General features: G+C 46.4%; 1 protein-coding gene and 1 pseudogene across 2 annotated transcripts; both read left to right on the top strand.

The window, feature by feature from the left end:
• Window positions 1-56,691: 56,691 nt before the first annotated feature.
• On the top strand, window positions 56,692-115,895 carry TIMP3 (TIMP metallopeptidase inhibitor 3). Its single transcript, XM_045872650.3, has 5 exons — window positions 56,692-57,105; window positions 101,009-101,091; window positions 109,938-110,049; window positions 110,756-110,877; window positions 111,961-115,895. The coding sequence occupies exons 1-5, from the start codon at window positions 56,985-56,987 to the stop codon at window positions 112,156-112,158; spliced, it is 636 nt and encodes a 211-aa protein (XP_045728606.1). The 5' UTR covers window positions 56,692-56,984; the 3' UTR covers window positions 112,159-115,895.
• Window positions 101,098-110,032, top strand: LOC123843321 (adenylate kinase isoenzyme 6-like; annotated as a pseudogene). Its single transcript, XR_006790555.3, has one exon. The product of XR_006790555.3 is annotated as an adenylate kinase isoenzyme 6-like (transcript).
• Window positions 115,896-144,179: the final 28,284 nt, after the last annotated feature.

Raw genomic sequence — 144,179 nt, 5'->3', positions numbered from 1 at the left:
GCTGTGCCTTCTCCTTACATCACACTGCTTTTAAATGGAATTAATCCCTTTACATGGTGGCAGAAAGTAGGGGATGAGATCGATGGAAGGAAGTGGCCCCCAGATTTCCAGCTCTTTGGAAGGCCAAATCAAAGGCCACTGAAGGAAGCTTGATTGATGGTGGCCACAGAAGCCAGCGCATCAAGAGAACTTTATCTTGCCTGACCAGGATATGTCAAGGGGTGGGGCGGAAAGAGGGCAGCCATATTACACAATTATGATGACGCACAGACCTTTCTTGGGCCTAAAAGACTTCCCAAGTCCCGAGGGGAATAACATGAATACTTCATTGTACCCATGGAGGAGGAACTAACAAAGACTTCTTATCTTCCAGCTTCTTATGCCAGGATCAGAGTTATCTCTGACATTCTGCGCTGTCTTGAGTTCTCCTTTGGCTGTCTGGGCCTAGGAGAGTGGTTCCTTGTAGATGGCTCTTGGTCGCTATCCAATGTTTAACATGGCCAGTGCCTACTGGAGCTCCAGCTCTGCCGTATCTGTGGTCTCCTTAGAGGCAACAGCCTTATAGTCTTCATTTCTGTGTCCCTTTGGCACAAAGTTTGCTGTAAATTTCAAATTCACATATTGCTGAACCAAAGCCCAAGAGTTTGGCCAAATACAAATGGCCAAAGCCCATGGGATGTTCTTGAAGTCTTCAACCTGGGCATCTCAGATTGGCACAGCCAGGTTGCTGGACAACAAGAGCTGGAGGTTAGTTTAAAGGTAGTGGGTAATGGCTTTCCTGAGGACACTCTGAACATAGAGGAACACTATAGGATCACAAGGCCAAGCCTAGTCAAAGCCTGGTTGAGAGAACAGAGGTGTACAGTGTGGAAACCAAGAACTGACAATTAGTCTAAAGGGCCAGAAGCCAGGATTGAGCTGAGCAAAGAGCCAAGACTCTAGAGGAGATGTCATCTGAGTGAGAAAAGGTCCAGAAATAAACGTAGATTGTCTAGGGCTATTGCTGCCGTGGTCCGTGGGTGTATACAGAGTGGCTGAATCTGCTGCCTTAAAGGGCCTGAGCCGGGTGAACAGATGTAATCCCTTGCCTAGTGTCTGAATGTCAACAGCTTGGAGGCATCTTTTCACATAGGAGCAATCTGAAAAATCCCTGAGCCTTGATTAGGCCAGTGAATGGTGTATAGTGGATATATGTATATAAGATATATTTTGAGGAGTGTTTTTAGCCTATGGACCAACAACTCTCCCCTCCCACCATCTTAACTGCCCACCTTTATCTCCAGTGGCAGGGGATGGGTGGGGGTGGGAGAGAAGATGGGCATCTCTTGTTTTGTATAATATATTCCCAGCTATCCCAGCCTTTGTACGTATGACCAGGGGCAGGCAATGACCCAAGCCCAACCAAATCTATACCCTGGGCACTTGGAATTGGTGGAAGGAGAGAGAAGGAGATTGCCAGACAATTACTCTGCGAGGCTGGCCTTGCAAGGGCAGCCATGCTTCATGGATCTGAAAAGTAGAGGAATCCTGTCTTCAAGGTAGGAAAAGGATAAGGTAGATGCACAGAGCAGGGCTGAAACTAGAGGTGATATTGTTTCCTGGTTCCAGACCCTTTCTGGACTTATTATTGCCTTTGGATGTCATGAGGTATTCCCTACAGGTCTTAGGTTAAATCTCTAAGCATACTTTCTAACATTGGTTTCTGCTATTTCTTATCCAAGAGTCCCACCTAATACTCCATGCATCCCCTCCATGGCCTTTTGACTCCTAACTCTCAAAATTGACTCTCCCGGTAAATATGGTCTTGAGTATCCATTCCACTTTCTTTCTAATGTGTCTGTCTGTTATGAAAGAATCAGGAAAAGCTAAAACTACATCCCTAGACTAATTCTTTAGAGCTGGGGTTTAAGTGTGGTTTGGGTTCTCCCTGATTACGTGCATCTGTGCAAGATTTGGGAGGCAGAAATGGGGAAAGGCCACATTCCTGCGGCCTCTGCTCTGCCACTGGATTCTTCTGTGGAAGTGTTCACAGAGAACTCTGGTTCTGGTAACTCGTTTTGTGTATGTTGAGGGGCAGGACACCAAGGCATCTGCTTTCTGCAGGCTCTGGTATCAGATGAACTGGGTTCAAATCCCAAATCTGCCCCTTAGAGCTGTGAGACCTTGAGCAGGTTACTTAACTTCTCTGCATCCTGACCCAAAACCTGACCCAATTTCCCAACCAGAAAAATGAGGATAACGATGGTATCCATGTCACATAATTGTTATATAAGTTAGCTGAGATAATGAACATAAAGTCCTTTAGGAAGTGCCAGGCACATAGCAAATCCTCCATTAATGCTAGCTGTTATGACTATTACTACGATTAGCGGTTCAAACCCATAATGTCACAGTGGGAAGCAAAAAAAATTGTGTAAATCACCTAGCACAGGCTGGAACATTCCTATCTCCTTTCCAGCTTCCCTCCATATCTAGCCCTGGAATTGGTGGCTCTGGGAGTTCTGATTAGCTAAAGGGGGCTCTGTCTTATTCTTGACATAGTTGCTAATGACCAGAAAAAGAAGGTCAGACTCAGAAGCATCACCATCAGCTGACCCCCTTGCTGCCTCCCACGCTGCCTCATGAATCATGGTCAGCAGACCCTAGCAGCCAGAAGGGTCACTGGGTCCCCCAGCCCAGTGGTGAGTGGGGTGCTGCCAACATTTTCATCCCCATTATGAGCTAATAACTGGGGCTCCCACTCATGTCTAGGGCCTTACACCCCTCCAGCCTGCATCCTTATCTTGGTTTAGTGACACAGCAGAGAGCTGCAGTTGGCTGGCTTGAGCGCAGAAAATGGGACCAGGATGTGCAGAGACGGGGCAGAGGCCCGAGGAAGGGAAGACAGAGGAAAAAGGCTCCTAGTCTGCAAGTCCTATTTGGTGGGTGGAGCAGGGGCCATACCTGGCAGGCTCTCCTAGAAGTGGACTTAGAACTCATCTAGTCCAACCCTTTAATTTTTTTGTTATTTTAATTTTTAAATCTACTTTGCCGAAGTATAATTTACATGTGATAAAAGCACTGATTTTAAGTATTCAGGTCCATGAGTGTTGACAAATGGATGCACCCATGTAACTATTCTCACGATCAAGATATAGAACATTTCCATTACTCTTGGAGCACCTGGGTGGCTCAGTTGGTTATGCATCTGACTTGATTTCGGCTCAGATCATGATCTCAGATTGAGCCCCCCGGCTGGCTCTGCGCTGGTGTGGAGCCTGCTTAAGTTTTTCTCTGCCCCTCCCTCCCTCCCTCTCTAATAAAATAAACAAAAACAAATAAATAAAATAGAACATTTCCATTACCCTCAAGTTCCATTCTGCCCCTTTTACAGTGCAGGCCCCCTATTAGTCAGCGTTCTCCAGAGAAACAGAACCAATAGGACACATACAGATAGACATAAGAGGAGATTCATTACAGGAACTGGCTCATGCAGTTATGGAGGCAAGAACTCTCATAGCCTTCCACCTGCAAGCTGGAGGCGTAGGACAGCCAATGGTGTAATTTAGCCCAAGTCCAAAGGCCTGAGAGCCTGGGGAGCTGGTGGTGTGTGTGACCCGATCCAAGTTTGGAAGTCCCAGAGCCAGGAGTGCCAAAGAAGGAGGGCAGGAGAAGATGGATGTCCCAACTCAAGCAAAGAGAAAAAATTCGCCCTTCCTCTGTCTTTTTGTGCTATCTTCTCTGCTCAGTCTACTGATTCAAATGCTAATCTCTTCTAGAAAAATCCTCACAGACACACCCAGAAAGACTGTTTTACCAGCTGTCTGGGCATCCCTTGGCCCAGTTGAGTTGACATGTAACATTAATCATCACAGACCCCATACTCCAGGCCTTAAGCACTTACCTGTTTGTTTGTTTTTTTTTTTTTGCCACTACAGATTAGTTTTGTCTTTTCTAGAGTTTCATAAAAATAGAATTAAATAATTTGTACTTTTGCATCTGGCTTCTTTTGCTCAGCATAGTTTTTGAAACTCATTTATACTGTTGCTTGTATCAAGAGTTCACTCTCTTTTGTTACTGAGTAGTATTCTGTAGTATAGAATACTTACCCCTTCATTTTAATATTTCTCAACATTATTGGATACATGTGAAACATAGTGCTAATGATTTGTACAAGTTTTCTCCCCAAGTCCCCACAACAATCTTATAAGGTAAGTACTATTAGTATGCTCTTTTCATGGGCAGGAAATCTGAGGCTCAAGAGAGATAATATAATTGTCCCCAAACACACAGTGAGTACAAGTTAGAACAAATATTTGAACCAGGGCAGTCTGACCCTAGAATCCATGTCCTGAGAATCATGCTCTACTGTCTCCCATTTTACAGACAGAGAAACAGAGGCAGGAATGGAAGCAGTATGATCAGCATAACACTGCAAGTCAGAAGCAGGATATTTAATATTTGGGGAATCCAAGGACCCAGATTTCCAGCTTATCATGTAGCCTCCTCTGAAGGAGGCTCACAAACCCAGCTGGCCCCTTTCTTACTGGGTTGAAGCCTATGCATTCTTCAATGCCAAACTGAAACATGTGGGGATTACCAGATGAGGGCCAGGCAATGTGCTAGGCCCTTGTCACACCATTAAGCAAGCAGGCACAGCTCTCTGAAAATAAGTCAATGGATGCAAAAAACCAGCTTTAGAAGCATAGAAAGAGAATAGAAAACAACAGTTCGGGGTTTTTGTGTACACCAAATTTGATAGGTGAGGGGGATTCAATGATGTTATAGAACCAAAAAGCCAGAGCTCCAGATCCAACTAACATATATTTTTAAGATTTTGTTTATTTATTTGACAGAGAGAGAGAGAGAAAGAGAGTGAGTGCACAAGCAGGGGGAACAGCAGAGGGAGAGGGAGAAGCAGGCTCCCCACTGAGCAGGGAGCCTGATGCGGGGTTTGATCCCAGGACCCCAGGATCATGACCTGAGCCAAAGGCAGATGCTTAACCGACTGAGCCACCCAGGCACCCCCCAACTAATATTTTTATAGAGCAGTCATACTAGGTCAGCCTGGTCCTATATATTGTCATATTCATCACTCAAAGCAACCTCATGAGGTAGGTACTCTTAGTATTTTTCATTTTGCCAAAGAGGAAACTAAGGATAGAGGGGGTAAGTAATATGACTGAGAAAAGCCCTTTGAATCTTCTCTATACATGGTCTCATTATTCCCAAATCCTTTTTGAAATGGGGTGAGAAAGCAAACCTATTCCTACCCAACTAAACAATTATGGCAGAGATGGTATTAATTATGCTCCCCCACGTTTCCCATCCTCCCCTGAAGTCAGGCTTGGGCTAATGGACTATGCGCAAAGGGGTTGGGACATCACTTCCAGGTGGAGGCAGTTAAGAGCTGATGTACCTCCTCCATCTTTCCCTTCTTTCCTGTTGTGATGACTGTGGAGGCCACGTGTTCCAGATGGTATAGCTACCAGATGGGGAGAACTGCTTGACCCACATCAGATATCACATGAGCAAGAAATTAGTCTTTATTGTGGTAAGCCACTGAGATGTCAAGGTTTTTGCCTGTTGTAGCATCTGAACATTAATTATCCTGACTAATACAGTAATGATAACCACAACTACTGACATTTATTTAATGTTTACTCTGTTCTAGGCATGGTGCGCTAAGCACTCTACATCTGACAATTCCTTAAATTTCTTACCTTTCTAGCTTACCTACAGCCATAAGAGATATGCGGGCTACAGTGATCTCTGGATTTGTTAACAACGACCTATGAGGAAAAAGACTTTCCCTTGGAGGCAGAATTCTCAGGCCTAAGCTAAATTCCTTTACCAGAGATAATACAAACATCTGAACAAGACTGGAAAAAATGCCTGCTCTCTTGAGTGTGGACACTATGTCACTGAGTAGAATCCTCACTTCCTTCATTCAGGAGCAAGAAACACAGGGCTCGAATGGGAAATAGAAATGGAAAAGTCTTTAAATGTACTGGATGGGGAAGAAAGGGGCCCCATAAGAGACTTTCTCTCCCCCTCCCCATTGGTAAACGCAGAGTGCCAAAATGAAGCTCTTGCTGCATGATGATGAATACGAAGAAAGTTCTTTCTGAAATCTGATTTCCTATAAAAATGAATCCCATTAAGTTATTCTGAATAGCTCGTTCCCAATTGCCCTCAGGATTAAGCATGACGTCCAGAGCCTCCAATTTAAGTTTATAAGTAGGGTTAGGCTTTGGAGGAGGGGACATGTAAGCTAGTATTAGTAAATGAATAGGAGTTTGTTAGCCAGAGAAGCAAAGACAGAGCGTTCCATGAAGAAGAGCAGGCAAGGCATGGGGTTATGGGAGGGCTTGGCATGTTTAGAGACTGTCAGAGAACTCAGTGTGGCTGGAACATGAGGTATGACAGAGGCAAGGCTGGAGTCTTAGGCGGCAACTGCACTGCGGGGGAGGCTGAACCTGGTCCAGTACAGCCTGTAACCTTCAAGGTGAGTGGGTCTAATTCCGGATTCAGTGAGGAGCCCGCTCACCCGCAGATCCAAGCCCAACCTTCTAATCTTTCTTAGGTAGTAAAGTTGATATTTTCATTCCCATCTGCTCATTCTTTTTCCTTATTCCTTCATTACTTCTGAATTTTGTCAGGAAAGAAGGGTGTTACTTTCTGCGTCCCTTCAGAGACCCCAACAAAAGGTACTACTTCCAACTCCCTATTACAGATGAAGAAACCAAGGCTCAGAGCATTGAGGTCTGAACTTGGTTATACCCAGGACTGCTAGTCACCTGGTACACGCAGGTATGGCTGAACTGGCTGTTCGATTATTCAGATGTTTCTGTAGCGGTTGTTAATTAGCTACCACTCTGACTACCTCCTCTCCACTCCCATCCCATGGTCCAAACACTTAAGGGACCCCAGGCACAGCAGAGCTTGCTGACTTTTCAGCTGACTGGTCAATTCCTGGGCCATGGCAGCTGTTAAATATTTTGAGCATCACCCCTGGTTACGTGGCTGGTGGATGTCAAAGGTAGAGTTTGAACCCCTGCCCAGCTGGTTTTAATGCCTGTACTCCTTCACGCTATGAGCCACTTCATACCCAGATCATGTGGGAACAATCCCGCCACCTGCGGCACATGCTAGGCCACCACAGGGCCTAGGGTTCAGCTTTGGAAGACATCCACTGGGAGAGACATGAAAGACGTGGGATTTGTCTAGGAGAGAGTGAGACTGAAGGAGGACTTGAAACCGTATCATATAAAGTGGCAGAACTGGGGAGGTCAGCTGAGAGAAGAGAAGATTTCCAGGGACCTGGAGGACTGTCTTCATATATTTGAAGGGCAACTATTTCAAAGAGGGATGGAATTTGCACCAATGGGTGGAATTACCAGCCAATCCAGTTCACTGGGTAAACAGTTTCCACACCCCTTTATGCTGGTGTTAAATCAGGTTGGGGGGAGGGTACAATGTGGAAAATAATTAAGAGGTTGTCACTAGTAGGGGAGACAGACATGTAAACAGAAGTGCGGGAGAAATTCGGAGAATGGAATCCTGATACCCTGAAGCCCTTTGGGGAGCTGGCAAGGCTCTTGGAGACGGGTTTTGATCAGAGTCAGAGAATGGGTAGGAGGCTGTCAGCCAGAGAAGGGAAGAGGGAGGGAATAGCACACGCAGAGTAATGGCCCTGGAAAACAGTGCAACATTTACAAATGAGACCTGGATTGTGGCTGGGTTCTAAGGCTTGTGGGAGAGGGGTGCAACTGGAGAAAATGTGAAGGGGTTTTAGGAATGTGGACATAGTCCCAAGGGCAATGAGGGAAGAGCAGGATGTGACAAATTCTTGTCATTGAAAGTACTCGAGGGCTGATGGGTGGGGGGCTTTGAAGGGAGGTTAGCAAACAGAACCCAGTAACCAAAGTGGTCAGATGAGATGACCTGGATAATCCACCACAACCTTAGGCTTTCCTGAGTGCCAAAGAAAACAGTCCTGCAGAGGGGCAGCGAAGGATGGAAGGAGAAGTTTTGGGACCCATTCAGGTGGGTGCTGTAAATAAATGTTCCCATTTAGGCTTCAGCTAACTTTATTTCCAGGTGGCTGAGAACAAAGGAGACTCTGGCTCTCTATTCTGGGCATCAAGAATAGGTTCCAAATGTCTTTCACCAAAACACTGGGCAGCAGGGGTGTGGAGAAGAGGTGACAATGATGGGCTAGTATACATGTGGGAACTGTTCTTTGCATTTTATATTGGTCAACTCATTCAGCCCCCACACTGAAATTGTACCTACTTTACAGATGAGGAAACTGAGGCACGGGGAGGTTATGCAACTTGCAGAAAGTACCAGAGATTGGATTCAAACCCAAGGATTCCAACTCTAGAGCTCAGTTCTTAACCATCATACCAGCATACCATGTGCCCTTCCCTTGGGGGACAAGCTTTTATCTTTTATTATTAAAGAGAACTCTCAGCATTAGTACAGACCTTTATTTGTCAACAGATAAATTAGCAGGAGACAGTATTCACTTTATGGGTGGATTTCTCCCAGGGTCCCTTTATGGAACATCTTCCCCAAGGTCTGCTATTGACCAGATTATAACAGTGTCCCTAACCAAAGGGCTCCAAACTCTTGTTTGATAAATAAGATAAAGCAAACATGAAGTTAGTTTTTTAAACTACATAATTATCTTGCTAGTTTAAAACTTCCCAATTTACCAGACAGAAATTAAAGCTCTAGGCACTTGGCCGTACATCTCACAATAGCTCCCAGGCCTCGGCTTGGGCTCTCATGGGGTCTTACCAAGGCTTTCAAGGAAAGCAGTGCACAGAAGGGCAGAAGACCTGAATAAAGTCAAACTGCCTGGCTATCTCAGCAGTTAAGGCAAAGGAAGAAAGGTCAGGAGGGTGGGAAGGGATGTGATAATTGTCACCATGGAAGCTGTTGTTTGAATGCTACTCCTGGGCCAAGGAGAGACATGTTCTATGAAGGCACAGAGGCTCAGAGAACAGCAAGCCACCCACGGTCCCCCAGTAAGGAAGCAGGTGAGCTGGGATTGCAATATAGCTCTACCTGAGTCCAAAGCCCATTTCACCTCCTGGGGCTGATTTTCTCATCTGCAAAATAAGCAGTCTACATTATTGACAACTCTCCCAGAATGCACTGTGTGCTTGAAGATATTTCATCTACTCATGACATTAATCACAAGGCTAATCACAAAAACAGCTAACAGTGAAAAGTTCCAGGTCCCTGGAAGTGTTCTAAGCATTTGGTAAGTATCAGTTCATTAAATCCTCACTAGGACCCTGTGAAATATAACTTCCATTATAGAGGAGGAATCAGAGACATTAAGTAACTTAACCCAAAGTAACACAACTATTTGCCTATTAAATAATAATGAATAATTGCAAGTCAATAAAACGCTTTGGATTAATCAAAGACCTCTACAATTATCCATCAGCTGATCAATATGAGATAATCAGTATTTTTAATGCTGGCTATTTTAGTAACCCCCTGCGTGAGTATAATGGTATGACTCTCACGTGGCTTTGGGAAATATAGGAAATTACTGACGGATTCCTATGGTACTGGTGGGAGATGTGGTGGGGCTGGGGCCCACGTTGGAAGTCTCAGTGGTCTAATGCTTAATATTCTGGCTCTGATTCTGAACAATCTTATCAGCAGGACAGGACTTAATGAACAATCTTTGGCCTCTGCGGATAACCCTGAGCCATCCTGGTGCCCCAAGCCAGCTAGTAATCTGGCTCCCCTTCTAACCAGGGGCAGTGCACACAGGGAAGCAAGATTGAAGGTAGAGGAAAAGGAAGGAGCATTAGGAGAAGAAAGGGACAGAGGAGAGAGGCTGATGGCGGAGCCAGCCATTGCTGCTGGCTGCTGCCAACCTATTTGGGAAGATGTAAATCTCATGGGTTCCATGAATTTCACCGAAGTGCTTATATGTTTGAAAATGAGAGCTGCAGAGATAAACTACTTTCCCACCTCAGGCAAACAGAGGGCTGTCAACATCTCTAGGTTTCGGGTGACAGCAGTCTTTACCCCGCATCATGGCTTCTAGTGAGCACAGGTGAACTTGAAGGCCCACCTGGGCTGTCAACCTTTACTACCCCTGCCCTGTTCCTTCCCTCTTGGAGACTGAGCAACCTGATGCACCCCCCCTGGGGGGGCACTGAGTTGGTCTTCCTGGGGTCCAAACCTCCCCTTTGGGGTCCCTTTTCTACTAGATGGCATCCAGAGGCAGCAGGTATCATGAAAAACCCAGCTCTGAGGTAAGACATACAGAGACTGGAATCCTAACTCACTAGCTAGGATCTTGAATTGTGTGGTCTTGAGCACCACCAGTTGTGTGATCTTGAGCAAGTGAACTTCTCAGAGAGAAAAGGATATGCTTTGCCAGTTTGGTGAAGGGATTATTAATGAGGTGACCCATTTTGTTTCCTCCTAGGCCACTCCTTCCTCTTAACTCTCTCTCCTCTGTGCAAACCTGCTGTCAGAGAGTGGCTTGTACATTACCTGCCCTCAGAAGTTAGGGACCAACAAAGCCCAGATACTACCTCCTCTCATTTTAATATGGAGCAAGCAACTCTATGAACATGTTTATAAGAAGTCTAAGTAAATCTCTTTCCATCTTCAGGGTTTCATCTTTCCCTTCTAAATGTGGAAATGGGTACCAGACCTAGCTGCTTCCTGAAATCATTCTGAGTTTGAGCGTATGAGCACTCCCAGCAGCCCCCGTCCATGCTAAATGGTAATAGAACAACCACCATGGGAAACCATTGATCTGTAACAGCTGCCTCCTCCATCTCTACTTACTGAACGCCTAGCCCTTGATACGCAGGACTGTGTGAGCTACCGAGGGAGGTAAAATGCCATGTAATAACGGCTACAAGTCAGATCCCTGATTCATGGAGGGCTTGCTGTGTGCCCGCTGTGCTAAGCTCTTCACCTATTCAATTTTCAGAATCCAATCTGGCTTTCATGATGCCCATTTTGTAGGTTACGTCATTGCCCAGGCACATGACTAGTTAAGTAGAGAAGGTCAAACCCCAGCCTGGACCTAGCTGACCTGAAAATCCACACTTTCCCCCACTGCTCTGTGGGGAGTGCCTCCCTGTCAGCACTGTCAACAAGAAGTGACGGCTCCCTGTGTCCGTGAGGAAACAAGGTGTCAGCAGAAAACAGTCTGAGGACAAACAACAACAATGGGAATAGCAGTAATGATGGTGATGGGCTGGCTACTGCTTGTGCCAAAGGGAGGCGGTCTGGGGGAGGACTGCTGGGCATATAGATCAACAGAGAGCTGGAGGGAGCAGAGAGCAGGTGTGCTGTGGGACCTGGGCTTGTCCAGGAAGACTTACTGGAAGGTGGAGGAAGGGACCAGTGTGCACCGAGTGCCCAGCACCTGCCACACTTTGCACTAGGTATTTTATTTTATTTTTTAAAGATTTTATTTGTTTATCTGAGAGAGAGAAAGATTGAGAGAATGAGTGGGAGGAGACGCAGAGGGAGAAGCAGACACACTGTGGAGCAGGGAGTCCAAAGTAGGACTTGATCCCAGGACCCTGGGATCATGACCTGAGCTGAAGGCAGACGCTTAACTAACTGAGTCACCCAGGGACCCTACAGTAGGTATTTTAGAGAAGTGACTGCTATAGTCACTCTAGGAGGGAAGAATGATGGTTCTCATCAGACAGGTAAGCAATTAAGAGCCAGGGAAGGACATGGGAGGATCCAGGATTGGAACCAGTTGCCGTGGATGAGGGGCACCTTGGATTCTATTCTTTTTCCTCTAAACCCCGAGCTCCCAGTGCCCATCTCCCCATCCAGAGCAGATGGACAGCATGGACTTTGCTTTTTACAAATATTGATTTCCATTCCCCTTGCTTAGGCCAGCTGTGAAGACACTGCCTTTTCCTGTAAACCACTGCACATCTGGAGGGGTGGACTCCACCCTTCCTCAAACCAGAAGTTGGCAGAGGGTCTGGAAGGGGGACTGTTGCTGACTGATGCCTCCTGTTTGTCTCTTCTATGGAGCTCTTCTTTCCTTTCTTGCCAAGAGAATGTGCAGCTTTGGGCAGGGGTTTTGTCAGATTTCTTGGCAGCTTCCCTCCCACTGGCCCAGGAACTGGAGGCTGGGAACCCAGAGAGGTCTGCAAAAGGCAGCCACTGTGCAGTCCTGGGCTAGTCAGAGCAAAGCTATGTGTGTGTCCGAGTACCCGCATAGCCTTCCTGTGGAGGGGAAGGGACAGGGAGGAGAGAAAAGAGAGACAGAGAGAGACAGACATATACACACACATCAGAGAAAGAAAGACAGAGATGGAGCAGAGAGAGATGGAAAAAAAGAAAAAAACCAGAAACAGAGACACACAGAGAGAAAAGAGATAGAAAGAAAAGGGATGGAGAGAGTAGAGGAAAGAGACAGAGAGGGAGACAGAGACAGGGCAGAGAGAGGGAAAGAGAGACAGAAGGGAAGGAGGAGAGAATAGGAAAGAAAGAGAGAGAGACAGAGACAGAGAGAGAAATACTGGAGAGAGAGCTGATAGAGACACAGAGATAGAGGGACAAATACTGGAGAGAGAGCTGAGAGAGACACAGAGATAGAGGGACAGCGAGCTATGGAGAGAGGGACGAGGATGACAGACAGGACCAAAAGGCAGAAAGAACAGAACCAGTCCAGAGACCACACTCAGCCACATGCCAACCAGTGATTTCTGCCTCCTAGAAGTTAATGTTATAAAAGAACAAGAAAGGAGAAAAGAGGAGAGCACAAGGAAATAGTCACAAACAACTTCTTAGTAATAAAATGGACTTAGCAGTTTGAAGTCGAATCATGATGTTGACTAAGGGTTCCCTAAATTCTGAAGTCAATTTCGCAGTTCCACATCACACGTCCAGCCTCAGTTTCCTTATCTGTAAAAAATGTTCAGTGATGGTGGCTTCAGCTGGAGGACTCAGAGGTATATGATAGGCTGTGTAAACTGTAAAGTGCTGGGCAAGGACAATAGGTAAGAATCCTCCTCTGGATTTATTTTCAAGACCAGTTGTTGTCCTTTTCCAGGGAGTTGGTATGATTGGAAATGGATGCTCAAGGAGAGACACTGATCTTCACATAAAAGCTGCCCAATATTTCCTGCAGACCTAGATAGGTGACCTGAAAGAGCCATGTCAGCTCTCTGGGCCTCTTTATAATGACAGCTGCATGAAATAATATTTTAAAGCCTCCTCTAGCTTAGAGTGTTGACAAATCTGTCACCACCAAGGTGAGGAAGAGCTAGTGTAGTGAAGGCTTCACTCATGACTGGGTGGGGGGTCTGGCTCCTGTCACATGACCCCTCCTCCAGGAAACCTTCTCTGGTTCTCCCACATCATGGACAGTGCCTTCCTCTGGGCTCCTGGTCACAGTGCTACCCTATCCTATTGTCTTCGTCTGTGATATGACTGTTTCCCCACTAGACTAAGCTTCTGAAGGCAGAGACCATCCTGCTCAGCCCCTGGATCCTCAGGGCCCAGGGCCTGGCACAGAGCAGACACTCAATGGTTGCTTGTGGATATGAATGAGACTCAACTGCCAGCCCACATTCCTTCCCATTAGGCCAGTTATTTTCAAGGAGGAAGGGCTGGGGCCAAGCTTAGCTGCCGGAGGCTTTGGAAGCAACCCTTGGACAATTTGTGCTGTGCTCTGAATCCTTTCTGGGAGCCAACCGAGATTCCAAGGCAGCTGAGAGCCAAAAAGGGTGGGAGGTAGACTTGCTGGCTAGGGAGAGCCTGGGTGGGGTGGGGGACAAGGAAGAAAAACCATCTTAACACAATAGCTAACATTTCTCCAGCATTTTATGCTTTACATAATATTTCCACATCCACTATTTTGTTTAAACCTCATGGGAATCCTAAGGCTAAGTAGGGCAGGTTCTAATATCACCACTTCTTTTTTTCTGATGAGTAGAAAAGGCTGAGAGGTGAGGTGGCCACACAGCCAGATCTAAAGTTGGATCTTTGGACTCTGGATCCAGTGTTCTTCTAAGACCAACATACAGGTGGGAGATGATATCTGAGAGAGCTCTAGATTATCTTCCTGTTCACTTGCTTAATGAGTTGTTCAGTTTTTCTTAACCCATGTGTACTAAAAGTGGTTATAAGTGGGTTTGTCACTGATGGAAGATTGCTAAAGTGCTTTGTTACAAGCATGTTATCAACACTATCTCATTTAATCTGATCTGTGACCCTATGAGATAGGTTCTACTATTAACCTCATTCTACAGATGAGGAAAGGGATGCTCAGAAGGAATGAGGAACCAAATGAAGACCATACAGCCAGTGAGTAGCCTAGATTTGAACCCAAGAACTCAGATTCTAGAGCCTAAGCTCTTAATCACCTATCATACTGCTAAGATTTAATTCTCAGCACCTAAGCAGGAATCATGCAGTAAGTAGCTAGCTCCAAGAGCCCAGGAACCATTGTCAGAGGAGAGGCATGTTGCTGGCTCCGTTTCCCCAGACATGGAGACTGACCTATTCTGGACTTGCTCTGGTTACTGATTCCTGTGATTCTTCCTGGGGCCTTGGGAAGGGTGAGGGGTACAGTGGCCACAGTTTGCAGAGCTGGGACAGCACAAAGCTAACAGGTGCAAGAAAGAAGCAACAGCCTGGGCCCATCACCAGGAGTCAACCAGCCTGGCCACTGCCTTGCATCCTGGGCATTGTGGTACAGTGGAAAGAGCTTAATGTTGGAGTCAAAGCCAGGTTCCAATCCAGCTCTTAAACTTAGCAGCTGGATGAACTTGGCCAAGGTGGATAAACTTACTGACCCCTGGTTTCCCATTTGTAAAAAGGGATAATATGGGTCTCATAATATGGAGATTAAATAGAACAAACCTTATTCAAGAGAGGGTGACAAAGGAGAAAGAGCATGGGGCTTGGGGTTAGACAGCTCTGGTTTCAAATGCTGGTTCTGCCAGTGATAAGGTGTGTCACCTTGGGCAAATGACATCTCTGAGCTTCAGTTTTCTCATCAAAAAAACAAGACCAACAGCAACTACCTTTGAAAGATCTGCTGTAAAACAAGAGGAACTAATGGGTATACAACCATTGTTCACTGAGGAGCATCTAACATCAACAGTAATAAAGTAGATTCCCCTTCTCCCTTCCTTGGAGTGGGGAATAGGTGTATCCATTCATTCACTCATTGATTCAGGCATCCAACATTTAGGAATGCTTTCTATACTACAGCCCCTGGGCTTATTCCTGGGGATACCAAAATGAGCCCCGGGGCTCACTAACTTTCCAGGGGAGACCGACTGCCATCTAGATGTAATCATGATACAACTTGGAAGGTGCTTAGACTGTCTGAGCTATGTGCAAAGTACCCTTGCCAAGCGAGGAACAGAGCAGTTGTGGGCAAGCAGAACTAGGCCATATCCTCCACTAGCACTGAGGTGGCCCCTAGATGGCATGGGGCCACCTCAGATGGAACATTAGTAGCCTCTGCTCTTTGACTCAGATGGAACACTTATAGCTCCTGTCTCCCTTGGCCCTCCTGATCCATCCCATGGCATTGTTCTGGCTTAGTGGATGACCAGAATTCTATTATGGTGACACTCTTGGGTTCCCTTTCCTGGGCTTCCCTGAACTGTGGTTTATTGAAACCTCTGGGACATTTTGCCCTCTCTCCCTAATTCCGTCTCTGAATAACTGTCCCTGCTTATCTTTCTTGGACTATGTCACTTTAGCTCAATCGAAAGATCCCTGCTTTGCAATATTAGGCCTAACCCCAACATAGCCTCTCTCTGGAAAGCTTTAATTTGGTAGGGTTTGAAACTTGGTTTGAGACAGGAGCAAAGTGACTGGTCCCAGGTCAAACTTGGGATGTCAGGCTTTTGTGGAGGGCAACTAGTCAGGGCCAAATAGGCATCTGTTTGAATGAGAGTCTGAGGACTTCACTAAGCGCAATGAAAATCAATACACACAAATGAGTTCAAGGCAATGAACCAGGATCAGAGGAGCTGGGAATGGAGTCAATAGGCTGAGTGGTACCTTTCACAAACTCATTCTTTAAACACTTACCATGTGCTGGCTTTGTTCTAGGTGCTGGGGGTACAGTGATGAAGAAGGTAGATGAGATGGGAGAGAAATAATAGACATATAAATATGTCATTATATAGTGTGTTAGTGGGGATACAAACTATAGAGAAAACTAAAGCAGAGAAAGGCGATAGAAAATGCCATGGATTGGGATGATAGCAAGTTAAAATACTGTGGCCAGGAAAGGTCTTGAAAAAGTGACAGTTGAATTAAAATCTGAACTACATGAGGGACAGAGACACATGGATATCTGGGAGAAGATCATTCCAGGTAGGGGAGAACAGGGCCATGGCCCTGAAATTAGAGCACATCTCTTGTGTTCAAACTACAGCTGGTATCTGGACTCCTACTGCTCTAAATCCTTTTCACATAGTGGGGATGAAGTCAGAGAAATGACAGAATGGTGTAGAAATAACAGGAGGTGTAGGTGGTAGGGCCTGGCTCTATGTGAGATGGGAGCCACTGGGGGTTTGGAGCAGTGGAAGGGTGAACCCACATTTGTCAGAGCCATTCAGCTCTGCTGAGAATATACTGAAAGTCCGCAAGGGCAGAAGCAGAAAAACCAGTTACAAGGGGACTGCAATAGCCAGGTGAGAGATGGTAGGATTCTGGATTCTGGATATATTTTGACAGTAAGGATTATAGATTTTCTGATGGATTCAATTAGGAGGGAGAAGGCTTAGTGAGAGAAGGAGCACTTGAAAACTCTAAGGTTTCAGGTCAAAGAGTTGCTTAAGTTAGATGGGGGAATGCTGAGGGGAAGTGGATTTGGGGGAGAAGATCAGGAGTTCAGTTTTGGACATATGAACTTGAATGCCTGGTGGATGTCCTGAGGAGACATCCAATGCATAGCAGTCTTGGATACATGAGTCTGGTGTTCCCGCGTTTAGAATCATGACACTAGGTGAGGTCGACAAAGGAGTAAAGGTGTGGGTGCAGGTAGAGAAGAGAGGAGGACAAGCACTGAGCCCTGACCCCAGGCGCCAGACTCCAGACAGTGTGAAAGAATGAGTAAAGGAGACCAAGAAGGAAGAGCCAGGGAGGCAAGAGGTAAACATAGTGAGTGTCCAAAAGACACTTATTGTAAGCATGAAGAAGTCCAAAAACTCAACAGTAAGCAAACAAACAACCTAATAAAAAAATGGGCCAAAGACTGTAACAGACACTTTACCAAAAAAGACAGGTGGCAAATAACATATGAAAAGATGCTCCACATTATATGTCATCAAGAAAATGCACTTAAAACAACAATGAAATATCACTACACACTTATTGGAATGGTGGGACTCTGGAACACTGACACCGCCAAATGCTGACGAGGATGTAGAGCAACAGGAATGCTCATTCATAGCTGATGGGAATGCAGAATTGTACGGCCACTCTGGAAGACAGTTTGGGGGTTTCTTACAAAAGTAAACATAGTCTCACCATGTGATCCAGCAATCATGCTCCTTGGTATTTACCCAAAGGAGTTGAAAGCCTATGTCTACCCCCAAACCTGCACAGATAGCAGCTTTATTTATACTGGCTGTACACTGAGTGCCAGGCTTGTCCCTCAGCCACTCTGGGGCTGCTGTTTCTAGGTCACTGACTCAGTTTAGAACGTTCCTTCCCCTTTCCTCACCAAGAAGTGGTCCTCCTCACTTCCAGAATGTTGCTCAGTTATGAGCTCCCCTCCATGGTGCCACTTCTGATTGGTCTCCTGTAGCTTTGGATCCAGCCTCCCTCTAGTTTCCTCAGGACAAGGGTGTGGGTCTGAACTGCCTGAGCACAGTTCCTTAGGTTTCTTTATGTGCTGACCTTTTTCTTTCTTTAGTGCCTCTAACTCTACCTCAGTAAATTACAAAAACCACCTCTACTAATGCTGTTGTTGTTGCTGCCACTACTACTATGACTGCCACCACCACCACTACTACTATGATTGCTACTACTACTACCACCATCACTACTGCTACTACTACCACCATCACTGCTACTACTATTACTACCACCATTACTGCTGCTACTATTACTACTACTACTACTACTACTACTACTACTACTACTACCACCTGTCTTTTTGCTGCGTGCTTACCATGTGCCCCTCTGCTATCCCTTTCCAGGCCTCCTCTCAATCCTCACAGCAACCTTCAGAAGGGCCCTATTATTCCTATCTTACAGACAACCCAGCAGTCTGTACCTTTGCCCAATCATTGATATTCTCTCTGGAGTCCTGCCTCCTTTGTCAGTCTCTTCCGCATCCAGGACAGGCTCTGAGACAGAGATGGCAGGGGCATGGCTGAAGTGCCAGGGGTGGTGGAGGTCACGTTTTGCCACAGGGAGTGCATGAGCTGGCTTTGCTGACAGAGGAGTAGAGGGGGGAGCAGACAAATGAAGGGAGGTGAGTCAAAGCCCCAGGACTCATCAAGGGAGAAGTTGAGGACTCTGGGGAAAGTCATGGCCTCCCCCAGAATCAGGGCCATTTAAGCCATGAGAAGAGTCAGTGGTTGGCCCTGAACAACACGGATTTCTTTATGGTGGTAAGCCTAGTCCCAGAACCTCCAGCTGAGGTCAACAGGAGCCTCTGGAGCCCTGAGTAAGACATGCTACAGAAGGCAGTACTGAGCCCTCCCCTCTCCACTGCAAACCAAATGTTAGAGCCGGGCACGGTCAATAGATCAGAGTGCACGGAAGGGTGAAAGATTATGGGTCCTGTGTGTCTGTGACATTCAAGTCAGGCAGGCGGGTGCTTCTTCTGAGTCCTGGGACCAGCCCCAGGGGTTGGTATTTGATCACATCCAGAAATTCCCGATTCCTGACTCAGGCTGTCTCCAGAGGAGCTTTTGGAAGACCCTGAATGCCCTGTGACAGTGACTCATGGGAAGCTTCCTGGGGAAAGGGTCTTGAAGAGGGCTGGCTCCACCTCAGGAAGGGCCTTAGGCACAGTCAGACTCCCCAGCAGGGGCTTATCCCTGGTGACCTTGGGGCCCACCAGACACTTTATTGCCCCTACTGCTTACTAAGAAAGTCTGAATCACTGGCATCCAAGGTCCTCACCACCTTACCATTCTCACTGACAACGTTATGCTCTATGATCCCAACTTCAAAGACATCTTTTTTTTTTTAAAGATTTTATTTATTTATTTGATAGAGAGAGACACAACGAGAGAGGGAACACAAGCAGGGGGAGTGGGAGAGGGAGAAGCAGGCTTCCTGTGGAGCAGGGAGCCTGATGTGGGGCTCGATCCCAGGACCCTGGGACCATGACCTGAGCCGAAGGCAGACACTTAATGACTGAGCCACCCAGGCGCCCCTTCAAAGACGTCTTTATTCTTGAGCATCTATTTTATGCCGGACACTTCATGGGTACGGTGTCCTTTATCCATTCAGCAAACACAGACTGAGGGATCACCTGGGCCAGGCATTGTTCTAGGCCTTGGGCAAATAAGAGAGACAGGGCACCTCTCCTCACAGAGCTTACACTCTGATGAGGAATCATCCCCATTTTACAGATGAGAAACTGAGGCTCAGAGAAGTAATGGGCTGCAGAGCAGTGACTTGAACACAGGCATGTCTAACTCCAACACAGTTCTTTCCATCCCTACGCTTTCCTGCAATCACCTGAAGCCCCCAGACCATGGTGGTCAGCCATGCCTCCAGGCCTTTGCAGGAGCTGCTCCCTCTGCCTGGAATGGCCTCTTCACCTCTTTTCCAACCAGCTGATCCCCTATTGTTCCTCCAGGTTCTTCTCAACCTCACCTCCTCTAGGAAGCCTTTTCCACCCTCTCCTCCCTGGGCTGGCAAAGGTGCCCCTCCCACTCCCAGACACCTCAGGTCCACATCCATGCCTGTAGTCACTCATGCCCTTCTTTGACTATTGGTCGCCACTGGAAGGTGGGTCCCTGTGGGCAGCAGTGTGTCCCCTCAGGTCTGAGTCATCAATGTCCAATGTGATATAGGGTCAGAGGCTCAGGGCCTGTCGGTTCAACCTCCCCTTTGTCCTAAGATGCTTCCCCAGGGCATGGCGTAGCTGGCAAACCACTCCCTTGGGAGAAAGTTTTGATGCCTGTTGAGGTAAAGTGACTTCTGGAAGAGCTGGCTTGAATCACTCGCACCTCTCCGGGAACAAGTCTTCCAGAGCTGGCTTGGGAAAGGAGGAGACCCCATCTGAAAGTCTTGCTGCCAAAGATGCCCTATAGGGCACACTGTGGGAGAGGGGCTGTTCGTGGCAGGTGCCTATGTTTCCTTCCCTACACCTTGGTTGTCCTCCCAGTCCTGGACTAGCGAACATTCCCAAAGCCATTGAGCCATCCTCTGCTGCCACAGGCTTCCTGCCATGTGAAGACTCCAGCCCTGTCTTAGCTCCTCTACCTGGATCCCCCTTCCCTCACTTGGATCTACATTATGAATTCCAGCAAGTTCTCAAAGATTCTCTGAGCATACCATACAGTTTTACACCTTGATGCCTTTGCACCCTGAGCACTGGCTGAAAGGCAGGTGAGAGTCTCCATTTCCCATCAGTCAAGACCTTGTCCAGAATCTTCAGGCTGAGAAACTACTTTCCTCCGCTTTTCCCAGTGGGTGGGGTCTTGGGCCAGGGCCAGAGGGATTCCAGAAATTCTCCCTATCTTAGTCATTTTTCTCCCTGTGGACCCCACAGCTGGCCAGAGAGGGAAGTGGAAACTTCCTAGTGTGGGGGGACTTCTAACCTTTGCTCTCCATGCGAGGACAAGGTGGAGACTCAGCACGACTCCACTTCCTTCCTTCCTCAGCCCTGTCCTGGGACAGAAGGGACAGGAGAGCAGGGCAGGGGGCAGAGGTTGGGAACTGATCTGGGGAGTTTGAGGAAGCTGTGGAGGTTGGAGGAAGGGAAATGACATGTAACATTTACAGAGAACTACTGAGCTCCAACACCCTTTGCAGACTTTATTTGTCACACCCCAATATGCCATCGCAACTCCCAAAAAGTAAGACCATTCTAATTCCCATTTTACTGAGGCTAAAACTAAAAGTCAGAGAAATAAAATGCCATGTGTCATTCCGGCATTTCCCAAAGGTGGCATATCCAGGTTCAAACCGGGTGGATGCTCTTATCACTTCCCCACCACCCTGCCTCCAGACCCACTGTATTGATCCACTTTTCCAGAAGCATAAGGAATCTTGAGAGCCCTCGAAGACTGATCCTGGAACCATGGAATGTTACACCACAAGATCACCTCATTCTGGTTCAAAGCGCTCCTTCTATCGTGTAGGAACAAAGGGAGGTTTTGCCCAGTTTCATCTTCAGGAACTGTCAGAACCAAGATTCAAACTCATGTCTTTTGACACCAATCTCTGCCCTTTCCATTCAGTTATTTACTTTAAATACAAACAGCTTTTGTGGCCGGGTAATCATGCCCAAGTATACTCCAAGTCCTGGAAGCACAGCTTCCACTCTGTTTCAACGGAGTGACTGAGCAATGAGGAAGAGCTCATAGCCCCAGGTGACCCTTCTCTTACTACAGCGCCCCACCCCCACCTTCTCACACCCATGCTCCTTTCTTTCATAAATATCGTGTAATGCCCTTATACTATGTTGAAATGAAATTCCTGGTTAACCTACATGCACAATAAAAAAAAATTAATAGGGTGCCCTGAATGTAATATAAAAGAGGATCAAGTAGAAGTAGTTTTTAATAAAAACTAAATAAAAATAATTTATAATAAAATATCGTATTTCCACTTATAAACACTTGCCCATGACTACACTAGAAGACATAATGAAATGGTCTGATGCCTGCATTTATGCATAAAACAACCATGAACTTAACATCTACAAATGTGGACTGATTTGGATTTTTCATTAGCAACTTCAAAGGCCCGGAGTGGGGTTGCCATTGGTGATATGATTTGTTGAAACAACTCTTGTTAAGGTTCCAAAAACACAAAGTGGAATCTGCCCTGAATTTACATGGTGGTTGCATTTGAGGGGAGTGGGTATATATTAAAACTGCTCCCTGTTCAAATGCTCTGTGTGCAAAATAATGGGGAGCCAGGTCCTAGGTTTGGATATTACAAACGGGTTTTCACCTGTATGGTGTCTGGTGGGATGGTCAACTGCCCTGTGGGCTGCAGGACTGTCCCATGCACATCCCTGCCCCCTTCCACTAAGGGCCCATTGTTTGTGATGACAACCAAAAGTCTTCCCACCAGTTTCCAAACTGCACCCCGAGGGGCAGTACTGCCCCCGTGGAGAACCACTGATCACATTTTTAAGCTTTACTCAAAGATCATATCCCAACCTCTTAATATCTTCCTAAGTTATTCAAGCCCTGGATTTAGTTGTGGCATCCGGATGGAAAAGGCAACAAGCAAGAGGAGCTGGAAAAATCCAGAATCCAGGATCCAGAATACTGCTTACTGCTGTATTTCCAGGTCTACCTGGCACATACGAGGTGTTCAACAAATATCTGTGCAATGAAATTATTAGCTGTGTGGCTTTGGGAAAACTATTTAACTTTGGAGCCTCAATTCCCTCACAGTGAAATGGTGGTCATACTATGGGGCTTTGATTTGAGAAGGCTAAGTGACCAAATACGGGAAAGCCTGGAGATGTGTAGAATGAACTCAACAACAATGAGTTGACAACGAAAATCAAGGTCCTGCTATGATCTAGCTGGGATGAAATTCTGGAGCATGGAAAAGCTAACAGAAGAGTGTTTTCAAATCAGCCTCTGACTAGACTAGTTGACCTTTTGGAACGGTGGTTCCTTTCAACCTTGACACTCAGCAATTCTGAGGCCCTTGTCTAGACAGAGGTGGTGGTGAGGAGCCACGTTCCCGCCCACGCCTGCCCACCACAGGCCGGTGCCTCGCACATCCTTGAAGTCCTCCAAACATTCCAGGAGAGTGAGCTCCCTCCATGCCACTCCTCCACCCAGTCATTCAGGTGAAGGACAGAAGCAAACATTTATTGAGCACATCCTATATACCGGGAGCTTTATTTTCTCCTAAGCTATGCCGTTAAGTCTCCTCAGCTTGGGAGGAGGTAGGAAGCAATATCCCACACATGAAGGAACAGGGCTCAGAGACAGCCAGTGGCTTGCCTGGGGTCTCAGAGTGAGCTTGGGGTGGTGCTTCCTAGAGCTGGCCTTCCTTCTGCCACAGTGGGGCAGCTTGACAGAGGCACCTACACAGCACCATGGATATGTCCACCACAGCCCGCTCCCCACTATCCAGCTCCTGGGATTCACCAGGCATAGAGTGGCTGGGGTTCCTCTGCTCCTGCCACTGGTTCAGAGGCAGGGTTAAGATGGATTGGGAGAGAAGATGGTGAACGTGTTGGAAGGCCTTGAACGCCAGGGATACTGGGGGTGGACTGGGACTGAGGCAATGGAAGGATTTCGAGCAAGACAAGAGATGCTCAGTGAGATGCTTTAAGAAGATTCTACCCACAGTGATGGACTAGGAGACTTCAAAACTGGTCAGGTGGCTGCAAGGGTTCTCCTTGAAACTTTCTCTCAATCTCTCATTTCCCTGCCCTTTTGTTCTAGCAGGGGAGCTCCCAGGGCACAGGGAGGCCCAGGCAGCTCTCCCATCCAGAGTACGGTGGCTCTGCCAGCCTCTGGGCATTGGGGTCCACTAACTCTCTGTCTTCTATTCCTTCTCTGATTTTGCACAAAGATACTACGGGTCCCAGGGTCAGCTGCTGCTGCTCTCCTGGCCCCAGTCTTCATGTCAGCAAGATGATGGGATTGGACTAGTTGATTATCAAGAGCTCTCCTTTTATCTTTATGGGGGTGGGAAGAGCCCAGAGAAGTAATAGGACATGAGCAAGAGACAAGGGGTGGATGGTGGAAGCTGTGCACACAAGTCACCAGAAGAAGTGGTGACCCCCAAAGGAAGAATAGCACATTCACAGGATATCAGGTCACTCCCAGTTCTTCTCCTACCTCGTGGGGGAGGGAGGACAACAGCAAGGTTGGGCCACCCAGAGGCCCTGGGACATAGCCAGCTTGCCCTTGAGGGTTGGCATCCCAGTTTTGAGCATGGCTGAGAGGGGTTGGGCAAGATCTTCTCTGGTGGGGGTGCCTCTGAACCCCTAGGATGAAGTATCGTCCCAGAGAGGCCAGGTCCTGCAGATTCCTTTGATGATGACAGATGCTTTGTTTTTTTTTTGGAGAAGCAACAGAATTCCTTTTGAGCAAGATTTCCTTCCTTCATTTATTTATTTACTTTTTGCCCAGTGATTCAGCGAAACAACCTCAAAACCAGTCTCCAATGGGAGGCAGGAAGAACCAAACCCTCAAACATTAGTGATCCTGTGAGGTTTTTGCCTTGTGGAACTTTCCTTAAAATAACTGCATCAGGAGATTGTCCAGGTGGGGGTAGAGGAGGAGGGAGACCTGGAAGCAAAGTCTTGGGGGGTCCTGAAGACTCAGGTAACTGGAGGGAGGACTCTCCACAGCGAGGGCTTGGATGGGAGTCTTAGCATTGGTTTCCCCCACCTCGCAGATTCCAGAGGGTGCCATCTTTCTGAAGAAGGCATGGGTCAGGGTCTGAACTCTACAGTGCAAGACAAGTGACTTGAGTGACAGGTACTATGGTTACAGCAGTGGAATATGAATTGGAACCTTCTTGTCCCGTGTCCATATGTTCTTCACCCACGCTATAATATATCCCAATTCCTGATGCAATGCTTTGGTTCCTTTAATTCAGTGCGAAAACCAAAAAAGTCTTTAATGCATCTAAATTGGAATCAGGCCAACAAGATAAAAGGTTGTGACGGAAATAGTGCCAGACTGGAAATTCAGGAGACGTGGGTCCTATTTCAGTTTTGGTTTATTAAGCCATGGGACCTTGCGTAGGTCACTTCCCGAAGGACACAGAGATGCCCGGGGTCAGCGGAACCTGGTATTTGTAAGCAGGAAGTTGGGACAGATCTGAGAATAGAGTTGCTGGTGGGCAGAGCAAGGTGGGGTGGAAGTCCTTGCCCGAGAGTCACGCGGACTTGGGGGTACGTCCTAGTTCTTCACTCTGGGCCGCATGATCTAGAGCAAGTCTCTGTGTCTCTGAGCCTCAGCTTTCCCATCTTTAAAATGGGGAAAATAGTAAGCCATCTCAAAGGATTGTTATGATAAACAAAAGTGAGAGGATACACGAGGAAGTGCTTCGTAAATGGGACAGCACGGGACAAATATGAGATATCATTACTCTAATTACTTAGGAGGAATGAATTTTAGTCCTCAGAGGGCCTGAGGTTAAATAATAGCAGCTACTCTAACAACTCTCATTATTGAGTGTTCACTATCTGCCACACTGAGTCAAATGTATAAACCAAGTATATAAACTCATTTAATCTTTTTTTAAGTATAACACATATACAGGAAGTTAATAGAGAGCTCTAATCTTAAGAGTATTGCTTGATGAATTTTTACATTTGTATATATCAGGGAACTCACTGAATCTTCATCAAGAGCCCTACACTGCTTATTCCCATTTTACAAATGTGGAAACTGAGGCACGGCTGGGTTGCAAACCCAGTCTGTCTGCATGCTGTTAGCCACGTGGTACTGCCTCAGGGATCCAGTACATCAAGAGAATGGCTGGAGTCACCAGTGGCTGGGAGACTGAGAGGTCCCCAAGAGGCCATTGGAAGATTCTGTCCCAGGTGGGACCTGTTACTTGCCCAGGTGAGGAAAGCCCAGGGTCTGAAACAGAGGGCAAGGAAGTGAATGCAGCTGAAAGTGGGAGAGAGAACAAGGCACAGAAAAGCAAATTCAAGCAGTAGGAGCAGAATCTGAAGGAAGGGGACAGTTGCTGCTGATAGCCAGGGAGAGTTTTTGATTATTGATGCCTCTAAAACTTGGTGTAGAAGATCCAGGTCTTGATCAACTTTCCTGGTGCATTGGCAGAGACAAAGATCAAGTTCAGAAATGGAATTTGTCCCTTAGTGCTCACAGCTCCCCAGGTGGGACCCACAGCAGGTGATGCTCATTTCCCCGGGGTTAGCACTCCCTCCCAGAGCTTCCATGACACCCTCAGTTAAAAGCCTGGCCAAGGCTGTGCTGCGAAAGCAAGTTTGAGAGGGAGGTACCCCATCGCCCCACCGCTGATGGTGACAGAGGAATGGGCGACCCGCTCCCAAATGATAGAAAATGAACAGAACCACAGCTGAAGGCAGCTGGTGCCTGAAAGAACTTTGAGCTGGAGTGCAGGAGGCCCTGGTTCGTGTCTTGGTCCCCGTTCTGGCTTCACATAACCTTGTACTCACTCTTGACCTTGGGGAAGTCATGTCTTATCTCTGGGCCTTGGTTCACCCCACTGTGGAATTAGAGGCATGACGAAGATGACATCTGTTTCTTCCACTTTAAAACTCAATGAAATGTTTACGTCATGATTGGAGAATCCAATGAGACTCTGAACGTGGCCACTCGAGGAGGCCCAGGTTAACCCGCTGCATAAATACTGAAGGGGTACCCGTATGGTGGAGCAATGGCAGTCATCCATCTGTCTGTCCTCATTCGAGTTCCTGCTCCTTGGTCCTCTCTCTTAAAGGCTTTAAGAAGGTCCTGTGCTCAGGACCGATAGGATAAACATCATCTCCTTATTTGGGAGGCAGGAAGTGGCTCCCCATCCCCACCCTCTTTTGTCCTTCCAGGACTCCCACTCCACACCCCCTCTCTTCAGTTTCCTGCTTCCTGAGGGTCTTCAAGCTGGTGGGGGACCTGGATTACAATTACTCCTCACTGATTTGAGCGCCAGCAAGAGAGTGCGGCTTGTGTGAGCCAGCGGGCCGGAATGAATATGCTGAGCAAAGGGGAAAGGCGGGGGCCAGGGTCACTTAGAACAAGCCAGTCCCAAGAACCTAAAATTAGCTCTGGGAACTGGAATGTTAGGGCTCCAGGGAACCACAGCTGTGAAAAGAAAGCACGAGACAAGGAGGGAAAATGCACCCCGCCCACACCCACCACAAATGACTCGCCCACTCCTTCTGCCCTGGGGTCTCCACAGCTTTTAACCCACCCCCAGAATATCTTTGGCCAAGCTCACCAGGCCGGTCAGTAGGAATCCCCCCTCTGCTCACAGGCTGTCATTCTTTCTGGAGGCGGCGGAACAGTGTGGTCTAGGACAAGGTTTAATTGGAAACAGGAAAGAGAAAGACAAGTTTGGGTCTGGGGTGGTGACCATAATGAGAAAATGACAGGCCCTTTGAATTGAGAGGGTGACAGCGCAGGAGGGTCACATGGCAAGCGGGGCAAGCCACATGCGGGAAGGCCCCCTGGGAGAGCTGGGCACATGGGAGACAGAGAGCGGCACACTGACCAGGGGAAGCAGACTGGAAAAGGGCCTGAGGAAGCGGAGCTGGGGGGAAGCTAGGGGCTGTGCACCCCTTTGCACATATACAAAGATTGGCTGTTCTTTAAAAAAGACCACACACTACTTAGTGTGTGATCCTATGTTTTCAAGTGACTAGAGCTCATGCATCAAACACAGGCCATGGGTAAGAATGTCGGGGAGAGGCAAGAACCCAAACCTGAGACAGGGAACCTGTAGAGGGTGATCCTTTACAAGCTGGGCTTGAAATTTGGGTCCTGGAAACTGGTGGAGGGGGAGTGGGAGGGTGGATGCAAGCACTAGGCTTCCTCCTCCAGCTCCTTGTCCAAATGGGAGAGCTTGGTTTTCAAGGATTTTCGCTAAAAATCAGTGAAGGTTGCATCTTTGTGGAATGGGGACTGGGGGAAGATATTTAGAGCCATGCAGTTCTGCCCACCATGGGGAGAAAGGCTAGGGGTTTGGGTGGGCAATGGAACCTTTGTGAAAGCCACTTTGGGAAGGGATAGGATGGAAGTGATATCTATTGAGCACCTTTTGCTCTTTTCATGCCAAAGGCTCTATGACTGTTCTCCTTCTCATAGTCACCTAGAATGGAAACTCCAGGAAGGAGAAATATGGATTTTCTTTTTCTTTTTACCAAGGAATCCCAGCCTTGGGCACAATGCCTGGCACATAGTGGACCCTCCACAACAACCTGTTGAATGGATGTGATATTCCAAAAACTCTGCAAAGTCTGTATTATCCTCTTCTTTTATAGATAAGGAAGCTGATGCTCCTTAGCATCACTCTCTCAAGCTCCCATAGTGAATGAGAGCCAAGATTTGAATCTTTGCAGCTCATAAGGCCATGCAGAGTACATCACATAGCCAGCCTCATCCCTTATGAAATGCAGTTTTATAGTTATCTGATTTTGTTCTAGGTTCCCATCTCAGTCTCCATGGGGCTCTCCACACTTTTGCCCGGTCACTGAGAACCAAATATCTTGATGCTTTTCCCCAAGTGCCCAGTCCATGAGTTTCAGATATGCTTTAATTAATCCTCCCTCAAACAACGATCAGTCATTTGTACCCTTCATTCAGAGGTCACTCTAGCTATGTGTCTGTGAGTAATAATAGATCCCAATTGAATGATGCATCAACTGGGTTACACTCCTAGATTACAGAATTAAATACACTCATACTAAGATATGTGCTTTATGCATGCAATTCTTTTAAAAGATTTTTTATTTTTAAGTAACCTCTACACCGAACATGGGGCTTGAACTCACGACCTCAATATCAAGAGTTGCATGCTCTTCCGACTGAGCCAGCCAGATTCCCCTATGCATGAAATTCTGATAGATCTTTGGGTATCTGTAGAAAATGGTTTCCTGAACCTCTCTCCCCTCCCCCACCCTTTCTTCCTTCTCTCATTCTTCTGACCATTCCAGTATTTCTCCCTCCTTCCTAAATCCAAGCTAGTGAAAGGTGTGTGTCTTCCATAATATGAAGGGATCCTATTCTCAAATCATCAGCAATGACTTAGTCCCTACCATGTCTCAGGACTGTCATGTGTTTGTACACCTTCCACCTCTGCCTGCTCACAACTCCTTTTCCTCTACCTACAAACATGCTTGAGCTTTACTTTCATAAATAAAGTCAAGTATTCTTTTGATCCCTTAAGTAATCTTCCCTTACCGTTTTATCTCCATACTTCTTCAATGAGTATTCTCTCACTATTGCTTTTACAACTCCATGCAACCCAGTTTCTGCTCCCACTACTTTCCAAGGATCACTCTCTCAAAGAATTGCTAGTGAATTTTAAAACACACACACACACACACACATTTACTTGTATGCTTTGTCTTCCCTCATTTTGAGATCTTTGTTCTGGTTGAATTTTTTCATTTCACTAGAGTACATCACTAAGTCATTCCCTCTGAAAGATATGGATGGTATACTTTGAGTCCTTGCATATAGAGCCCCTCTAATATGAATGACATTGTGGCTGGGTAAGGGAATCCTGTATAATATACATTTCTCTCAGTCTGACAAAATTCTTCCACTGTCTTTGAGATTCCAGTTTTGCAGATGAGTGGTCTGTTGCCAGTCTCCTTTTTCCTTTGTAAGTAGCCTGTAATCTCTCTTCCTCTGGAAACTTTTCAGGTTTTTCTCTTTACTCTGGAGCTCAGAATTATCATTAGATTTTATCTTTGTATTTATTTTATCGTTAATATTTCTAGGACTCAGAGAACCCCTTTGATCAGATGACTCAGGTCTTTCTTTTAGTTCAGGAACATTTTCTTCTATTTAATCTTTTAAGTATCTCTTCTCTTCCAGTAACTCCTTTTGCTCTTCCCAAAGCTCCTGTTATTTGTACATAGCTCTCTTGGGTCTTTTCTTTCATGCCCCTTATATCTTGCTCATGAGTTCCTTTTCTTTGCACTTCTACTAAGCGCTCTGAAATAATCCACTACCAGCTTCCTTCTGGGCGAACCCAGGAGCCTTTTTCCTCCCCTGACATCCTCCTGCCACCCCGGCCTCCCTGAATGATTTTCCCTCCTTTTCGTTGAACCGTCTCATTCTGAGGAAAAACATGCTTCATTTAATTTTTCAGCTCCTTTCTCTGCCTTTTTTTGATGGATCCTTTCTTCTTTCCACCCCCTAAAATGGAGGTGTTTCCCAAGTTTATGCTCTTCTCTTTCTACTTCCTTTCTTGGACATCCCACCTACTTTCTCAGTTGCAATGACACCCTCTTTGCTGATGACTCTGCCTTCATCCCAGACCTCCTGAGTTCCAGATCATACATATAATCTACTGCCTCCTGGCCATCTAATCCCGTAGGCACTCAAACATGTGTTCAAAACTGATCTTTCCTTCTACTACACATGTCATTCTGTTTCATCTTATTTTGCTCTCAGCTGCAAAGGTGGTCAGAATATACCACATCTGAACATGTCTGGAAAGGAACATGACCATTAGCTTGAGAACTTGGGACTGCTCTGTCATCCTAGTATACTCCCTAGCACATTCACTCTCCCATTCTTTTAGGCAACTATTTAATGTTGTATCCTTTCTTCTCACACTTTTAATACATTCTCCCCCTCTAGATTCTCAGTGATGAAGACCTTGCTTCCCCTGAGAAGCAACCAGAAGAGACCTGCCAGAGCTCTCACTACCGCATCTATTCTTCCATTATCTGTCACAATACACTGTGCCTTCCCTCATGTTCCTCTGGATGAACTGTGCTCCTACCGATGGGGACTCTTCACTCATGCTCCAGATATCATTCTCTTCCACCAGTTTTAGGACATTGCTCCACAAGTTTCTCCTCTCTCTCCTGTATCAACTTTTCTTTTATGGTTGGAACATTCCCATTGTCATTCAAACATGCTATTGTAATATCTCCCTTAAAAGTAAAGCTCTTTTCTTGACCCTGTATTCTTCTCCAATTACCACCCAATTTTTCTATTCACCTTTATAGCAAAAAGTCTATACTTCTGCTTCCTCTTTTCCATTCTCTCCTGAACTCACTCCCATTCCTCCACAGGTCAAGGTCTTCAATGGTCTCCACAATGCTGAATATAATGACCAAATTTCAACCCTCATTTTACTTTACCAAGCAGTTGCATTTGACATAGTTGATCACTCCACCTGAAACACTTTCCTCACTAGGCTTCTGAAACAGTCTTGATTCTCACCCACTGCTTGATCTCAGTCACCTTTGCTGATTCCTCCTCATCTTCCTAACCTCTAACTTTTTAAAAAGATTTATTTTATTTTATTTTTTAAAAAGGTTGTATTTATTTTGAGAGAGAGAGAGAGAGAGAGAGAGAGAGATAGCCTGTGCTTGTGTGCTTGTGTATGCATATTGGGGGAGGGGCAGAAGGAGAGACTCTTCAAGCAGACTCCCCACTGAGCAGAGCCTCATGTGGGGCTAGATCTCATGACCCATGAAATCATGACCTGAGCTGAAACCAAGACAACACTCAACCGACTGAGCCCCCAGAAGCCCCCTGACCTCTAAATTTTGAAGCACTGTGGTCTATACTCTTTTCTATCCGCACTGCCTCCCATAGTGATCTCAGTCTTGTGATTTTAAATATCATCTACATACTGATGACTCCCAAATTTATATCCCCAGATAATCCTCTTCCTCTACTCTAGATTCGACTTCTTCAACATCTCCACTTGGATGCCCAATAGGCATTGCTAGTGAAATATGCCAGCAGCCAACCCCTCTGACTGCTTGCCATGCAGACTTCCCCATCTCAGTGAATGGCAACTCCTTTTATTTGATCAGCCCCAAAGCCTTGGTGTCACCCTTAGCTTTTCTCTTTCTCTTATATCCCACATTTAATCCATTGGCAAATTCTGTAAACCATACCTTTAAAATAAAATCAGAATTGACCACATTCTACCATGTCTATTACAACCCCCCTGGACCAAATGTCACTACCATTTTTCTCCTGGATCATTGCCACCTCCATCTCTCTGTTTCTGCCCTTGCCCCCACCATCTCTTCTCAATCGCAGGCAGTGATGTTCCCTCCCTCCCTCCCTCCCTTCTTCCCTTCCTCCCTCCCTCCCTCCCTCCCTTCCTTCCTTCCTTCCTTCCTTCCTTCCTTCCTTCCTTCCTTCCTTCCTTCCTTCACTGGAGGTTAAAAACACATTTATAGGGCTGAATACTAATTGGACATCACACTCTATACATTTTTTGCTCAAATTCCTGTACAAATACACAGCATTCAAGTAAGTATTTACAAATAAGCTTGAAAGAATGAAAATCAGTATTTCACAATCTTTTCAGAGAAATCTCATTTCTGGCCTTCCACTTCCCCTCAGATGGGCATTCTCCAACAAAAGGGATTTGGATTATGTCCTTTTCATCCAGTTAGGAAAAATGGAAAGGGAAAACACAAACCTAGCTCATCTTGGGTGAAAAAGCAAGGCCAAACCAACCCACACTCCCGTCCCTACCATCCTGTGCCACCAGGTAGAGAAGGTCGATATTCTTATGTGATGACTGCCTTGTCCAGGGATTGATGTTCAGAAGTGCCCTAAAATCTAAAGATGCCCTCCTACCTAAGACTCACACGCAGAGCTAGCCCCCAACCCGCTAACACTTGTGAACACCAGATGCTCCAGGCCTGCCCTCTGAAGTTGGGGCTGCCATGACTGATCCACTCTGCCTGAAACCATCCTTACAGTATCAGAAAGGACCCACACTGGTGAGAAACATCCCCAGATGCCCTGAAGGTAATGCGCCCTCCATCTTTCCCAATAGGTTATTTGCTGGTATTCCTGTTCAGTAGGCTGGTGTTTGCTTACAAGAGAAGAATACCCTGACCGGCCTTGTCTGTTTGGAGAGAGGAACTGTAGGGAAGGGATGGGGGTCTAGGACCCAGGGCCTGGCCACGGAGTCAGGCCAGCAGAAGAGAACTAGGGGAGAACACACCTGCTTAACAAGGAGAAGGCTGCCTTGTGACCATCAAAATTGTGAACTCAGGCAAATGAAATAAAAATATTTTGTGTGTACTAGTTTTTTTAGAGTAACTTAGAAGCACCCTGGTGCTTTCAAATGTTAAGCTGAAGGCCATTCTTCTTCTCAAAGCTCTGCAATGACTTCCCATCTCACTCTGAACAAAAGCGAAATTCTTTAGGGTGAGTTACAAGGTCCTGTGCCACGATCTGGCCCTCCCCAACCCTATCCTATTTCTGATCTCACCTCCTGCCCCTCCCTCTCACTCCCTCTGTCCACTTATTGCTACTTGAACACACCAAGGACACCTCCATCTCAGGGCCTTTCCACCTGATATTCCCTTAGTCTAAAAACTCTTCTCCTAGATATTCACATGGCTCTCTCTTTCTGCCTTTATTGATGTGTCAGCCTCATCAGAGAGACCTTCCCTCACCCACCTATATAATATATCCACCCACCCCCAGAAGGCCATGTGAAGATGGAAACAGAGGTTGGGGAGATGTAGCCACAAGCCAAGAAATGCTGGTAACAACCAGGAATTGGAAGAGACAAGGAAGGGATTCTCCCCTAGAGTCTCCGGGGGGGCTCAGCCTTGCAGACACCTTGGTGCCAGCCCATTGATACCGATTTTGGACTTCTGGCCTTCGGAAATGTGAGAGAACAAATTTCTGTCGTTTGAAGACACCAGTCTGTGGTATTTTGTTATGGGAGCTCTAGGAAATGAACATACTCATTACCTTAATAAATCCTCAAACTAACCACGAGGTAATGAAATCTGATCACTTACTATATGCCAGATAGTTTTCATTCATATTCACAACAGCCCTGGGAGGCAGATATTGTTATATTTCCATTTCACAGATGAGTAAACTGCAGCCCAGAGAAGACATCTAACTCTTCTAAGGTCACCCAGCTGGCGCCTGGTTGAGCTGGCCTTTGAACACAGGGGTCTGGCTCCAAGTTCCATGTCCTGGGCCACCTTGAGGTGAGCTCCCTGCCGACAGTGGTGCTTCTTCTACTGAGCCACGTGGCCTTGAGCGTTTGGTTCCCACCTTCCCTCTGTACTACCCTAAGTGGCCTCCTCTGGGATCCTGTGGGGATCAGATGGGACAGAGGACATGAAAAGTGTATGGTAAACTATAAAGTGCAGTCCTGGGGGAGGGATAAGAACTCAAAGTGGAAACAAATTTGCTTACTTGGCTGGGCATGACAAGGCTGCCCTGACCACTGCTTGGTGGGGGCCCCAGCAGCAAAGCCACCCCAGGACCCCCCAGCACACACACAAGGAAGTTTCTAGACCCAGAAATGCCCACGGGTGACCTCACAGATGTCACCACCCAGAGCCACCCAGGATGCCGATCATGCAGGTGATCACTGGACATCAAGGTGTCAGTACTTCAAGCCTGAGTCTGGCCTTGCCCCAGCTCCTCAGCACCTCCTCCCACCTGCCTTCCTTGTACTTTTCAAATTCAGACCAAATCCTCCCAGAGTCATAGAATTCCTTTTGCTGTAATGACTCCTTTAGTCCGCAGAGAAGTAGACGTGAAGTGACTGACCTGAGGCCACATAGCTAGTATGTTCTGTCCAAAGTGCCTGTGGATTTCCATGTTCTAAGCTCCTCCTTTATTCTAGGCAGCTGGGAATTCTGTCCGGTGGGGAGACTCCCAGAGAGGGAAGCTGGCATTTGGGCACGTTAGCTTTCATTTCGTGGCATGGAGCCAGCCCAACCCTCCTTTTACTGATTATCATCACACAGAAATACCGTTGCTCCCAATGCCCTGGGAACACCCCGACCTCCGTGAATTTGTTGGCGCCCAAATGCCAAGTCTGTCCCGCCATTCAGTCACCCATGCATCCCACATTCACCGAATTTGTTGAGCTCCTATGTGCCAGGGGCTCTGTGCTAATGCTTGAGGTAAAAAGAATAAAAGACAGTCTCTCTCCCAAAGAAACTCACAAATTAATGGGAAGAGAGACAAGAAAATAAATAATTGCAGCATTCCTGAAACTCATGCATTAGCTATTCACATTCATTTCTGCCATTTTCTTTTAATAGTTTACTATTAATATTTACTTAGTATTTTTTTTGCACTGACTTTTTTTTTCTTTTAAGTGCCAGCTTTGGGTTTATCTCAGCAAAAATATCCATGAATTTGTGGATTTAATTTGCTTGTTAAATTTTTTATGCTACATAATGCACTGAAAATTTAACTGTTAGATAAGAAAGTTCATGGGGACACTGCCTGAAACCTACGGGAAACACTAAATTATTGCAAAGGGTGATATGTGATCTAGTAGAGGTCTGCAGGCTGCCAGATCAAGAGGAAAATGCTTTTCTCCTATCAGGTCCTGGCTAGTCAAGACACATTAGGGTTAACAGTTTGATAAGCAGCATCTCAAGGCAGGAAGTTTCATGGCAGGAAGCAGATAATTCTGTGCTTTCAGGCTAGGATCTTAGAAGCATTAACTTCTCAACGTTCATACCATCTGAGGGAGAAACAGGCCATTCTTGCCTCCAATTTTCTAGACCAATTTTCTAGAGACTACAAGCAAAGGGGATCTATGATGTAAGACCACATTTTTCAACCTTCTACTTCCATCAGACCCAATGACAAATGACATTCCTGTGGGAGACATTCTCATGGGTTTACTCTGGGTGGAATGTAATCCCCGGGGCTTGCATTAACTGTAGCCCCACCCAAGAAAGTATGTCAAAAAAATGTAAAAGAGGATGACACCATTATAAAGATAATCTTGAGCATGCATGTTAAAAAGGAAGTAATAAACTCTAGGACTTTCACTATGAATAACAAAAACTTATTTGTAACACTCCCTTGCAAACAAAGGGAATACACTAGTGTATTGGGGTATTAATTTCCTTCGTTAATTTACTCCACAAATGTTTACTGAGCACCTTTCATGTGCCAAGCCTGTGTTGGACAGTGGGGTTACAGAGATGGCCCAAGAAAGTCTCTGTCTCCATGTGGCTAGTGAAGGAGGCTGATGTTAACCAAATAATCATCCAGATAAATGGACAATGTGATGTTTACTACAAAGAGCTGATATACGGTGCTGGCTTGTAACAGAGGATTCTGATCTGGTCCTGGAGGTCAGAGAAGGCTGCCCTAAGAGAATGACAATGGCAGAGAACTAGAGATGTGAGGCAAGGAATTACTAGTTGCTCCTCATTAAATTTCTTCCATGAGCTGGGTGCTGTCCTAGTTAATCTTCACAGTGACTCTCTGAAGTAGGCATTATTATTCCCACTTGGCAAGAGAGGGAACCCTGACACAGAGAAGCGCAATCACTTACCCAAGGACACACAGCTGGCTGGCAGCAGAGCAGGGCATCAAACCCAGGTCTGTGAGACACTCACACTGTGCTTCCCCACCCCTACCTCACCCTCCACCCCCGGACCCTAAGACATACTGCCTCTCCAGGAAATGCATTAAATAGGAAAAATATTACCAGCTGTAGCACCAGTTATAATTTTGCAGATTACAGCTGTGATGTCATCTATATCGACCCCTTCAATCCTCAGTCCTGACGTTGATACAGGTTGGCAGGTACTGGTGCCTCCATTTTGCAAGGGGAGAACCAGGGCAGAGGAGGGAAGCATGGCAGAGGGAGCCAGAACCAAGAGCTCCCTCTTAAGGTAAGGCTGTGTAAACCTCTGCCTTCTGTTGGCAGCATGGGCGAGTTCAACACGGGAATGGGGTGCCCTGACCAAACTCCTGAAGCCTCTGCCTTGAATTCTGTTTTCCTTTGCCTGGGTACAAATTAAGCAGCTCACTGGTGTGGGACACTACAACTAGTCTGTGCTTTGCTGAGCTGGCCTGAAATTGCATGGGCTGCAGCTGGCCTGGAGGGAGCAAGAGAGCTGGGAGTCTCAAGAGTGTGTCCTGGGGAGTAAAAAGCCAGATGACCAGCCTGTTGCTATACAAGAGGGCCCTGTGCCTGAGAGGACAAGGCCACTAAAGGGGCTCTGAGCAGTACGCCACCGGCCGCTCTGGTTTCTGTTTCACATCTCTGCATGCCTTGGCATTTTGCACCTACATGTTAGCTAAGAATCACTGGCTGAGTCTCGCCAGAAATCGCCGGAAATTTCTGTCCCCATCTCCACCCTTGGAAACCTCACCACAAAGAGTTTTGTAATCCACCAAGTACCCTGCAAATGGGAGGAATTACACCTTGACCTCAAATATTTACTGTTTTCATTACTGGCTAAGAGTCTGGGCACTACAATTACACTGCCTGGTCAGAATCCTGGCTCTCCAACTTACTAGCATCATGACCTTGGACAAGCTACTGAACTTCCCATGCCTCAGTTTCTTTATCCTTTGAGTGGAAGTAATAATATTAACCACACCATAGGGACGTTATTATAAGGATTAAATGATATAATGTGGGTAAAGCACTTGGTAGTATCTGGCCAAATAAACACTTGATAAGAGCTAGTTGCTATTCTAATTATCAGTTATTGCTTCTATTTCTTTTCTTCCTCCCTCCCTCCCTTTTTCTCTCCTTCTCTCCCTCCTTCCATAAACTGTCTTTTAATTGTATAAGGCACTGGAACTACCAAGACCTGTAAGACCCAGTTGCTCACAGTCTTGCCCGAGGTCCCATAGCCAGAAAGTGGACTAGCCTGGAAGACTCAACTAGGGTCTTGCTCTTTCCTCAAGCTTCCCTCCTTCTCCCTCTCACCCCCCTGGTACCTAGCATGATGCCTTTTCCATGTACCTGCTCAATCAGTCCTTGAGGGTCCCTCTAGGTCAGCACAAGTCTTACAGCAAGACTACAAGGGTGGCATCCTGGCTCTGCCACTGATGGGCTGTGTGGCTTTGGGCAAGTTACCTAACCTCTCTGGGTTTCAGTTTCCCTATCTATCAAAGGGAATTATGGTACTGTGTTTGCCCCACAGGGCTGGGCTGAGCCTTAACGAATCAATGATAAAGTACTTCTATTAGTACCTGGCATATAGTAGGTGCCATGTGAGTGTTAGCTACCATTGTTGTTGATGGGTTGAGGTGGGGGCCAGGGCACGACTGCTATTTGAGGGTTTCCCAGCTCCTTTTCTGAAGTATTTTCCTTTCTTCAGGGGATTCTTGGGATTCTTGAACGTCCCTATGTCCTTGAACGTCCTTGAACGTCCCCTAATAACGTCCCTATGGTGTGGTTAATGATGCCTTGGGATTCTTGGGCAGAGATGTAAAGTTCTGAATAGATCTGCAGCAGAATATGCTTCTCTCCCTCCTTTTCCTTTTCATTCTCTTGAAGAATAGCTTTCTTTTTAAAACAGAACAAAAAAGCATCAGCAAAGAACTCTACCTCGCAGCAAAGCTTTCCCTCCATGAGTCCTCCCCTTCCTATTTTCTCAAAGGTTGTTCCCCCCCCCCCCCCTTTAAAACTATTTCTGAAGACAAATTCCCTGATAAGAAGGAAAACAAATGGGTTTTCAGGTCTTGTAGTTCTAACACAAAAAATCTGGCTTCCCAGAGTCTATGGATCTGGGCTCCAAAAGATGTTTAGGAGTTAGTTGGTCCTATTCTCCAGGATCTCACCAGATCCTCCAAAGGACCAGTGGGACCAGAACTGTCTTTTCCAGTGAAGTAAGGAACTTGGTCTCAGTTCACAGCAGAGGCTGAGCCCCTAATACTTTCATCCTCTGGCTCCCTTCCTATGTTTGCTGAGCTTCTCACATAGTCACTAAGGCCTAGCTCCTCCTTTGCTTCCCCCCGTGACTATGGTTTATATAGCCTGAACGCTTGGCCTAGGAGCTTATGGTGCGGTCTGGGGCCTTGAAACAGGCCAGCATGAGAAATAACAGACCTATAGCCTTAGTTGAAGAGACAACAGGGAGTGGTGGGGACTGTGCCTAGCCTAACTGGTACAGATACTCCTCAGCACCTGCTAACTATGCCCCGGAAATATGAACTCAGAGCTTCTGGTGTTTCAGGAGAAGCTGGAAATCTAAATTTTTCTGAGAATTTGCAGATTACATTAAAAAAAAAAAAAAGAAAACAGAAGTGCTGCATAAACCAAAGAAAAGCCATTGGTGGACCAAATCTGGCCTTGAGGTTGCAGTTTAAAAATCTCCTTTAATCCTCTGATTTAAGGAGAGCTTAAAGGATGTCTTGCCCAGCATTCTTTACTATGCAATCCCCTCCACACCATCGTTGAGATATGGCTGGGCAGCCTTCAGTTGAAACACCTCTCACTCCCCCATGACATGGAGCTCAAACTTCACCAGAACTCACAGCTTTACTTTCTCTTTATCATCATAAGGCCCAAAGCTACCACCTAATAGCTTTTAGCCTTTGGTCCTAGAGTTTTCTGGGGGGATCTCAACCCCATCTTCCAATGACTGACAGTCCTACTAGGCATGAACCCTGGAGGCAGACTGCTTGGGTTCAACTCCCAGCAATACTATTCAATAGCTGTGTCACCTTGGCATGTTGCTTGAACTATCTGTGCCTCAGTTTTCTTACCTGTAAAATGGGGATAACAGTATTTACCTTATAGGGCTGTATGAGGGTTAAGTGAACTGATCTACGAGAAGTCCTCAGTGTTTGTCAATATTATTTTCTTCTTTCTCAGGTTAAACATTTCAAGTGTTTTCAACTGTTCTCTGTACCTATGATTTCCAGGCCTTTCAACACTGTCTGATCACTCTGGAGGGTGAGCCAACATGGCTCCCATGATCCCCTCCTCCTGGTATTCCCATTCTTGCATAATCCCTCCGCACCCTTGAGTGTGGGCAGGGCCTATGAAAAGCTTTCCGCCAATAGAATATGGCAAAGGTGACAGGATGTATGTGATTATGCCTATGTGACCACATTGTATAATCTGCAATGCCTGTCTTGGGAGGAGATGCTTTCCTGATGGCTTTGAAGAAACAAGCTGCATATAGGAAGCTGCCTATGGAGTCACATGGCAAGGACCTGAGGGTGAATTCCAGCCCATAGCCAGAGAGAAACTGGGAACTGAATGTTGCCAATAGTCATGTGAGCGAAGGAATAGATTCTTCCTCAGTAGAGTCTCAGATGAAACTGCAACCCCAGCTAACATCCTGACTGTGGTCTTGCAGAGGTCCCAGGAAAGCCAGGCCTGGACTCCTGACCCACAGAATCCATGAGATAATAAATGTGTGTTGTTTGAAGCGAGCCTCTAAGTGCAGGGTGATATCATCGTGCAGCAATAGATAATTAAAACAGTCAACTAGCCACCATAGTAACTCTCCCACATTCACCCTACTATGGAAACTCGAATATGTCAGTGGCCTACTGGAAGCAGGAGTTCCTGAAATTGAACAGCAGATCACAGAAGGCATTGTTTGCATGCTGTATGAGGTGTAGCCATTAAATAATATCAGGGCTCTTCTTTTTTTTTTTTTTTAAAGATTATTTATTTATTCATTTATTTGACAGAGAGAGATACCGCGAGAGAGGGAACACAAGCCGGGGGAGCGGGAGAGGGAGAAGCAGGCCTCCCGCCGAGCAGGGAGCCCGATGCGGGGCTCGATCCCAGGAGGCTGGGATCATGACCCGAGCCGAAGGCAGACGCCCAACGACTGAGCCACCCAGGCGCCCCTATCAGGGCTCTTCTAATTGGCCTCAGATAACAAAGGCACCTTGTTCATACGAGAGCAGGGCTTGAGTCCCTACTGCTGCACACAAAATACTGGGCTGGATGTCGTGAAGCAGAGGAGTCAGGTCTCCCTTCTGTGCTGCCCTCTGAGGCAAACGGGCTCTCTGGCTCCAGGAGTGATTAGTTGGGGTGGGTGATACCTGCAGCTCATCTTCGTTCCTAATTCTGTTTCCTCTTTGTGTTACTTTTCTCCATGAAAAGGGAGTCAGAGGAAGAAAAAAACCCAACCCAACAGGTGAGCTCGCCTGGTACAGCTGGAGGGGACGAGAGGGAGCAGCCAGTACCCCTCCGTGTAATGGATGGTTCTCCCAAGACTCCACAGTGCATACGTGCCAAAGCCAGGGCTGGAACAGTGCCTTCCAACGCCAGCACTCTTCCCTCAAATTAAAACCTGCCATTTTCGTACTTGGGAGTAATAAGAGGTTGCCATTGTGGAGTTTTGGAGCTACGTGCTGTCAGAGGGTCCCCTCCTTATGTTCTCTTTGCTTTTGGGCAAATGAACTTGCTTCTCTGAACCTCAGTCTTCTCATCTATTAAATGAGGTGAATGACACCTGCTTCACAAGTTCAGGAAGGCTGGTGGGATAATATATGGAAAGTGCATGGCTGCAAACAAATGATAGAGAAGGGCATGCTCCCATCATTGTGTTCTTAAGGGATGATTTAAAACTCTCCCGCTTCCTACCTTGCACCCACTCATGAGGAGAACATTTATTGAGCAATGAAATTGTGTCTGACATTTTCCCAGAAGGTATTTTCTTAGATTAAAAGTATCTAGTCGAAGTTTTGCCTCATCCGAGAAGTCTTCTCTGCTTACCCTGACTAAAGGAGTTCCCTACATGCTCCCTGGCTCCCAGTCACTCGGCTTCACCTTCTTCATGGCACTTACGACTGAAATGGTTCATCTATTTGTTTCCATGTCTACTGTCTGTCTCCATCATGCAAATACAGGCTCAAAGGCCAGGGACTGCACCTGTCTTGTTTGCTGCTGTATCTCAGTACCCAGAGCAGGGTCAGACCCAGCATGGGTGCTCAGTAAATAAGGGGTGAATCAATGACAGCATCTGTCTTTCTATTTTTATGAGAATTGGCCTGAAGGAGAAAGAGAACTCCAAGGAATCTAAACAACTTCAAAGAAGAAAAAAACCAAAGCATTCTAGCAGAACACTGCCCCATTTACTTACTGTGCACTTTTACTTTCCATGTTCCGAGCACAGTGCTGAGCCCTCAAAATGGGGTATCTCATGAATTCTCCCATTGGCTTATGAGTTAGGTGCTCTTAGTGTCCCCCATTTATAGATCAGGAAGCTGAAGTCCCGAGAAGTGAAATCTTCTGCGTAAATGCATACAGTTAGTAACAGGTAGAGTTGAGGTTTGGAATGCAAGCCCCAGGGGCTGACTTCCAGGGGCTGACTTGCTCTGGACTTCAAAGCTGATAGCGCCCTACATCATCTCTACAGCTACAGCTTACTCTTAAGGGGTGTGTGTGTGTGTGTGTGTGTAAGTGTATGTGAGAGAGAGGAGGGAGAAATGATGGAGGTAAAGAGGAAATGCAGTATATGTTAACACTTGGGGAATCTGGGTGAAAGGTCTCTGGTAATTCTTTGAACTATTCTTGCAACCTTTCTGTGAGTTGGAATTATATCAAAATAGAATGCCTTTGAAAAAGCCAATGGTGGGAAGAAGATGCAACTTGTGTCACAATGAGGAAGGTACAGATCCTGTTTAGTGAGAATGAAGTCGGAGTGGGAGGGAGGCTGGGGCAGACCCTGAGGCTTAAAAGGCCAGGTGGGGCAGTCAGGTTTTCTCAGGGACGCAGTGCTTGGACAGTGATAGGTGACATCCTCAGTTAGCCATGTTTGCCCATCCTCCAACACCCCTGAAGGCTTTAAAAGCCAGCTTTTTGATCCAGCTGCTTATTCTTGAAGTTGCCCCCAGGCAGGCACATGCCCATGGTCAGGGACAGCGAGCGTCCTTCACCCAAGGTATATGACTTCCACTCCAGTGATCCATGGGCACGCCAGCCTCGCCATCCCAGGGCGGGAGAGAGATGCTGGAGTGCTGGGCCTTCACACACTGTCATGTAATTGTCCCCTCTGGAAGCAGAAGCAGAAACTCTCTGCACATGCAAATAGCACCCAGAGAGGATAATGAGCTCACCCAAGGTCACACGGTAGCAGGGCTTAGATTAGAACACCAGTATCGTGGGTTCCCATCAAGAACTTACATTCTTATTTCTTGGGGCCACCATCATTATACGACTAAAGGGCTAAGAGTTAGCCTTGAATCCTGGTTCCTTCTCTTGAAATATAGACATCATCTTTCCACTATTTTCTAAAGTACATGTCCATGGGGGAAGATGTCCATACTTATCCCAAAACATGGAGTTTGGATTTAGGCAGACCTTGGTGACATCAGTTCCTAGGAGATGACCTTGGACAAATGACTTAATCTCCTTGAGCTTCAGTTTTTGCATCTGGAAGATGAGGACAATGACATCTAGCTTGCTGAATTGTTGCAAAGATCCATTATCTTGATAGATATTGGCTAAACATTGATCTAGGTGTTACGATACAGCAGTGAACAAGACTGATGTGGGACCCACCCTCAAGGAACTTCCATTCTAGTTGGAAAAGACAATGAATAAACATATAAACAAAGTTTTTCCATATAGTGATAAGTACTGAAAAAAATAAATCTGAAAAATGGGATGATGGGAGCCATGAGTGACTGGGGATGGTTGTGCTACTTCAGCCATGGAAGACATTTCTGAGAAGGTGACAAACATCTGAGCCGGAAGCTGAATAAAAAGGAGCTGGTGTTGGCCAGACACGGGGAAGGCTTAGGGAGGAGGCAGGGCAGCCCTGGAGCAGGGACGGAGCTCAGCTTGGTAAAAAGGATGTTCCGAGCACAGCGGGAGCACGGGAAACTTGAGGGAGAGTGGGGGATACAAGGGCAGTGAGAGCAAGGACTACAGCACACTGGGTATGAAAGGGTGGGGCATTTGGAATTCATTTTAAATGCACTAAGGATCTATAAAGAGTTTTAAGCAGAAGAATGACATCTGATTTTTCTGTGTGTGTGAAGGCAGGTAATATATGAGATGCTATTAGTATAGGACCTGGCAGAGTATAGATATTTAATAAAGGGTAGCTTTATCATTGCTTATCATTCCTAGGCAGCACCACTAATCATTATAGACTTCTAGAGGTGGGTGGTCTGTGCATATCTTCATTCAAGGCGGTGCACCTGGATGCACCTGCCCAGAGGAGGGGGAGAGTAGTGGGAGATGCTCCTAGCTGCACTGACTTCCTCCCTCCTCCCTGTCACCTCCTCCACCCCAAGGCAGATGCCAACCACCTCTGCCAGGCCAAGGGGCAGCCAGGGTAGGATCACTGGGCCCCCCTCCATCTGGCTCTAGCTCTAGGCCTCCAAGCCGCCTTCACGTTGCTGTAAAAATGCAAAGCATTCCAGCCATTTTAATTACTGGGCGTTGCATAAGCCAGCAACCAGTTCATACAAAGGAACAACAGACAAAAAATGATTTTTCAACATGCCTTCAGCCTCTCCCCTTTTTTCCCCCTGAAATTGCCTCCAATCACTGGCTCCCGGGCCTTGAAAAGCACTCCAGGTATGTGCAATCTCTTTCAGAGTTTGTTGATATGACATCAAGATCTTTTTTCTCTAAATACTTGAGGCAGAGGCAGTTCCAGCTACCTTCAAGCGGTTTGGAAAGTTACTGGTCATATCCCTACCTGACACGCTAAGACTATCATAGGGGCTCCATAGCATATACACTGAGAGCTTCGTTATAAAGCAGAGTTCAGCATGTGGTGGTTCTGTCTGGGCACCAAGTCAGGGGGCTTTTAGTTTTTAAAATTCCAAAATTACCTCATTAGAAGGTACTCCCAAGGCATGAACCCTAAACAGAATATTCCAGTAATGCTGAGATGTGAAGAATTTCTTAAAAGTTTGTGATGTGATTAGAGAAGCTTCCAAGTTTCCTAATTCTGACTTTCAGTGATCTTTTTCAGTACTTCTGAACTCTCCCCTCACTAATAATTTAATCTAACAGTTTTATGGAGGATCTACTGAGTGTCAGGCATTGGATTAAGTGCTCAAAGGAGAAAACTCAATTCGCCCCTGTCATTAGCTCACTTACTGAAGAAGGAAAATGCCACTGAAATGGACAATCCCGAAGTAGTGTAGTGAATATCAAGTCAGAGTTCATCCTTGATGGGTGGCACCCAGCTTGGGTGGAAGGAAAGGCCACTTGTAGGAGATGATGCTTAATAATAATATTGTCTTAATATTAATACTGACAGTGGCCATTCATTGATGGCTGACTCTGTGCCAGGCATTCTGCTAAATCCTTTCCACGTATCATCTTGTTTATTCCTCACAACTCTGTGAGATAGACACTAATGCTGTCGTTATTTTATTAGATGGGAAAATTGAGGCACTTCTTCTTCTTCCCTTTATCCCATCCCTTCTTTGGGAATTACTTACATAGTCATAGGGGATGGAATATGCTCATCCTTAATCAACACAGATCACTAGACTACAAGCTGCTTGAAGGCAGAGGCCTCATTCACCCCTACACCTGTAGGGTCACGCCCTGGGGCATATAGATTCTCAGCGAGAATTTATCATGTGCCAGGCACTGTGCCAAGTGCCTTACTCAGATCACACAGTTAAGAAATGGCAGCGGTGTGCGTGTGAATATTTACCAATCAGCTCTCCAGGACAAAAAGCCTGATTTGTGGCATCTGCCGATTGCTGTGGTACAAATACTCCCATCATGGCCAATTTTAAGTTACCAGCGGGATGTCCCTGGTAGCAAGCAGCCCACCATGACACAAAACTTCCACCACACAGACACAAGAGCTGGACATAGCCTCAAGACCATAGATGAGAATATAATGTCATGAAATAATTAGGAAGTGATGAGTTTTAAGTATTCATTACCACATTTGTAATATAATTTGATTATAAGTTGATATAATGAAATTTTTAATAATGGCTGTGTTTAGCTACCGACTCGAAAACTTCCAGGAAATCTAACAACCAGGCTCTCATAGCCAGTGTGAGCTGGTTCTCTCACGCCTGTGGGTGCTTCGAAGCCTGCTCTTCAGCCCTCTGGACAAGTAAGAGATAGCCAGGTGAGAGGAGGAAAGGCACTCCAGGGCAAGGAAACAGCAGAACAAAGACCTAAGACATGGATATGAGAACAGAGCAACAATACCATTTAGTGTTTACAAAATGTTTTCAACCATTCATCAGAGTACATAGAGGTGATGAGATGCACAGCATTGGACTCTGAACTTCGAATTCTGGTTCCACCACTTATTAATCTTGCGGTCTTGGCTAAGTTGTTGAACCTCTCTGTGCCTCGGTTTTCCTTTCTGTAAAATGGGCATGATAATAACAGCCCCTACAACATAGAGTTGTGGAAGTTAAATAGATTTATATCCGTCAGATACATAGAACAAGGCCTGGCACATAATAAGTGCTCAGTGTTATTTATTATTTAACCCTTGAAAATACCTCTGTGAATTAGATGTTTGTTTTCCCTTGATAGAGTATAAATAGAGAGAAACTTGGTAGATGGACAAGATGGGGACTTGAACAAGTATTCTGATTCACCAGCTTCAGGGCTCATCCTGAGGGCTGGAAATCACACTGAACCCACTGAGTATTATTCTCCAGGAGGGCCTGCAGAGGTGTTCCCTGCCCAACTAAGTGTCTCTTCCGATTGGGGCCACACCTGATTCATGTTCTCACACCCCTTGATCTGGGGGTATGAGGCGTTCTGGGAAAGAAGACCCACTGGCGACAGGCACTGGGTGGCGTCTGCCATTTTGTATCCTTGTTACTTTCTGCGTGCTCACCTTCTCCAGGAGAAGGCAGGCTAGCAGGGTGGTTAAGAACATGGGCTCTTGGGCCAGACTGCTCTGGCTTCGAAGCCCAGCACTGCAGCACCCTGACCATGTCGCCTTGAGCAAGTTATACAAGCTCTCCATACCTTTGTTTCCGTCTCTGAAGAAAACAGGGATGGTGAGGATAACTCCATCTACCTCACAGTTTTTGCTATGAATTAATAGACGCAAACTGCTTAGGAGAACACATGGCACCCAGTAGGTACTCTGTAAGAATTCAGTATTATTACCATTTTCTTGTTTTGTTTTCTTTTCTTCTTCCCTTTATCCCATCCCTTCTTTGGGAATTACTTACATAGTCATAGGGGATATGGGAATATGCTCATCCTTAATCAACACAGATCACAGGCTGCTTGAAGGCAGAGGCCTCATTCACCCCTACACCTGTAGGGTCACGCCCTGGGGCATATAGATTCTCAGCGAGAATTTATCATGTGCCAGGCACTGTGCCAAGTGCCTTACTCACCACACCTCATTGATCCTCATGAAAATCCTATGAGGTATGAATTTTACCACTCTGAGGCTCAGCGAGGTTAAGGAACTTGTTCAAGGTCACGGTGAAAAAGTGAAGGATGGAAGCCCAGTTTTACTGATGTCACAGGCCTTGGTTGTTGACCCCTTTGTCAGTCTCCTTCCAGAATATTCCACTGAGAATTTTTGAGAGATCATAAAGTCCAACTCCCTTGGTTTTACATTTGAAGGGGGTTCATTGATTTACTTACAGTCACCCAGATATTGTGTGTGGCAGAACTGGAAGAAAAACCTGGTACATTGCCTCAATCTCATTCTTGAAATTTCAAGAGGATATGAAGCCATATTCAATGGCTGTTAAAAATGCACTGAGCAGTATTCTATCAGCTTGCTTCTGGATTCAGGGCCCTTTCTTTGTAATACAAATATAATGTTCCTGTGGCATCCATCCAAATTCTGAGTAAGAAAGGGCACACCTACGCCCCCAGAAATTGCCTGCTCTGTGATTGTTCTTGCCTTCTCTCCACTGCTAACCAGGCAAAACAAAAGATGCTTCTCAACTCATCCCTCTCCAGCCCTCAGTGGAAGGTACTGTGACTCCCTCTGCTTGGTTCCAACAATGATCAAGAGCTCTGAGCCCTCAAAGAGAACCCAGAGGACAAAGAGGAAATCATTAGCACTTCCAATGTCCTGATGACCCTGAGGGTATAGTGATTTTCAGGCTCTAGAAATAGCATTGGTTTGGAAAGAGATCCCTGGGTCTGAATCACAGCTCTGCCTCTATCTTGCTTGTAAGAAATTGAAGAGGCAACTTAACTTCTTTGTGCCTCAGTTTCCTGTTTTTTCTTTTACCTTTTGACCCCCTTCCCCCATTTTCCCACCCCCTCACCCAGTATCTATGTCCCATTCCCTGTATCAATGAGCTGGTTTTTTGTTTTGTTTGTTTGTTTTTAAATCTCACTTATAAGAGAGATCATATGGTATGTGTCTTTCTCGGACTTGTTTCACTCAGCACAATACCCTTGGGGTCCATCCATGTTGCTGCAAATGGCAAGATTTCTTTCTTTTTTATGGCTGAATAATATTCCCTTGTGTGTGTGTGTGTGTGTGTGTGTATGTGTGTATAAAACAATTAATTTATCCATTCATCCTTCAGTGGACGCTTAGGTTGTTTCCACATCTTGGCTGTTGTAAATAATGTGGCAGTGAACACAGGAGTGCATATATTTTTTTTGAGTTATTGTTTTGCCTCAGTTTTCTTAACCAAAAACAGACATAAAATAATACCTATTATCAACGGTTGTGAGGATTGAAGAAAATACTGTATTGGAAATGACTTGTCCATAGTTGGTACTCAACTAATGTGAGTCCCCTTCCCTTTTTCTTGTTTTAGAAATCTTTTTCAGCTTACCATTCTACAGCTGATGCATATTACATGGCAGGGAAATAATTATTTCACTCAATTAGAGAAGCCTGGATTGATGGGAAGATGATGAAGTACTAAAGGGTCTGATTAATCCTGTGTGACCATATAAAAGCCCACCTCTCTGAGCCTTTTTCTTTTCTTTTTTTTAATTATGTTCAGTTAGCCACTGTATAGTACATCATTAGTTTTTGATGTAGTGTTCAATGATTCATTAGTTACATATAACACCCAGTGCACATCCCAACACATTCTGGGCCTTTTTCTATATCTGTAAAATGAGAGGGTTGGATTTGGTGACCTACAGTTGTCTCCTAGCTCTTACCATCATATGGGTTCCCAAACACCTTCCCATTCCCTCATTGGGTGATCGGCGCTGTAATCTCACAGCACATTTGATCCTCCTGTTGTAGTCTGTACCACCCACTCTTGTTTTCATGTCTTTCTCTCCCACGAGACTGGGAACTCCTTGAGGGCAGGTCTGTGCCTTGTTCACTGTTAGATCTCCAGTGTCTAGCATGGAGCAGTGGACACTTACTTAGTGTCTGGGGAATATCTGGAGGAAGCAGGGATGAAAGGAGAGAATCCTGTCCCTTTCCTCCAAAGAGCTGATAATCACACTGTGACAAACAAGCTGTGAGACAAACAGAGAGAGTCGGTGGAGCAATGATAACGAAGAGTCCACCCACAACTTGGAAAGAAGGCTATTTGTCTTCTGAGCTCTGAAGCCATAAATTCACACACCACACATGTGCATGGCCATCTGTGGTAGCAAATCGAGACACAATAAGGGGAGCATTTGAAACCTAGAACCCAAACTAGTTGACCTGAAGGAATCATTGAATGGTGACTATAATCTAAAACACAGAAACCAAATGGATTGTAATATTCCCAGTGCAGAAAAAGTCTCGGTGAAAGAAGGGAAGAGTGGCAAGCTTGGAGCAGAGAAATGGGAAGACCAAAGAGTCCAAAGTTGGCAATGTGTGTCCGACATTTTCACCTTCCAGCAAGAGGGGCTCTTGAACATTGTTACTCCCATGGCAAAGCCTTCATCTGAGTTCAGTGAGGACAATTCTATAGTATCTCAGCTGAAAAACCCTTCTTACAATGACCTCAATCCCTGTATTCTGACTCCATACACAACAAAGCAAACTTCTGATGAGAAACTAGCCTCACACAAAGTCTTCTGATTCTAAGAAGGAAAATATGGGGGTCACATTGATATGAGTGCCCTAACCTATGTGACAATTAAATATTTCATTGGAAGCAAAGACAATGGAATTGTGGTTGGCTTGCTGGTCTCTTATGAATCATAGTATCCCCTGGAACTGATCAAGTCTGGGAACTGAACCTAGAGGAGTTTCTTGACTTAAGAAGCTAGATTCTAGAACCTCTGTAATGGTGAATTTGTGAAGGTAATACTCTGATCACCTCCCTCTTTTTTTCCCCTGCCATTCATCGGTTAATTTATTCTTTCAGTATTTGGTAAGTGCCTACAATGTGCAGATTCTGTGCTAGGCTTTCAAGATGCTGTCTAGAGGACAGAAAGACCTATCAACCACTGGGGGCAACAGAGTGTGGGAAGCACTGGGTGGAAATCTGGAGTTTATGGTGTGTGTGGGAAAGGAATGAGGAAAGAGAGGCCAAGGAGGGGAGGTCAGTTCTGTTGAGGAAGAGAGAGGCTCAGGAAAACATCCGCGAGGTGGTGACTCTAGCTGAATCCTGAAAGATAAGAGAATCCTTACAGATGAGAAGTAGGGTGGAGGGTGGATTCCAGGCAAAGAGTATAGTGTGAATAAGCCTCAGAGGCAGGAACTTGACAGCTGGAACTTCATGTTGGGTTAGAAGATGGGAATGAGGGCATAGGTTTGGAGAGATAAGCTAGGACAGGGCCAACTGTTGCATAACTACAGGTGTAGCAATCACATTGGATTCTATGGCAATGGCCCCCCAAGGTGGGGCCCTGGGAAGAGCCAGATCACAGAACAGGGCCTCATATGCCTTTCTTTGGAGTTTAAGACTTTGTTCAGAACAGAAAGCCACGGAGGACAAATGAATCATTTTAAGCAAAGGACAGCATGATTTCAGATTTATATCTGAAAAACTTTACATGAGCAGCAGGGCAAAAGTTTCATTTGACAGAGAAAGACTCTGGACAGGGTGACCAGTTATGTGACTATTGAAATTGTCAGGAAAGAATCTACATGGGCCTGAACCAAGGCAGAAATGGTGGTAATGGGGAGAAAAGGGAGGGTAAGAAGAGATGTGTGGAGTGAGAATCTATAGGATTTGGTGAAAGTTGGTGCCCTTGGTGGGGATGGGTAACACTGCATCAGGGGAAAGACAGTGGAGTCTGAGGAGGTGAGGGGACTTCCAGGTGGAATTATCTAAGGGGAAGCTGGCTATAGACTGGAGCTTGGAGAGATAGTGCTGCTTGCGGTGCCATTCCTGTGCACACAGCAGAGCAGTGGCTAGAACCAGGGTAGAGAATTAGCCAGGGAGAGTTGGAGGCTAAAAGGGAAGGGAAGGCAGCCAGGGACAGAATACTGGGAAACATCTACATTTTAGTGACAAGAAGAGTCCAAAGAGTCTGCCAAGAAGACTGAGAAGGTACAGTTGGAGAGGTGGAAATTGAAAACCCAAAGAGAATGGAATCTCAGCAGCCAAGTTTGAAGAAGGATCTGGTCAATGGTGTCAAATGCTCTTTGGACCATCCCCATCACATAGGACAGGTCAGTTTCAGTTTCAGCAGGTTCTGTTGAAGAGAGCTCAAGTGCCTTGCCAGAAACAGAATCTCCAGCCCCATGGATAGGAAACTGGCCATACTGTCCATCCCATTACCTCCCAAGCCACAAGAACACCCAGCAGAGACACTCACATGTGTCTTCTCTGCAAAGCTGCACGTGCAACCTTCAAAGAAACCACAAAGCAGCTACTCATTTTTAAAGGAAAAATACATGAACTCCACCAGCATAAGGAAGACATTAAGACAGGGTCGAGGAAGAGAAGGTCTCCCTCCACTTAATATTACCACTCACAGAAATAGTTGACTGAGCACATAATTGACTGAGCACATAGTCAAAAGTAAATAATTAATTAATTAATTAAAAAAACTTTTTAAAAAGCAAGAGCTGAAATAGTAACTCTGTTTCCCATCTCTCACCACCAGAAAACATGGGGCACAACATGTCTCTACAGCACACATGTGTTTTCTGGCTTAAAAATCCCTGGGAGTAGCTTGGGGGTGGAAGGAAATGTGAAAAGCCCAGGACTCAGGTGAATGCAGCCAGAGACTCTTACTGAGGGGTCTTCAGTCCATGACAGGACTAGTGGGGAGCTGGGGTGAGAGACACTGTGCAATTTTACTGCCATGAAATTGGCTCCAGATGTAAGTGACAAAAGGTGTTTACTCCCTGCTGGTGCCAGACACACAGAGAACCAGAAGTGCTTACCATCTCAGGTTCATAATTCCCAGGGCTGGGCAGCAACCCCACTGAGTCTGGCCAGGGCTCATGGTGATGGGTGGACCAGGGCTGTCTGTTGCTTGGAAAAGGCTATTTTGAATGTAATGATTTTCAGATGAGGACTGTGGGTTTGGGGGAAGGCACTGTGGCTAGGGTCTAGAGGGGAAAGGGAAGGGAAGAAAAGAGGTGTTTCCCTATGAGGCAACAGAACTGACACATGTCTTGTCAGCACCTACTACTGGTTTAATTTCCAGAGACCAGCTCTGCCCTGAAAGAGTGGAATCGCAGCATTGTCTGCTGTGTTCCCAGATCTCCCCGATCCCCCCAAACCCATGATTCACAAGTATGTAGCTTCCTGAGAGCATGTCTCCCCTTCGGTTGACATGGGGCCAGCTTGGGGGTGGAGGAGCTGGGCAGCTGCGGACCCAGACGGGATGCTGACTGACAGCTCTGTGGCCACTGCAGACGGGAGGGGTTAGATTCACCCACTCAAAGTGGGTGACTAGTGTGGAACTGCCTCTCCCGCCTTCTCTCAGTGCAACTGGCCGAGACCGAAGGCTGAGGGAAAGGGTGTTCTCTGGCTTAAAGCGCCCCCTAGCACCTGCCAGAGGGATAGGGCTCTGTGAGCTCTCCAAGGAGCTACTACCTGCCTATCTGAATAGTGGGAAGGGGTTGGTTGGACCAATCAATTCGACTCATTCAACCAACACTTGCTGACTTCTTTGTTACCAACACTGTCTTCAAGGGGCTTCCTCTAACCAGGAAGGGAAACCGATGAATAAACAACCACATTCTTGTCAGCTAAGTGGTATGAAAGAAAGGAGCACAGGGTGCTGTGGGAATACACTGCAAGTGATGGATGAAGACTGGGGAGGGGAATTAGAGAAGGCTTTCTGGAGGAGGCGACATTTAAACTGCAATAGGAGTTCAATGAATTTTGAAAATAAGATATAGAGACAATAAAAGACATATTTCCTGACCTTTTAGTGCTTATGACCCAAGAAGTAAACAGACAGATAAACATTTAAACAGGGCTCTATCAGAAACAAGAGCTTCAGTCTCTCCTAACACTTCACCATCACAATCTTTGTTTTCAAGGAGAGAACAGAGAGAACAAAATAGGAACTCAGTAAGTGTTGATTGAGAGATTGATGGATGTGCTTCAGTCTTGGGCACATTCGATTTGTCTCAAACCTGTTTAAATGGCAAGATCTATCTTCCTTTCCTTGTCCTTGAGAGTTTCCCATGGAATCCTAAGACTTTTTGAGGCAAGGTGGGGGCTTGGAGACCATTAAGTTATAGCTTTCATCCAATAAACACAGAAATTGAGGTCTGGACAGGTGAGATGACTTGTCCACACACACAACTCTTCTTCTGCAGCATTTGGAACCACCTCAGGTCTTTGCTTTTTTTTTTTTCCCCACCCCAGCCTCTCTTTGTCCCCCAGAAATAAAGTTTCATGCATTTCTTTGAAGCAATGTGTTTGGAATGTTTTCAAAAACTATGAAATAATAATTTAGAAAGGGAAAAAATAAACACACAGGAGATAAATCTCTGAGAACAGAATGGTATTTGTTCTGATTGGCTCAGAGGTGATTATTATCATGATGGAGAACCTTTTAGCGAGGGCAGGGGGCAGGCAGGACTGTCCATCTGTTACACACTGAACAAAGAGACTCTGAAACAAACTCATCTGCAGATCTGACATGCAAATTCAGGAGCACGAGTGGCTGGAGTTTCCATGACTAGGGTGCAAGCATTAGGTCATGAGCTGCGGCTGGGGGGCACTGAGGTCCACGAGTGTGTAGGAGAGAGCCAGGTAAGGAATCAGGCAGCTGCAAAGCAATCCTGGCTCAGCCACAAGCTGATGGTGAGAGGTAATCTTCTCACCTGTCTGAACCTTATCTTTCCCACCTATAAAATTAGGATGAGTAGTCCCTAAGGTCCTTTTAGAGGACCTCTAAATGTCTATGAGAAACTTCTCATAGATTCCAGCATCCTGTAACTTGATATAAAGGGGGTGGACATGAACTCACCTTCCCTAGAAAAGTTCCAGGAAAGGGGACATCAGGGCAGCCTGGGAGGTTTGAGGATAGCCCAGAGAGATTTTCAAACTTTGCAGTTCTTCTGAGATTTACAAATCTATCCTTGTTCTTAGCTGTCAGGAGAAGGTAGGAGAGCTGGTATAGTCATTCTTACCATTAGTCGCAGGTCCGCTCCAACTAGCTTATAAAATCGTCTTAAAAAAGTAATTCTTACATATTATTAAGTCTAAGGACACCATGACATCCATATGGATGCCTGTGAGGTCTGCTTGCTGGAGGGGCTGACCTTGGCAGTGGGGTCCTCTCCTTCACAAGGATTCATGGAGCTTATTCTTTCTCTTCCTCAGGGTGAGGACCGGGCTGAATTCTCAGGGGCACAGGGGAGTCCCCTAGAGTTAGATATTAGGGAGAACTTCCCAACTGAAAGGGAAGCTAAACTCCAAAGATGCTTCATGGACCAGCTTAGGATGGGGAGCGAGAGGAAATAAACCAAAAGGCAATTTCATTACCTTTCAGTTGGAAAAACAATCAAATTACTCTTGGTGCTTACAATATTAAGTAGTTGCCATAATCAATGCTTCAGATGCTTTCTATAAGGAACCTGCTGCTTGAGGTTCAGCAAAAGTTACCTGACTGGTACTCCTGTTCTAGGCAAGCCTTCCCTTGGAGAAAATACTGGCATTTTGGACAAAAGGATAGAGTGAAAAGAAAAAAAGAGAAGAGAGGGCCTTTATCACATAAGATGCTTATCCAAAGTGGACTTGGTCTGGAAAGGCTTATAAAACCTTCCACATGACTGGCACCATGCAAGGATAAGCAAAACTCTCAAATCCCACCAAGTATGCCCTCATTCAACCTGGATCCTTGAAGTGGCCTCTGGAGTGTCCATTGTTCCAGACTCTATGGGCTGCTGGCCATACCCACACCCAAGTCTCCTGGGACCCTATTTTGTATTCAGAGGGCTAAAAAAGCGGGGTAGCCACATATCTCAGGTCTCAAAGTATTTCTAGTGTGGTTGGGGAAATGATACAATTATATTCCATGAAACAGTGAGCTAAGTGCTGAAGTAAACATTGAAGAGGGAAAGATCTATCTGGGCCAGGCTATAGTTAGAGTTAAGGTAGAAAGGGGCTGAAAAGTTGGGAAGGGGATAGGGCAGAAAAATGTGGAAACTTGATTCCTTCCTTATAGCTACAATTCTTAAGGGGGGGGGGCGGCAAAGGAGTTTAAAAAATGTTCTCGGAAATACCATTTTCAATGAAATTTTCTCTTCTGCCATCCCAGTGTCACTTCTCTGAGGTGTAAATAGAGTTTCTGAGAAAAAGTTGAACTTGGATTTCTGAGGAGTATTTTGTTCCAAACTCTCTGCATTTCTATAGCCAAAACATTCAAGTCTCTTTCTAAACAGACTGAGTTAGGAGAGAAAGGGAGAGAGACACAAGAATAGAAAGACAGAGGACTCCAGCTGCAAAAGGGCATCTGCACGGTGACAGCTAATTACTGCTGAAGTCCAGGGAAATAAAATCTTTCTTCCGGTGCAAATGAGTGAATGGAGTTCCTGGCTGCTTGCCAAGTCATGTCACCTTTCTGTGCCAGTTTCCTCATCTGGAAAGTGTGAATAGTACTTTGTGTTTTTCCTATCGAAAAATTTTTTTGTGAGATATAATGAGGTGTGGCATGGAAACTATAAGGCAGAATCAAGATGTTACTTAGTAATAAGGAAAGTCATAGTATTAGTTATTAGCAATTATCCATTATGGCTAATGGTCTAAGATCCTGGATAGTTCTCCAGAATCTGGTGTAAGTTACCCCAGTTTTGGATCAATTCACCCCCAAATTCTTTGCTGAAGGATGGAGACTTGTCTGGCCTTGGTGGGGTTACCATTTCCTCCTGCCCTTTCTACTCAGTTTTTCAAATAAGCTCAGGGCCTTTGCACTTGCTGTTCTCCCTGACTGGTGTTCTCTCCTCCCAGATTTCCTCCTGCTCCTTCTCCTTGCTCACCTTTCAGCTAGAATGTCACCTCCTTAGAGAGACCTTCTCTCACTACCCCACAGAAAGCAGTGACTGCCCCCCGCCCCAGTGATTTCTAACCCATTACTAAGTTTTGTTTCTTCATGGTACTATCACCACAGAAAATTACCCGGTGTATTGGTGAATTCACCAGTGAATGCACACTGCCTGCAACTTTCGTGGAAGCAAGGACTTTGTTTTGCTCATTCCAACATCCAGAACAGTGTTTGTTGAATGACTTCACAGTTTACTCTGGGTGAGCGCCGGGAAACAACAGTCCATCCCCGCCTGCTCCAAAGGGCAGATGGCGTCCTCCCATCCAGGAAAGTTGGGGGTGGGTGTGTAGGTTGTCAGTTGGTCCTTTCCCCTCTGGCCGGGCTCTTTCCAGAGAAGGTGGAGAGTTAGCCTTTTCCCCTAGCCTTTCCACCAGGCGCAGTCAGGGTCTCCAGGACCTAGCCTTTGCACCAGGCCTGTGACCCGAGGACGGGCTGGTGCTGTGGCGGGAGGCAGGTGATTCGGGTTTGGGTCAGAAGTGCTCAGAGAGAAGGGTGGGTGTGTAGTCAGGGTACTGGCGAGGTGGGGCACGGGAGCGCCGCTCCGGGGGCCACTCGGCAAGCGTAGGTCCCAGGCGCGTTCCGGTTCACCCACTCCGGTGCCCACAGCCGCATTATTCCCTATAAGGATCTGAACGGTCCGGGCCGGCCCCGCCCCGTCGGCCCGCGCCCCCGGCCCCGCCCCTTTCGGAGGGCCGATGAGGTAATGCGGCTCTGCCATTGGTCGCAGGGGGCGGGCCCCGAGTGCCCGAGAGGGGGTGGCCGGGGGACCCGCACTATATCACTCGGCAGCCCGGCAGCGCGCAGAGCGGGCAGCGGGCGGGCGTTCAGACGGCTTCTCCTCCTTCGGCTCCTCCTGCTCCGCCCCAGCTCCCACTCCTTCGCCCGGAGAGACCGGCGGCCCGCAGAGTCGTGCGCCCGTGCGGAGGCAACCTCGCGGCGCCCCATCCCGTCCCGCTGGGCACTCCCAGGGCAGCGCGCCCGAGGCCAAAGTTGCCCCGCACGGCCGGGCAGGCGAGCTCGGGCTGCAGCGGCCCCTCCAGCGGCGCACGACAACTTTGGAGAGGCGAGCAGCAGCCTCAGCGGCGGCAGCGACAATGACTCCCTGGCTCGGGCTAGTCGTGCTCCTGGGCAGCTGGAGCCTGGGGGACTGGGGCGCCGAGGCGTGCACATGCTCGCCCAGCCACCCCCAGGACGCCTTCTGCAACTCTGACATAGGTAAGCGCTCCGGGTGACCCCGCCAGAGCCCTCGCGGTGCCCGCTCTCGCTCTGCAGCCCGGCCTGGGGCGCAGCTCCGGGTGGCATGGCGAGCCCCGAGCCTTTTCTCTGCCTGAGCTTGGGGTGGGGTGGCGAAACTCAGTTTCTCCGGTCGGAGGATCTGGCATAGCTGAAGGGGCAGATGCCCTGCAGAGAAAATCCACAGTGGCTGAGTGAACCCCTTGCAACCTTTGCTCTCCTTTTAGGGCCTGAGGTCCCTATTGGTCCTTTTGACATCTGGAAAATTTCCCTTTTCACTATCACCAGAGGAAGGGCTGGGGGAGAAAAGGGTGGGAGAGGGTTCCCCAAACTTGGAATGCCAACTAACTAAAGTACTGGGATGTTCAGTAGTTTTTTAAAAAGTTGCCATCCATGTGCACAAAAGTTGCAGGAGAATCTTGAAGTTTTCTGAGTTTGCATTTTAGCCTGCACCCATGAAGTTCATTCTTTTCGTTGAGACCCAACCCAGCCTCCCACTTTCCAGGCAAGGGCTAAGCGAGCTTCTTGGACTGCCAAGTGTGAGTGCATGTAAGGGGGGAAATGAGAAGAAAGCTGTGGGGTTGACCGTCTCCCAGAGGAACCATATTTGAGAGTGTTGATAGCAAGCAGGAGCGGCGTGTGTGAGGGATCACTTAGCACATAGCTGTGAGAATTCACAGGAAGGCTGTTTTTCTTCCTTGAATGTGTGTGGGGAGGGGGAGAATGAGAAATGGAAAACAGATTTGTCACCAAAAGAACAAAGATGCCAAGGGTCACATCATGGTGACAATTCCAAACTGGACTTAGTGTCTTGATTAGAGACACAGCAAGAGGTAGAACCAGTTTTTATCCAGGGCCTTGCAAGTGTCCTGGGAGAACTTGTTTGGGAGTGTTCGGGACATTGGTGTTTGGATGGCCAGAGGTGGAGTAGCAGCTCGAAAACATCTCTCCTCCTCTTTCTAGCTCATAAAGCATGCAAGTCCAGTGGCCCCTGCTCTGTGTGTGTGTGTGTGTGTGTGTGTGCGTGTGCGTGCGCGTGTACTGGGGCTGGGGTGGGGTGGGGCACGGTCTAGCTGCCCTCCGCCTGTGTCGATTCAGAGGTGAAGAATGGAGCGTGTGTGTTTTAAGTCATAAAGAAGAAGGGAAATTTTCCACTGGGTCCTGGGTGAGGGCCTCCACAAGTGTGCTGCAGGGGAGGAGGGGGGAGGAGACAGGAGCCTGGCAGGGGAGGCAGCTGAAGTTGGGAGGGGCGCTGCTGGTGGGCCCTGCTGAGCCTAGGAGAAGTCAGGGAGGTGGCTGTGGTGACCAGAAGGTCAGTCCAGTTGGCAGGCGTGGGTGTTTATGTGACCCGGGGTCACCCTTGTTAGAGGATTCCTGGGGCCCATGCTGTGCACCCTTCCCTTTCCCCGGGGGAATCTGGCTGGCCCCTCGGTTTGTGGATTGCCTGGAGGATTCTTTTGGGCTGCCTGAGGCCCGGAAGGTTTTCTTCCTTCTCCTCTGACTGCTTCCACCCCAATTCCACTTGGCCTGTCCCTCCTCACCCCCCTGGTGACACTGCCACCTGAGTAGTGCTGGGAGCTGCTACTGCTGGGCTTTTGCTCAGTGAGGAGGCCAGGAAGCTGACAGGTGGAGTCAGGGCACCCTCTTCTGCCGGACAGGGGCTTGGGTGTGTTCGCTTGGATTTTTTGGTGTGTGGGGAGATGGAGACCTCATGACTCCCCCTTGCCCTTGGCTTTTGGGTTTTCACCCTGGAAGTTCACCAGAGAACAGTGGAAACAGCAGTAAGGAGACCCTGCTTTTAATGGTTGCACTGACTGACTCTTCGGTTTCCTGCCTTGGATCTGGGCTGATGCAGAGTTTCTTGCAATTTCCCCGGATTGATTCAACAAATCCCCGCCCTCGATAAACTGCCCAGAGAAAAGCTAAGTTACTAGGAAGTACCCGAAGACCAGAACCGTTACCCGTAGCGAAAATAAAAAGGAAACAAAAAATTTTCGGTACGCTGGCACCAATCCAGCACTGTTCTGCCTGGGTTTGGTGCACTACGCTAATGGCAGGGATGAGATAATGCTTTTAAAAAATGGGAGGTGTGGATGTGGGCTGCTTGCTTGTTGACCTCGCTGCCTTACAGTACCCCGCTGGTGTCCAGTAGGTGGCTCCCGGTTTTCCTTGCTGACAGAGCCTTTCTGGTGTCCAGTCTGGGTTGAAGCTCTGCCTGTTCTCTCCCTGAAGGAAATGTGCATGAGCTCCCCATTCTCCTTGACCCTTATGACCCCACCAATCAATGCTGTAGCCCATTAAAGATGCTCAAGCCAGACCACCAGCTTCCTCTTCCAGAACCTTCCCGGCTGTTTTCTCTTTGTGGCTGAGTGCCATGTTGCTGGGCAAAGGGCACTGTATGCCTGACTTGGCCCTTTCTAAAGAACCCCCATGGCCTTCCCTCTCCTTTCTCCTCATCCACAGGTGTCTCTTTTTGCCTTTCTCCCCCCAGACCCTGGGCATTGGCACTGCTTTCTGGGTGGGGAGGAGTTAAAAGGTGTTTCTATGGCAACTCCAGGCCCTGCACCCTAGTGAAGTGTTTAGGAGAAGAATAAACTACATGCCGGCTTATAAAACATACCGTGGGGGAAAGAAAAGGACTTGGCAGCAGCCAGGATGTCTGCGGCCCCCTCCACACCACTCAGTGCCCCTGAAACTCCTGACAAAACCTTGACTCTGGAGGAGGGAAGGGAGGGGGCTGGGAATGAAGGAGGCAGCCTTGGCTGGGTAGACCTTGCTCGAGCAGCTCTGTCCAGCTCAGGAAGGGTTAGGCAATGCCAAGAGCCTTCTGAAAATTGGTGTGTGTGTGTGTGTGTGTGTGTGTGTGTGTGTGTGTGTGTGGTTTCTGCAGGAGGCAGGCAGCAGAGAGAGAGAATTTTGCTCCAGAATGCCAAGCTCTTCTCTCCAGCCTCCTTTGCATAGAGGAATGGGGCTGTGCCATGGAGTGTTGGGGGCCTGCCTCCTGAGCCTGTTGGGAATTCAAGAGTGAGGCTCAGCCTGGGGGCCCGCTGCCAGCCCTGGAGGACAGTCTCTGGATATCTCCGAATTGTTTTGACAGGGACCAGTGCCAGCAGATTCTTTCAGTATCAGATCTGAGGTTGTGGTTTTAGCAAAGAAGCCATTTTCAAAGAAGCCAGACCCATTCCCTCACACACGCGCAAACACACACACACACACACACACACACACTTTTACACTCCACACTGGGCTTTGTGACCAAAGGAAAATAAAAAGGATCAGACTTCAGAGAGCAGCCAGCCACTTGGGGAGGGGACCCAGGCTGTCTGAATCTTGGGAACCCTGGAAAGAGGAGAGCTGCTCTACATAGGAGGGAAGGGACAGCTCTCAGACTCCTACTGGGCGCAAGCACTTCACAGATCCCTTGTCCTCATCCACCCAGCAACCTTCAGAATCGGTATCAACACCCATTTTTTCCAGATGGAAAACATCAAGTCTAGGAGAGGTTGTGTTTGCCCAAGGTCACCCAGCTACTAAATGGTAAGGTGAATTTGTTCTTAGTTATGCCATTCTTCAAAGCTTTTTGACTTTCATTTACCCTTGACATTCTAAAGCAAACGACCCTTCCTTGGACTGAAAGGGAATGGAAGGTTAACATTCGAAGAATGACTTTACTTATTGATTTGGGAAAGTTTTCGTTAGAAATATGAAGAAAGCCAAAATGACCTGGGGTTTTAAGTAAATATCATCGTATGGAAGGGAGAAATAATAATAATAATAATTAGTTTAGGGCATAAAGAGAGAAAAATAAAGGAAAATTTCTAATGTTCTTTGGCTATTAGAACTGAAAGAGACCCTCAAAACCACCAAGTCACAGTAAAATAATGACTCAGTTTATTGCACTGAGACCCAGGGAGAAGTAAAGCTAATGGAGACAAGACATCTTGGGCTTCAAGACTCTTCCCCTTCTAGATGGGGATGAGTTGGGGCTGCCCAGGGCAAGATGCCCAGTCTATGTAGATGGCTGGTGTGGTGGCAGGAAGACCGGAGACTGGGTCCCAGCTGGCTGGAGAAGGTGCCTCTCCCACAATTCTGTGTCCCTTTCAAAATCCCTGGATAGATAAGGCTAGAAAATGGCCACAGAAGTGGCTTGGGTGGAGGGACTTTTGTTTGTTTTGCAGGAACAGCAGGAACCATTCAGCTCCACTGCTGAATGGCACATTCCAACAGGTTCATTAATTAAAAACAAAAACAACAACACAATTCTCCATTGCATTTGGCTTTTACCATTCCAGCCAGTATGGACAAGGAGGCCCCTTCTTCTAGCTTTTGTCATTGTCAACTCCTGGGTGGCCTTGAGAGGCAGCGTGGGGTGGTGGAAAGGCTGTGGGGCTGGCAGAACTGGGCTTTAAATCCTTCCCCCGGGGCCTGTTGGTGGTGTGCACTTAGGCACGTTACTGGATGTCTTTAAGCTTTGGTTTCCTCATTTATAAAAGGGGAATAATAATTTGCAACACCTTGGCCCTTTAAGTTTTCTCCACATTTTAAAAATCACAAGTATTCTAAGAATACATTCTACATCCATGTGTGTATGTAACTGTGTGTACATGTGTATCCATCCATCATCTACCTATCTATCTATCACCTACCTAAAATTCAAAAGGGCTAATGTCCTTTTTGACCACTTCCTCTAATTCTAGCTTCTTCTCCAGATTGTTTTCTCCCTATGCATTTACATACATAGGTACCCAAGGGAAATTTATAGTAGTTTTTCCCTTAGACTCATGAATGGTAGGATACCATAAATAGTGGAATACAACATACAGCATTCTGCTTTTTAGAACTGAACAATGTGTATTAGGGCTTGTTCTCTGTTAGTACACATATATATCCACTTCATTCTATGTATAGTATTCCATGGGATTATAATTTTTAAAAGCTAACAGGTATAGAGTGGTTGTTATGTGCCGGGCACCATTCTAAATAGTTAACATGCATTAACTCATGTAATTCTGTCAATAGTCCTATGAAGCAAGTGTGTCATCCCCACTTTACAGATGAGGAAACTGAGGCTTAGAAAAATTAGATAACTTGTTCCCAAGATTATAGCAGAGCCTGTATTTAAAACCCAGCAGGCTGGTTCTAAAATATAATCAACTGCTATACTAGATGTTAATTGCCTTATATTATATAATATTATATATTACTCTATACTATTATATTACTATAATATGTATCCCTGTAAGTATAGAATGTATTTATTTAGCCATTTCCCTATTGATAGGTGTCTAGGTTTCTAATAGCTTTTCCTGTTTACAAAGAGCACTGCTATAAACAGTTGTCTAATTCTCTTGTTCACGTGTGCAAATATTTCTTCATAGCAAATATACAACAGGAATTACTGGACATAAGTAGGTATATTTTACATTTTAACAGCACCTGCCAGTTTGCCCTCCAGAGTGGCTCTGTTCATGTAGTTTCTTTTTGGATGTGCAACATGAAGGAATGGAGGGACCGTTAGAACCCTGTGCTGGAGAGACTTCCATGCCTCTCTCAAATGGGAAAGCAGTTTATAATTTTTCTTGATTTTTCTGAGGTTTTTTCTTGTTGCTTATCCTTTTGTCCCTCCAAAAGAGAGCAAAATTAGGGCCACTTAGATTAAGTTGATGGGAGTATTTTTATAGGGGGAGAGAGAGGCTTAAGTGCCCGGAAGGCCATGGCTCTTGACTTGATGCAGTTTGGGAATCATTTGGTTGAAGATGGTTTTCTTTTTTTTTTTACTTTCATAGTAAGCAAGGGGCCTTTCATTACCTTAAGTTGTTTGACTTTGGGGTTTGCCATGAGCTCAGGTTTAGGCACATGTGGCTGTATGCTGAAGACATGTGTGCAGGTTTTTATTTGCTGACTCAAAGATGTCCCCTTGTTGACTGGCCCTACCCAGACTTATGGTGACAGTGAGGGGACTCATCCCTTTGTTTCTCTACTGCCCTTGCTGTTGCATTTGGATGGTGCTTGGATGGGAATGGTGGGAGGCCATGGGGAATGGAGATGGACTGCGGAGAGGAAAGCATGGTGGGTTCTAGCCAAGAAAGATGCTGGGGTCATTATAGGAGCTAGAAGGGCTGGTTTAAGAGAGAATTTCACTGTCCTGATTAAAACCCTTCATTGAACTCTTGGGATGAAGTGTCATAAAATGGTTCTAATGAGGACCAGTCTGATCCCTGCCTCCTCCTTCATCATCCTCTCATCACTGGCCCTTCCAGCTACTGCTGTTCAGATTCTTCGTCTGGGTCTTGGCCCATGCTGCCCCCAGGTTTTGAACACCCTCATCAACTTCCCATTCTTCAGGTCTCATTTCCCTGCCCACCTCCCTGGCATTGGAGTAGAAGAATAGTCACGCTGTGCCCACATTTTGAACATGCTGAAAAATACTATCTTTAGTGAAACCCAAATTCTCCAAAGCTGCGTGGGAAATTCCCAGAGTAGGTCATTTTTGGGCTGGGAGAGACCTAAGGGCTGTATTTTACCCAAAGGGACACGTCTAACCCCTCTGAGAGAGGAAGCACCTACTCTGCTGTCTGCATTACTTCATCAGTCAGGTCCCATCTTTGGGCCATAAAGCTCCATTCATACTCCCAGAGAAACAAGCCTGGAGATTTCTAAATGCCACTCCAGCAGGGGTCACCAAAAATGATAACTACCTTTCCCTCAGGTGTATTTACTGTGCTTCAGGCCCGTACCAAAATCCTTGCTTGCCTATCTGTCACCCTGTGAGGGAGACATGACCCATCCCAGCTGCCTGGTGAGTGATCTGAGGCTAGAGGGGTAAAATTGCTTGTCCAAGGCCATACCTCAAAGCAACAGAATCTACACTTGTTTCATCTATCCAAAAGTTGTGTTCCGAATCAGGATATACCAAGGGCTAGGACTCTTTAGCCCTGGAAGATGCTACCCCTTTTGCAACTTCCTTCACATTGTTTTTTTGACTCCCGACTCCCAGCATTCCCCTTAGTATGCTTCTCTTTGATTTTCTTCCATAGCCAACCTCTCCAGCTCTGGCCTCCCCTGCTGCCCCCAATTTTATTGCCGTGTGGTTCTTTTTTTTTTTTTTCTCTTTTTTTTCTTTTTTTAAGATTTTATTTATTTATTCATGAGAGACAGAGAGAGAGAGAGGCAGAGGGAGAAGCAGGCTCCCAAGGAGCAGGGAGCCAGATGCGGGACTCGATCCCAGGACTCTGGGATCATGACCTGAGCCGAAGGCAGACGCTTAACCATCTGAGCCACCCAGGCGCCCCAATTGCCGTGTGGTTCTAACGAAACTGAGCCTTGAACCCTATTTCTAATCTCTATCGCGGTGCTCCTTCCACTGAACCAGTCTTTTCAATGCTGAGGACTATTTTTATTAATTTTCTCTCGAAGTTGGGAAAAATTACCCGCCATATTTTGCATGTCAATGATTTTTCCATGAAAGCCAGTTAAAATATATTTATAATGGCTGATAATAGCCATTTTTTCTGACATAATCAGCTAATACACAAACTAATTGCAGCCAAAAGCAATGAAACTTGGTGTCCTCTTAAGCTTGAGAAGTTTCTCATGGGTTATTGGATGGTTTATTGTATGACTTGGGTTGGCTTACTGAAGTGCCGAAGACAGCTCATAGACCCTTGGTAGATCACTGTTCTTCACTCCTCTGAGAGTCGTTCTTTAGTTTTACACCAGTTCACCATCCCTCCGTGTGGGCAGGCCCACACATTTACGACTCTTGCAATCTTTCTGTTTATGCACAGCGCTAAGAACGGGCTGGTGGAGCTAGCAGGTAACCCACATGTCCTGGTTAAGTTGCATACCCTTCCAGTGGAGGTGACATGGGTTCAGGTGTTTGTCTTCCTGTATTAATCTCTGATGGGCTGGAGTAGACAAGCATGCATTGATTTTAGCTAAAGGGACTCACTAAATAGAGTTTGACAGGAGGTCACAAGCTGTCCATCCCAGCCATAGTGGAATAAAGAGAAGTTTTTGCTCGGTTGCTAAAAATTAGTGTCTAGAGAAGGGGAGGGGGCCTAGAGAAAATGTCCTGATTCATTTATAGGCATCTGTGAGCCCGGGATGGTTTGGCTGCCACAGAAGGAATGGGTCCATGCTGCCCAACACCCAGTTCTGATTTATGTTCATGTAAATCATATCATCTAACAGTGGCATTCACAACACAGAGAGGAGAGATGCTAAGTATCCCCAGGCCTGCAGCCACCTGGCTGTTTGTGGGGGTAGGGAAGGGAGGAGAGCTGTGAGATTTGGCCTCAGGGAGCCCAAGGTAAAGTTCAGCCAGTGGAAAAACAGAGCCCCCCTGAATGACAAGGGGTGGATGGGGGGGGGGGGAGAGGGGAAATCCTGAGCAGATCAGAGCCATTCTAGAACCAGAGACCTTAAATATTGCATGGAAATTATCCCCTCACCTCCTCTCATCTTTGATCCCTCTCAGAATGAGGGCACAAGGCATCTGAGAGCCCAGTTGCCTGTAGAGAAGGACTGTTTCATTCAGAAATTCAGGGCTCCTGCAATCCCCCAGATTGAGGCATGCGAAGGTGAACCTTGCAACCTGGGTCAGAGCTCATGAGGACATGGTTTCATGACTTAAAGGATCACCAGTGTTTGGCTGAAGTGCCCGTGGTTCATGAGTTAGGAGGGATTTCTTTTTGACCTGGACTTGATCATCATGAATAGACTCATAGCCTTTGAGATTTGGAAACGTAGTAGCTCTTGTGAGCTCTGCTGTTCATGAGCTTGGGTAAGTTCTCTGGCCTCAATTTGCTCATCTGCAAAATGAGGGGGGGAATGATAGTACCACACTGGGTTGGTGAGTAAGTGAAACAACTCAAGGAAAATGTTTAGCACAGAGTCTACCACATACTAAAAGCTCAAGAAATAACAGCTTTTAGTTGTGGTGTTGTTATATTATATGGCAGAATGCATATTCCCACTTTATTTTTGGTTGGGAAAATGGGGCTCTGAGAGATGTGATTTCTTCCAGGGCCACATACAGAAGGCTGAGTTTCAAAATCATGGTTGTTTGACCCCTATCCCTCAGTCTAATGCTTTCCCACTTAACCACACTGCCTCCCACAAAACAGTGAAACCAATAACCAAGTTCCCTACTTTAGAGTCTTAAGTCCACTTGATCTTATTTGATGATCACAACATTCCACCAAGGAAAGCAGGATGGGGAGGGTCATTGTTCCCATTAAACAGATGTGGATAGTGAGAACTGGTATGATTCCAGAGCTTAGTCACACAGCCCACACGTGGAATTGGGAGGCCAAGTCCTATACTCCTAGACTCTGACAGGCACAGGTAGAAGCTGGGGTAGCCAATGGGAGGGCCTGGGAAATGGATCAGTGACACTGGACTTGGATGTCGAGTCCATATCCCCTGTCCCCATCTACCCCCATCTGTCCTGGGGTTGGGAGATGTGCAGTGTATAGGACTGAGAACTGGCCTGGAGTCAGGACACCTGAGTTCTAGATCTGAGTCACCACCTGATTTTGGAAATACCTTGGTGATGTCAACTTCTCCGGATTTCAGGCTTTTATCTGTAAAATAGCAGGATTGGCTCTATGTAGTGTGTATGGACCTTTTTCACATATACTTCTAGTAATACTATTTTCCTGAATGCTTACTATTGTCAAGTTCTCTTCAAAGGGGCTCTCTAGTCTAGCTGAATAATTGAGCACCTAAATCTATCAACAACACCTTTTAGGAGTTAACTTCTTTGGAAATATGGTCTATTAAGATAAGAGCCAGGATCTCTGTGCTTGTAAAAGCAGATGACGGCTTCAAATGAACAAAACCGCTAATGAGCTGACATACTTTATCGGATGACATATTTGACAACCGAACTTCCTGTTGGAGAAGAACTGATTTGCCAAACAGACAGCAACCCTGCAGACCTAGTTGATGGCTAGAATTTAAAATCAAGGTCACTTGGTGTCTGTCATTGATGGCTGGAGAGCTTGTAAAAATTCTTCTGATCCCCATTAATACCACCACTGAAGCTGATGGATAAGAGGTGGGATTTAGACTCATTATTCACCAAAACAAAGTCTTTCTGATCCACAGTCTATCTGAGCAGTCCCTTGCTCCAGGAAATGTGGCTAATGGCTTGGTTCAAACCTCTGTAGCTGAGAAGACCTCTCTTGTGAAAGCCTGGCTCAGATGAAGACCTGTGATTAAAACGTGTCTGATCTGATGGAACCTGGTGCACATGAATGAGGAGGGAGTTTAGAAGATGCAGAGCAAACATGTGCCCTCTTGGGCAATCACAATCCACTCCCCTCCCCAACAATAGGACAGAAACCTCCAAGTTTCCGTGACTGTAGCTTCCTGATACAAATGTTTACCAGAAGCACAGCGAGATGCAAGAGAATCCCAACATCCATATTGTTCTCAGGGTACATTTCTAAGCAAATGAGTACAATGCGAAAAGGCTGCACCTGAACCAGCCAAGCGTAGGTGTGAGTTCCAATTTGTTCTTTGATTCTTTCTTGGCCTGGGTTTTCTTACTTCTCACCTAGGTCAGATAACAAATCCTAATGCCTAAAGAGACCAGTCACAGAAGCTGGATGCTTGCCTATGAAACATATGGAAACATTACTCATTTCTACCAAAAAAATATATATGCGGCTACCTAGTCTCTTGTTTTCCCACTGTGGAGGGATAAACGGGTACTAAAAATATTTCTTTATTCTAAGACAAACAACAAAACAACAGGCAAATGTGATGTTAAGTATCAGCTCATCTTTGGCCTTGGAGTGGGGGAGGCAACAGAACATGGTAGCAACAGTGTGAGCTGAAGCATCCATGTGCCTTCTCCAGGGGACAGCAAGGACTCAGCTCCAGCCTCTCAGAATGGGAGCCTAGGAGTATTACCAGATTTCCGGTCTCTTAGGAGAAGCTAGATATCCAAAATTTTAACATGAAATCTTCTGATTTTTAAAATGTTGACACAATTAAAGAGAAACACACACATGTGTGGGGGCCAAACAAAACATGTCCTTGGGCCAGATTCAGCCTTGGGACTTAACAGTTTTGTGACCCTGAGTCTAGAAGGTCTGTAGGATCTCTAGATGAGTAAGATCAACAAGATGTACCTTGTTCTCTGTTTTACCAGAGAATACTGCTTATATGTTTGTTATCACACTTCCCACGGTTCCTGAGGAAGGTCAGAGCACAGGTTCTTGAGTTAGACTGCCTGCCTGGTTCAAACCTTGGCTCCATCAACAACTAGCTGTATATCCCAGGCAAGTCAATCTTTCTCAGCCTCATTTTTCTGATCTGTAAAATGGACTACACCATAACAGTCCTCTTAACCTCATAGGGTTGTGGGAGAATTCATTGAGATAATGGAAGTCGCAGGCTTGGCCCACTGCCTGGCATGTAGTGAGGGTTTGATTAACGTCAGCCATCATTTTATTACTACTCGGTGCCTCCCCCAGATGATGAGCCAGCTGGAGTACGGAGTCACATCTTAACCACCTCACTGCCTGATGCATAGTAGGCATGAGATAAAAGTATCTTGAATGAAGGGGGACCTTTGAGAAAGATATTTTTCCAGCCTTCCCAGGCAATAGTGCACTAGCTCTGTGTATATATCACAGAGGGAGAGACAAGAGAAATCAGTTTTCACATGTCAAGCACTGACCAGCTCTATAAGAAAAAGCTGTCCTAAGCTGCTAGGATAGCATGCTACACAGTGGCAATTGTCCTGGAAAATGAAACCAAAGCCCTTGGCCATCCTTTTCCGGCAGACGAGATAAGAACTGGCTGGGGCAACCAGAGTGCAGATGTCAAAGCTCAGGTGCTCAAGAGTGTGCTCACATCATGGGATGCTTTGGCGGCTTGACGGATTTTTATTTATTCAGGGCCCCTTTAACCAAAGTAGATTCCTAGAGGGTCTTAAAATTTAATGCCCCACCTGGATAGTCAACATCTGTGTTTTATGTTATTTAAAAAAGTTAACCCCAAATAGTTCAAATTCCTTCTCTACCCCTTGGAAAGAGTTTCTTATCGGGAGACTCACAAGCAGGGAGACAGAAAGGCCAAGGCGAGACCAGCATGGACCAGGAGAAATAATATGGAGAGCCGCAAACACAGGCCATGGATGTAGTTTTAAATTTGCTCATAGCCACATTAAAAAAAGGAAAAAAATAGGTCAAATGAATTTTAGTACGATCTTAACCCAAGATAATCCAAAATAGCATTTCAACATGTAGTCAATTCCAAAATTATTAGTAAGGTTTTAAAATCTTTAAGTTTTTGAAATTCAGTATGTATTTTATGCTCATAGCACATCTAAGTTTGGACTAGTCGCATCTCAAACGCTTACCAGCCACCTGTGGTTAATGGCCACCACATGAATAGGACGGTGCGGGTCAAGAGAATGTGTGCAAACGCAAGGCATCTTTTTTTCTCCTTCCAGTTGTTTAATGAGCTGTGCACAGAACTGTGGGGAAACTGGAGGTGCACTGGGCCAATCAAGGCTCCGAGGCTCCTGACTCAGCTTTGTGGCAAGTGACTTTCAGGCCATGTGGGTCCCAGTGCAGGGAACCCCTGTCCTCTGATATTGTAAGAACCATGTGACCTAGTGCTCTCACTTGACAGATGGGGAAACTGAGATCCAGAGAGGTGGAGTAGTTTGGCCTAAGAGACGGAGATGGAGAGAGAATAAAAATAATATTTGGTAACATTTAACATTTATGGAGTCGTTTTTATGTTACGTGATGAAGAAACCTGGCCTCAGAGGAGTGAAATACTAAAGCAGCTAATATTTATTGACAGCAATTCTAAGAACTTCATATGCATATATATTGACTCCACTATTTTCTATAAACCTACACATTAGGAATTATTATCATTATTGTCACCATCATGCCACTTTACAGATGGGAAAAAAGGCTGAGAGAGGCTATGTCACTTGCCTAAAATGCAGTGAGTACGTGATGGAGCCAGGCTTTGAGCCCAGGCTGCTGGACTCGAGTCCAAGATCTTCATTACAAATTATGCCCAAAGTCAGCCAGCCGTGCAATGGCAAAGCTAGTGTTAGAGCTGGTACATCTGTTCCCTAGTCCAGGGTCTTCCTTCACCGTCCCGCTCTGCTGCCTGCATCATACTCCTCCTGACTTCCTAGCACTTTCTGCCTCACGGTGCTGCCAGTAAGAACCAGACCAGGGAGCCTCTGGACTCCAGCCCTGATTGAAGGGTCCAGGCAAAGCAAGCACATCTCCTCTGGCTTGGCTGATTCCCAGGCTGCCCAAGCCCCCGAAGGCCAAATTCCTGGCCCAGGGCAAGAGGGTGAGAAGAACACTTGTCCAATTCTGCCTTCCCAGTTGGGCGAGGTCAGTGTACCAGGTTGGAAAATGGTATGAGTCTAATTGCAGGGGGGAAAGCCTGAGAGGATTAGCGCTCTTTAAATAGACACCAGAAAACTAAGTATAGCCTTGCTGCCTGGAAATTGGTGGGTATTCCTGACCACAGGCCATCCCACTTAGTAGGTGCTCAATAAATGCGGGTAAACTATAGAGATAAACAAATACTGAAAATGGGTCATTGGGGGGCCCTCAGCCAGTGAGACTGTGCTTTATATAAAAAGAACTTCAGACTTGGGTTATTTGGGTCTCCCTGCAGGCTGGAGACCTGTGTTACTTTTACTTGTCTACTTTTGCTGTCTTGAGGCCAGTGTTTTTTATTTTGGGGCCAGGTGAACAACAGGCAATTCGAATGTTAGAGAAAGATAAATTTGGTTTGCTGGTTGCCCTGCTCTTCCACCAGGCTAGAGAGATGGGAATTATTTCCTTTCATTCTATTATCATGACTTTGGTGTTCTCTACAACACTTTGCAGATTCTAGTTCCTTGGAGCCTTAAGATAGGAACCTCCAAATCTGTCTTGAGACTCTCCATTCTCCAATACCGAGTTCCTGGGTCCTTCCTGAACGCTACCTCGTTGTCTGGTTCGGAAGAATTGAGGTTGCCTTCCTGGCAGAAATTTAGCACTGCGACCTCTTGTAATTTATCGGATGAGTTGTGAGGAGAGGGGCAAGGAAGATTTCCATGTACTGTGGGAAAGCCTAAAGCAGTGTTTCCCAGGGTGTGATCTTCCGAACACCAGTCCTAAGAAATGTTCCTTCAGCCAACACGTTTAGCAAAGCTGTTTATTGTATTTCCCTCTTGGAGATGCACAGTGACCGTTAGCAATGTAAAGGCTCTGAGAAGTCCTGCTGCATGGTAACCTGTTTAGTTCTGTTTAATCCAGTGTTTTCTTGATCAAGGAACCAATTTTTCCCAGAAATGTCTCTAAGCCCCACTGGTGAGACACTGCCCACGTGAGGATTCTGAAAACTACTTTTGCCCACTTGCCTGTACTGTGATTGCTGAGGAGGGAAGGAAAAAGTAAGAGATACTATCTGCATGCACAGGGAAGTCGCTCATCTGGGGCTGCCAAACAGAATGGCTGCATCAGTGAGTGGGCACTTTATGGGGCTGGAACAAAAAGGAGGAAGGGAGGAGTGACCTTCAAGGTCAAACACTGGCCAGATTTAACGATCCAGCCTCTGCCCATGACTTGTGTTACAATCTTACCTCGCTCCGTTCTGGGCACACATCAGATTTTTTAAATCCTGGTATCCTGTTGATACCATTAGAGACTTGGTGGAAGGGAACTTTGGCGGTGTGAATGTGACGTATTTAAGACTTGAAAGTCCAGGGGACAAGTATTGTGGAGAGAAGGTAGCAGAGGGGATATACCTACCCCTGGTCACCCACCGGTCTTAGCTTGAGCTCTCACCTCTCTGGTCTATGCTTCTTTTAGATGAGCATCTTAGCTGGGCGCGCCTCTGAGAATCTGATTAAAGGTATACATACAAACTTCTAGAGTTTCTGACACCTTCCTGAAGGCCATTTATAATCATCCCCCATCCACCAATTCAGAACACTTGTCTTAGACAATCACTGAGTTGATGATGATGTGTTAAAACAAAGTAAAAAACAAATGAGACAAAACAAAACAAGAATAACCTAACTTAATCCAAAACTGTCTGAAAGTTAGTGGCACTGCAAATTCAGCAGTCACTTGGAATGTTTTGGTGCGTGAACTCATTGCTGAATATTTTGCCTCAGTCTACACAGGATCTGAGGTAGCCCAACTGGGATTCCATCTCCTAGTTCATGGCTCTGGGCTAAGCAAGTATGGATGCTCCCACCCTATGCAGTATATCAAGTATGTTCACATTTTACCAGAAGAGTCTTGGCTAGCTGGGATCCCCGGGGGGATATAGAATAGGGATTGGTGCCCCCAAGAGATAGGGCCCCAGGCCTGGCTCTGCTCCTTCTGGCTGTGTGATTCTGGGGGAGTCTCCTCTACTTTGAGGCCCCTTGATGCAGTTAATGAGAAGTCTTAGGTCTGAAGCCTTGACTACTCAGACTCCAGCTTTCAAGGTCTTTAAATAAGAGAGGGAGAGCAAGAGAACAGTGTGGGGCTGGTGCAGGTGAAAGGCTGGGTGTTTGCCTACCCAACCCCCAGGGCTGGGCCTCCTGCCTGAACCCCAGCTCCTGTACCCTGAACTCCAGTTGGAAAAGCCCACGTGACTGTGGCCAGACTGAGGAGAAGCCTCAGGATGAAACTGCTTCCACCTGGGCCAGGGGAAGGGGAAGCGGCTGGCCCGAGAGAAGCAGGTAGGGCTCTGGGGCCAGGAGGAGTGTGGGCTGGGGAAGAATCCCTGTCATGGGGCTCTGATGCCACAGGCCAGGCAGGCAGAGGATCCAAGCCAGCGGGGTCACTTGGCCCCTGCTCCTCCTCCTCGCCCCCTCCTTCATAATTTCCTATTTCCTGCCTCCTTCTCCTCTGACACAGTTATAAATAACTTCCGAGGCTGGCCTCGGGGCTTAAGCATAGGTGAGCCAGAGGAAAGTGGAGGGGACTAAGGTGGAGCTGGGTCCTGCCACTTAGGTTTCAGGTTGCTCAGGGGAGTTTTGTTTTCTTGTTTTTTCCAGTAGGGAGTGAGGTAGTGAAAGAGGAAATAATCTGTGTTGGCTTGAAGAGGCTTGACCTCCCCCTTGGGCCGGTGCTGGGTTACGCCTGCAAGGAGCTGCCTCTCGGCCGGCTGTAGATCCCAGGGCCACAGGGCTGGAGAGGCTTAAAGAGAAGGCATCTCAGGATACTCAGAGGGCTGGATGCCATGTTGGCAGGACCTGTGGCCTCCTTCCCAAACCCGGCTGGGCCCCATGTGGGAGGCCAAACATGCAGAAATCCGTGTCCCAATTTCTATCTTCTCCCTCAACTACCAACCATGTGGTTCATTGTGACCACCAAGCACGGGCCTTGACCCCATCATCTCCCAATCGGGCTGCCTCCCGCCCAGCTGGGCACATGGCTTCCCTCACTGTGTAAAGGTCCCATGAGTACATTTGCTCCGGGTCCATCCGTTCCTTGAACAAAGATTTATTGAACATCTGCTATGTTCCAGGCACTGGGAGAGGTGCTGGGGTCACAAAGGTGAATAGGCCATGGCCCCCACTCTAGAAGTTGCTGCTCAGCCTGTCTCCTCTTTGCTATGGCTCTACCCTCTCTTCTCTATAGTTCCAGCTTGGACAATTGAGGATATGCAGGAAGCACGCTCAAGGGCCCCCATTTCCCACCACATCATTGGTTTTCAAAGATTCAGAAAACAGAAAAAGTGGATTCTGGAGAAGCCACTATATGAACTCTCTTGTAGCCCACTCATTGCCCGACCTTCTCTTCTGCCCATGGGCCCATGGGACGTTCTTGCAACCACGATGCAGTGGTTTTCTGTGGTGCCCATCCTACCTCATGGCTTCCTTGGAAACCCATCAACTTTTTTTTTTTTTCCTGGAGCCCAAGAGCACTGGACCTTAGAGGTATTTTTCAGTGCAGTGTGTGATGCACGCTGCTAACACCTAGCGGGGGTGCCTTTTTCTGATTCACACGAGGTGCAGGGTAGGTGTTGCTCCTGGCTCAGCAAGGGTAGTGAATCAGACCACTCTCCTGGACCAGCCCTCTATGAGGTTCTAGGCTCAAGGCCACCTTCATTCCCTCTGAGCATGACCACAGGTCATTCCCCAATCTTCCCTTCTTTCTCTACTGTGTGTGTGTGTGTGCACGCACGCATGCTCTGCCTGTCAACCCATTCTACTGCAGCCCCTGGAACTACCTGGGGGCCTAAAAAAACTGAGCCTGGGGACAAGGCCTGGCATCAGGAACGAATGGGCATCCAGCTCATTGGCTTTTGGTTTTAACCCCATTTACTTTTAGGATGAGAGACAGTCTTCAGAGTCAGTCTGAGATTTTTCCTGACTCATATTTCTTTGAAACATCTTGATTCTGCAACATGCTTGCTTAGGGATTGGCACAGGCCTCAGAGAATTCAAGTCCTGGGGTCACCAGAACCTGGCTACCACTAGGTGCCAGGAAGCACCTGGGACCAGGGTGGGAGTGGATTTTGGGGTTTGGGTTATGTTCCAGGGGTATAAATCACAGAAGCTTGCTCACAGCTATTTGTAATCTAGAGCTGCAGATGCTGGTTCTTAGAAGGAGGAAAGGACACTTACCTGCTTACTTACTGGATGGGAAGTACTGTATGAATGTTTAAGAGGCTGAGCAGGTTTTGCCAGATACTGCTAATTAACTCTCTCCCTGCTCATTTTATAGATGATAAATGTTAGGGAGAGACATGTTAATTGGCTTCAAGGTCCTGAGCCAAGCATGACCAATCTGAGAAATCCAGGTGACTTCATGCTTTTTCAACTCTCAGCCCTGCACTAGAGCATTTCATGTTTCTGAGCATGAAGAATCCTTCCATTGGGCTGGTTGGACAGACAGTGGAAGGCTTAGAAAGAGATGGAGCTTGAAGTGAAACAGACTTGAGGTTGAATCTCAACTCTGCCTTTTACTCATGGGTTAAGTTTGACTAAAATGTAAAATTCTGAGTCTTGGCTTTCCCAACTGCAAATGGGAGGAGCCCCATTGATAATGTAGAGCTGATGGGAAGATGGGGTGAGCCCTGTCAGCAGTGCCTGGGCTCTCACAAATGCTGAGCTGAAGATGAATTTGAAAAGCACGTTCTTTACTTTCCAGTGAAGAGCCGCTCTCTCTCTTGCAAACCACTAAGATATCATCAGTGCTATGCTAATAAAAACAGAAGCCAAAAAAGTTGGTGTGGTTCTTCACGGAGGTAGTTTATATAAATGGATATAATGGAGAGATCAAAGGTAAATGCCTCGGTGAATGGAGAGATGGGGTGGAGACCTCCACTCTAGTCTTAAAGCTGGTTCTGAGATCAAAGAATTAAGAATGTCTGACAGATCAGATGGAGAAACAGAGGCCCAGAGAGGTGAGGCCCTTCCCCAGGGTCACACAGCTGGTTAGGGAGTGGGGGAGGGAGCTTCCAGTGACTGCATTTCTGGGCTGTGTATCATCACTGCCCAATGGAGCCCCTCTTGTCGCCCTATGCCCCACTCAGTGGAGGGACACTTTGGGGAGACCAAGGGAGCCTCACGTGGCCCCCCCGAACTTATTGGAGCCCCTCCCATCTGTCCTTTCCCTAACTGTCAGCATTAGTTTGTTTCCTGTGCTAATGCTTTTGGGGATTTCCAGATAGTGTCCCTGGACTTGGTGGAGTGGTGTGAGGAATGCAGGCACCTACATTTTCCATCCTTACAGAGTTTGGTCTCTTGCCTACACAGATGGCTGATGGGAAAAGCAACTGGTGTAGCCTCTCTGGTGGACAGAGTGGCCCTGAGAATCAAGAGTCCCAAAATTGTGTATAATTGTTCATAATTACACATACACACAAAGGATTAACCTCAATGTCTATCACAAATAGATTACTTAAATTATGGTGCATTCATGCAGTGGACAACAGGGTAGCCATAAAATAGCTTGAATAGTCTCTAAATACTGATGTGGGAATATTCCCATGTTGCACTTTTGGGTAACAGAAAACAGTTTGTAAAAAAAAAAAAAAGTATGAATACGTATATAGATGCTTAAAGTAAAGTCTGAATATCTAGATACCAAATATTAGTACCAGTTACCTCTGGGTTGCAGGATTTGGGGTGATTTTAATTTTGACCAGTATTTTCAGGAAAATGAAATTTCACAATGGTGACACATTATTTTTAGAATCAGAAAAAAGAACAATGGTGGGAAAGTAAGGACCCAGCCGATCTCCTGGATTGGGTCTAGAGTACTACTGTGGGAGTTGATAGCAGCCTGGCCCTTTCCTGGGTGCTCACTTTTGGCTCCTGGGGGTGAGGGGTTACTACGTCCTCTGGTGGGACCCCTACTGCCCATCTGTCCTGCTCTTGAGGACCTGTGCTAGATTTCCCCTCATCTCTGGGGGACCTGCAGTGGGGGAGAGCTGCTGGCACTTGCCATAGGGGATGCAGGAAGGGGGTGTTCCCATTGTGGGCTGTGGGTGGGGTGGGTTTCCTCTGCTTCTCTTCTAAATAGATGCACCAGATTTGCACCTGGGGGCTTGCCAGAGAGTCAACGTCTGAGAAACCAGGATGCAGTTGGCCCTCCCTGTCCCAGCCTAGGAATAGCCAGGGTGCCAAGGATGGACACAGGGTGCCAAGGATGACCAGGGGTGGAGGGGTGTGGTCTGGGACCGGCTGAGCGAGCACCAGCACAAAGAACAGTAAGAAGCAACACTAAGAGGAACTTGGGCCATGAGGGCTGGGCTCTGGACATGCAGCCTGGTGACCAGCTGAGGCCAGAAGAGACTTCACAGGCTTTCAGGGGCAGGGAGGGAATGGTGCACCCAGAGTGAAAAGACCTGGGTTGCAGTCATCACGAAACTCTCCACTGTCCATGCGATCTCAGGCAAGTCACTCTACCTCAGAGCCCCCATCTCCATACCCAGAAAATTGGTGTCCCTACAGTCCTGTGAGCAAGGTGATTGTAGGGGAAGGTCTTTTGGCACCTATGGATGTGAAGGCAATGGAGAGACGCCTTAGGAAGTCACCACATAGAAAGGCAAAGAGCCACATTTAGAAAGTCAGAGAGCCCTGAAATGCCTCTAAAATATAGTGCCATCTCTCCATAACTCCATCTGAGCCAGGTCTTTCTTTGGCATTGGCACAAATCATTGTTCAGCCTTGGAGGAGCTGGGTTGTTTCTGGGGGGATGGGAGGGAAGAGCACAACCTAAGACAATCACATGTTGGATCTTTGAACCCCGTAGCCATACAGGGACTGACACCACTAAGACTGCAGATCCCTGGCCAAGCTCACTCAGAACTCAAGGGTGGGAGGAACTGGCTAGATCTTTCAAAATTGAGAAAACATATGTGTGTGTGTATACACACATGCATATACACACACGTACACACACATACATATATACACACATATATACACACATATGTATATATAATATGTATGTGTATATATAATTTATTACATATATGTATATGTGTGTATGTGTATATATATATATATATATAATTTTTTTACAATAAAATATATTTAAGTTACACCTAACAGAATCACTGAATTAAGATTGGTTAGAGGTGTGCATGTATGGTGTAAATTCCCCGTACACATATAGAAGGAAGTTATTTTTTATTAGTTGAATGTGTTATTTTTATAGCTCTTTTCATGAAAAACATTCTGATCTGTTTCCTCTCCTTTCGATGTCATTCTTTTGCTTCAGGACCAGTGTTGGAGGCAAATGCCTTTGATACTAAGCAAAGAGAGGGGAAGGCAGTTTGCATTCACTCTTTGACACAAAGGGATGCTCCCTACCCGTGCAGCATACTAAAACTGCCCATTACAAGCAAGAGCTTTTATAAGTAGAAAGTGGCACAAAGAGGCAGGAAGAGACCTTGTTTGGGGAGGTGTCTTTGACTACTGACTTAATGACATAAAAGACTGGGCTCCTCTTGGTCCTGCCTGTCCTGGGATGTTTACTCAGCCCTGTAAAAAATTTGAAATGGTAACCTGGGTCCAAAGAGGCAGAAAAGGGATAGAACTCAGGCAGGGAGAATTTCTTTCAGGCCTGATCACCAGCTGGCCATGGTAGGGTAGGGACAGGAGCTGAGGGTGGGGGTGGGGAGGATGGGGAGAGGTAGTAGTGAATTGAAGGAAACTGCCCAGTGCTGCTTTAGTTATGCTCAGCGCAAAACTTAGGTGTTTGCAGAGTAGCTGGCTCATGAGTGGTAAGGGTCTGCTGACTTGGATTCAATTAATATGAAAATGACAGGTTTAAAAAGTGTTGATAATTCCAGATCCATAGGAAATTATCAGGCAAGTATGTTAAGATGTATGTATGGATATGGATACATGTTTTTGTACATGTATGTCTATGAACATTTACATATGTGTACATATACATAAACACACAAGGATGTTTATCATGGAGTTGTTTATAAAAAATGCAATTTAAAACAACATAGCTATTTCAAAGGAATGAAGCAGAACTATATGGACTGACATATTAGGATTGAAAAAACCCAGGATCACCAACAAGTATGTTCTCTAGGATCCTATTATAGATTATGGAGAGAAGCATTAACAGGTTTATATGAACATAGGAAAAGGTCACGTGATGTGGTGAGCACTGGGTGTTATACGCAACTGATAAATTATTGAACACTACATCTGAAACTAATGCTGCACTATAAGTTGGCTAACTGAATTTAAATAAAGAAGGAAAAAAGAGGAAAAGGTCTTGAAGGTAACAAATGACTTTGAAGCATGGTTATAACTGGATAGTGGGAATATAGGTAATTTCAACAATTTTTTTAAAATACAGTTTTCTTTTTTTTTACCACTTCTTTTCTCCCAACTTACTTTTCTTAAGTTGTATTACTTGTGTAAAAAAGAAGTAACACAAGAAAATAAAAGCATACAGAAAGTCCCAGAAAATAGGTAGAGTGTGGACCAGGAACTGTAGTAAAAAAAGACACTTTGATCTCATTTTGTCAAGTTCCAGCTCTGAGGCCTTAGGAGATTTCAGTGTCCCTACTGCAGAGGGGACAGGGAATTGGGGTTCTTTTTTCTTTTTTTTTTAAAGATTTTATTTATTTATTTGACAGAGAGAGACACAGCGAGAGAGGGAATACAAGCAGGGGGAGTGAGTGGGAGAGGGAGAAGCAGGCTTCCCACAGAGCAGGGAGCCGATGTGGGACTCGATCCCAGGACCCTAGGATCATGACCCGAGCTGAAGGCAGACGATTATCAACTGAGCCACCCAGATGGCCCGGGAATTGAAGTTCTGAGAAGTTTTTTTTAAAACTTGATACTCAGTATATGTCATCCTGTTAATTATTCTCTTCTGTGAACTTCCTGGCATTTTAGATAGTATTCCATTTTAGCTGGAATACAACTTACTGTTCATCTTCAGATTCCCCAAACACTGACTAAACACCAGGCTGTCCACTCTTTAGCCCGAAGCCTGTCCCTTGGAGGAAGTCTGTGAGTGAGTGAATGAGTGAGTGAATGAAGCCAGGCACTCAGCCAGGCGTTTTCATGTTTGCTTTCCCACCCTAACCCCACAACAGCCTTGAGAGGTTGCTGCCGCTGTCCATCTCTTAACTACATTTGAGGAAACCTAGAGGCAGAGCTGGAATTTGATTCCACACCTCTGGCTTCCCAGCCGGTGCCCCAAACCCCAGCAGAAGGAAGAGGGCTGGAACCCTTGATGCTTTCCAGCCCTGCAGCTCTGAGCACTGGATGCATTCTCTTGGGGCTTGGCTGATCATGATCCTTGCATGGGGCCACTCTGAAATTAAAAAACCCTAAGTGAACAAATCTCCATTTCTTTTGCTCTTTCCCTCCCAGCCTTGAACAGTGAGGCCAGGAGAGATGAGCTTTTGCCAGGAATTCAGTAAGTGAGTTTGCGTGGAGTGTCAGCTTCTCCACATTGCTGGGTATTAGCTTACTGCCGTCCGGCACCAGCAGCAAGAGTGGAGCCAGGCGTGGCTCCTGGTTTAAATATGTGAATTTATCTGGGCCTGGACAGCTGCATAGCTCAGGCAGGGCAGAATCTGCCGCCCTACCCTCTTTCCTTGAAATCCATACAGGAACACAGTTCCAAATAGCTGGTGCCAGGCTCTGCAAGCTCCTACTTGTAAAAATGGATTTAAAAACATGTGAGGATACATATCTCCGCCTGTGCCTCTGGACTTTTCTAGGTGTCAGCATGAATCTCATGGGAACCTTATAGTAACCCTGGGTGGTGGGCAGGGAAGGGATGGTTATGACTATTATGAATTCCCTTGCTTTCCCTCCAGCCACCCCTCTCCAATCCAGTCCCCCAAAAGTAGCCAGAATGACTATTTAAATATATATTTTTTAAGACTTTATTTATTTATTCATGAGAGACACAGAGAGAGAAGCAGAGGGAGAAGCAGGCTCCCAAGGAGCAGGGAGCCCGATGCGGGACTCGATCCCAGGACCCTGGGATCATGACCTGAGCCGAAGGCAGACGCTTAACCGTCTGAGCCACCCAGGCGCCCCCAGAATGACTATTTAAAAATGTCATTCAGAACACAGCCATGCCCTTCTCAAAGCCTTCCAGTGGCTTCCCAGCTCCTTAAACAAGTTCTAGAAGGCCCTATGGGATCTGGTCTCTGTCTCCCCTTGCCCTCCTGTGGCCACATTGGCCATCTAGCTGTTCCTTGAATGCTCTAGGCTCCAAATTTGTCCCCATCTCAGAGCCTTTGAACCTGCTGCCCCCTCTCCCTGGAACACATTATCCCAGATTTTCACTGGCTGTGTCCTCGTCATTATGAAGGTGTCAACTTAACTATCACCTTCCCAGAAAGGCTTTCCCTGGCTACCCTATCTTAAATATCACTGCCCACCACCACCATTCTCTATCCTCTTTTTCTCCTAGCACTTGACATCAGGTTATTGTTTTGTCTGTCTTCTACATCATTATTTAAGCACTCAAGAGAGTAGAGACCTCATTTGCTTATTCACTGCTTAGAACATATTTGAAACATATTAATGTGTTAAATGCATGAACGAATGCCCTTTGATAGACAAAGAAATTGAGGCTCAGACCACTGAAGTGTCTTGTCCCAGTTTACCCAGCTAGTCACTAGCAATACTGGACTCCAACTTAGCTCCTATGCTCCAGCCTAGAGTGGGTGAAACTCAAGAAGGAAAGTTCTTACAGGGCCACTTAGGAGCAGACAGCCTCTCAGGGCAACGTTCTTTTATGTTGATGTGAAGCAGCAAATCTTTCAGGGATATAAGCCTCCAGGAGATTCTGCCGTCTGTCGGCTGATGTGTTAGAGAACCTCAGAAGGAGGTCAGCAATCCAGCCACTTGCCAAATGGTGCCCATCCAGGAAGGAAGGACCAGAATTTAAAGAAGCTTTTCCCGCCCATCGCGATGAGCTTTCTTGACCACAGGCAGGGCCATATGGACTCATAGACTTTTAAGGACTTTTATTCAAGCTCTTTGCTTCCTAGTGATGGGGAAGTAACTTGCCCAAAAGGCTACCTCATGACTTAATGGTCCAGGTGGCTAGAATCAATGGTTCCCAACTCAGCCAGAGTTCTTGTCTACCCATTGCAGGCTTGCTGGGGCTGGGCCTGGGAGAGAGTACATCACCCTTCCATACACATTGCTTCCATGTGTTTGGCTCATCAGCACACTGGTTTGAGCCTTCCCAGATTCAACACTGGGGCCAGCAGAGGTGAGTGGTGTTGGGGCAAAACAGTCCATTGGCCAAGCTGGAGAGAGATAGTCACATAAGGAAATTCACATTCTTCCTATCTTATTAGGGGTCCCCATGATGGGGAAGCGGAGAAAAAAACAAGGATCTCTGAGGGAAATCACTCCTTACCTGCCCACTGCCCCAGAGGTAGCCTTGGGGGTGGGAGGAGACCACCGGCTTGCTCCCTAATAGTGGACTTGAACTTGGCATAAGGGACTAGCTGAAACTGGCATTGTTTCCACCTGTCAGAGTATACTGCTGAAGAAGAGGGGGCAGGGATAAAACAGGAACTGCTAAATTCAGCTCGGAACTTCTTAGCAACCCCCACTGCCCATGCTGACTCCAGTCCCAAGCCAGAGAGGCATGAGTTGTGTTGAACATTAAAACTGGTACCCTCTTTGATCTGAACCTTCCTTTCTTGATCACCCCTGGCGGTTCAAAGAATGCCCCCAGCTTACTGTTCCTGGTGGTGCTGAAAGAATACCCATAATTGTTACCAAACAGAGGACAGAGTGAGGAAACACGCCTTCTTTGCCCAGCTGGTTCCCAATTGGCACTTCACTACAGCAGAGATGGAAGGGCAGGCGGGTGCCCTTGGCACTTCATTTGTACCCACATGGAGGTTTGCTGCTTGACCTGGGGACTGATGGGTCCTAGATGCTCCATCTAGCCAGCATGCCCACCACGGCAGGGCCGCCCACCTCCTGTTTCTCGTGAAAACCAGCCGTGGTTTCCATCAAATCCTAATTGCTCTGCATCTGGCCTTCAATCTGCCATGGCCTCCCTACAGAATGCTGGCTTCTGGCTGTTCCCTCCTCCGGCCAGAACAATGCTGGGCTCTGGCCGCTGACCCAGGCCCGAGCAGGCCTGCCAACTCCATGGCCCTCAGTCCTCACTTTGCACATCAGGGCTGGCTTCCCACCCCCATGGCTTCTCTGCAAGCAAGGTTAGGGAGGGTTACCCACACACTCTGACAGACCACTTTGGGCCCATCCAACTCCCCTTGTTCCTGAGTAGAAAGAGAACCAAGATATGACCCTGAAAGGCTTAATTATTTATAAGCATTTCTAGCAATGCCTCCTCTCCCTGTCTCTTGCACTGCTCTGGGGTGTTCATTCCACTTGGACTGATACCAGTTAATGTCCTTCACTTCAACCTGACCTGAAATTGCAATGTCCTGAACAAGAGTAAGTGGGGCAGCCGACATTTCACGAGGGGAAGCTTGGCAGCCAGGCTGTGAGCTTGCAATGCCCCATATGGGTCCCAGTTAGTACTTTGCATTTTCTTTTCTCCCTTCTTGGAACTGCTTTGTTCTTTCTCCTACTGCCCTCTAGCCTCTTCATTGCCTTGGGAAAGGGGGGCTATCATGAAATCATCATCAACTCCACTATTTATTGAGAAGTTACTGTGCCCAGTACTGGGCTAAATTCCGTAGGTTGGGTGTCTCCCTTCAACCTCACAACAACCTTCTGAGGCAGGCTTGATGGCATCTCTACTCTCAAGCCTAAGAGGGGTTAAATGATTTGCCTGAGTGTCCACAGCTTGTAATAGTTGGAGCTGGGATTCAGCTCCAGCTTCTTTGGTGCCCCAGTCCTCATGTTCGTGACCATTGCACTGCGTGTCCCTCTTTTAAGAAAACATGGCTTGGCTATACCCTGGAACAGAAGACCCCTGGGAAGCTGCCTTTGACACTTCTTATTGGGTCCCCTCAGCACAGATCATGCACAGGCAGATGGGAACAGATATGCAAGTCGAAGGAATTCCCAATGGAAAACACCAGAGTGATATGCAAGGCCCCCCACGGCCGTGTGTTTGCCCTCCCAAGACCCGGAATCCCACGGCCATTTCCTGTACCCCGGCCTGGAAAGCCAGTTCCACACACCAAGAGTGTATCTGCCTTGCACTTCTTGGTGGCCTCTGCTTTTCCCAATGGATTCTGCAAGGTGTTTCCTGTAGATCTTGCTGACAGTTTTTGCTGGCACGTAGCAAAATCCGTCTAGAACATCATGATCTGCTGGCCTCAGCCTGGACCGAGTTTTGTTTTTGTTTGGCCTTAAAAAAAAAAAAAAAAAAAAACCCTTTTTTTTTTTTTTTTTTTTTTCCCAGCCAGGGGCATGGGGACAGGAGAGAGGAGGAGGGAGATGAAGGTAAAAATATTGACAGAGTGAAAAATATTAAATATTACTTCTGTTTGAAAGATAGAAACTTCCGGGCCTGGGATGCAGCTTGGTGAGTTCAGGTTGGACTGTGGTTGAAGTTTGGGGATCAAGGTGGCAGCTTGGCCTTTATGTCTCAAAGTACACCTGTCAGGGGGCCATGGTGGCCAAGACTGGGTATAAAAGAGAGCTCCCTCCTGTTTTAAAATCAGCTTTTTCTGAGGAGTTCAAGGAGCATTTGAAATAAGCCGTCCAGGGATGATGAGGGCAGATGGCGCCCTGTCCCATTCTATAGGAAACTGGAGGTGAATTGTTCCAAGTTACTCAGAGCATTGGATGGGCTGGAGAATCAACATATCTCTTCTATCACTGTCTTAGCTCCTGTTAAACTAAATCATCAGGGCAAGGGTGGCTGAATTTTATCCTCAAGCATATAGCATATCCCCATTTGGTATGTGTGAAGTTATTAGAGCATAGTCCCCATGAGATGCCATCCTGGAAGCATTTTTATTACCTCGGATTAATATACAATTGGGGGGGGGATTAAAGACAGAAGCCCTCTCCTCAGCAGCCTTTAGAATCCTTCTGTTGGTAGACATGGGGACATTCAGAGCAGGAGACCCTACCTGGTATTAATGTTTAATGCTCTCCTAATGTACTTTAACCACTGAGACTATCCCAGGTTTATTTAAATTCACGGAAATAAACTCTCTGCTGGACTGTCAGCCTAGATAATAGGATGACTGCTGCAGAAACAACAGCAACAAGAACAGTGGCTGATAAAGAGAATGGGTTGGTGAGGGCCACTCAAACCGTGTAGTTGATGGACCAGGTGGGGTGACTTAGGAGCCAGTTTTGTACTTGGCTACTGTCACGAGTTTTGGCCACAGCAAATTGTCCAGACAGATACCAGGCAAAGGAAGACCTTTAAGACAAGACCAGAAGAGGTGCCTGAAGCATCGTAATTACTTATGTAGGTTTGGTTAACTTTTCAGAGATGTGATTCTAGGCCCAGAACACAGGGAGGACACGACATCCAGGATCATTACTGATGAAGGGAAAGTAGATCTCAGGGGACATGTGTGAATTAGAAGAGGATGATAAAATAGGTTGTAAGGAACCCTAGAATACATCCACTTCTCTCTTCCACAGAATAAAAAACTAGGGCTCTAAGAGGGAAGCTATTTGTCAGATCACAGCAAGCAGATAGAAGAACCAGAAAGAAAACCCAGCTCCCAACTCCTGGCCCAGAATTCTTCCTACTACTCAATACTTTCTATATAATAAGACATCTTTTCCTAAAAAAAAAATCCTTTTACTTCCAAACCCAAATAAGTACAGTTATTTCGTGAAGTAGGTAATTTATTAAATCATGTCAAAGTTGGGAGACAGAATCTGTTTTGAAAATACTAGGAGTTTTTCATGGATGGCTGGAGTCTTAGCCTGCATTGCCAGCAGTGAAAGGATCCAGAGTGAGGAAGGTGAATCTCTTTCAACTTTGTACACTAGGCAAACCCCTGGGAAATTTGCATTCACCCGCCACTAACAGATTAGAGAGGTAAAGGCCCCAGGTGAGAGAGAGATGGAAGGAGACTTGGAACCACATCACAGGTGGGGAAGAGCCATCGAAATCAATGCAAATATTTATTCTGGAGATGATTTGGGGAATATGACGATGCTGTTCAAATATCTTCTTTTGTGTAAGCCTAAGATGTCAACCAGCTGGGGGAAGGCCACAGAGAGGCGGTAGAAAGAAATTTGGTACAGTCAAAATATGGCTTAACATGGCACAAGCTGACCTAACTCATAGATGTTTGCATAGTTGCCGGATTAATCCTGGGATGAGACTGTAGAACAATTCAGAGGAGGTTACACTGAGTGGTTGTGAAGGTTCCACTCAACCTAGAGTCTCCGGCCTGTGAAATGTGCCTGTCCCCGTGCACTGTGAGCAAACGTGTGCTCTGGAAGGGAGGTAGGACCCCGTGGTGAAAGCAGCAGCTCAAGAGTCAGGCTCCCGGGACTGGCAGGCTGGGCCCAGCTCTTCTAGTTACATGATCTTGGAAAGTCACTCTCTACAAGCCTCAGTTTCTATGAGATGGGGCTAAGGACAGCACTTACTTTATAAGGTCTTAATGGGGTTCAAATGGAATAATCTGTGTAAAGCATTTAGCCCTGAGTGTGCTTGATAGATGACGGCACCTAGTATAATTAATGACAGTCTTATAATTAGCATTATAATTAATGACAACAAGATTTTTATCAGTAGGGAAACGTGGCACTGCCCCCAGTGACCACTGTGCTTTTTGTGGCAGTGTCTGGCCAAGCTTGTGTTCATCTCTGATATTCTCATTTCTCATTCTCTGAGAGCACTGGCATGTCAAGGATACCATGCCCCTGCTGGCTCTGTGTTATTCCAGTCAGAAACATCCATGAGCACTGCTTGGGGCTGTGCTTCAGAGACTATCTTAGCCCACCTTTTAGTGTGTGCATTCCATGGACGGACTAGGAAGCCCTGCCAGCCCTCAGATGTACGGCAAAGGTGGTCAGGGGAGGTCATTCGTGCTGGGGATGCTCTGCAGATGCTCTGTGGCATGGGGACTGGCCTTGAGGGCCACCCAGCGTCAGGCAACAGGGCTAGCTATAGTCAGGCACATGCAGCGTTTATCAGACCAGCCCCCTTCAGAGGAGGAGAGATGCGGAGTGCAGCCAGACACCTACTTTGATGGGAGAGGTGCACTCTGGGTGGTCCACAGAACCAGAAAACATGATTCAGGTCTGGTCTGGTACAGGGTGCCATCCCACAGCTGGATAGGGATCCCCATGAGATCTGGAAACCACTTTGAGGTTATCTATGTTCCTAACATTCAGCGATCCCATTGGGCTCATGGGCAACTCTGTTGGGAGGGAATGAGCCTGCACATTGGGGAGTAACAGCGGGGGGATGGGGGAAGAGGGAGCTTGGGTTTATTTTGGAAAACTTGTGCCAGCTGGTTTCCATCTTCATTATTTTTCATCCTCACAAATATAAGTCACCTTTCTTCAGAACAAGGAAAATGAGACTTGAAGAGTTTATGTATCTTGCCCAGGGGAATGAGTCAGTGGGCTGGGTTCAGAAGTCCATGCTCCAAGCCTGAGCATGGCCACTGAAAGGTTATCAGAACTGCACCAGGTGGATGGAATCTTGGGGGGTCTGATGATCCCGGGAACAGAGAAGTAGTAGCATCATTGTCTACAGACCCAGATTGTGAGACAGTCCTGAAAAGTCCCCCATTCAAGCTCCTATCACCCAGGAAACTTGACATTTGCTTGGGTCAGAATGAGCTAATGGGCTTCCTCTGCTTCTTGTCAGCCAGGGTCTTCATGGTCCCTTAACTATGTGACATCTCACACTCCAGACTCAGTTTGACTGCTGTGTCCTTGCTTAGGCTCTTCCCACTGTCTAGATTATCCCCCTTCTTTTCTTTCCATGTTCAAAACTCAACACATTTCTTCTGGGTCAGCTCACAGCAGTGGAACTGGCCTTGGACAGTTGCAGCCAGATACGGTGGGTGAAGCAGCTGTATAATAGAGGAAGATGGAGTGCGAGGCTTTCAGGAAGCAAGCAATAGATGCCAAGATGGAAAAGGCATCTTCCTTCACCCAGTACCTATTTGCTGAGCACCTACTATGTTCCAGGCATTGTGGGAGGTATTGGGGACATAATGATGAGCAAAACAAGTCATGATCTCAATTTAGTGTGTAATGCTAGGAAATCAGACATTATTCGATGAATTTCCAAACAAACTTACAAACTGAGGAATATGAGAATATTGAGGAGTCCTGTCTTAGTCTGATGTTGAGGGAGGGGTCAGGGAAAGCTTCCTCTGAGGAAGTGTCCTTTGAATTGGAATATGAAGGATGAATAGGAGTTGCTAGATAAAGGGGAGCAGAAGGAGGTCTTATGCAGAGGGAATGACATGTACAAAGGCCCTGAGGCCCTTGCACCCGAGCAGAGTAAGATCAGGGTTGCCAATCAGGTGTCCAGTAATTCACTTGTCTCCTCCCTTGCCCCTCTCCTTGGTCCTAAGGCCTGGGCTCCCCTCCCCCAAACCATGGGGCTTTAGGCTGATTACTGGACTTCTCTGTTTTAGGGAGTTAACCCCGCCTCAAAGTTCTTACCATCTATGGCTTATGCGAGTCCTCTGATAATTAAACCTTGAGAATTTTCCTTTACTCTGCATGTCTGATGCATTTGATGTGGCTGATTGTTTCAGATTGGTGAAATGTCAAGCAGTCGAAAGATGAGCTTTGCTGGCAGGCATATATGGATTTACTTTCTGGCTGTGTGACCTCTGACACGTTTCTTATCTATCCTGAGTCTTGTTTTCTTGATCTACCCAGTGGAAATAATACTCTTGCAAGTTAGTTTTAAGGATTAGCTATAGGGGCATCTGGGTGGCTCCGTCGTTAAGCATCTGCCTTCGGCTCAGGTCATGGGCTCAGGGTCCTGAGATCGAGCCCCGCGTCAGGCTCCCTGCTCCATGGGAAGCCTGCTTCTCCCTCTCCCGCTCCCCCTGCTTGTGTTCCCTCTCTCGCTGTGTCTCTCTCTGTCAAATAAATAAATAAAATCTTAAAAAAGAAAGGATTAGCTATAATATTGGTAAGGTGTGTCTGTTTTGTTCACTGTGTGTTTCCACCACCTGACACAGCGCCTGGCACACAGTAGCCACTCAGGAAATATTTACTGAATGCACAAGAGGCTCAGGCATTATGGACTGCATTCAGAAGGTTTGATGGGGGGGTAGTCTTTTCTTTTTACCACTGACACCGCTAGGGCAGGCTGTCAGGCTAGGGCAGGCTGTGTGCAAAGATACCAGGGACAGGCTTTATCATTCTGTTGTTACCCACTTTGACCAAAGAGGGCAGCCTTAAGCATTCTTTACTTAATTATTTTCTTTAAAACACAGGTTGGCTTCCTTAAAAGGCACTTGTATCTAATCTCCAGCCACTCCTCCACACTCTTCAACGTTAGTTACCTTTGGTAACTGTCTTGGGGCTTGAAGATCTATAGTCTGGCCTTCTTTTTCTTCATACCTGTTTCTGCCCGAGTGCCCACTACCTGGGTCCTGAGCTGGTTGGAAGGTTCTGAGTAAGCTGGGCAGGGGAGCACCTGTTTTCAATGGGACCCCCTGCACTGGGTCCACCTGGTGTCCACAGTCTTCCTGGCTGAAGTTAGGGAAGTTAAAGAGAGAAAGGGGAAGCCTTGACTGAATTAAAAGCTACCCAAAGGGTAAGTTATAAATGTACCACATTCTTTTTGGCATCTGTGCTACATAATCCTCCGAGACAGAGCAGGGAGCAGACATTGCTTCTTACTCAAACCACAACAAAGTCTCCCATCCATCTTTGCTGCATTTTGAGAACAGATTCACTGTCTGTCTGCAAAGACACATCTGTAGGTCTGCTGTACAAACGAGGGAGGTCCCTTTGCTTCAGAGTTCCTCGGCTTTCCTACTCCTGGACCTATCCTGGAGTCCCTCCACTCTCCTAGCAAACAAAATCCCAATTAGCAGAAAAATAAAATACTATAGACAGCTCCTGAGATGCTGCCAGCCGTCTGGTCTCACAAAAATGACCTGACCTGAAAGCTCTAAGTTCTGAGAACCATTCGTCGGCACGGTATTTTTCTGGGCACTGCTTCAAAGGGGCCATGGTTGAAGACCAGGCTGCTATTCTGGTGGCCTCTTGTGTGGGATAAAGTTTCCCATGGGCCCCTGGGGAGGGCTGGAGCACTCGGCAGGGGCTGTTCTGAGCACCCCTGACCTGTGTGCCCGCACGACAGTGAGCAGGTCAGCGCCTCTGAACTAAATGGGGTAGAGCTTTCTAGAGGTCAGCATGCCTCCTAGGCTCTGGCAAACACTGAGCTTAGCCAGCAGAAACACCAAGGTAAAACCACTGGGAGAGGTTAAGAGGCTTGGAGGAGGGTGTTGGGGGAGACAGGGATTCCGTAAATCTTAACTTTGAAGATCAGAAACAGGATGTGAACTGGAATGGGACCATGGGTGGGTCTGATGCAAAGTGGGGCAAACGAGGCCTGAAAGTGTTTCTAGGGGATTCTCGAGGCTTTGGGGCCCTCCGATCAGCTGACCATTCAGGCACCCATTGGGCACATACTATCCTAAGGGCTGCCGGCAGGGATGAAGTGATGTCTCTATCACTGCCCACCTGAGAAGTGACATGTGTTGGAGCAAGACCCAGCCTATGTGAAGCTGGGCATTCCTGCCTACCTCTTGGCTTCCACAGTCCCCTGCCCCTTGTCACACACACTGCTTTCTGTCACTCTGATGGGATAGGCTCTCCAGCCCCCAGAGCTTCGCCATTGCTCCCTCCTCCACCTGAAGGCCTTTTCATTCTCTTTGCCTCAGCTGACTCATGATTTCTCAGACCTCAGCTCAGGCAGGATGTCTCCCCACAACACACATCCATAGCACCACCAGGGTCTTACCTAGGGAATAAGGACCATCTTAGAAAGGAGATGGTGTTTCAGTGATCTGAGTTTCTAAATGGCTAGTAAGGCAACTATCCCAAAGTGTTCACCAAGCATGATTAGAATGGCTGAGGCTTTTGCTCTGCAAAGGGTGATCAGGAGGGGCATGTCAATATCCCAAAGCACAGAAACTGCCTAGCTTGGCTGGGCATGTCTGATACACGTTCCCGTGGCTCCCTGGGCTTTAACCACTTATCTTCTTGTCTCAAGACAGAAATAAGCTTCTTGAAGGTAGGACCTTGTCTACCTGCTGACTGCTGAATCCCCAAGGCATAGCAGAGGATCCAAGGCACGTAGTCAAACACTTCTGAAATAATAGTGAATGAGTGAATTAATTCCAAGTACTCCTGTTAGAAGGAGGAAGAAGGGGGGGAGGAGGAGGAAGAGAAGGAGGAGGGGGAGAGGGAGGAGGAGGAAGGAGGAGGGAGGTGGAGGGGGGAGGAGGAGAAGAGGAGGAGGAAGAAGGAAGAGCGGGGAGGGGGAAGAGGGTGGAGGAGAAAAGAGGAGAGGAGGAGGGAAGAGTATAAGGAGGTGGCACCACTGACCTCCTTTCTGAGGCTGAGCCTTGGGTGCTATCCCCCCACAGGCATTTGTTAACTGAAGCCTCTTGTAACCCTGTGACTCACCTCTTTTTAGATTTGAATCTTCAGCATTTGGAGATTAAGGGTCCCATTTTAACTTCTCAGATCACACTTGTACCTGCCTCCCTCTTTTCTTTTCTGGGTCACCTTTAGGAACTCAGACTCCTGACCTGCACTCTAAGAGCCTGAACCCGAAGCCATCACTGTCTCCTTTTATTGCATTATCTTTGATTCCCTCCTGTGGCCTCATTCTTTATTCAACAAACATTTGGGGAAGCCTTGCCATATTCTAGACACCTTGTCAGGTGCTGGGGTCACAGATGCAGGCCTATTACCTAGTAACTCAGGCTAATGAGTGCCAAGCAACTGACCATTAAGGCAGAACATCTTTGGGAAGAAAGGAAGCCAAGAAGACGGGCGGGATTTAGTGTGGCCTGGGGTGGGCAGAGGGCTTCCTGGAGGAGGTGACATTTCAGCTAGGGGGGTCTTGCAGGGAAACATGTAGGCAGATGACTAGGGAGAAAGTCATTCTCACTGAGACAAGGGGCACCACAGGACAGGTCAGTGTAGTGGGACAGGGAGGGGGGAAGCAATAGGGGGTGCTGGAGAGGCCTGAACCCCAAAGAGCCCTGTATATATACATCACTGTGCTATTCAAAATAATCCTGTTATGTTGCAAAACCAACGGAGGCTTGGGGGGCTGTGGGTAGGGTTGTTGCTCCCATCTGTTCCTGGGAGAATGGGGGGGCTGTGGGGAAGGATCTCCCTTCCCACTTTCTGTGCTTTGGGGTGCTGACAGTCCCCTTCTGGCCCTTTGCAGGATGAAAGCCTCAGCAGTTCTAATGCTTGGTGAACACTTTGGGGGCAGTCACCTTAGCAGCCTTTTAGAAACCCAGATCACAGGAATACCACCTCTCTTCTCAGATGGTCCTCACCCCCCAAGTAAGTCAGCCTTGAATCCAGGAACCAGCCAGTCCTAGGACTTTTACCCTGTCCCAGGCCAACTGATCCATACCTTTCTCCCAAACTGGCTGTGGCTACAGGAAGTGAGGGTAGCTGACTTTGAAAGTGGTTACACTGCAAATGAAATGTATTAATGCCAAGTCCAGACATATGCCTAGGTAGTGACTCTTAAATGTTGTCTTTTAATAGTTTAAAATCGAGATCGCCACTAAAAACATGAAAACTAAAGTAAGATGCAGAGTTTGCTTGTGTTCTTTTTGGATAATCTCAAAGTTCCAGGCAACTTGACCTTTCTGGGCCTGTGTTCCCGTTGCTTGCCTCTCTGGGCCCCTTCATTTCATATACAACCGACGTCAGCTGAGGCCCCAGCATGTTTTCCGGACTGCTCAAGCAGAAACCCACATTGCTTCCAAGGTGAGGAGAGCCAGGAGCCCCCACGTGACCCTCCCCCCCTTTTTGCCAGGAGGCCCAGGACAGGGCATCCCCGGGACAGCCTTGCCTCGAGGACCCGAGAACACAAGGCAGGCACTGAGAAAAGAGGCTCTGTGCAGAGAGGTTTTAATATCCTCCCGCTTTTAATAGCTTTCCCTGAGATGGAAACTTGGGTTGAGATGATTTGCAGCTCTCCAGATTTTTCTGAGTGTGTGTGTGTATTTGGGTTTATTTTTAGCCACAGGGGTTCATTCCGTGCCAAAAAAACCTGCTTAAATAAAACCAAGATTAATATTTTTACTTAACGGAAAGAGTTAGTCAGGACGGGCTTTGAACTGGAGACTCCCTATCTTGATTTGGGAGTGCATCTTAACTGTCTGGTAGTGGCTGGACATCAACAAAAAAGGCCTTTGAAACTGACAGAGAGCAGTGCCCTCAGGGGACCAGGGTAGGATGCAGGAAGAGCCTATTGTGAGACTTCTCCAAGGGGCATTCTTCCTCACATGGGCTTCCCCTCCCCGCTCCCCTCCTGTTCTCCAGGGCCATCTTTCTGGAAAGGCGGGTAAGTTGGTCCTGGCTCTGCTCAGAGCCTGGCTGGGATTCTGCCTCACTCCCAACTCCTTCCTTAGACCCTCCCCACCAGGTCTGGTCCAGGCTTCTGCTTCCTCTGGATTCAGATAAAGCAAACTAAGTCTTTGCTCTGGGATGGGCTAAGGCCTAGATCCGCAGTTGCCTCTAGGGAGCTCCAGATGCCCCTCCCCTTGGACAGACTTCACCCCTCTTTGGGCCATGCCAGCTCTTTGTTCTTGCTCATACTGCTGTGTTTGCTCTACTTGAATATCATTTACCTGTTTCCTTGCCGGTCTTTTTAAACTTGGCCCCTGAATTCCTCAGGGCCTCATTTATCTCCTTGTCCCTGTGAGCCTAGCACAGTACTGCATAAATGATTGTTGAACAGATGTTTATCTGGCCCTATGAACTGAGAACTGCTATTAACCCCTTCTGATGGAATAAGGCTCAGAAAGACTTGGTCATAGGCCAAAGCTTACCCATAGGAGTTATTTATCTTTTTTTTTTTTAATCACCCTTCATGTTAGGTGGCCCTTTTAGCTTCATGTATTCAGCAGATACACAGTAGGGATTTGTTATGTGCCAGGCTCTCCTCTGGTTGCTCAGGCTACAGTAGTTAGTAAAGCAAAGAACCTGCCCTCTTGTGAGGCTTGCATTCTAGTGGACAGCACACGGTACGGACTATGTCAACTGGTGGTCAGTGCTGTGGAGCAGTGAGGCTGGCCAGGGGTGACAGGGAATGCATGAGAGAAGATTATGGGGGATCATGGAGGCCCCCCGACCGGGTGATATTCGAAGTAAGTGAGGGAGGGAGCCATGTGGCTATGGAAGGAAGGGTGTTCCAGCGGCGGGGGGTGGGGGGCATGGGTAACGCAAGGGCAGAGGCCCTGAGGTGGTGTTTGGGGTGGTGAACAAGGAGTCGGGGGCTGGGGGCCAGAGTGGAGCAGGTCGCCATTTCCAAAGATGAGGAAGGTAACGGGACCATGGGTGAGCGAGGGGTGTTTTCAGGACCCAGTTTTGGATGGGTTGAGTCGGAGATGTCTTATTAGACCTCCAAGTATAAATGTACACTAAATGTAGACTCATGTTGTGGGGGCTCTGGGTTGGAGGTTGCAAAGATGGGAGCTGCCAGTGGTACAGATGGTACAAGGCCACGAGCTGGGTGGAAGTGAGAGGAGGCAGAGGAACCCACCACTGCCCGGATTGAGCACTGTGGAGGTCGCGGGTGACCTTGACAAGAACTGCTTTGGTGGCGTGAAGGAGGGAGCTCAGGTCATGGCAAGAACCTTTCAAGGTTGGCATTCATCCCCCTGACCTAAAAGCCAGGATGGGAAGTGACTTGCCCAGTGTTACATAGTGACAGGGCCCTGACTGCATCCAGGTCCACAAGCTCCATGCCTGCTCATTCCAGTGTTTCATGGCCACTTCTCCAGGGGTTTTCCTGATCTGAACTTTCAGCCTCCAAGTCTTTGTAGAGAGGCTTTAAGGCGTGGTGACACAGGGGCTAGAAACCAGAAGGATTGGGTAGGGCAGGCCTTCAGGTGTCTGCCCTCCACCCTTCATTCCTAAGGCCCTTTCCTCAAACCTGGACATCATCAATGTGTCCCCAAAGAGGCGAGGGTGACTGGAGGTGGATACCAGAGCTCCTCGGGGGATGAGGAAATGCTGGATTGGATCTCTTGCTGTCTTCCTCTGATTAGCACATTTCAGAACCTTCAAGTAATCACCATCAGCAACCTAACAGTATATCATCTGTTTAGCTTCAGGGTTACAAAGTGCCTTTTTACATATATATTGTCTCATCTAATTAATCAGCCTAATTAACTTCAGACTCACAGTGTTGTGAGAAACCTCAAGGATCGTCAGGTTTTGTGGTTTCTAAGTTATTTTATTTTCTTCCTTAAAAGCCTTGCTGGAAAGCACAGTATGCTAAACAGATGATATTCTGTTCTACTGCTGATGGTGATTACTTGTAGATTCTTATTACCAATCAGAGGGCACGTGTGTGTGAGTGACCGGGACAGAGTGGTTGGGTGGTCAAAGGGATGGGGGTCACTGGGGACTTATCAGGGGGGCCTTCCTCCTAGGGACCAATCCACCTCTCTGATCTTTAGCAGAGCAGACAGCGAGGGTGGGGAGGTGCAGAAAATTGTGAAATGTTTTGCAATCAGTACAAATCCCATGAAAAGGCTTCAGGCAGTCTGATTTCTTGGGGGACCCACCAATTTTTCTTCCACTGGGAAGCAAAACCACCCTCAGGGTACCTGATCTTCTTTGTAGTTGGAAAACAGGGACAATAATAGCCATCTCATAGAGTTATCATGAGAATAGAGCAAGAGAGCATGCATGCACTGCTTGGCACATGGGAGGGGCTTAATAAACAGTTGTTGCTATCAGTGTGTTCTAGTCCCTCCCTCTCCTCTAGACTTACTGATGTGATGTAATGAAATGCAGGGAGCTGATGGTTAACGAATGGGTGGGCAGCTGGAGGAGCAAGGGAGCCTGGCTCTGCCCTCTTTGGATAGGCTAAAATGCAGGATCTCCATGCGGCACAAGACCAGGGAATTGCCTAATGGGCTGAGCCAGATGGGCTGTGGGCCTGCCTTGCTGTGGGTCCCTTGCTTATTGTCTTTGTCATGAGCTCTCGGCCTTAAAAAGGCCCGAGTGGATGTCAATCAGGAAATAAACATCAAGTGACTATCAGACACTTCCCAATCCCTCTTTTCCTCCAAGTCCAAGTCCAGGAAGACAGGTGAGCCCACAGTCCAGGCCTTTCTGCTTACCTAGATCCTGCCTGCTAGGGGCCCATCAGAAGAACATTCCCTTCCCTGGGGTTGACACTAACAGTGACTTCTGCTTTTGGAGAAATTCATCCTACCTGCTGGCCAGGTCTTACCTACCCTTGCTCTCCTCCTAAAAACCATACCTTAAGTCAGCAAAATCATTCTAAAGGGCCTTCAGAGAGACAGGAATGGGACAGAGAATGTATGTGTGTGTGTGTGTGTGTGTGTGTGTGTAGAGGGGGTATGTGTATATACTGAAAGTATTTCACTCATGTGATGGCTGAATCAACTCCTCTACCATAGGGAGGATCTGTAGTGCTCTCAACAGAATCCCAAGATCTAAGATGGGCAGAATCCATGGTCTTAAGTTGGTATACATTAATTCATTTAAGGGATCCTTGATCCAAAACTCAGCCAAACTTTGCATTCCAACCTGCTAGCAGGAAAGTCCAACCATCAGATCGGGGTAGAAAGGTCTGGTTTGATTGAAGGTGGTTGTATGAGAGGTGGAAGAAGAGGGTGAGAGGCAGGGGCTTTCTCGTGGGCATCCTGTCCCCTCTGAATATGCTGACGAATTGCAGATGTGCAACTTCTGGACACAGCAGTAAGCTGCACTGGAAGCTGAATCTTGTTTGCCACTGGAATTGTTTTTGTTCAAAACTTGTGCTGCTCATGGTCTACATTACTATGGATGGAGGTGGGGGCATGCAGCACACAACTATATTTCTGGAAGGGATGTGCCTTGTTTCTCTTGTTTTTGCAAGCTCTTACTAGCCCTCCCCACAAAAATTATTTAAAGAAAGAAAATTATATAGAGATATACCTTTACACCTGGACCCTCAGGTGTATGATACATTTAAGAGGACCCTACATATATTTACAGGTCTATGTGCCAATTACATAAGCACACATAGCCTGGTCAGTTTCTTCTTACAGACTTTTAAATTAAAATACTGTTTACTCTGTTTTCCTTTGAGGAAGCCCAGGTTCCTTTCCCAGGAGCCACGAGGCTCCAAGACTGAGATTCAGGCTGTTCGTCATTGCCCCTTTCCCTGACTGGTGCTTTCAGACCTTGGACACTAGCCTTCTAGCCATGAACTTTTAAACTTTGTCTTCCCACTAGCTGTGCTCTGTGGAGGTAGGAAATGGAACTTCTATTTCTCGTCATCACCCCCACCAGCACACCAATCCAGCTCACACCCATGTCGGTTTAGCTGCTGGGGGACACTGGGTAGACAGTGGGGGCCACGTTCCAGCATGAAGGAGAAGAAAGAAAACCTTTGTCTAGCCCAGCCCATCTGTAAAGCTGCCTTCTAGCCACTACACCAAGGTGGCGGGAACAGGCCAACATGCTGCCAGCTCTAAGTTTGGAAACTGTCTTCTGTTGTTGTTGGAGAACCGTGACCTTCCATACCTCCCCTGTCCACTGTGGCCCCCAGGCCAGCGAATACTTGGGAGCACCGTTATTGCCAAACAAGAAAGTACAAAATAGCACACATTTGCATTGCAGAGGAGAAACCGAAGCAAATAAAGACATATTAATTCACAGACCTAATGGGCGGTTTGAGGTTGGCTGGTGTTTTTACTCTGGAAGGGCTTTGTGAATCTCTTTGGGAGAGCAGAATATTACTTAATTTTAGTTCAGTGTAGGGCAGTTTTGTTTTTATAAAGAAAACACTGGTGTGGCCTCTATGCTGGGCCTTCTCTGCCAGACTTTCTGGACCATAACCACTTGATCAAGGTTGGTCCTGGTGGGCTGCTCTTGGATTACATGTGGGTGATGAGATAGGACAGGTCCCTGTGATGAGGTGGGTGCTCCAGACTTAAAAACACCTTGTATGTTTGTTCTGACCAGTTTACATGTACTCCCCCACCTCTCCCCGAAATTCTGTGTGGCCAGATATTTTGAGGAGCTTGCCTTTCTTCCCCAGAGAGAACCCCTAGGCCTTAGCTTATGGTGTATGTTAGAAGATAAAGATACTCAGACAAATAACAATAGGGGTCACTGGTAGGGGTGGTATTCTAACAGCAGTGACAGCAAACACTCTGTTGTCATCATAAGCATGAGGGTTATGAGGAATTGCTATAAATTAGGAAACGAAGACACAGAAGGGTTTAATGACCTTCCTAAGGTCATGCGGCACCACTGCTGGGATTCGAACCCAGGCAGTCAGGCTCCAGAGCCCTGGCTCTTCCATGCTCTTCCATGCTCTGCCATGTTGCTGCTCCACTAGAATTAGGACATGGCTTGTAAGCCACGTGATGGGCACTGGGCCAAGACAATCAGAAAGATTTAGGAGAAAGGAGGTCGGGGACACAGGTTTGCCTGAGGCCGCACGGTAATGGTGGAACTGAAACTCAAAAGTGGCTTCCTGACTACAGAAACTTACTCCCATTTCACTGAACTATTCTCAGATGAAAATGTTCCAAGCTCAGGCCATTTCAGGTAAGGAAGGAATTGGCTCGCTATGTGTGCAGAAGCTTCCAGAAGTACCTAGCTTTATGGGACAGGTCTGCTTATGACATGTTATGTCTAAATGAAGTCAAGCCATTTTTGAGCCAGGAAAGGGTAGAAGTTGCTATTTAAAGAAATCCCTTTTGCGATTTCTTCCCCCCTAAGGCAAAGACTCACTTGCTAGTTTACCTTCTATGTTAATGAAGCAGCAGAGGATGGAGCCAAATCAATTCAGGAAGAATCAATAGTAGAGTCCTGGCAGATATGCTCTCTGCCCAACAGTTAAGCTGTTACAACCTGACTGTGGGAGTTACTGTAGAGGAAATAGTCCCTGGGCCTCTGGGAGGCTGGCTCCCTGCCGAGGATGCTGCTACAAAGTTAGACACAGAGGTGGAGGCAGAATGTTGAGGGAGCTTGGCCTGGAATCTTGCCAACTGCTCGTTTTTGCAGCGGACTTGGAAACAGCCACTCGCCTCCTCCCAATCTGAGCTGAGTCCGCTAAATTGCTAACTTCGCCAATGGGCTCTGTGTTTTACCCTCCCTGGCAAGAAGGTCTGGAGGGGCTATTGATTCATCTGAGTCTTGACTTCATGTCTGACTGGAAGAGTGGGATCCAAACTCATTTGGGGAGGTACAGGACAGAATCCAGTTGGAGTAGCAGAGATTGGTTCCTAATAAAGGTTGTTTTGTTTTGTTTTGTTTAAAGATTTTATTTATTTATTTGACAGAGAGAGACACAGCGAGAGAGGGAACACAAGCAGGGGGAGTGGGAGAGGGAGAAGCAGGCTTCCCGCTGAGCAGGGAGCCCGATGCGGGGCTCGATCCCAGGACCCTGGGATCATGACCTGAGCCGAAGGCAGTCACTCAACCGACTGAGCCACCCAGGCGCCCTATTTTGTTTTAATTTAAGAGATTAGAGTCAATGAATTGAGAAACAAATGGGGAAGGATAATGGAGCTACCAGCATGGGCAGGAGTGAGTGTGTGTGTGTGTGTGTGTGTGTGGTATTCTGTTTAACAGACATTTATTGAGTACCTACTCTTTTTAGGGGCTAAGTACAACTAGAGGTAAGAAAGAGTGACAGGATCTTAGAGCTTGAAGAGTTCAGCTTGTGACTCAAAGCACGGCTGCTATACATGTAAAATCCATTCCATTCTGGGCAAGGTCCTAGCATGAGAGCTTCCAGACCCCCTTTTCTTGCCAGTTTTTGTTATTAGATGACTTTTTTTCGGTTGAGCCAATGAACACAATTTCTCTGTAATTTCTGAATTGTCTTTAAGATCTGTCCATTATTCCTCCATGTGTGAGTTCTATAAAATATCTGAAGACAGCTACTGGGTGCTTCTTCTTCACATAAAATACAAAAAGAATGCACAGCCTCTTATAATCTCAAAGTAAATCCATCCCTCCTCTGTGTTCTCACTGCATGTAGTAAATGCCTATCTTACAGGCTTCCTCACATTGGTCTAACAGTTTTCCTGTTCATAGTCAACTGATGTTTACTAAGCAACTCCTTTCTGCCAGATGTTGTACTAAGAAATTTCATAAGATCTTTGTTTAATCCTCATTCCAATTCTTTGATGTAAGTAGACTTACACTCTCTTTACAGAGGAGGAAAGTGAGGTTCAGAAGAGGAAGTGGCTTTAATTCTCTGTCAGTTTCCTTGCTGTATAATGTGGATGGTGATATTGCCCTTGTAAACAGTCTTGAGGGGTAAATAAATGAGATGTACTGCATACAGTTGGCATGTGATAAATGGGAGCTACTTTTAATGGCAGCAATCCTTCCATGGTCAGCCCATGCCATTTTTGGTGATGATGATGATGATGATGATGATATCAATAATGTTCATATAACATATACTATGTCGGAGACACGGTGCTGAGTTTCACATGCATTATCTTACCTAATCCTTCCAATTCAGGAGATTGGTACCATTATTATCCCGGCTTTACAGAAGAGGAAATTGGAGGCCAGAAACAAAGTTCCTTGCCCACAGTCATAATAGCCATAAAGAGCAGAGCTGGGGTTAGAACAGTTCCGTTGGCTCCTGAGCCCCTACTCCCAACTTCTCCCTCCTCAACCACATCTTAACTGAGCTATGCTTTACTGCATAACTTGCCATCCATCTAAGTGCTAGGAATGAAAGGCCCCATCAGAATGCTGACCGGCCATGGAGAGAGGCTGGGATGCATTGCAATCCTGCAGGCCTGTCAGGACTCAGTGAATGTATGCATGCAAAGGAGAGCCCCAAATGAAGTAGCATTCAGGAAGAGGTCCTGGTGGAAAGAGCTAAATAGGTCTGGGAGACCAGGCAATTTTCAGATGGACAATGAAGGGATGGCAAGAGGCTCTAAAAAGAGCAGTAGATTTTGGATTATGGTAAAACCAGAGTTAAGAAACTCCTCCAGGGGTGAATGCAGCCTAGGAATTTCCAGGGTTGGCAATTGTGAACATTTGGGATAATTAAGTTGAATGATGACTGCCTGCCTTCTCGCCTCCATTCCTCTCCCACCCCCCAGTGTCTCTCTTCTGAATTCTTGCTTTTATAAACACAATCATCTACTCAAGTTAGCCCAGAGGTAAGAAAGCAATTCCAGGCACCCAATCTGAGATGTGGTCCCTGATGTGGTTCAAGTCTCCCTAACCTCCTTTCTGTCTATATCTTGCCTTTTTCTGCAGTGATCCGGGCCAAGGTGGTAGGGAAGAAGCTGGTGAAGGAGGGGCCCTTTGGCACGCTGGTCTACACCATCAAGCAGATGAAGGTGAGTAACAGAATCCAGCTCCAGGAGAGCTCTCGGGTTTTTTGGCAGTAGAGTCCTAGCGAGGGGAGGCAAGGTGGGTGTGCGTAGCCCTCCCCACTGCTGGAAAGGGCATTGCTGAGGCAGAAGAAAGGGATGGCAGGGAGTGGGGGGAATGTGGCTGCTTCACCCTAGAGCCAGCGCAAGTGGAGTCCCTCAGAGGCCATTGTTAAGAGGCTCGACTCTGGAACCAGATGGCAGATGCCTTGTTCCCTGGTAACTGCGAGACCTTGGCCAAGTCACTGTCCCTCTTTGGGTGTCAATCTTCCCATCTGTAAAATGAGGGGATGGGACTAGTTTGTCTTACAGGCTCTTCGGAGCTCTCAGTTTTGAGTTTCAAAATATGCAGTTGCTGAGATTACAATTTATGTTTAACTCCTCGAATCTTTACACTGAACTTTGGCTGATCACAGGAACCTTATCCTGGAGTAGGAACTGCACCCTCTTTCCCTGTTTTCCCAGAGCTTGCATCCCAGGTGGTTAGCACCGTTTACTAAGCATATTCATACACTGAACATATTCCTGAGCATATTAACATTATGAAGCATACTAAGGAAGTCCACCTTACTACAAAGAACATCAGATTTCAAACCTGCAGAACCTGCTTATTTGTCTTGGTTCTACACCTAAATAGCTTGCTTACCTTGGAATCCCCCCTTTCCTGGGCCTCCATTTAGCCACCTGTTAACAGTGCAGGGTTGGGGGGGTGCACGGGTGGCTCAGTCGTTAAGCGTCTGCCTTCAGCTCAGGTTATGATCCCGGGGTCCTGGGATCTAGCCCCACATCGGGCTCCCTGCTCAGCAGGGAGCCTGCTTCTCCCTCTCCCACTCCCCCTGCTTGTGTTCCCTCTCCTGCTGTCTCTCTCTCTCTGTCAAATAAATAAATAAAATCTTTAAAAAAAACCCCAAAAAACCAAAAAAACAGTGCAGGGTTGTGCTTAATGCCCCTAAGAGCTCTTCTTAGCTCAGGCATTTCAGGATTCTAAGTGCCCTGGGACACGTGTGGTGTTACTTCCTTTTTTTCTTTATTTTTTAAAAAAGATTTTATTTATTTATTTATCAGAGAGAGAGCGTGCACAAACAGGGGAAGGTGCAGACAGAGCAGGCAGAGGGAGAAGCAGGCTCCCCTCTGAGCAGGGAGCCCGACGTGGGACTCGATCCCAGGACCCTGGGATCATGACCTGAGTCAAAGGCAGACGCTTAACCGCCTGAGCCACCCAGGCACCCCTTTGTGTGGTGTTACTTCTAAGCAAGAGCTGCTTTGGGTGCCAGAAAGGGGTACTTATGTTTGCCTTAGCATAGAGGGCTGGTACTCACTCACCCCGAATAGCTCAGCAGCTGGTCCATCACCCCACTTTTCTAAGCACCTCCCTATGTGCAGCACCCTGTGCCAGGAGCCATGGAGGCCACGAGAAAGATGGGACTCCTATGTTAAGGAAGTATAGTCAGGTCGGGAGAGAAGACCCAAGACACACGTGCATGACTAATCAGAAGTTCAAGATGGGGTATGCTCAGGTCCAAGTGGACTGCCAGCCCTTTTACTCACTGCCCATATTTGCATCCCCAGAAACTAGAGCAGGACCTGGCTCACAACAGGGACTTGGTGGATGTTTATCCATCTAATGGAGAAATGAGGGTGAGACTCTACTGGCCTGAAAACTCCCCAGAGGAGACAAGGCTTGACACTCAGGTAGAACTGAATGGGGGTAGTGATAGCCCATGGGTGGTACCCAACCATCCCAGAGGCAGACTTCCAGGCCTCATTATTCCTGCATCCTAAGGCCTGAGGTTTGATGTACTAAGTTCATAACCTGTTGCTTTGGATTCAACTTTGGAAATATCCACAGCCTTCTGGTTATGTAATGTCCAGAGTCAGCCCTGGCTAGGTGCCCTTGGCTGCCCAAGCCTGGTCATGGGACCAGCTTATGTCTTCAGACAGCCATGGGGAGAGAAGAGTGTGGAGGGGGGAACCAAGAAATCAACAACAACCAAAGAAACCCCCACTGTACAGCCCCTGGCAGCCAGTGAGCAAATGCCAAAGCATGTTAGACAAAGCAGAGGTTCAGGCAACACTCCCTCCCCCATGCCGCCCCACTCTGGAACAACCCATCACAGTATGGACACTCTGGCCAGCAGATCTGAGGGAACAGCTGGGAGACAGTGGTTCCTAAGCTTGCCTAGCTTCCCTGCTTCTTTTGGGGCCTGGACACTAGGGTGATCAGAAGGTCCCATTCCCCCCTCGCTGGTGTCAGGCCAGCCTCTGGGGGGTTGTTCGGAGGTCAAATTACATTTGTTCATGCATCAGCTTCAGAGCACACACACCCACTCCCAGGCTGGTGGCATCACACTATCCATTCGCTATCTTTTACCCGGATTCATGGAACCAGGGTGTAGGGCACTGGAAAGTAAAATTCCTTGTTTTACTTCTGACATAGGCTCAAAGGGGAAATGACTTGCCCAGTCATGCATTTAATTAAAGACAGATCTGGTTTCCAAACTAGGGTGCTGGGATTCCTTCCCAATCCTGTGTGTTCTTTACATGGCTCCCCAAATCTCCCTGCCATCTCGCTTTGATCATCAATCACTATGTAATGCCTTTTTATTAACTCTGCCCCTCCTACCAGCCAAATATTACATAACTCGTAGAAGGGTCATTGCCCTTCTGTCCTGAGAGGCCACTGAATTCTGCTGGTCTCCAGGGAGCAGTCTGCTAATCAGGTATGGGGTGTAGGGATTGGAGTAGTTCATCTAACCTTCCCCCTCCCTTCCTCTCTCCTTCCTTCTCACTCTCTCTGTGCTGAGCACTGTGCTTCAGGCTGGGGATACCCAGATAATATTTGTTACAATGAATATAAGACTCTATTCAAGTGATATGTACCAAGCTACTGTGTACCAGGCATTCTGCTAAGCCTTTGCATGGATCAGACCTCATAACAACCCTATGAAGTAGATACACATTATCCTCTAATTTACAGGTGAGGCAGCCGAGACCTGGAAGGGTCATGTAACAGTCAAGTTCATAGGACTAGAAAGTGGCAGACGCCAGGGAAGCTATAGAGCCTTTGCCAACAGGGAGATTACAGAGCAGTGGAGCTGTGGGCTGATTCATCATTCCTGCCCCCTTGGGGCCTACCCCACCCCATTTGTATGTAGTTCCACAAGGGAACAAAAAGAGGTTAGCTTGGGTTTGTTCGTTTGTCAACCAGCAGTGTAGCTCTTGACTTGCAACATCCTGCAAAGGGTGCATTGAAAACTCTGTGGGAGAGAAGGAGGAGAGGCCAGTAGAGGCGAGCCTGCATGAGTTTTGGCACTGGTCCCTAGGTGGCTTTGTTCTGGTGGATTAGAGTCTACCCCAGAGAGTCGGACGGGGTGAGCAAGGGCTCCCTTAGAGCAGAACTAAAGGAGCTCGGAGAACATGAGAATTTGAGCCTCCCTGTCTCACCTCTCCCTCTGTCTCAGAGTTCCCACCTCCTCCGCTCGAACTTCTCACCCAGATGAAAGGCAGGCAGACCCTCTCCCATATGCTAATTCCAGAACCTCTGGTACACATTACAGGCAGAGACACACGCACAGGTGTGTGTGGGGGGAGTGTACGAATGTTAAGGGAGCTTATTGCAAACTCAAACGTGGAGACAGCTGGAGCAGTTGCCAGAATTGGTCACTCCAATCTGTCGGGACCTTATCTCCTATCGGGACCATGAGAAAGCAGTCCGCTCTGCCAGGAGCTGCAATTTGTGCAGTGGAGACATGCTCCCAGGCTAGCACGGCAGGGGACAGCACGTGGGGAACATCATGTCCCAGCTGGTCCTGGCAGGGGCGTTCCATGGGAAGGCCCACTGGTCATGTGCTTTGCATGTCCTGACTCTGGGCAGGACAGATTTGCTGGGCAATTGGAATGCTTGGCCCCTGGGGACTTCCTTCAGTGGTTTGTCTAATCAAATGAGCACTATTGCAAGGTCTTGCCTTTGAAGCTCCAGCTGGAAGCCTCTCTGACCCTCCAGCCCACAGGGAGCCATTCTCCTTCTCATTGCCTGTAACTCTTTCTGGTCTGGGGCTCTCAGCTAGCCCTCAACAGAGAAGGCCTGCATCCTCATGTGCTCTGCTTTTCTCTTATAGAGAAGGAAAAACTTTGGTTGTACTTATCTCAGTCTAGTATCTAATGTCTCTGAAACGCAGTTGCTTGGTCTGCAAATGCGAATAAGTTGTGGGTTTAAAGGAGTTCATGGTGTAAAGCAGCATCCAGCACAGTGCTCATCTTCAGGCATGCTGGCCGTATTTGACAGGATGGTGATATTTCATGCTGTCAATGCAGAGTGAAAACCAGGCATTCCATAAGAAATATTCAAAGCCCCCAGATTCAGAAATTTCCTTCTTAACACTATTTCTCCCTTCACCCCAAGGGAAGCTAAATTCTTCAAACTCTTGTGTACATGCTACCTCTTGGGAGGCCCAGAGGCTTATAGAGTCCAATGTGGTGTGTGTCTACACACGACAGAACATTATTCAGCCTTAAAAAAGAAGGACATCTTGGGGCGCCTGGGTGGCTCAGTTGTTAAGCATCTGCCTTCAGCTCAGGTCATGATCTCGGGGTCCTGGGATCAAGCCCCACATCGGGCTCCCTGCTCCGCAGGAAGCCTGCTTCTCCCTCTCCCACTCCCCCTGCTTGTGTTCCCTCTCTTGCGGTGTCTCTCTCTGTCAAATAAATAAATAAAATCTTTAAAAAAAAAAAAAGAAGGACATCTTGTCATTTGTGACAACACAGATGAACGTGGAGGACATTATGCTAGGTGAAATAAGCTAGACACAAAAAGACAAATACAGCATAAGCTCACTTTTACATGGAATCTAAAAAAGTTGAACTCACCATTGAACTTCTCACAGAAGAAGAGTAGAATGATGGCCACTAGGGGCTGGGAGGTAGTGGAAATGCGGAGATGTTGGTCAAAGGGTAAAAATTTTCAGTTCTACAGAACTAAGATGAGTAAGGTCTGGAGATCTAATGTACAGCATGGTGACTATAGTTAATAATACCATATAGAATACAATAAATTTGCTAAGAGAATCACACACACACACAAGGTAACTCTGGGAGGGATGGATGTGTTAATTATCTTGATTGTGGTGACCATTTCACAGCGTATACAGACATCAAAACATCATGTTTTATGCTCTAAATAGATGCATTTTTATTTGTCAATCACACCTCAATAAGCTGGAGAGAGAGAGAGAGAACACAACCCACTTAATATGAAGTTCCAAACCAGCTTTAAATCCCTGCATTAAGAGATAAGGTTGGGCAAAGGGATATAGAAAGAAGAGGACCAAAGCCTTCCCTCTGCCGATATGAATTCAAGTAGAACTAGTTTTAAGTTGACTTTTACTGAATGTTGTGCACCAAGTACTATTCTAAGTCATTTAATTCTCAAAAACACCATATAAAGTAAATACTTTGCCTCATTTTACGGGTGAAGAAACTGAGACCCAAGGAGTTTAAGTGGCTAATAAGTGGCAGAGACAAGGTTCAGACTGGCTGGCTGTCTCCAGAACCTGAGCTGACCATTAATCCTCCAATGCTTTGACTAGATTTGACTGTGTTTTCCAATTCTGAAAGTCTGTGATTCTCTGATGTCAGGGCATTACAAACCTATCATGACCCTCCTAAATTTGTCAAACCAGTTCTCAGTCTCTATGAATATAGACCTAATGTACTTGCAGGGTCAATATTTAGGTCAAGATGGGATGATTATAAAGAAAAGATAACGAGACGCCCGGAGCCAGTGAGGTGAGGACCATGTTGCTTCTGAACATCCTGCTCACCGGTACACCAGGGGTTGGAAAAACCACACTAGGCAAAGAACTTGCATCAAGATCAGGACTGAAATACATTAATGTGGGTGATTTAGCTCGAGAAGGGCAGCTGTATGATGGCTATGATGAAGAGTATGAATGCCCCATTTTAGATGAAGACAGAATAGTTGATGACTTAGAAAAACCGAATGAGCGAAGGTGGAGTTATTGTTGATTACCATGGTTGTGATTTCTTTCCTGAACGCTGGTTTCATATAGTTTTTGTGCTGCAAGCAGATAAGTGTATTGTACGAAAGACTTGAAACAAGGGGTTATAATGAAAAGAAACTAAAAGACAATATTCAGTGTGAAATTTTTCAAGTTCTTTATGAAGAAGCATTAGCATCCTACAAGGAAGAAATAGTACATCAACTGCCCAGCAATAAACGAGAAGATCTAGAGGATAATATCAATCAGATATTGAAGTGGATTGAACAGTGGATCAAGGATCATAGCTCCTGACTTATAAGACTGGCCACTTTACAACCACTCTTGTTATATCCCTGCCATAATGAATAAATTGTCCAGTTATCAGTAAAAAAAAAAAAAAGAAAGAAAAGATAATGAAATGGGTACAATCTGCTTTACCACATGGTTAAATTCAGAATTGACCCTAAAAGGCAGCACTGTGCTTGTTCAGACCTCATCGTTCACAACACATTAACGTTTTGATTCTGCATGCAAGCGCTACAAGCCATGTAGAAATCAAGATTCCTTCAAATTCAAAAGGAGTGAGAACTCAACTGAGCAGCTGAAGTCACTGGACCCTACACAGGGCCTTGATCCTCACTCATGAGGCAGAGAGGACATGAAGGGGAAAGACTGACAAGGTTGTACTGAGGCCCTAATGGCATGGGTCTGAAAGACCTGGAGTGGGGACCGAGTTGAAACACTTGCCAGGAACTCAAGGAACAGCCACAGCAGAGGAGAAGCTGCTGGGCACAGGAGGGAGTGTAGGGAATGTTCTCCGAAGGCCACGCTTGATGGCACGCACACAGCATGCTCTTAAGCATGGTTCCTGTTAAAGCCAGAGAGGCACCATCCATCACTGAGGAAGTGGGGGGTACATTGTGACCCGCCCCTGCTCCCCCGCGGCATAACTGAAAACCGAGTGTGGACAGCAGTTCTCACAGCGCTTGGCTGCGTTTCCTCATTCAGCTGGTGAGCCTCTCGGGAGAAGAGGGTTAAAAGAGAGACCAGGTAAATTAAAACTATCTGCACTGATGGTTGCAACAATTAGAACAGCATTCCCCTTAAAAAGGCAGAGGCTCCCAAACTCTGTGGGTCCAACAGACCCTTTATGATGGTGGAGGTCCTTGTGGACCACCTAGCCCCACCAGCCAGTCCCCACTTAAAAGAAAAATAAGGAGAAAACCCAGCCCGTTAGTGCAAATGGGAGGCACTTAGATGAGACACCAGTGAGGTGATGTCTGGCTTTTTATTAATTACCATAAGTAAATTAATAACCCATGTCAGGAACGAAGGGAGAGACACTGTCCTGTTGTAAACCCTTGGAGACCACCAGCCATCTAGGTAGGGCCCAGGTGCTCTGAGAACCAGGGGGATAATGGGATTGGGCCACACCTTAGTGCCCCCTCCTACCCTCGCCAGCTCACACAGTTAACAGAGTTTTCTCAACAGATCTGAACCCACGTGAGACTCGTGGTCTTGACCTCGAATCCCCAAGTGGGTTCAGCCTCGTTATGTTCACACCAGTGGCTCTGAGCACGTGCAGATACAAAGAAGGCACAAGAGCCATAAACAGCATTTGCCTGTATCAGAGGCCCTTGGGCATGAACTTGTGAGGCCACAGTGAGAGGCAGCACAGGGTAATGGTTAGAAGAGCATGGACTCTGGAGCAGATCCTCCTTCCTGGAATCCTACCTCTGCCATTTGCCAACCGTAGGGCCTTAGATAAGCCACTTTACCCATCTGGGGTTCAGCCTCCTCATCTATTAAACGGGCATAAATAGTTCCTGTCTCACGGGGCTGTCATGGGGATTAGGTGGGTTAATATTGGAGGAGGATTTCTCAACTTTGGTACTACTACTATTTGGGGCCAGATAATTCTTTGCTGTGGGGGCTGTCCTGTGTATCATAGGATATTTAACAGCATCCCTAGCCTCTTCCCACAGATGTGAATAGCAACCACCACTGCCTCCCATCTGTGACAATCAAAAATGTCTCCAGACATTGCCAGATGTCTCCTGGGGTGGGGGTAAAATGGCCTTCAGTTGAGAAACACTGTCTTAGATTATGTTGTAGATAAAAATGGCCAAATATCAGCATTTTTATACACTGCAACATAATAATTATAAAGTGTTTAGTTAAAAATCTAGAAATTTTGTGTATGTGTTTATATGCTTTATCTGGGGTAAAGGAACCCAGTGCTTTCAACAGATGCTCAGAAAAATAAAAGCATGGAGAATCCTGGCCTGAGTTCAACTTTCAACAAGCAAACAGAATTTTTGAGTCCTTATCTGTAAAATGGGTACAATACCTACTTCCTTGGGTTCTTGGGAGGATAGAGTGAGGGGAACATAAGTGGAATGCTTTTATACACTGAGAAATGTCATAGAGATGTCATTAGAATGCTGGCTGGCTGCCTTCTTGGAATTTGGGGGCCAAGGTTGGTGAGGCAGGCAGGACCCCTTTCACAGCAAATTCTTTGGATTTCTGAAAAGGTGTTGGGATATGAGAAGAGTATATATTTGGTGCATTGTTATGGAGGTGCTGGAATGGGCGATGTGACTGGCTGGATAGGAAGGTTTCTTTGGGAAGGCACCAACCATGGCTCAAACAAGAGGTGAATAGGCGGCTTTATCTGGAGTGCAGGCCCCAGGGTGGATAGGTCAGTGACTGGCCACACCATGGTGGATCAGGGGAATCGGATCTCCACAGAACAAATGACAGCATGCTTTCTGAGCCCTGGTCCTCCTCTCCTGACATTCCTTCTGCCCACAGATGTACCGAGGCTTCACCAAGATGCCCCACGTGCAGTACATCCACACAGAAGCTTCTGAAAGTCTCTGTGGCCTGAAGCTAGAAGTCAACAAGTACCAGTACCTGCTGACAGGTAACGGCTAACTCTAGCATCTAGGCCAGAGTTTGGCCAAGGTCCACCAGTCCTTCGCTTCAGAAGGACAGAGAAGCAGTAGTTGACCCAGAAGTGTCCTTAGGACCTTGGCCATGTGCCCAGTGAATTGTAAGGAGTACCTTGTGTAGGGTGCATCTTGCTTGGCCTGGGGTAGGAACTCGAGGCTCTACCCAGAGGCTGGGTTTTAGTCTCAGCTCCATCACCGGCCCCGCAGAGGAAATGTAGTTTTGCCTAGTTCTGCAGTTTCTCAGCTTTACTATATTATATAAATAAAAAGGGATTTCGAGTACCTGTTCCTCTATACCTCACAATCTATTTATTGGGTCTATCTTTGAAAGTTGCCCACCTTCAGGCACTCAATGTGGGAAAGGAAAAAATAAGATCAAAACCAAGCAACCACTGATGAGTGAAGGGACGAGTTGGCCTTAGTCCCAGCTCCAGCACTTCATGGGTTTAAGACCTTCTGCAAATCACTTAACCTCTCTGAGCTTCGGTTTTCCCCACCTGGGAAATGGGAACACAGTCTGGCCTCAAAGGTGTTGGGAAGGATGAAATAAAATCGTAGGACTAGAAAGTACTTAGCACAGTACCTGGTCTGAGGTGGGTACTCGGGGGTGAGAATTCTTTCGCCTGTGGCTGGGCTCTGGACAAAACAACTCTTCCCTTATCCTCTTTCCTCCTCTAGGCCGTGTCTATGATGGTAAAATGTACACAGGACTGTGCAACTTCGTGGAGAGGTGGGACCAGCTCACCCTCTCCCAGCGCAAGGGGCTCAACTACCGGTATCACTTGGGCTGTAACTGCAAGGTAAGCCCTGGAGAGGGCAGGCACGGGAGAGAGCTGGCTCACAGCCCGAGAAACGTCAGTTCTGGCCGTACTGGGCACTGGGCCCTTGTGCTGAGAGGGGCATGCACATCGGGCCAGGGCAGAAGGGCAGGTCTGAACAGGGGTGGTGAGGAATGTTGCCCCCAGGCTGAGCAACGAAGAAGGTGGGAGAAGAGTGCCTTTCTGTGTCATCTGCTGCCTCCAAGCTGCCCACCTGGCAGCTGCCGGGGCACAAGGACTCTTCAGCATCCCTGGCCCCTCCTGTGGCTCAAGGTTGTGGCAGGTACAAGATCCTAATGCTGACAGGTCCTGTTGAGCAGTCCCAGTGGGCTCACCAGGGCAGCTGCCTCACTGGTGGCCCCTGCTGAAGGTGGCCGAGCTGGCACAGGACTGCTGATACCAAATGCTGCAGAAGGTCACTCTTCAATCAGGCCCAATTCCTTGACTCAAGCCCAGGGCCATGGCACACAGCCTTCCTGCTGCGGGAGGGAGCTGTACTGTTCTCTCACTAATTCTCACAACAACTCTGTGCGGTTTTCATTACTACTGCGCTCATTTTGCAGATGAGAAAATAGAGGCTCAGAGAGCTCAAGTAACTAGCCTCAGGTCACACAGCTCACTGAGTCTGATTTCTCTCCTAGGGCAGCTGGATGCCCAAAGTTTATGCTTTGATCTTTTTAATTCCTCAATTCCCACAACAGCTGAGATTGCTCATCCTTGCCTGTTGCCATTTGAGAAGGAAAAGCTCTCTTGAATGTCTAATTCCACCACTTTTGGGCTGTGTAACCTGGAGCACGTTACTTAACCTCTGTGAGCCTCTATTTCCTTATCTGTAAAGGGAGCTAAATCTGTTATGAGAACTAAAGAGAATAACATAGAAGCACTGAGCAGAATATCTGGTACACAGTGGTGCTTAGTAAGTGTTAGTGAGTGTTCTATTACTTTCACTAAGGGACTGATGTGGCTGGGCTCCACTACAGTGGTGAGCATCTAGACTTGAGGAAGCATCAACACTGGGTCCACCATGACAGAGCCCACCAACCTTTCGCTGTTATCTAATTGCAGATCAAATCCTGCTACTACCTGCCTTGCTTTGTGACCTCCAAGAACGAGTGCCTCTGGACCGACATGCTCTCCAATTTCGGCTACCCTGGCTACCAGTCCAAACACTACGCCTGCATCCGGCAGAAGGGTGGTTACTGCAGCTGGTACCGAGGATGGGCGCCCCCGGACAAAAGCATCATCAATGCCACAGACCCCTGAGCACCAGACCCTACCCCACCTCACCTCCCTCCCTTCCCGCTGAGCTTCCCTCGGACACTAACTCTTCCCAGATGATGACAATGACATTAGTGCCTGTTTTCTTGCAAATTTAGCACTTCGAACACTTAAGGAAAAGTCTATGCTGTCATATGGAGTTTGTTTGGAACCATCCTCCTGGCCCCACCCTGCCCCTTCTTTTTGGCCTTGACATCACCCATTTCCACGCGGGAATTTTTGGCGCCATGCCAGAAAGAATGAGGAATGTACACTCCTCTTCTTCGTGATAATATAATCTATTTTTTTAGGAAAACAAATATCGAAAAACTACCCCATTTGGGCATTGTTAACATCTACCCCTCTCTCCTCTTCCCCACCTCACCATCTCCCAGACCCTTTTCCCTTGGCTCTTCTCCTCCACCCCAGTACATAAAAGACACAGACAAGGAAGATGCTGAGAGGTCAACTGTTTCAGGATCAGTCCAGGGCAGCAAGCAGACAGACTCAAGGTACGCAGAAGATCTTATACACCAAGGAGATGCTACTGCATGTCCCAACCAGACTGTCTGTCTGTGTCTGAACGTAAGAGTGAGGGAGGGAAGGAAGAGACGGCAGGAGAGGGTCTGAGAGGATGCAGTACACACAGTTCCCCCAGGCCAGTGCCGCTGGGATTGACCAGATGTTTCTGAGTCTGGAGCAAGCAGCCAGGCCAGAATAACAGAACTTTCTTAGTTGACGAAGACTTAAACATCTGCCTGAGGTCAGGAGGCAATTTGCCTGCCTTGTACAAAAGCTCAGGTGAAAGACTGAGATGAATGTCTTTCCTCTCTCTATCTCCCACAAGACTTCCTCCTGGAAAACTCTTTCGTAGATTTGGCCAGGAGCTTGCCTTTATGTAAATTGGAGGAATACACACACCATACACTATCCACCAATATAGTCAAGTAGATTTGGGTAGAGAATACTATTTCCGAAGTAGGGTTTAGCTCACCTAGGGGGATGTGTTTGTATACACATTTGCATATACCCACACGGGGACATAAGCTAATTTTTTACAGGACACAGAATTCTGTTCAATGCTGTTAAATATGCCAGTAGTATAATCTCTTCTATTTTTTTGTTGTTGCTTGTTTGAAGAAAATCATGACATTCCAAGTTGACTTTTTTTTTTCATTTTAATTAAAATTTGAAATTCTGAACACTCTTGACATCCCTCTAACTGGGGTCATCTGACCTCTGTCCCTATCCTTTTCTCCTGCTTCATGTTTGGGGCCTTCATTTAACTGCCTTACTGGCTTGGCTCAGGTGGGAGATGAGAGTTAGTGTGGGTCAGGGGCCGGGGCACAGGAGGGAAAGCTGCAAAGTGTCCTGCCTCAGCTAGATGGCCACTTTCCTGGGTTTCGAGACAGCCTGTTCTTCTTCCCCCAGCTCACTGGTGGGCGAACACCACCTCCTGAGGTCTTCACCTCATGGGATTAAAATCAGTGGTCACTGGGGAAGCCTGACTCTGCAATCAGCTGTAGGGTTTTTTTTGTGTGTGTTTTTTTTGAAATAAAACTATAATATAAGTTCTCTGATTAAATAAAATTATTTTAAGTTTAAGTATTGAAAGTGAGATGCCAAGAGTAGGTGAGAATGTATATTTTACAGAGTTGGGGGTGGTAGGACGGTGACATTTAACATGATTGCTCTGTCTCTTTTTTTCAGATTATGGGTATTTATCCTCTTAGTATTTGTATCTTCAGTTCATTCCACTTTAGGAAACAGAGCTGCCAATTGAAACAGGAGAAAAAAAAAAAGAAGCAAACAACACATTGTAATGTCTTGTGTGCACACACACACACACACACGCCCAGGCAAGGTGTTTGGTAGAACTCCTCAGTGGGAAGGAGTACAGGCATCCAGCTTCTGTGGGATCCATTTTATTTTCTTGTATCTTTCACCTTATGGTCATGCCATCTGGTGGGGGGGAAATGGGAGGCTTTGTCCTCTCAATGCAGCAGTATAAGCAAAAGGAGCTGAGGTCAGCAGTCCAGTGGTTTTTAAGAAGTAAGCCCCAGCCTTGGTGTTCTGAGATTTTCTTGATTTCAACCTTAAAGTCTTCTAAGGTGGAACCCCTGACCCAACCCACACAAGTGTCCTCCCACAAATGGACATCAGCATCCCCTCTATGAAGCATTGATAATTCTTGGTCCCTGGTGGGGCCACCTCCACTCACACAAAGCAGGACCTGGGGTGAGGCCTGAGCATGAGTCATCTGAGGTTTCCCCTGCAGAAATGTTGGTGGAACCACAGTCCCATCTGCCAGGCCCTGGCGAAGAGAACAGCAGGTCCTGGGCAAAGAAGGGTCCTTTGCAAAGCGATGTTGGCAGAGGGCGGTTTTTGAGCTTTCTATAAGCTATAGCTTTGTTTATTTCACCTGTTCACTTACTGTATAATTTAAAGTCATTTATGTAGCTGAGACACTTCCGTATTTCAATCATATCGTGAACGTTTTATTTTGCTAAATCTTGTGTCATGTGTAGGCTTTAATATGTGTACATTGTGTTTAAGAGAAAAAAAAAAAATGAAACCCACATGCCGCCATTTTCCTGAATCAAATTCTACAGTGGAATGGAGGGTAAAATACTTCTACTGTGCAGGCAGCTCGACTGGCAAACTGGAGAAATGAGAAGGAACTAGCCCTTGAGACTCATCCATCCTCCTCCCTTTATCGGCATCCCAGTGCTTTCTGGAGCAGGAAGGAGGAGGGGAAAATAGCAAGTACATTCATGTCCTTGCTCTGTATCAACTGGCACTGGGCAGTCTGCTGGTCATTCCCATTCTTCTTCCACTTGATCTTTGACCACCCAACTGGGAAGCCATGATTTCTCCTAAAAATCCAGGGCCATGGGAACTATGATTCCAAGACCTCTTGGCCTCATCTGGCCAACTCTTCTGCCTCCCTATCCAGACAGCACTATACCCAGCCGCTCTCCTCTCAGACCTGTGCTCCATCTGGTTGGGTAGATAATACTGGAGACCCTTATCCTTTACCGTCACCCAGCTCCAGACCTACATCATGGCAGTTGAGGTACAGCCCATGAGCACCATTTTTCATATATTGGTTCTTGAGCAATTAAAGAAACAAAAGACTTATTGGAAGAACTTTTTTTCAGAGACACTGTGGCCCCCTGGGAGAGAGTACCCTCCCCTGCCCCGGCCTTTCATCTTTTGTTTGATGGTCGCCAATGTGGATTACCCCAAGATGGCACCCGAGTGTTTGGCTCCTGGCTACCAAAAGTAAAAATATCACTACAGTAGTTTTACACAAGGAAAACACTTTAAAAATCTGATGACAGAAGCAAAAAAAAAAAAAAAAAAAATGTGGAAGTATAGGGGAGATGGATATCAACAGCCTCCAAATTGGCTCTTGGGAAGTGTGAGGAGGGAAAGAACTTAAAGACCAGTTTGTGCTTTGAGGGGAGGGGCTTCATAGATTCTCCCAGGCCCTCACCCTTCCCTTTAGCCAGTCTGCTGTCCTGAGACCCAGAAGTGATAGAGAGAAACCAACCAGAGAAAACCCTGTCTGGAAGGAATGTATTTGTTGCTAAATTTTGTAGCACTGTTTACAGTTTTCCTCCATGTTATTTATGAATTTTATATTCCGTGAATGTATATTGTCTGTAATGTTGCATAATGTTCACTTTTTATAGTGTGTCCTTTATTCTAAACAGTAAAATGGTTTTATTTCTATCACACACCTGCAGTCTCTTGCCTCCTTATATCCTGACCACCACTGGGGGTAATATAGACAGCAGAGGGCCTTGGAAGCTGGTCCTGCTTATCCTGGCTACAGGCCCATGCACGTTTCTCTCCATTCATTCACTTTAATTCACTTCTACAGTCTGAGCCCACCCTGCTCTAGTCTTTTCCCAAGGCAGGAACAATTTCAGGAGAGGCATTCTAGATTTCCTTCTGACTGCTAATCCTGCCCTGAGCTTGCTCCCTGATTCCAAGGCCAGGGTTCTCCATAGCTCTACAGAATCCGGATCTCTATCTAATTAACTATTAGTAAGCAGTACAAGTATTCCCAGACCAGAGCCCTGACATGGCTTTCCCTGTTTTCTTCTTAAGAATCTCACCCCATGGAAGTGAGAGGGGAAGGCTGCAAACATCAGTGTCTGATGCCAAATGCCTGCCTGAAATTCCAAGTATGGCTCAGCCTAGTTGGGAATGCCAGGAACTCAAGAGGTCCCACTAACTGGTGGGCTCCTCCAAGAGCTTACAGCTGGATCTCATCCTCAATGGGCTGGGCTGGCTGCAGACCCCTCACCCAACTTTCATCCCATTGTTGACAATGTTCCGGGGTATAATGCCCCTATTTTAAGCTATTCTACTTTGATCACCTATCATATGTCAGGCATAGCACTCTATACACATGATTATATTAAACTTCAACAACCCAATGAGGTTGCCCCACTGTCCTCCATAGTTTCCAGCTGAGGAACCCAAGACTCGGGTTAATTCATTGCTCAAGACCTAGTATGCTGGCAGACTATGATTCAAACTCATTCTGGCTTGATGATAAACCTTGACTTTTCTCTACTGTGTTCATGCTTTGTTGGAATATGCCAGGTTCCACAAACCCTTCTTATTCTAAACAGCACATCCTGGATTCTAAGACTCTTACCAGATCAGATATAAGGGAAAGATAATCAAAGGAAACCTCTCTGCTTGTTTAGACTGCTCCTCCTTGGAGCCTGCAGTCCTACCCATCAATGTCTCCAAACAGAATCCTCCAGGTCAGCAGCCTGAGCTTGGGATTCTAAAACCAGGCCGCAGTCTCCAGCTGGGACGTTTGGATACCCTATTAACTACCCTGTTCCCCAAAATTCACATTGCTTATGTGGCAAGCCTGGGGCCGTGGCCCTGAATTCCTTTGACCAGTTTAAGAAGACCACCAACCACACAAGCAGACACATCACAGGCTATCTCTGGCTGCGCAGAACTCTTCCACCCAACTTCTTCTGGCTGTGGGATAGAAAGCTCTCCACCCTATTCAGAAAGACGTTAACCTTCCCACGCAGATGTCCTCCAAAGGAGGGACTCTACCATGTGCTCCAAGCTAAGCTCCAACCACTTCCCAGACACAACCTCAGGTACACACAAAAGTCAAAATCTAAAGAGAACATACAAAGAAACTGCCCTTTGATGATCAATGCAAATAAAATATTACTGTTTTTATTGAAATAAGAGTTGAAACCAGGTTCTGCCCAGGGCCCAAGGGAAACAACTTCCAACCTCTGAAACATCTTTTATCTTTATTATCAACCTTTGGCTCCAAAAATGCCAGCTCAAGTTGCCCCCAGATTTGCTAAAAATTTCCAATGTCCCAAGGAATGCCATCTACCTTTGTCATTTGCCCTGCTACCTCAAACTTTACCTGAAGAGTTGATTCCTTCCCTAGGGAAGCCAGGCATTCCCATAGGAAATCACAACTCTTCCTTAGAGGCCAGGTGGTCAGGGAGTGGACCCTCAACCCACTCCTCCATTCAAAGGGATTGAAAACATGGACATCTGTGTTCATTCCATATTATGAAGATCATCAGAGTAAAAAAGGGCACTCACCATTGGCTTATGGTTGGGGAAGAATGTTTGTTCCACAAGTGGGAACTTCTCAGGACCCAGGGAATGGAAGATCTTAATGAGCTGAGAGAACTAGGAGAGAAGAAAGAGCATTGGTCAATCATTGTGGTGAACTTCCCACTTGATCCCAGGTCTCAAGTATCTGACCATTCTGAGCTGAGCTGCAGTAGCTAGTCCCTGTTTACAAGATAAAAACCAGATTCTTAGGCTGGAAATTCATCTTCTCAATTATCTGGTTGCATCAACCCTTCATTCCTGCCAGGCCACTGAGTTCAGCTCAATTATATTTAATGAGCATTTACTATACCCTCAACATTTCACACAAGCACGACTTGCTGACATTCATGCCACGTCCCCAGCCTGCAAAGCCTTTCTTTCTAGAGAGGTAGTACTGCATAAAATTTTATGGAATAGACTCTGGATTCAAAATCTCCACTACTTACTAACTGTGTAGCCTGGAAAGTCATTCCATTTGTAAATGGAGAAAACAAGAGATCCAATAATACACAATGTATGAAAAGCTGCGCCTGGTCCCTAGGAGCACTTGAATGTTAGATCCCAGCTAACATGCTGAACAACATGGATTTGAATTGCACAGGTCCACTTATATGCAGATTCTTTTTAGTAAATACAGTCCAGTGCTATAAATGTATTTTCTCTTCCTTATGATTTTCTTAACAACATTTTCTTTTCCTTAGATTGCTTTATTGTAAGAAAATAACATATAATACATATAACACATGAAATTGTGTTTAATTATTTATGTTATTAGTAAAGCTTCCAGTCAACAGTAGGCTATCAGTAGTTAGGTTTTGGGGGAGTAAAACGTTATATACAGATTTTCAACTGCACAGGGTGTTGGCACCCCAACTCCTGCACTGTTCAAGGGTCAACTCTATTTTTTCTGCTTTTACAACCACACTCATTTCCAACTGCTCGAGCTGCATCCCTTTCACACCTGGCTCCTCTTGCTTCAGCACGGCCTTGTTTTGCCATAGAGATAGCTACCATCTCCAGAGATGGAGGGTAAGCTCCTGGGAGGCAGGCCTTGGACCTACATTTTCCTCCACTACCCCACACCACTTGGCACCCTTGGGAGCTCACTTTGTGCTTGGAGAAGATGACACAAGAGAAGATGGAAGGGTACTCTAGGTGTGCAGTGAGACTAGTGCCCTGGAGACACTCAGTGGCTCTCATAGCTGTGGCCTTGGGTACAGGGGACAGTGAGAGAAGTTGACAGAGGGTGATCTGTGACAGACCACTGGGAGCCTTAAAGGCTGGAACAAGGAGCTTGGAATTTACCCAGAAAGCAAAAGGGAACCCCTGGTGGAAGTGGAAAGGGCAGGGTAATTCTGATCAGGAAGAAGGAGTAAGCTACAATATGTGGCCCAATGGCTAGAAGGGGCACCAAGGTTTGCACCAGACTGACTTGGGAGTAACTCAACACTAATGGCTCAGACAGAGAGAACGGGTAACTTAAGAACTTTCTGCATCATGCTAGGACTGGTCTGCAAACTCTTGGGGTAGAGTCTGAAGGTGTGGTGCTACATGGAATCCACTTAGAGGGTCTGAGGGACCTCAGAAATATGGGAAATGATGGGGGATCCCTTAGTTTACAGATAAGGATGCTGAAGTCCAGAGACTGAGAGAGTAAGTCTATGATCAAGCACATGAGTTTTGGAGATGCCCACCTCCAGTTTCCTCATCTGTACAATGGAGATGTTAGCAATACGTACTTGTCAGGGTGGTTCTGAAGATCAAATACAATATGTACATTAAGAGTTCAGCACACACACAGTGCTGATGAATGTTAGCTGCTGCCATCACGATGTCTGTGTGGAAAGACAAGGGGGTTGGGCTAATACTATCTAAGACCCTTTCCAGATAGTGGCATAAAATCTGGGATGCCATAGGCAAAAAATCTCAGAGTAGAATGAGAAGGAGACCAGAGGCATGATAATAGTGGTTAAAAACTATCCATACCTACTAAATTAATGTCTATATTCATTCAATAAATATTGAGTGCCAACTCTGCAGAGACCTTGATGGCACTCAATATTTACTGAATGAATATAATAATTGTCATCATGTATTGAGTGTATACTTTGTGCCAGCCAAATGTATTCACTCATAACCCTACCAGGATGACCCTATTATTATCATCATTTTACAAATACGGAAAATAAACTCAGAGAGGTTAAGCAAGTCGCTCAAGATGACACAGGTCATAAACTGAGGCTTCTAGAACTAGTTAATCTGGCTCCATTGCCCATGTTCTCAACCACTGTCCTACCACCAAGAGACCAAGCAGAGGGAAACAAGAGACAAGATAGGTAGAGCTCCAGAGAGCACACTGTATATATCCCCAGCCTCCACATTTCCTACCTCCCTTCCTTGCTTTATCTTCTCTCTTGGCACTTATATGACATACTACATATTTGGCATTTTATTAATAAACAGCATGTGCCCCTGCTCACTAGAATATAAGATGTATGGGTCAGGGACTTTGGTCTGATCTGCTCACTGCCATGTTCCCAGGACTTAGAACAGTGCCTGGAACATAGCAGGTGCGGAATAAATATTTGTTGCATGAATGAATTAATTCCAGTAGGGAAGACAGATAATATGCAAAAGAATGGATAAATATATCATTCTAGATGGAGATAAGTATTGGAGGAAAAATAAAGCAGGGTAAGGGAATTGAGAGTATTGGGGGGAATGGAGGGGGTATCCTAGGAAAACCCTCTCTTACAGGTTAACATTTGAATGGAGACTCAAATAAATCAAGGGATGAATGAAATTCATGAATACAAAACAGGGAAAACCAAGTCTTGGGGTTTGGGGAGATTTGGCTTCAAGTTCTGGTTTCACTCCTAATATAGTCTATATGACCCTGGGTGAGGTCCTTAGCTGCTCTGAAGCTGAGCTTCTTTTTCTGTCAAATGGAATGATGATGTCCCCTTCACATGATAGCAATAGTTTGAGCACCAGGAAGCATGATCTTCTGGTACACAGTAAGTGCTCACTGAATAGTGCCCACTGTTAACAAAAATGATATAATTTAATGTAAGTAAGAATAGTATAGTACTCCTCTTACCACTAATGTTATTATAAGATAACACTATACCATAATATGTTCAGACTATGTTATTATATGATATTCGTTATTCAGTTGCTTAAGAAAGACCCATTACTGAGGCCTCCATGCCGGAGGATGGGCCCATTTCAGGGCTGGGAGGCCACCCACTGCCCACCTCATTCTAGGTCAGCCTGGCCCATCACTTACCACCCAGGGCTTGCTGCAGAAGTTGTAGACAGAGTAGAGGGAGTTGACAGCAGGCAACCCTCCGTACTGGAGGCCGATGACCAGGCTTCGGTAATCCTCACCCAGAGCCATGCTGTAGGCATGCTGACGGACAAGGATGAAGTCTGGCTTGAAGGATCTGCAAAGAGAGGGGTCGGCAGCAGTGTTACTACATGGGGCATTGCTGAAACACCAGGGCATTGGGCCACAGTCTATAGGGATAGCACTGACCTGGCATGGGTGCCGCCAGCCAGGGGCCCTCAGTTCAGAATGGGGATGGGGTGGGGGAGTGTGGATGGGGACAGTTGGATGCAAATACACAGCAGCTACAAAATAAAGGGGCTGAAAACAACTGATATTTTATTCATTTTATTTTTTAGGTGGTTTTTTAGATTTTTCTACATTGAACAAATACTCATTTACAATCAGAGGAAAATGTATGAGATAACTCAGTGAATCCACCTCCATTTTTATTAGGCAACACCTACTACCTTACTGAATCCTCCTAACTGCTCAAGGATGTGGGCAATGCTGCTGGCAACTCCATTTTACAGAGGAGCACTGATAAAGGAGATTTTCAACTTTTAATGTTTGTGGGCCCTGCTCCTCGGCTTCCAGGGAAGCCATACTCCAACATTTGCCAAGGTCAAAATGACCTGGCAAAACCTCAGAGCATGGGCTCTATGTCTGCCCCAAGCGCACGTGGTGTACATCTGCTTTGTTAAAGAAAATAACCAAAAAGGAGCATTCTGAACACAAAAGATAAGAAAAAGTAAGAAACTTCCCTGGTTCCCATAAGACTCAAGTCACACAGCCTTGCAAATATTAGAAACTTAAGGCCTGCAACTTTCTGAAATGTTCTTTGTCTAATAATTTGCAACTTTTATGCAAAATATGTATATAAACCTACATCAAATGTTCCCTTACCAGAACACTCTCTTCTTTGTGAAGACTGTGCATCCCTGGCCCTGTCCTAACTTGGACTTGAATAACTCTCTCCCTCTTTTTTTTTTTAAGAAATTCCAAAATGTGTTCATTTTGTGTCAACAGCATCCTGAGGCTCACAAAGATTAAGTCACTTGCTCAAAAAGACATGCTGCAGGTACACGGCAGGGTCAGATACGTGTAGCCTTGTGGCCCTAGTTCTCAACTACCATGCAGCATGGTTTGTATATATACTTACATATATATACATAATATGTATACATTCATATATAACCTGTATATTTCAAACAGGTCTCATCCCTTTCAAGTAGCAACCTCTGGAAAGCGCAAGAACATTAATGTGATGGCCAAGAACATGGCAGGCTCTTTGCTGGGACCCTTTGGAGACATGATCCTGATTAGTGTTCACAAGCAGACCTGGGTAAGGTCAGGACTATTTCCCCACTTTGTAGATGGGAACACGCAGCTCAGAGAAGTTAGGAACTTCCCCAAGTCACAAAGCTGGGAAGTAGGAGAGGCATGTGTGAACTCAGGTGATCTCACTCCAAGTCCATATACTCTTCCTTCCATCACATGACTCCAGGTGAATTCACACACTGTTTTACTTGCACTGCCAAGGATCCATCTATTTCTAGATTCCTCACTTCTAGGTCACACAAGAAAATCAGCTTCACAGTGCGTAGGTGGTTTACAATTAAAATGGTATGATCCACTTGGCTCATCCAGAGTTAGACACTTAGCTTCAAATAAACTGTTTCTCTTTAAAGTGATTCAAATTTAAGTTAAAATAACTGTCAAATGGAAAGGACTCGCCCCCGATTAGAGACAGAAGGAAAGAATGAGTTGCAGGTGCAGACACTTCTCAAATTGTTCTGAGCTTGGGTCTCCTTGTACACCCCAGGGCCCGGTGCCAGGGGAGCAGAGGTGTAATAAGTACATGTTGAAGGAACAAATGATGTACATGAACATCACCCCCTCATCCCCAGAGGAAATGGCAAAGGTTTCCCTCATGGAGTTGTAACTCATCCTAGGGGAGCCAGGTGGATGGTGACATCTTGGGTATGGCTGGCATTGTGCTCATGGAAATGGTCAATCACGTCACTCTGTAGTTAGGGTCAGAGTTGGGTTAGAAGCTTGGAATTATTATGTCTATATCCTTATTGCATTTTAAGAGCTGAGTCAGTCCAATTAATGTATTTTACAGATGGGGAAACTGAGGCCTACAGAAAGGCAGTGATGTGTCCCAGGTCACATGAGCCCATAGCAAGACAGTGATGTGTCCCAGGCAAAACCATGTCAGAACAGCAGGTCATACCCAGGTCTCTCCTCTGGCTTTCCTGCTCTTTGTGTTTCACTTCACTGGGTCTTACAGCAATAGAGAAGGAAGGGAGGAAGGGGCGAGTGGTGTGTTTCTGACAGGGATCTGATGACAATAGACAGCACTCACAAAATATATCCACTTTTTGCTTTTATATGATTTTAAAAGTAATATATGTTCATTGTGTAAAAGAAAAAAAAGCGTCAAAAACACAAAGAAGTAAACAAAGTTACCTGTAATTCTCAACTCAGAGAAAATCCCTAATAACCTTTTATGTGTCTCCTTATATGTACACTACAATCCACTTATCTATTTTTAATGTATATAATATACATTCATACTCATAACTGATTTCATGCTTTCTATTATTATTTTTCTATTTTCCACACATTATAGTGTGAGCATTTCTTCTAATAACAAAATATCTTCAAAAATACCATTTCTAACAGTCTATTGAATGGACATACCATGATGAAGTCAACTTATCATCCACTATTATCAAGTAGATTGTTTCCAAAACTTCACACATGTACATGTTTGCACACAAATCAATGCCTTCCTTTTTAACTATTTCCTTATGATAGATTTTAAGAAGTGGGATTACTGGCTTAAGGGGTATGAATTTTTTTTAAGTAACCAAATGTGCCCCCTTTCTAAAGGCGTAAGCCACCAGTTGCACATGTCAGTGTCCATATTACTACAGCTTCACCAGCACAGCAGTTTTTGAAAAATACATTTTTTTTTAAATTTGATAAGCAACTTCCCCTAAGATACCCTGTATCCCCATTGCTGTTTTAGTTTGCATTTCTGTGACTTTAGTGAGTTTGAGTACTTTCATTAACGGTGTGCATTTTCTTTTCTTTTCTTTTCTGTAAAAGTCTGCTCACAGAGCTCTTTGTATAGGATGCTGCCCTTTATCTTTATCACATTGTCCTGTGTGGCAATATTTTTACTAGTTGTTTGCTTGCCCCCCCCCCCTTTTTATGGCTGTGCATTTTCAAAAAACCATATAAACACATTTTCCATTCCCTCCTAGTCAAATCTATCAGTCTTTCCCTTTGATTTCTCTCTCTGCTTTGATGATCAGAGGGTCCTCTGGGGCCCTGGTTCTCACAATGAGACACCCCTTACTCCCAGCAGGGTGGCTCCCCCACAGACAACAGCAGAGGCAAACCTGGTGTCTCACTGGGGATAACTCCACTTTGCCCCAGGAGGAAATAATCAAAGGTCTCATGCTGGCTAGCCTGCCAGTTTTTCACTGTTTGTGGAGAACTCATAAGAAAGATACAGCCTGGGGGGTTAATCTGGCTATCTAGAAAAAGAGGGTGCCCTTCCAAGATCATCTTCCAAGAGGAGTATCTGAGGGCCTGTCCTGAGATGGCCCCATTCCAATCCCAGATATTATGATGTGTTTACTCTCCAGGACTTCTAGAACTCATCTCTAAATTGGAATCTTTCTGATTCTTTGAAATAACAGTAGTGGTCACTCCTCTTTGTCTTTAAGGATTTGGAAATCTACCTCAAGATGCTGTATTCAAAGAGTTCTTTCAAAATTATACAGCCCTTCCCTGCTTAAAAGCCCTCTGAAGGCTTCCTCTTTCTGATAGCAGATCCTAGGCTCCTTACCATGGCAACAGGACCCCTGCCCACCTCTCCACCCTCACTTTCTACCTTTCTCCCTCCCTCACTGCCACTGAGCCACACTGACACTATCTCTTCCTCTAACTCTCTCCCTGGACACTCTTCCCCAAATGGTGTCCAGGGGGTCTCGTTCTCATCACTCACTCATCAGCTTGAGTTCATTTCCACAAAGATACCTGTCCTGCTCACTCTACTGAAATTTGCCCTAAGCCCCATATTGCCCTATTTTCCTTTCTTCACAACTCTTGTGGCAGTTTTATTTCTCCTGTTTATCGGTTTAGTTTTTTATTGTCTCTTCCCTCTAAAGATGACAGCTCAATGAGAACAGAACACCTGCCTGTCTTGAACAAAATAGACCATACCCATGTTTTTAAATGAATGACTGAGTTAATGAATACATGTGTAAGTGAGGGAATAAATGAATGGGCATGAAGTGAAATGACTACTGGAAAAGGGAGGGACCTCTTTACTTGTACTCCTAGAGAAGAGACCTGGTGCTGACAGCCAGGGTTGCCATGTGGTCCCTAACAGCGACGCGCTGCCTTACAAGGGAACATGCTCTGTATTCCTGGAGATATGTTAGCATCATCAAGAAAGTTTTAACCCCAGGGAATTCAAGATGGACCCATGACCTCTTCACATTATCAAGTATAATATGTGAAAAAATAAACACTTTCTATGAGTGATAAATCTGGGCAAACCAGGCACGTGTTACAGTTCAAATGTTGCCATTCACTGCTGCATAGAATGCACAGGGTCCTTCCTGACAGCCTGTGGTATGAGGGATTTGCAAGGAATGCAGAGAAATTAGTAACTTGAGCCAGGGGACCTGTGGCATGAAGTTCCTCCCTTCATACCCAGCACCCCAGCTTCTCTATCCAATCAGGGAATGGCCAAGTCCTGATATCAAGGATGTGGCCACCAGCAATTCTCAGGCCCTGGCAGTGGGCCAAGCACCCTGGTAGGGGCTGGAGACCCTGAGATGACAGGGACATGATCCCTGTTTTCAGGACACCCCCAATCCAAGAGGAGTTGAGTGCAATTCTAAAGGACTGGGACTCACGAAGTACACCAGTAAGTAAGTGAAATAATAGAAGCAAGTACAAGGTACAAAGGTGGGCCAAAGATGTACTCAACTCTGTCTGGGGGTGGGTGTGGGTCAGCATGTGCCAGAAGGCTTGGGTCTTGAAGGAAGAGTAGGGGTTTGTCATGTGGGCAAGGCTTTGCAGATGTTCCGGGTAGAGGGAACAGTCCCTGTACCCAACTTTTTCTTCTGAGTTATATGACCTATTAAGTTCCCTTTGTTGTCTACACTGGTGAATTGGGTCAGTTGCTTGCCATCACTTTTGCTCTGACTGATATTGGGAGGAAGTGGCAAAGTTTGCAACTGGTTACATTGCTGGAGTATAAGGTTTGATGAGGTGATGGCAAGAGATGAGGCTGGGTAAGAAGTCCCAACGGCTCTCATGAGCCCCCTTCCTTCTTGTCTCCATAGTCCCACTGGGTCCAAGTCCTGCATCTTTCATGCCTGGGCAAGAAGGCTGCCTTCAATACCACACATCCTGGCTGGAGCCTATACCTGGGTTTTCTTATTCTTTCAGCTTTAGACTTAATATGAGCTATATTATTTGGGTTCCTGATTCCAGATCTTTCTCAGAAGTGGCTGTCAGCATTGGAGAGGAAATCAAGGACAACATATAATTAAATGGTAGAGATGGGACAGGTGAGGCTGTGCCTGGAGATTACAGGGTGCTTCAGGCAGTAGAGGCAGGGGGCCGAAGGCTGAGTGACTTTTAACCATCAGAGAAGTGTAATGATTCCCTAAAATATGCAGAAGCCTGTGGTGGCAAGAACAGATCTTGACTAGGCTTTGCCTGGGACTTAAGTTAATAAGCTGAAGCTTCATTCTTCTTAGCCACTTGACTGCAATTTTGTAATGGTCCCTTGTTCCCCAAGAGTCAGAATGACAACGGGTGGTGATGCTGCTGATTTTGGTCACATACTGACCTATCACAGCCAGATCTGACCCCAGCCATTTCTGGGAAGGCTCCAGACTTTCTGACATTGGTGTCCACCAGCAGAGAGGCTTCTGGTTTCCTCTGAAGTGTCTCCACACTCCTCGATCCCTCTCCATCCCCCTCCATTGTCTGAAAATTCAACCTTGGGTACAGAATCTGGAGAAAGAAGACCAAGAGAACTGAGCACACCAGCAAAAACAGGTGTCCTGAGAAGAAAGGAGGAGATCAAAACACTGCAATGGTTTCCATGCTCCCTAAGGCTTATGGACCACTGTCCTGCAACAAGGACTGAGCAGAGGAGATTGTGCACACTTTGCAGACGGAGGGCCATATGGAAGGGCTTTGGGAATTAGGGATGCTTCCTGCCAGCCTGAGGACTGCAAGAAATTAGTCCAGGCTGAAAAGAAATTAGGTGGCAGCCAACCAAGAGTCTGGCAAGGAGCGGACAACAGGATGCTGCAGCGAGGCCTGTGGGGCCCGCACGGCAGCTGCTAGCTACACGGCATGACGGCGGTGGGGAAGGGGCCCCATGGGGCGTATGGACGGCCGGGCTCTCTGGTGAATCCCGGGGCCCCCTTTGTGAACCATCAGGAGCTTAATAAAACACAGACGCAACTTGCTGGAGGAAAGAGGCTTCCCCATCTCCCTTCTCAAGCCTCAAGAATCTCCGTCTCTCTGTCCTGGCCTCTTCCTTTTCTTTCATTTCAGAGAAGGAGTCTACACTGCTCTATCCTTGCTCCATCCTCCTCCTCCATCACTCTGGGGATTCCACATGTTATGAATTACACTATGTCCCCCCAAAAGATACAACTGAAGTCCTACTTCCTGTTACCGGTGAATGTGACCTTTTTGGAAATAGGTCTTTGCAGATTTAATCAAGTCAAGATGAGGTCGTACTGGAGTAGACTGGGCCCTCATCCCATGACTGGTGTCTTTAGAAGAAAAGGGGAATTTGGGCATAGACGCACAGGAAGAGTAGAATGCCATGTGACAAAGGAATCAAAGATTGGAGTGATAGGTCTCCACCCCAAGGAATGCCAAGAATTGCTGGCAACCATGAGAAGCTGGGAGGAGGTGAGGAAGGACCCTCACCTGCATCCTTGAGAAGGGAGCATGGCCCTGCCCATGCCTTGATCAGAGACTTGCAGCTTCCAGAACTGTGCGAGACTACATTTCTCTTGCTTGAGTCACCCAGCCTGTGGTGCTTGGCCACAGCAGCCAGTGGACACGGGTACACTGCACATCTAGCCAGCACTTCCTCCTTCTAGCTGCTTTCAGAGCTTCCTAGCTTCCTTTGCTCTTGTGTGTGGCCACCCACAGCCGCCTCCCCACTTCCCAAGACAACAACCCCAACCCCAACAATAAGAAACTTCCGATTTAAGGCTGAAAATGAACTGAGGGTTAAGGAATGTTCATATTTACATGAAAGAATTACAACCAACACTTCAATAAATACATGGAGATTCATTTGGAAGGATGTTTACCAAAATGCTAACCTGGTTATCTCTGAAGGGTGGGATGGAAAATGAGGGTTATTATATTCTTCTTCAGACTTTTTGGTGCTATCTACATTTAAAAGAGGGGAGAGCACAGAGCATTTTTTACAACCAGGAAAAGACAATGAGGTTATCTTTATTTTGGAAAAAAATGATAAATATAACAATGATGTAATATCATGGAAAATGCTTATGGGACAATTTCATGTGACATAGAACAATAGAAAAGGGAACACAGTAAAAATGATGGTCCTGGAAGAGGAGATGGAAAATTCCTAATTTGTTAAGGTGGTGAGGCTGCAGGTGATTTTTTTTGTTTTGAAATTTTCCATTGACCAAGTTGACCCTTGAACAGCATGGGTTTGAACTGCTCAGGTCCACTTATATGCAGACTTTTTTTTTTAATAAATACAGTACAATAATGTAAATATATTTTCTCCTCCTTAGGATTTCTTTAATAACATTTTTTTTCCTCTAACCTACTTTATTGTAAGAATACTGTATAGAATACACATAACACACAAAGTAGGTGTTAATTGACTGTTTATATTATTGGTAAGGCTTCTGGTCAACAGGAGCCTATTAGTACTTAAGTTTTGGGGGAGTCAGAAGTTATACACAGAATTTTGACTGTGCAGGGGATCAGCACCCCTAACACCTGCTATGTTCAAGGGTCAACTATAATACGGTTTGGGCATTAACCAAAACTTTAGGTTGGCATCGATAAATAAATGAGTGTGAAGCAAGCCCTTCTACTTGGCTTGGTGGCCATATAATTAGCCTCTTCTTCCTTCCATTGCTATAACTGTTGGACAGCGCAGTCTATGCCTGCTAGCCCCAATTCCCATGTACCCATCTCCACAACCCTCTGCATCTGGCTCAACTTCCTCTCCACCTCTATGAAATCACATTGAGGTCACTCCAAAATGCCAAACCAAGATGCCATGGCCTCTGTTATGCCCTCACTTTCCCTGATTTCTAATAAAAACTAACGTACCATGCGCCTCTATTCCAAGCCCTGTGTATCTTCATTCATTAAATCTGACAGCAGGTGTTATCATCCCCATTTTCCAGATAAGGAAACTTGAGGCACAGAGTGGTTAAGAAACTCACCAAGGTCACATATCTGTTGGTGGTGTGACCATGAGTCAAATCTGATAGCCTCCTGGATCTAGAGAAGGGTTTCCTAATCTCGGCATTATTGATATTCAGAGCTGGATAATTCTCTGTTGTGGGGGGCTGTCCTGAGCATTGCATGGTATCAGGAACATCACTGGCCGCTGCCCACTAGATGCAACAGCACCCCCATGCCCAGTTGTGAGAACCAAAAATGTCTGGAGACATTGTCAAGAGTCCTCTGGGAGTCAACAGTGGTAAACCCCTGCTGTAAAGCTCCTCCAGGCCTCTGTAGCATGATCTTTGTCTTCCCCTCCCAAACCCTTCCTCCCTGCCTCAATGACACCCTCTTCCCTTGTCTCCCAGCTGCTTCTTCCTGGCTCCTCACTTCACCATTTTCTCCCTTCCTGTGGCTCAAGCCTCCCTGTGGGTTCTTTGCCTTTGGAATCATCTCTGTTCTGGAGGTTTTCCACCTTGTCCTCAAAGGCAATAGTGAAAATGACTCAGGTTTACAGAGCACTTCCTCTGTGCCAGGAGTCATTTTTAAGCTTTTAATTATGCTATCTTTAATCCTCACCATGATCCTGCATGGAGGGGAGTTATTTTCAAGGAACTAAGGCATGGAGAGATTAAGCAAAGCAAGAACAAGGTCCACGTGAGACTCAAGTGATTCAAAGCCAATGTGCATAACCACCATGCAATCAGCACTGTTCACCCACCTGAAAACTTAGTACTTCAAACTCCCTGTGCCCGGGGCCCAAGTTATCAGCCTCCTTCAAAGTGGATCTCTTGACTTCTCTTACCCACCATGCTCCCGGGAACCCAGTATCTGTCACCCTGAAGCCATCTGCAATTCTCTCTGACACCAACTGTGTAAAGAGTCACCAATGTTGCTGATTCTCCCCTCCAGAAGTGTCCCCCCTCTTACTCTCATTTCCCTCCCATTGCCTCATTCCCAGGACACCTCAATAGACCCTCAGCTCCTAGTCCTGGGGTCACAGTCCCTTATCTTATTCCTCTCTGTAGCATAGGGCCTGGCTCAGAATCCAGACTGCTGAGTGTTACTCAATTTTCCTGCCTCTACCCCAGGGACTCCCAAGCTAAATGCTACAGGGCCTAAGCAGGTGACCCCAGCGCTGGATGAAGTGGGCTAGCCTTTTCTAGTAGATCTTCAGTATTCTCTTTGTTTCCATAGTAAACAAATAGAAATATTCTTAATTTCCACAATGCACTCTCTGGACTTTTTGGCACACACCTTGCTCCATCTTTCATTTTCCCACTTTTTTTTTTTTTTAAAGATTTTATTTATTTATTTGAGACAGAGAGAATGAGAGAGACAGAGAGCACATGAGAGGGGGGAGGGTCAGAGGGAGAAGCAGGCTCCCTGCCGAGCAGGGAGCCCGATGCGGGACTCGATCCAGGGGCTCCAGGATCATGACCTGAGCCAAAGGCAGTCGCTTAACCAACTGACCACCCAGGCGCCCCATTTTCCCACTTTTGATAATGACTCAAGTACAAGAAACATTTCATACTTCTGTAGGCAAGCATAACCTCTTTGATAAATGGCAGCTAACGCAGGCCTCTGTAGACAGCAAGGGGGAGCGGGTGGGACTGGTGAAAGGAAGAATGGCCTGAGCTCCAGCCGTTATGGCCACATAGGAATGAAGTCCCAGGTGGCCCTAGTGACTTTTTGTTGAAGCCCAAATCTAGATATTTATATGAAATCCTCAAAAACTTAAATGTTGATGACTCATTCAAAAGAAGTTTTAAAAATTGCCATGCAGACTGGCACCAAAAATAAATAAAGCAGGATTTCTATGGGAAAACTCTCATGGAACTCAAACCTGCACCTAAAGGGGACCATGGCGACCCAACTCCAGCAGACAGTGGCCACGTAGAAATACCTGGGTCTGGTTTTACCAAATCCTCTGTTTTGCAAATGAAGCCAGAAACTTGCCTTTTATAAGATCTTTTGATGAAATCTCCCTTTTTTAAAAGTCCTGGACCATGTTGGGTGAGCAAACCCAACTTGTCTGGACAGAGCATGTGGCCTGGAAGTGGTCAGTGCATGATCTGCAACTTGGGGAGCTAACTCCAACCTCTTCACCAACCTCTTCTGCATTTCACTCCTGGACTGATCTTCAAATCCTGCTTTCTTCATGCTATCTGCTGCTCAAAACCCTCCGGGAGCCTCTCCTGCCTACAAGTGGGAGTTCTTACTTCTTCACCTGGCATTCAGTGCTCCCCAGAAAGCGGTCTGGGTCTCCTCTTAGCTGCATCTCCTCTGCCTGGCCCCTGGCTCTGCTGCCTTCCACAATCATCTTCTATCTGCTCACGGTGCGCTCTGTCTGTGCCACTCCCCGTGCTTAGGAAGCTGCCTCTCAAAAACTCCCTCAACTCAAACCCTACTTCCTCAGTGATATCTTCCCCCCCATTCCCGTCACCCTCAGTTGTGTCTTAGTCAGGTGGAAATTATCAATATGATGTCTTCTGACAGCTCACAAGTTGTGGCCTCCTACTTAACTCTTCACCTGTTCGAGGGTGTCCTCTTCTAGGCACAAAGGTCTTGCCTCGACCCCAAGTCTCCTCTTCACAGTGCCCAGAGAGATCTTTGTAGGACCCACATCTCAGCATGTCACTGTCCTGGACAGAGGATTTTGGACGCTGCCCACTGTTCGCAGATCGAAGCCCAAATACTTTTGAATGATACACAAAGTCTCGCATCCAGTCTAGTTTTGGTCTACTTCTCAAGTTCCACTGTGGCCATCCCCCAGGATATGCTCTATACTCCAGTCACATGGGACCACAGCTGTCCCCCAGAAGCCAAGATCTGTCTCATGTTTGAAACTCTGTACAGACTTGGGGAAAATGAAAGGGATATCAAAGGACCATTCAGAGAGAGCATTGTGGAAATTAAGAATATTCCTGTTTAATATGGAAACACAGTAAGTCCAGAAATACCCTTGCCCACTTGCCTGCTTGTAATGGTCTTTAAAAGCTTGCTCTTAATAATACTTCCCCTGTAGAATGGGCTGGTATTGTTCACTTCTTAGGAAAGCCATCGTTAACTACCCAACATCCACACACACCCACACACACACTATGAAAATGGTGAAGCTCTCTGTAACAACTAGGGGTTGATATATATGTTTGTGGCTCCTTCCCTGAGTGCCTAGCAAGTGTCCAGTACACAGTAGGTGCTATAGAGATCCACAAGGAAAAGGAGTGTGCTCTGGCCTCACTTCTCAGGGTCCTAGACCATCTGAAGTCAACAACACTTCAACAACTAGCAGGAAAAAGAGGATCTGAAGATGCCAAAATGGCAGGCAGAGTGAGGGGAAAAAAGCAAGGACATCAGCTAGTCCAGCTCTGCCCGACTTGCCGTGGGTCTCTGAGACTGCTACTTCTCTCTGGGCCTCAGTTTCCTCACTAGGACAAAGAAAGTTGGGCTAAGTGACCTCCAAGGGCCCTTTTTCTGGGGTGACTGCCTCCAATTCCAGACTCGGAACCAAGGCTTTCAACACCCACCTCTCTGTCTGTCCGAGTTCCCTTGTGACATTCTGTCACCTAGCAGTAGTTCATAAGAATCAAGATTACCAGCTACTGAGTACTTGCAGAGTGCCAGGCACCTACAAGGGGCTTTTCAAGCCTTATCTCTTCGAATCCTCACATAAAGCCCCTGTGAAGTAGGTACTTATCTAGGGCTGGGTCTCCTAGAAGCCAAGCCCAAAACAAGCTTCCAAAAAGCTGTGATTCCAGGAGGGAGGGTGTGCTCTTAAGGCAAAGCTGGAAGGGGGTGAGGGAAGCAGGACAGGAAGGGGTGTAGTTGTGCATAAAGCCCAGTCTCGGTCTGATCTACAGGGCTGGCTCTGAAGTTGTCCCACCCTGAGGAAAGACGCCTGGGTTTTTACATCCCCAGAGTCACTCAGTTACCAACTCCCCTGACCAAAAGGGGAAGGTGACAAAGGGGAGTTAGCCTTTGGTTTATCTCAGGGACGGGGCTGCCATCAGCCCACCAGCCAAAGGCTCTGAAGAAGCTGGAGGTACAACTTGCAGTGCTGAGGGATGGGTGCACTGGCTGGCAAAGGGGATCGGAGCAGAGAACCCCAGCCATCTCTACAACACTACAATTAGCCCATTCTGCAGATGTGGAAAACTGAGACCTGGAGTGATTCAACATGCAGTATGGAGGTTTGTACTAGTAGGTATAAATCGCATCTCCCATAAACAGGCCCCTCCCCGAAGGCCCCATGTGCCTGTGTTTTCCCCAGCACCCAGAACGGTGACTGGGGACTGAGATGTGCTTGGAACGGCTGAGTCTGTGAGCTGCTGCTTGCTAGGGCTGGGGGGCTCGGGGCCTCAGGGTGGCATGTCTCTGTGAGGCCGGGGAGGGGGTTGTCAGTCCTCACCCCATGCGGGGGCCGAGGGAGCCACCCCACTCTCCGACAGCTGCCTGGGCTCCAAGGGCTGTCAGCGGCCTGCTCCACGCGGGGCGGGCCTCCTGCCAGGCTGGGGCTCAGGGAAGGGGAACATTATTCATCAGGGAGATAAGGCAGCTGATGAGAGACGGACCTCAGAGCAGCTGTTCCTCAGTGGCTGGAACGGATGCTGGAGAAGTGGAGGGGAGGGGAGGATGGGGGACAGCCCATTTTGAGATAAAAGATGATGGTACTGCTGGGAGGTGACGGGAGAACACATTTCCAACCCAGGCTGGGCGGTAGTGTATACTTGTACCCAAGGCTTCCCCACAAATATCCATGCCTGACAAGCCACATATGTGCTTCTGTCAGGTTAACTATCGAACCAGTCAGGGGGCCCTCTTATCAGCTCACTAGGCATGAATATCCACCTGGTGGGGTACACAGTTCCCAGGAAGACTCCTTCCCCAAGCTAATTGCTCAGTGCAAGCGTCCTGGGGCCCAGGGAAGCTAAATGCTCCTGGCTGGGCTATAGCCTTAAATCACTGGTTTCCCGCCTCCAGGGCACTTAGGTGGCAAGGACTTCAGGGAAGCTAAGCCCCTTTCCTGCTGCCCCTGTGGGTCTCCCCTCTTTTCTCAAAGGTAGTCCATACATGGTGGAATTTTCCAGATTGGGGAGCAAGTGTGGGTGAGGTTTCTTTATTTTTGGGGTTTTTTTTTGTTGTTGATGTTTTGAAGGGAGCCATTAAAAGAGACCCCGAGGATTTCCTGGCAGGGGAGAGTTGGATGTGAGGTCTGTGAAGGGAAATGGGCTCCCAAGTAGGGTTCATGGACAGCGTCTGAGCTCTTGGTGTCTTCCCTGATGTGCCCTGGCCATCTCTCCAGTCTCCTCCCCTGCCCATAGGTCAACTTCCTTTCTGACCAGACTGAAGGGTTTCCTTAGAAGCCTGGGGCTCCCCTGCCCTGTGCCTGGCAGTGGACTTTCCCACGCTGACCTCTGGCTTTATTCTATCTTAGCAGTCAGAATTGGGGGGGGGCGGCGGGTAAGGCGGTGTATAGAGGGTTCTTTACAAGTATGTGTAATAGGATATTGATATAAAATATCTAAAACAAATGCAGCAGAATGTTAAGATTCAATAAGCAGGGTCATGAACAAACAGGTAACAGTGTTTATGAAGCACATAGTGTGTGTGAGGACCTTTTGTCTTTTTAAAAAGATTTACCTTAATTAATCCTGACAATTACCTTTTGAGGTAGGTGTTTGGTTTTAAAAAAAAAATAAGACAGAGGCACAGAGAGGTTAAGTAACTTCTCTAATGTCACACTGTAGAGGCAGGTAGCCTGGCTCCAGAATGGGAGCTCAACCACCTCAGTATATGGGTGTTTGTTATAGTATTCTCTGTACTTTTTCTATGCATGTAATAGTTTAGAATTGCTTTTTTAAAGGCTCCGAAGTATATTACGCAGCCATCAAAAAAAATGAAATCTCACTGTTTGCAATGATGTGGATGGAACTAGAGGGTACTATGCTAAGCAAAATAAGTCAGTCGGAGAAAAACAATTATCATATGATCTCACTGATACGTGCAATTTAAGAAACAAGGCAGAGAGGGGCGCCTGGGTGGCTCAGTTGGTTAAGCGACTGCCTTCGGCTCAGGTCATGATCCTGGAGTCCCGGGATGGAGTCCCGGGATGGAGTCCCGCATCGGGCTCCCTGATCGGCAGGGAGTCTGCTTCTCCCTCTGACCCTCCCTATCTCATGCTCTCTCATTCTTACTGTCAAATAAATAAATAAAATCTTTAAAAAAAAAAAAAAAAGAAACAAGGCAGAGGATCATAGGGGAAGAGAGGAAAAAATGAAACAAGATGAAACCAGAGAAGGAGACAAACAGTAAGAGACTCTTAATCTCAGGAAACAAACTGAGGGCTGCTGGAGTAGAGGGGGGGTGGGGGGATGGGGGTAACTGGGTGATGGACATTGGGGAGGGTATGTGTTGTAATGAGCACTGGGTATTATATAAGACTGATGAATCACAGACATGTACCCCTGAAACAAATAATACATTATATGTTAATTTAAAAAAATTAAAAATAAAGGCTCTGAAGTAAGCATGGCAAAATGTGAATATGTTAAATTGATGTGTTCAACTGTACATGTTTAAAATTATTCCAAACTTTAAAAAATATATATGAATATTTTAAAAGAAAAAGAAAAAAAATCCTCCATATTGTTGCAACTTCCTTTTCAGAAGCCTTCTGGAACCTCCTCAAGCCCCCTCCTCACCCGCCTCCTCTAAGATCTCTCTCCTCTGTACTATTCTCATGGCCCTTATCATACCACAACCTAGCTGTAGATTTATGTCCTGTTTCTCCCTCTGGGCTGTGAACTCCATCAGGGAAAGGGTGATGTTGGTATTTCCAGGGCCTGGCCTATTGCAAGAAATCTAGATGCTCCATAAAGTTGTTTAACTAAATGAAGCCATTCTAGGGGCCCCCACGGGTGAAGACTGAGCAGCTGATGGAGGGGAGGCTGTGGAGGGTGGAGGGAACAAAGTGGGCCTTGCCCTCCCTGCTGGAGACATATGGCAATAATTTTTAGGACTATCACCCAGTCAGGGTTTCCAGCATAAATGCTTCCAGCTGCACCTTTCGCTGTGCACAGGAACTTCTTAAGACAGGATCTTGGCTGCTCCCGGCTCCGCTCACATGCCCATCAAAGATGTAGAGGGTAGAAGCAGCTTTCGAGGAAGCCATCTGTGCTTTACCCATTGCGTCTCAAACTGTGACTCTGCTGGTTTGGCAGTTGCCAAATCAACCCTCTGCAATTTGGCTTCTTCCTTCTAGCGTAGGGGCCCTCCATCTTGGCAGCATGTTGGAAGCACCAGCACCTGGGGAGCTCTCAAAACTATTTACACCTCGTCCTTCCCCTGCCTTCAGATATTCTGATGTGATTGGCTTGAGGCTGGGGATTTTTAGAAGCTCTTCAGGTGGTTATAATGGACAGCCAAGGCTGAGAGCTTCTGTTAGGTGCTCTCTGCAAAAAAGACAGCTACCACCAGGTGAACTGTGATGGCATCTTCATTCAGTGCAGTTATTAAGCATCTATTATATGACAGGCACTGGGGAAGGAAGGAGTTTGAGATCTCTGTCCCATGCAGCAGCTAAATTGAGCAGAAGAATTATTCAGCTGTTTTTGATGTGCATAGATCACATAGCCAGACTGGGAATGGTCGTGTCTTAGTACCTCCTAAGACCACGTCAGATACCACTGATTGGCCTAGTGCAGAGTGATTGTCAATAAATGGCTGTTGAACAAGAAAGCAAGGTGGTAACTATATATACAACACTTAGGTATGTTTCCCCAAGGTTCAGCAAAAGCATGGGTTTATTCTTTCCCCTGCTGGGTGGGACTTCATATACTCAGTGCCATCCAAGAGACATGTCAGTGTGCAGTGATCACATAAAGCCAAGTCTGGCTGAACCTGGGCAATGTATCTAAGGATTTAAATAGACTTCTAGCTAATTTTTAACACTGCTGGTGCATGGACTACTCTTTGAGAATGACTGGCTAAGGCAAACACCGACTAAGCACACATGCGTTCATTTAATCTTTCCAATAACCCTAGAGGTCGATTAGTGGAGTGTTCTGGGCATGGACTTTGGGCTCAATTCCTGCTTCTATGCCACTTAACAACTATATGATCCTGGAACAGTAGTTAACATTTTGATGCTTCAGTTTACCCGGCTGTAAAAACTAGGATGGTAACAATAATATGCTGCTCATAGTGTTGCTACAAGGATCAAATGAGCCAATCCAGATAGAGTTTAGGCTGGCATCTGGCATGTGGAGAGCCCTTGATTAATGTTATGCTAGCTCAATATTGATGCTGACAGGTAGGTAGCATTTATTGGTGACACCAGAGTTTCTATGAATATGATTTTTTAAATGTCTTTGTATCTTAAAAATAGGGAATTCATGTACATGAGATCACACACAGCAGCGCTGCTATATGCCCACCTGATCCCTGCTGCTTTCCCCTGAGAAGCAGATCTTGCCAGTTGTTTCCATGTGTAGCTCCACCAGTGGGTCCCATAGATTTCCCACCATTGATAGCAACAAGCTTCTCACAGTGCCATTATCACTTCATGTCCTCAGTGGTCCCATCCCTGGTGAAAATTCTGTTTAGGGCCTTGTGTCCACCTTCCCAGTTCCTTGCCTTCACCACCACAGTCCTGGCAATGAACTTCAGATGCTTTTCCATGGCCATGGACTTCGAAGTCTTCTGTATACTGTTCTGACTCTTATTTTTCTACATAGCTGCACATCTTGGAAATCTTTTCATATCAGTACAAATGCAGATACTTCTTTATTTTTAATTGTGTCTCATTATATGGGTTTTTGCTAATTTATTTTCCAACCTCAGATGGACAGTTAGGTTGTTTCTAATTGGTAGCTATCAACAAACACTTTTGAGAATGATCTTGGCACATATAACACCAACTGCCTGCCACACAATTTTGAATGTAATGTAGTGCCAACAGGATTTATAAGAACGTTGTGTGTCATGGAGTTGGGTGCAAAAAAAAAGATGTTTGACAGTATCTGCTTATCTCTTCTGTATACAAGATGATTTGGGCTACAAATAACAGTGATGACTAAGTCAATAAAGAAAGTGTATTACTTCTATCACTGAGATGGGGGAGTCATAGGGGTGATTAAATCAGGGGCTCAACATCATCCTCAAGGACCTAAGTGCTTTGTATCCTTCTGACTCTTATTCTCAGGGATGGGCTTTTGTCTTCATACTGTCCCTTTGTGTTATCAGTGAGCCCCCAAGATCCCTGGGTCATACGCTCATGCCTGCCAGAAAGGGCCCCCTTCTTGTATTACTTTTAAGAAGCGTGGTAAACTTCCCAGAATCCCCGAGCAGATGCCTCTCAGGCTTCACTGGTCAGAACTGTGTCTTGGGCTCTTACCTAAACACATCTCTCAGTGCGAACAGAAGGACTACAACTAGCTGAAAGGAACCAAGATTCATTCCCTGGCACCAGAGAGGGACCTATGTTTCCCTGAAGCATATGGCCACCAAACATCTGAATAGACTCAGGATTTGGTAGGGAAGAAAGAAGGTAAGCAACCAACAGCACACAGCATACCTTCTGAAACCTCTGTTTTCATGGATGACCATATGCTGTTCTTTCAAAGAATTGGCTCATAGGATTATGTGTTTTAAGAGAACAATATTGTTATGTGTATTTATAATGACACATATGGATAAATTTAAATATGCAGTAATAACTCTTCAAATCTGCTGCAAGGCTTTCATGGAGTCTGGCAGACCTAGCAGTACAAAGAACTCTTGACTCAGAATCAGAAAACACAAGCTTGAGACTCTGTGTCACTCTAAGCGAGGCCTAGGGGATGTTTCTTTACCCTTCCAGGCCTCTGCAGCTTGAAGGAAAATAAGATGTTATGGATAGAGGAAAAGGGAATGGATTTTGCAGTTAGACCTGGTTTAGAATTCCAGCTCCACCAGCTGTGTGACTATGCAAAAGTTTTGGACCTCAGTTTCCTCATAGGTAAATGGTGATAAAAATATGACATTTATAAGGCCATTAAAAATATACTTGACACAGGTATAATTTGCATAAAATAAAATGTATCAATTTAAAATGTATAGTTTGATGAGCTTTGACAAATGTATACGCCTATCTAATCACCACACTAGTCAAGAGAAGTACTTTGTATCACCCGAAAACTTGCCTTGTGCCCTCTATAGTCAACCCCCTCCATTCCCCTTTTCCCTAGGCAAACACTGATCTCTCAGTGACCAGAGATTACTTTGGCTTGTTCTAGAATTTCATACAAATGGAATTATAAATTATGTACTCTTTTGTGTCTAGCTTCTTTTGCTCAACATAGTATTTTTGAGACTCTGTGTTGTGTGTTATGGAGGATGGACTGGAAGTAGACCAACATAACTCCTGTCTCCCGTGTTCATATGCTTATATGATCCCCTCCTATAAATATGGGCAGGACCTGTGACTTGTTCCTAGAATACAGCAAAGGTGATGGGCTATCACTCTCCTAATCACATTGCATTATATAAGTCTCTGTCTTGCCAGCAGACTCGCTCTCTTTTTCCCTTGCTTTGAAGGAGGGAGCTGCCATGTCGTGCAAGGGCTTAAGGAAAGGGCCATGTGACAAACAGTGGGCAGCCTCCAGGATCTGAGGGTGGCCTCGACTGATGACCAGCAAAAGCCTTGGTTTTCAAGCCACGAGGAAAAGAATTCTGCTAAAAACCTGTATGAACTTGGAAGTGGTTCCACTGCCAGTCAAGCCTCCAGATAAGAACCAAGGCCTGGATGACATCTTGATTGCAATCTGACAGAAGAAATGGCTAAACTGTGCCCAGACTTCTGACCCACAGAAACTGTGAGGTGATAAATATGTATTAAGTCAATATATGTGTGGGGATTTTTTTTTTTAAAGATTTTATTTATTTATTTGAGACAGAGAGAATGAGAGGGAGAGAGCACATGAGAGGGGGGAGGGTCAGAGGCAGAAGCAGGCTTCCTGCCGAGCAGGGAGCCCGATGCGGGACTCAATCCAGGGACTCCAGGATCATGACCTGAGCCGAAGGCAGTCGCTTAACCAACTGAGCCACCCAGGCGCCCATGTGTGGGGATTTTGTCACTCAGCATAGAAAACTAATATATCTCTCTCAATGTTTTGTTCCTTTTTTGTCACTGAGAAGCATTCCCTTATGTGGATGTATCATATTTTATTTCTCTATCCACCAGTTGATCGACATTTGGGTTGTTTCCAGTTTTGGGTTACTATGAATACAGTTGCTATGAAAATTCTTCTATGAGTCATTTAGTATACAGGTTTCATTTCTCTTTGGGGAAAAATCTAGTAGGAGAATGGATGGATTATAATGAAACATATAGTTAACTTTGTAAGAAACTGCCAAACTGTTTTGCAAAGAGGCAGTACCATTTCACACTCCTACTAGCTGTGTATGAGAGTTCCAGTTGCTCCACATCCTTACCAACAGTTTGCATTGTCAGTCTTTTTAATTTGATATCTCATTATAGTTTTTATCTGCATTTCCTGGTAGTTAATGATGTTTAGAATCATTGCATGCATTTATTGGCATTTTTTATATAAACTTCTTTTGTCAAATACTTACTTAAATCTCAAGACATTGGCGTCCCAGTATCTTATTTTAAGAAAGCAATACATGTATAATGTGACTGGCACTTAATAGACACCAAATAAAAGAAAGCTATTTTGCCTTATACTATTTTTAAGGTCACTTAAGAGATAAGGTTCTATGATTCTATATAGGGCCCACAAAGTATGCTTTTTTTTCTTTCAAAGTAGGCTCCATACCCAGCATGGAGCCCAATGTGGGGCTTGAACTCACGACCCTGAGATCAAGACCTGAGCCAAAATCAACAGTCAGACAGTTAACCAACTGAGCCACCTAAGTGCCCCCACAAAGTACACTTTTAATAATATATTCTCAATCCTGGCCCTGAAGAAGGGGAAGAGGAGAAAAAGTGAGAAGTTAACAGTGGGGGTGGAGCAGGAATGCCGGAGTCCCCAGGATTTGAGCTGGATGACTATTTATGGGCAGGAGGCACTGCTCAGTGAAGGAATGGTGGGGAGTTTTGTCTTAGAGATGTTGGAGATGAAGGAAAAGGTGGCATCCCAGGGACTTCATTGCAGAGCCTCAGACGAGGGTGAGTGCTGAGGGCCCCAGCACTGCCAGACCTGCCATCCAAAGGGTGCCAAACACCTGTATTTAAAGCAGCAGAGATTTTGATCATTTTGTTACAATCTAAAGTCTATTACTGCCTGTGTTAGCCCTGCAGTCACTGGGGAGGGGGGCTGGAGGACAGAGCGAAGCACGCGTGAGGGGACATTACAGGAATCCTGGGACAACTCTCTATCAGAGACGCTAATATTAGCACATCTCCCTCCTCACCGCTCCTCCTGCCCCAACTCTAATTAATCCCATGGCCCCAAGCTCCATGTCTCAGATCTAAACACCCTTACTTCAAGGGGCCTCAGAAGGTTGGTTTTCTAAAGCATCTGGAGAAGGATAAAGGCAGTGACTGTGCCTAATAAGCTTCTCAAAGCCCAAATTTTCTCTCATAGGGGGGAAAAAAGTTTTATAGGGATTTTTCTATTAATAAATGTGACATGTGCTTAAAGAAAAAAAACAAAAAACAGAAGAGCAACATACAAGGAACAGAGTAAAAGTATATGTAGTCCCAAGATTCAGAGGCCTGTTGACATTCCAAAGTACTTCCCCCCATATTTTCAATATATATACATATAAATGCCCATATTTCTAGATAAGATGGAATGACACAAACATGCCATCTCCTAATCTTTTTTTGCACTTACTATTTCACAGAGATCTTTGCATGCCAAAATGTAAACATCTAAACCTTTTTGTTGGCTACATAGTATACTTGGTGCCCATTTAGATTTTTAAAAATTATTATAACAAAAGTCTTGGGAAGAACCAAAGGTCTTTACTAGGGAACTTACAGGGTCAAATAACATTTAAATTTATATTGCCCTCCGGAAAACTTCATTTATATGAATAGTTAATCGGAAGGTCAGTTTCCTCTACTCTCAGCAACATGAAATCAATCTTTTTAATCTTTTTGAATTTGAAAAAATGTCTTCTGGTTTCCTTCATGGTTTTTTTTTTTGATAATTATTGAGATTTAGCATCTTTTTACCTATTTGTTCACATGCCATTCTTTTTAATGAATTAGGTTTATACCTGCTGTTTATTTTTATATTGGGATATTCATCTTTATTATAAAGTTATAAGGACTATTTAAATATGGGGGTAGTAATCCTTTGTCATAGTTTGCAGTATTTTCTCTGAATTTGTCATTTCTCTGAATAGGCTTTTTGCTCCCAAGGGAGCTATGGGGTTGAGGTTACACAGAGGTGCATCGTAGCAAGCCATGAGGCATTCTAGCTTTCCTGCCTCTTATTGTCCTACTGGTGTGAGATCCATCAAAGCTTCTCTGTGCCTCCTGGAGTGGATGCTCACACAACTTGCAATCCACCCTCCTGCTAGCGTGTCTTCTTGCTCTGCAGAGGATGAAATGCTGGGAACTTCATTCCCAGACTCTCTTGTGGCTAAGATTCTGAATATAAATCAGATTTGGCCAACTGGAAGCACTTGCTGAACTTTGGAGAGAAGAAGCGAGGTGGTGATCATCTCCTTGCTCCCTCTGTCTGTTCCTTGCTGGCAGACGAGTTTCTGGAGGCATGAGTATGGTTTCTCCAGGGCCTGCTCCAGCTTCTTGGGCGCTGAGAGGCCATTGATAAGGCGGAAGCTTCCAGATTCTGGCTTTCTGAATCCCAGTGACGTCAGAATGCTCTTGAACTGAAACATCTGGCGGGTCATTTCTATGGTACTCCAGAAGCTTCCTGGAGGCCCAGCCTGGAACCTACTTCTGCAGTTCTTTCAATGGTAATCTAGATTTAGGTAAATCCCTACAGTAAGTTCCTTTCTGCTTAAAAATTCCTACAACATATTCTGTTGCCAGCACTTAATTCCAATGGATTTTTCTAGTATCTCCCATGGCTTCTAAATCCTGCCACTTCTTGGTACTTGCTCAGGTTTTTTCTCACCCCTCCTCTCTGCAGGTGTTCACTGCAATGTCTCTAGCGTCCTCTAAGGCTTGATGTCATTCTTTATATGCAGATTTCCTTGCAAATGATCTAATAGAAATGGATGAGTTTGCTATCCTGCTTGGGTTCATATCCTGGCTCAGCCATTCCTGCTTAAGCAAGATGCTTAGATTCTCTGTGCCTCAAGTGGCTTATCTCCAAAAATCATACCATCGGGGTGACAGTGCCTGATACAGGGGACTGTTCTCAGGGCCATGCTGGCTCAGACAAGCAGCAAATGCTCAATACTTACCTCCATATAATGCACTGAGAGGCCTTTTCTTGTATTAGATTGATTCTGGGCATGTTACTAAGCTCTCTGAGACTCACTTTTCTTCCATGCAAACTAGGGACCCTAATAACCACCTCACAGAATTACTGTGAAAATCAGAGAAGACAGTACAGTTGGAAGTAAATTCTAGGTC

Source organism: Mirounga angustirostris, unplaced genomic scaffold, assembly GCF_029215605.1.
Source record: "Mirounga angustirostris isolate CCGP_5_RB_7025 unplaced genomic scaffold, mMirAng1.0.hap1 SCAF_5, whole genome shotgun sequence".
NCBI lineage: Eukaryota > Metazoa > Chordata > Mammalia > Carnivora > Phocidae > Mirounga > Mirounga angustirostris.
This window is presented reverse-complemented; position numbering and strand designations above follow the sequence as displayed.

Excerpts from the sequence above, each read along its gene's own strand:
- TIMP3 (XM_045872650.3), top strand. The coding sequence starts at position 56,985 with ATGACTCCCTGGCTCGGGCTAGTCGTGCTCCTGGGCAGCTGGAGCCTG. Across the intron at positions 110,050-110,755 it reads GTACCAGTACCTGCTGACAG|GCCGTGTCTATGATGGTAAA; the intron begins GTAACGGCTAAC and ends TTCCTCCTCTAG. Across the intron at positions 110,878-111,960 it reads ACTTGGGCTGTAACTGCAAG|ATCAAATCCTGCTACTACCT; the intron begins GTAAGCCCTGGA and ends ATCTAATTGCAG.